General features: G+C 45.9%; 1 protein-coding gene across 2 annotated transcripts; it reads right to left on the reverse strand.

Moving 5' to 3' along the window:
• Positions 1 to 7633: 7633 nt before the first annotated feature.
• LOC137428970 (DBH-like monooxygenase protein 1) lies at positions 7634 to 102657 on the reverse strand. Of its 2 annotated transcripts, XM_068118900.2 has the most exons (13): positions 102300 to 102657; positions 95932 to 96078; positions 80382 to 80549; positions 58160 to 58243; positions 57782 to 57958; positions 55484 to 55586; positions 51657 to 51823; positions 48614 to 48696; positions 47335 to 47431; positions 44415 to 44474; positions 11624 to 11760; positions 10810 to 10960; positions 7634 to 10681 (listed from the first exon to the last, which is right to left on the reverse strand). In XM_068118900.2, the coding sequence occupies exons 1-13, from the start codon at positions 102561 to 102563 to the stop codon at positions 10514 to 10516; spliced, it is 1806 nt and encodes a 601-aa protein (XP_067975001.2). In that variant the 5' UTR covers positions 102564 to 102657; the 3' UTR covers positions 7634 to 10513. The 2 variants fall into 2 exon arrangements, with proteins under 2 accessions (XP_067975001.2, XP_078637012.1); XM_078780886.1 differs by lacking the exon at positions 80382 to 80549 and having other exon boundaries at positions 102300 to 102653.
• Positions 102658 to 144179: the final 41522 nt, after the last annotated feature.

The following is a 144179-nucleotide window of genomic DNA, read 5'->3' on the forward strand; positions in this document are numbered from 1 at the left end:
TACAGACACCAACATGTAGTAATCTACAGACATCTACATATAGTAATCTACATACATCTACATATCGTAATCTACATACATCTACATATCGTAAGCTTCAGACACTGTTACAGATTTATGTGAATTTATGTGAATTACTATTCAGGTCATTGCTTATTAATGTTTATTCGATTAAAGGTTGTTGTGATTAAAGGGTCAGGAGCCCTTCTGAGGAAAAGGAGACCGGAAACGGAAGAAGAAAAGACACGAGGTCCGGGAGAAGCTGCCGTCCTCTTCTTCCTCGCCCAGCTCCGACGCGAGCGGTGTCGATATTGAGCAGCGTGGGGGACGCTGCGTTTGAAAGCCCGTCTGGTGAAAGGAGTTACCTGCGCGGAGTAATTACCGATTGCACGTCAAGTTGCCGTGGGTTCCTGCACGGAACCAAGCGTCCGGCACAGTTCGCCTCACCGTCTACAAGGATGCGTACGGGTCGCACCTTGGGCCTCGCGCGCTGTGCAAGCCGCGCTTGGCTTGGCCCGCTTTGCTTTGCAAGGAGGTGTGCGCTGCAGCCGCTGTCCCCGGTACACAACGGGCACGTTTGGAACACGTCAGCCAGGGGTGCGTTCAACCGCCCGTGTGCGGAGAAGGTGACCTTCACCTTGGTCTGGAGGGGCCCAGAGACATTGTGAGGGACAGTGACCATTGAGGGGTCGTGAGTGGGGAAAGGGGGGAAATATATGAGATGGCCATCTTAGTAAGATTGTTGATGGATTGTTGATTGCTGATGATGGATGGAGAATATATTATTAAGTAATCCGGATCCTTGGTGTGGGGTTTCTTATTGACTTGAATTATTGTGTCTTTCATATTGATTGCACTACGAAAGCGTATAAATCAGATATCTTTCTGGCGGGGTCCTCCCACGGTCCGGGGGTCACCAAGACCAGGTAGTTACAGGGAGGACCACGTAACAGAATTGGGGGCTTGTCCAAATTACGATTTGCGGATTCGCAATTGGGTCTACGTCCGGGATCTATAAAATTTTCTAAAATTTAGTCCGGGAAAGAATTCCCAAGAGTGGGAACTTTTCCAACGTTCCCAAAATTGTTTTGCTCTGCCAACAAAACAACAACAAAAAAAAACAAAAAAAAACAATAGCAATAATAGTAATACTGTTGCTTTTCTTTGTTGGAAATTTCTGGGGTGAAGGTTAACAGGTGTTACCAGTAGTCACCATGGCGTTTGTTGCACAGAACTTAGCGGTAACCCCTAGTGAGGCACAGTTCCGAGCATTACTAAAATCGGACCTCTTGAAATTGGCCAAACATTTTAACTTGGAGGTCCGAACTAATTTGAGGAAGGCAGAGTTTCAGACCACGGTGATACAGTCTATGGTGGGATTAGGAACATGGGACGAGTTAGCCTGGGAGTGGCTACCCGAAGAACCAGAAGACGTTGAGCTCCGGAAACTGGAGTTGCAATTACGGAGCCAGGAACGGATCAAAGAAGAGGAAAGGAAAGCAGAAGAGAGGAGAGAAGAGAAACAAGCAGAGGAAAGGAGAGTGGAACGAGAACTCCAGGAAAGGTTAAAAGAAGAAGAAAGGAAAGCAGAAAAGGAAAGAGCAGAAGAGGAAAGGAAAGCAGAAGAGAGGAGAGAAGAAAAACAAGCAGAGGAAAGGAGAGTGGAACGAGAACTCCAGGAAAGGTTAAAAGAAGAAGAAAGGAAAGCAGAAAAGGAAAGAGCAGAAGAGGAAAGGAAAGCAGAAGAGAGGAGAGAAGAGAAACAAGCAGAGGAAAGGAGAGTGGAACGAGAACTCCAGGAAAGGTTAGCAGAAGAAGAAAGGAAAGCAGAAAAGGAAAGAGCAGAAGAAGAAAGGAAAGCAGAAGAGAGCAGAGAAGAGAAACAAGCAGAGGAAAGGAGAATGGAATGAGAACTCCAGGTAAGGTTAGAAGGGAGAAAAGCAGAGGAGAGGAGAGCTGCCAGGGAACTTGAAGCAGAGGAGAGAAAAGCCGAAAGGGAGTTGAAGGAACGTGATCTGGCGCTTCAGCAAGAAATTAAATTCAAGGAGCTGGATTTAATGAGAGAACGGGGAGAGGTACCACCCTTGCTGACGGGGTCGACACCTAGCCAGAACACCTGGGAGGTGGGCAGACATGTGAGGCTGGTTCCACCCTTCAGTGAAAAGGAAGTCACTCAATTTTTTCCACACTTTGAGAAAGTGGCTCGACAGTTAAACTGGCCAGAGGAGGCCTGGACCATACTAGTGCAAAGTGTGCTGGTGGGTAAAGCTCAAGAGATTTATTCGGCACTACCAATGGACCAATGTGCAGATTATGAGGTATTGAAGAAGCACATCCTCAAAGCCTATGAGTTGGTTCCTGAAGCTTACCGGCAAAAATTCAGGAATGCCAGGAAGAGGGAGAGTGAGACCCATGTGGAGTTTGCCAGAGTGAAAGAAAACATGTTTGATCGGTGGTGTGAGTCAAAAGGAGTCTGGAACGACTTCGAAGCATTGCGTGACTTGATCCTGGTGGAGGAATTTCAACAGTGTGTCCACGAGGACATCAAAGTGTACCTGCAGGAAAAGAAAGTACCGAAGTTGTGGGACGCAGCCACCATGGCAGATGATTATGCCTTAACACACCGGATAGGGGTCCACGAACCTAACTCCTCGCCTAGATCTCTGCAGGGGAGTTGTGGAACAGCAGGTGCGGAGAACGACAATACATGGCGGCGGCCTCGAGATGATTATGGGGACAACGCTGATACCCGAACTGTTCGAAATCAGGGGGCTAAGGGCCCAAGACAAACTTATTTTTCGGGGGGCCCGAGGCAGACCACGAGTTTTTCCTCCGGGCCTACTTGCGCTTTTTGCAAGAAACCTGGACACTTGATGTCCAGTTGTTACCTCATGAAAAGGGAAAACCCAGAGCGGAGTCCGACTATTACCACTCCGAATGCGATGGCAAGCGTAAGAAATCGCCCACAAAAGAGTTACCAACCATTTATTTATGAGGGGTTGGTCTCACTCAAGGGAGACTTGACTAACCCAAGACCTGTTAGGGTATTGAGGGACACAGGAGCCCATCAATCCTTAATGCTTGAAGGCATTTTGCCATTGTCAAAGAGTACCGCAACTGGTGATAGTGTTCGGTTACAAGGGATCGGTGGCTGTGTTAGTGCCCCACTTCATGTCATCCATTTGGAATCCGATTTGGTGTCAGGACCGGTCACCGTCGGTTTACAAGCCACGCTTCCTGTAGAGGGAGTATCTGTGATTATCGGGAATGATTTGGCCGGGGGGCAAATTTATGGTAACCCGAGGGTGGGTAAAGAGCCCCGCAGGGGAAATAACACCACCCCAGCTCGGGATGGCGACAAAAGTTCCAAGTTATTTGTAGGGGGACTGAACTTCAACACAGAGGAAGAAGTTCTGACCTCTGTCTTCAACAGATATGGGCCGCTGGTGGAAGTGCGGGTGGTAAAAGACAGGGAAACGCAACGGTCAAGAGGGTTCGGCTTTGTCACGTTTGCAAGCACAAGAGACGCCAGAGAGGCAGAGAAGAATTGGAATGGTAAGGATTTGGAGGGTCGGACCATAACAGTAGGGAAGGCATTTCGTCGGCGTCGAGAGGTCTACAGAAGAGGACAACTTGGCGGTAGTTTTGGTGTTGGCAGCAGCCGATATTACTATGGAGGCTCCCAGAGTTACGGCACCTCCCGAAAGAATGATTGTCAGAGCACTGGCCGAGAAGGAGACCGCCAGTCAGGTAACGGCTGGGACAAGGGGTCCCACCGTAACTGTTAGGGGTCCGGAGAAGTTGAAGCACTATATACGGTGGAGCCGCCGAGCCTGGGCTCCTACACGGACTAACCGTGAATGCCACGTTCTTAAAGGCGTCCAGGTAGTGAACTTTCCTGCACGGACTAACCGTGAACTCCACGTTCTTAAAGGCGTCCATGTAATGAACTTTCCTCCCCGGACTAACCGTGAACTCCACATTCCTTAAGGCGTCCATGTAGGGAATACTCAGCTGGGCCTCCCGAAAAAGTGCTATCAAGAGGTTTAACTTTGGGGGCTTTGGTCACCACCTCTTAACCGTCATTCAAGAGAAACTAGAAGTGGTTGACGCTTGGTCCAGAGGGAATTAATCTAGGGGTTTTGTGAAATTTTGTTGCTTTATTTTTAAGTGATAATTGTGCCCGGGGGGAACTGATGAGTTGGGGGTGTGAGTTATCTGGTTTGTTTATCAAAGTTGGCCGGCAAAGAAAGTTTTCGCTGGGTTCAAACTTTCTTTCTTGAAGGGGGGGAGTGTTACGGATTTATGTGAGTTTATGTGAATTACTATTCAGGTCATTGCTTATTAATGTTTATTCGATTAAAGGTTGTTGTGATTAAAGGGTCAGGAGCCCTTCTGGGGAAAAGGAGACCGGAAACGGAGGAAGAAAAGACACGAGGTCCGGGAGAAGCTGCCGTCTTCTTCTTCCTCGCCCAGCTCCGATGCGAGCGGTGTCGATATTGAGCAGCGTGGGGGACGCTGCGTTTGAAAGCCCGTCTGGCGAAAGGAGTTACCTGCGCGGGGTAATTACCGATTGCACGTCAAGTTGCCGTGGGTTCGTGCACGGAACCAAGCGTCCGGCACAGTTCGCCTCATCGTCTAAAAGGACGCGTATGGTTCGCACCTTGGGCCTCGCGCGCTGTGCAAGCTGCGCTTTGCTTGGCCCGCTTTGCTTTGCAAGGAGGTGTGCGCTGCAGCCGCTGTCCCCGGTACGCGACGGGCACGTTTGGAACACGTCAGCCAGGGGTGCGTTCAACCGCCCGTGTGCGGAGAAGGCGACCTTCACCTTGGTCTGGAGGGGCCCAGAGACATTGTGAGGGACAGTGACCATTGAGGGGTCGTGAGTGGGGAAAGGGGGGAAATATATGAGATGGCCATCTTAGTAAGATTGTTGATGGATTGTTGATTGCTGATGATGGATGGAGAATATATTATTAAGTAATCCGGATCCTTGGTGTGGGGTTTCTTATTGACTTGAATTATTGTGTCTTTCATATTGATTGCGCTACGAAAGCGTATAAATCAGATATCTTTCTGGCGGGGTCCTCCCACGGTCCGGGGGTCACCAAGACCAGGTAGTTACGGGGAGGACCACGTAACAACACCAACATGTAGTAATCTACATACATCTACATATAGTAATCTACAGACATCTTCATGTAGTAATCTACATACATCTACATATAGTAATCTACATACATCTACATATAGTAATCTACATACATCTACATATCGTAATCTACATACATCTACATATCGTAAGCTACAGAGACCAACATGTAGTAATCTACATGCATCTACATATAGTAATCTACAGACATCTTCATGTAGTAATCTACTTACATCTACATATAGTAATCTACATACATCTACATATCGTAATCTGTATATATTGTTATGTTTGTGGGAATGTCGGTCATTTGGGAGTCGTGTTGTTTGGGGTGTGTTGGATAGGGGAGCCAGTTCGATTGTGGTTCCCCAAATATGACCTTTTCGTATTTATTTTTCCTTTTTCTTAAACTTTACCCCATGCCCATACCCACTCCCTTTACGCCACGTGATTTTGACTGTTGGTGGTGTTGCACAAAAACAGCATTGGGAAGGATTCACCCCTTTTTCTTTCAAGCAAGAAAGTGCAGGGAAAAGCCAGAGAGGAAGAAGAAGAGCGGCTCTTGCCTCTTGGCAGTTGGCAGGGTGGTAAAAAAGCGATGCTTGCTCATGGTGTGAACGGCTTCGGTGAGCGTGTTGGTGTGAGAGACTCGCCCACTACAAACTTTCTGAAGGATTCATTGTGCATTAAGGAGGTGGATAAAAGGGAAAAGAGCGTATTGTGTGGAAAACAGCGCTCCTTTGGGGTGGTAAAAAGCGATCCTTGCTCGTGGTATGAACGGCTTCGGAGAGCTTGTTGGTGTGAAACTGAAAGACTCGACCTCTCCGATCTTTCTGAGCTGTGGGATTTGCTGTTGTATGAAGGAGGTTGATGAAAGGAGAAAGGGATTGCAGAGCATTTATGAATCTTGGTTCCTGCCAAGCCCGCTATGAGTATGACGAACGCTGATGAAGCTGCTCTTCAAACAGGCCTGAACCCCATTCCATCCCATCCTCAAACCCCATTTTATTTAAATTCCCTGCGAATATGATTTTAATATGACCCGACTGCAAAGCCGCAATGAGCCGGCGAAGCCAAAGCCTCTTGCCACTATTTTACCCATCCCTATGGCATATGTGGGTTAGGTAGTTGGTAGTAGGTAGGTGTAGTAGGTACCGTACCTGGTAAGAGTTGGTAAAAGAGAAGAGCAGACAGTCCTCCCCAATGGCAATACCTACATACAATAAATGTCACAAGAAGCTCAAGGAAGTAACTATACGATGTGCTAGCTCAGGGCCTATTTTAAGAAATTTTATAAGCTTTTTTGAAATATTTTTTCAAATGTTCGAATCTCATTGGTTCCAGTGTTTGGTGAAGATTTTCGTTGAAGATAACCAGGGCCCGTGCGGGCCCGGGGAACGAGGTTGGTCTTAAAGTATTTTAATTACAAATTAGAGGTGCATAAGATTGTGAATCAAAAAAAGGCGGGTGAAACAAACTCCTATTGAACTTTTTCGCAATTGTTTATGCATACTTCCGCATCCGCAAGATGGCGGCCTCCATGGAGCGATTTGGTGCGTCAAAGCTTGGAATTCTCAAAGGATTCAGCAAAATCTGGCTTTTCAACATAATACGTACGTGTTCATTCACAACACCGGCTTCGCCGGCTATTACTTTGCTTACCTTTCCTTCCCTGGGTTAGATAGAGTGTTGTGTGTGGATGTTGTGTCGGCCTTTCGTATCGGTTGTATGTGGCCTGTGTTAGTTGTTTCAGTCTGTCATTATTAATTAATTAAGTCTGTCATACTTTTGTATGATTTGTTTATTGTGGTGTTTTGCTTTATTTGAAGTAAATCGATTGTATTTCATTTTGTTTCATTGACCTTTTTCGGATCGGTTTGCAAGCTCCCCTGAGCTGACAGTGTGGCAGTTTAAACTCCTTGCACTAAACCAAAAGTTCAAGCTTCCAAAAACCGCTCGGCCAGCTTGCGGACCTCGGCCCGGCGGGTTGGGAATAGGACTTGGGGTCGCTGCCATTCGTCACCCTATAATGCACCTAGTCAGGAGTGACGTTTGGGACTCAGGTCCTCATCCCCGAAGCCCGTAACAATATATAGCTGGTCCAACATGATGGAGGTGAGGTAGCACACTTACCTTTGAGCAGTCAAGCCTGGGTTTGATGAACTGTCAGATTTGTGCTTTGCAGGCAAGACATTGCTTCACAAAGGTTGCCATTCTCAGATGGACATTAGCAAGGGTTTACTGTCTGCTAGCATCTGTTTGTGAAAGTTAAATATGTCAGTGTCTTTCACAAAATCGATGAGTTATCGCCAGGATCCTGATTAAATTCTAAATTCCTGCTACCTCAATTCAAACATCAGGCATGGCCAACCGGTTCCTGAAAGTTTCGAGCCCAAATAGGTTTGAGGACAGTGAACCCCAGGAGAATGGTTAATGATTAGAACCATTAGAGCAGCAGTGGTAAGAAGAGGACAGCACAACATCCATTGTATATATTTTATTGTAAACGCAGAATCATTGCACATGTTGTACACACAAAGTAAACTTGCTATATGTGGAATTTGTCTAAACTGTGAAACATTTTCACAGTTATTAAATGTTAATATCAGAGCAATATTAACATCCATTTATGCATTCCTAATTCCAATAATTATTAATTAAAAGGTTAAATTACAACTGTTTTACTGAAATAACTTGCAGGGACCCACAAAAGTTATGCGTGATGTGAAATGTGATTTCAAGTCCTCAACAATCCCTCCCTTCCCCGCACAAACTAAGTCCTCAACACCCCCATTATTGTTCAAGTTATATACTCTAACCCCCCTCCCCAAAAAGCCCAAGTGTGCAAACTCCCCTCCCAACCTAAGTCCTCAACTCCCTCCCCCAATTCCTCAACCTCCTTCTCCTGACTCTGGCCCACCCATCCCTATATCCTTCTCTCCCCCTTTCATCTTCAAGTCCTCAAAACCTCCCTGCCCCCCATTCTCCCCTCCTCACACTTTTCTCAGCACCTCAACCCCCCTTTCCCAATTATTTGTCCCCTCAACCTCAACCCTCTGTTCTCCCCTCCCCCTTTCTTCCCATTCTTAACAATGTTACACAAAGATACACAATAAACTTTGGTGTGGGAGGAGGCCATTTAGTCCATCATTTCATTTTATTACACTGTTTATATTGTGCATGTGAAACATGGAAATTTTTCATCCACTGGCAATTCATTCAAAAATGGTGCATCACACCCTTTTCACATTGGCATTAAACATGTGAATTGAATTCGGCGCAAATGAGAGTCTAAAATTCCAGGAGCATGAAGATGAATGCCTGAATGATTAAAAACATGCCTGCGTTGTTCCTGTTCTCTTTCATTAAGAACAATGTTAAAAGCAAATAAGGATGGAACTTTCACAATGTTTACACAATTTTCACAATTTCACAATACACAATATCTTTGACTTTCTTCTCATTGTTAACAACATTCCTGTTCTCGTTTGTTAGGAACAATGTTAAAATTAAATAAAACACGTTTAATTTACAATCTCGCGATATTACGTCATCTCACGATTTTTCACTAAAAAATAGCGGATAAGCAAGGAAAATGAAAAAAACCATACAACGTCATTCGGAATGGGAAAACTTAATATGCAACAGGAAGTCCTAGGACAAAGACCCTTATACTGAAATGGGTTTTATGGTCCCTGGTCGAGTAGTTTATGAGAAAATTGTCAGATAGACCGACAGAGAAACAAACAACCAGAATAAATGTATTATATTATTACTTGCAAAATCGAAGATTTTTGAAGTATATTGGTCGGTTGCGTTTGTGGTTCTGTCTGTTTGTTACTTGCCGGAATAGATTCCGGCAAGTATGTTAGTTGGTTGATTTGTCTGGCTGTCTGTTTGTGCGCAGTACTACGTCTACATCGCCATACTTTACACACATATTTGCCTTGCCCTGGAATAGACTGTGCCCAATTTTTAACTCTCTCGGCCTAAGGTCAAGCTCAAGGTCACCCAAAACGATGGTCAGCCAATCATTTGCGCCTCCCAATTGAAGCCCCACCCTTAGGGCAGGTACTGTTGCTAGTAATATATAATGGCGATACAACAATTTTTACCGCTTTGCTTTGAAGAACGGGAATGAAGGGGGAGGAGCGTGTTAATATGTCTGGTTGAAGGCTTTGGGGTGGTGAGGGGACTTGAAGCCATATTTTAATCTTACAGCCGCCATGTTTGTGCTCGCCGTCACTGTGATGTGAAGCGAAAGACGCCTCAGAGCTGTGACATTCACAATCGCTATGTCATATGTACTCCCGATACGTGTTTCCTTCATTGTAAAAACTACCAAGTCAACAGTTAAAAGGATTTTGAGCCGATAGGTGTTACGGCCTTGGCAAGATCGATGGAGACAGCGATCTGTTAGCTTATACACCACCCAAATAGCTATGTGGAATTCTCTCATGTCGAGATTAAACCCACGTTGCTTGAACTTTGGCAGAGGTCATTATTTACTTTTAATGATCTAAAATGGCCGATTAAAAAAAAAGTACATTCCGGCAAGTCCTCGGTCTCGGACCGATTTTTCATCCCTTTGTCTGTCTGTCTGTTTGTTTGTTTGTCACAGGCCTACAGGTCACAATTCTAAACCGATCATCACGAAACTTCACGAAGTTGTTATAGGTCGTCTCAATTGAGAAGCCTATTGATGTTGAGGTCAAAGGTCATCTGAAGGTCAAATTTCTAAAATCACCATTTTAAATCCGATTGACTTGAAAATTGAATAGCATTTGTATATCGAGTCACTAAATTGGGAAACCAACTATTTTTGAGGTCAAAAGGTCAAAGGTCAACTCAAGGTCTAATTTCCAAAATCATCAATTTTCATCTGAAAACCTATCAATTTTCATCCAATTGACTTCGAAATTGAACAGCATTTGTATATTGCCTCACTAAATTGGGAAACCAACTTTTTTTTAGGTCAAAAGGTCAAAGGTCAACTCAAGGTTAAACTTCCAAAATCATTATTTTTCATCTGAAAAATCGTAACTTTTCATCCTCTTGACCCGAGCTTTGATCAAGATCGTCAATTTTAATATTGATTAAATGGATAATTTGCTGTATCAATGGAAAACTTTTGGGTTTTGGGGGCGATTTTGCAAGTATCGTGCTCCACATGACGTTTTCTTGTTATGTTATTCTTTAAACAGCACAATATAAAGTTAAAATTACAGTATTGGAGGAAATAAGAAAGAATAGTATAAATGATTGAAAAAGAGAGGGTTTGCAAGTTGTTGTGCTGTTGTATCACCCTACTCGTTGGTTTTGCAATATCCCTGGAGTGAAATTAATTTTGCACAAGATGATGGATTATTTTTGCATTATGATGGAAACTATGAGAAACACGATCATTGCCCACCACGACGGTAGAACACAAACAGCACCTTCACTTTTAGAATTCTTCGAGGATGTTTTGCGTTGATGAACTTCTTGCTGTACGAAATCGGGTAACTTTGTTGCACTGTACTGCCATTGTCCCTTTTGAAAAATAATGATATTATTCAACATATTAATATTTTTTTGCACCAATTTTTTAAAATGTTGTTCAACTTTCTTTTTTAATGTTAGCTACTGCAATAAAAAGTATCAACAAAAACTGCACTTACGGTTACAGTCATGTATTGCTTGACCTCGTATGAAACTCTGCTCGTTATTTCTTGAAACGTCTCAATCGTGTCCTTTTTCCAGTCAACTTGTGACATTACAGTTAAATATTTCTTGCATACATTTGTTGTATTCGGCATAACAACACAGCTTCTGTAAAACGCAAACCAAGAATAAAAATAAACAAATTGAAATGCTATCTACCATATAAACCACTATATCAGTTTGTGTGTTTGTACAGATGTCTGTCATAAGGGATTGTTTTAAAGGCAAATATTTTAACATGAATGTGTGTTCACTGCGGTCTATTTTTGAGCATAAAACAAACTCGAAAAACATTTTCCATAAAAGAGTAATTATATCTTTTACATTGGAATTGTAGATGGTGGCCTCAAAACTGAGCTTCAAGGGGGGTGCACAGAAGCGTTTTTTTTTAAAATAACAATAACTGCAAAGCTCAGGGAGGTGCAATTCGCTGCATGTGATGTGGAACACACGCAGAGTAAAACGAGTATTCATTCACTTCTGTAGGATGTCTAATAAATAAAGAAGATATAAGCACACTTGACACTAGGTCGAGGCTTCAGACTTTGGCACGCTCACGAGGTTGCACCATCAAATAAACTGTTCCAACCCTGAAAGTCTTTGCTGAAAGTCCCCCCTCCACTCCCCCAAGTGTTCATGGATGAACTTATGGTGATTTTATGGTGTTATGCTAAGTATATTCCTTACAAAGGATACTTCAAATATTTACTTGGTATAATTAATTTATTGGATACAGGTATTTGTTGAAGTCATAAAAAAAAAATCACTCACTTGCTTTTCATATTAGCAGAAAGGAAGTCAGACATCAGCTCAGTCGCATCGTAGTTACTTCGGCAACGAGCGAGGGTAATGCGTGGGTAGTAGTGAAGATAGGCAATGCACATCTCTTCTTCTGTGTGAAAACCACCCTGTGTTGCACACATAAGATTCACTCCACAGTTATAAAACGTCAACAAATAATATATTAATTATTATTCATGTGCAATGGATGTGGAGCTACTTCATGAAATAATCAACCAGGTTCTGGGTTATAATTTTGACCATCTCAAATGCATTTTATTCTCAAAAATACTTTTATCTTGCAGGTAATAAATAAAATGGCATGTATTCTCAGAAGGAGTATTCTTAGTCATTCCAGTTGCAAATCATAAAGATGGAAGATTTCAAATGGTGCATCTTTTTAGAAGGGGAGGTGTGTGGATTGTCACATTATTCAAAAAAAGTAAACAAGAAATATGTCGTGCATAGCACGATACTTGCAAAATTTCTAAAACAAGTTGTTGACCAATGATGACCTCAAAAATAATTAGTGGTTCAATTCAGTGACCTGGTATGCAAATCCTCTTAAAATTTCAAGTCAATCGGATGAAAATTGAGGATTTTATAAATTTGGCCTATGTTGACCTTTTGGCATATTTTGATATTAAAAATAGTTGGTGATCGACTTCCGTTAGCGGGTATGAAAATCGTCTTCAAATTTAAATGTAATTGGATGAAAATTGAGGATTTTAGAAATCTGACGTTGTTGACCTTTGGCCTTTGTTGACCTTGTGACCTATGTTGATCAAAAAATAGTTGGTGGTTGAATTCAGTTAACTGATATATAAATCCCATTCTCAATCGGATGAAAATTGAGGATTTTTTTAATTGGAAAAAAAGTGGTTGACCTTTGGCCTATGTTGATCTTTTTCCCAATGCTGATCTCAAAAATAGTTGGAGGTTGAATTCAGTTAGCCGATATGTAAATCCTAATCAAATTTCAAGTCAATCGGTTGAAAATCGAGGATTTTAGAAATTCGCAAAAATGTGGTTGACCTTTGGCCTATGTTGACCTTTTGACCTCAAAAATATATAGGATTTTGTCAGACCACGAACTTTACCATTTGGTGAAGTTTTGTGAAGATCGGTTTAAAATTGTGACCTGTGGGCAAGTTTTAGTGAGCGGACACACACACACACACACACACACACACACACACACACACACACACACACACACACACACACAAACACACGATCATACTTGCAAAAAAAAAAAATGTTTTTTTGCCAAGTAACAACGCACAAGATCAACCGGTGGGTGGTCCACGTCGAGGTGGGCTGGCTTGAGTCGATCCACCGAGACGCGTTCGGGAGTACCGCCGATGTCCAAGGTGAAGTATTTCACCCCGGTCTCCAGCACGCGGAAAGGCCCGTCGTACGGGGGCCGCAGTGGTGTCCGGTGGGCGTCGTGTCGGACGAAGACATACTCCGCGGTGCGAAGCTCCGGGGCGACGTGTGTGGGTGGGTGCCCGTGGTGCGCCGTCGGCACCGGGGCGAACCTCCGGGCGGTCTACTGCAGTGCGGAGCGCTCCTGCGCCGCGGACCAAGGTGCCGTGGGGTCGGGGAGGAACTCGCCCGGCACCCGCAGCGGTTGTCCAAAGACCAACTCCGCCGCGGATGCGCGCAAGTCGTCCTTGGGCACCGTCCGGAGGCCCAGCAGGACCCAGGGGAGCCTGTCGACCCAGCCGCCGTCGCGGAGGGTGGCCCAGAGCGCGTCCTTCAATGAGCGGTGGAACCGCTCGCACAGGCCATTGGCCTGGGGGTGGTAGGCCGTGGTGCGGTGCAGCTGGACCCTGAGCCCCCGCGCGACCGCCCCCCAGAGCTCCGAGGTGAACTGGGGGCCGCGGTCGGACGCGATGTCCGAGGGGGCGCCGAACCGGGCGACCCAGGTGGCGATGAACGCCTGCGCGACGTCGTTGACGCCAAAGCCACGGCCTCCGGCCACCGGGTGGTGCGGTCCACCATTTTCAGGACGTGGGTGAAACCCCGCGAGGGGGGCAGAGGTCCCACCAGGTCCACGTGAACGTGGTCGAACCTACGTTCCGGCACCGTAAACGGGGCCAATGGGGCCTGGGTGTGCCGGTGCACCTTCGCGCGCTGGCACGTGAGGCACGTCCTGGTCCAGCCGCGGACAGCCTTCCGGAGGCCATGCCAGACAAACCTGTCGGCGACCAACCTCTGGGAGGCCTTCGTGCCCGGGTGGGACAGGCCGTGGATGGCGTCAAAAACCTGGCGCTGTCAGCCCGCGGGCACGATGGGGCGAGGCCGCCCGAGGGAGACGTCGCACCAGAGGGCCGTGCCCACGCCGTCGAACGGCACCTCGGTGACGGGGAGGCCCGTAACGGTGGTCCGCAAGGCCTGGACGTCGGGGTCGGCGGCCTGGTCCGCCGCCATCCGGGCATAGTCGATGCCGAGGTGGACCGCGTGGGCAACGGACCGGGAAAGGCAATCCGCCACCGGGTTGTCCTTCCCCGCGACATGCCGGATGTCCGTCGTGTATTCGGACACGGCCGAGAGGTGACGCTGCTGCCGGGCTGACCACAGCTCGGCGACCTTGCCCATCGCGAACACCAGTGGCTTGTGGTCGACGAAGGCCGTGAACGCACGGCCCTCGAGCATATGGCGGAAGTGCCTGACCGCCAGGTGGAGCCCGAGCAACTCGCGGTTGAAGGTACTGTACCGGCGTTCGGGCGGGCGAAGCTGCCGGCTGAAGAACGCCAGCGGTTGCCAAGCTCCACGCACCCATTGCTCGTGCACCGCACCCACCGCGTAGTCCGAGGCGTCGGTGGTGAGGGCGATCGGTGCATCGGGCGCCGGGTGCGCGAGCATGGTGGCGTTAGCCAAGGCGAGCTTCGCGCCCACGAACGCCGCGTCCATCTGCTCGGTCCAGGTGACGTCACCTTTGCCCGGCTTCCCTCGGAGGGCCTCGTGCAAGGCGCGCAGGAGCTGGGCGATGCGGGGCAGGAAACAGTGGTAAAAGTTTACCATGCCCAGGAACTCCTGGAGCCCCCTGATCGTGCGGGGGCGTGGAAACCCCTTCACCGCCTCCACCTTGGCCGGTAGGGGGACGGCCCCGTGCCTGGTGACGCGGTGCCCCAAAAAGTCGATTTCAGCGACACCGAACCGGCACTTGGCGGGGTTCACAATCAGGCCGTGCTGGCCCAGACGTTCGAAGAGTGTGCGGAGATGGTGTAGGTGCTCTTCGTGGGGCGCGCTTGCGACGAGGATGTCATCCAGATAGACGTAGACGAAATCCAAGTCGCGCAAGACGCTGTCCATGAGGCGTTGGAACGCCTGAGCCGCATTCTTCAAACCGAAGGGCATCCGAAGAAATTCGAAAAGACCGAACGGCGTGATGACAGCCGTCTTCGGGATGTCCTCCGGCCTGACGGGGACCTGGTGGTAACCGCGTATGAGGTCCACCTTCGAGAAGGACATATTCGCCAAGCGGGCGGAAAAGTCTTGAATATTGGGGACGGGGTAGCGGTCGGGGGTGGTGGCATCGTTGAGACGGCGGTAGTCCCCGCACGGTCGCCATCCCCCGCCGGGCTTGGGCACGATGTGGAGCGGCGACGCCCAAGCGCTCTCGGAGCGCCGCACGATGCCGAGCCGCTCCAGCGTAGCAAACACCGCTTTAGCTACCTCGAGCTTCGTCGGCTCGAGGCGGCGTGCCCGGGCATAGACCGGTGGCCCGGCGGTGGGGATGTGATGTTCCACCCCGTGCTTGACGGTCCCCGCCGAGAAGGTGGGCCTCGTGAGGGCCGGGAAACGGGCGAGGAGGCGGGTGAATTCGTCCGCTGCCGGAAGCGTGCAGATGAACCTGGCCGGAACCGAACCGCTCAGCAAGCCGCTCGGAGAGCCGCTCGATGAGCCTCTCCGTGAGCTGCTCAACGAGGCGGGCAGCGCGCAACGAGCGAGCTGAACGTCTCAGCCTGGACAAGCCTTCTGTGCTTGACGTCGACCAACAGGCCATTGGCACAGAGGAAGTCCGCGCCGAGCAATGCCATAGGCACGTCGGCAGTCACGAACGACCATCGGAAAACCTGCCCTCCGAACCGCAGAGAAAGGCAGCGTTTTCCGTACGTGCGAATGGGCGTACCGTTGGCAGCAAGCAGCGTGGGGCCCCGGCCCGCGGACTGCTTGTCGGACGTACCGGTGGGAACGACACTCACCTGCGCTCCCGTGTCGCACAGGTAACGGCGCCCGGATAAGGTGTCCGTTATGTACAGGAGGCTGTTTAATCGGCCGGTGCTCAGTGCCACCACCGAGGGCCGGCCCGGGTGTTTCCCGACCTGCCGAATGAGCACGGTGGGCGACATTGCCGGGCCTCGTGGCCGAACCTAGCGTGGAAATGGCACCAGGTTTGCGGCGAAGCCGGAGGCCACGGTTTCCGCGGTGGTGGTGGGCGGGGCGTGGTGGCCGCCACGAGGCGCCCCTCGGAGTAGGGGTGGGCACCCGCAGGAGGTTCAGCGGCTACGCGGTGCATCGCATAGTAGGCGTGGGCACCCGCAGCAGTTTCGGGCTCGGGAGCCGCTACGGCCGCACCGAAACTCGCCTGAGTGTCCAAAGCCGCGTAGAACTTGTCGGCCTAGGCCGCGAGCGTGCGGGGCTCCGTTGTCGCGAAACCGGCCAACGCGAGGCGTACTCGTGCCGGCAGCTGGCGTCGAAATAACACCCGGAATAGAGCGTTTGGGGTTTCGTCGCCCATGAGCGACAGCATATGGTCCATTCGGACCGACGGTCGCGTGTCACCGAGCTCGGGGAGGTCCAAGAGGCGATCGGCCCGTGCGTCCACCGTGAGGCCGAACGTGGCGAGGAGGAGACGCTTGATCGCCTCGTACATGTCATCGGCTGGTGGGTTCCTTAGGACCGACACGACGCGGGCGGCTGCGCCGGCCCCGAGGGAGGCGACCACGTGGCAGTAGCGTGTCTCGTCCGCCGTGATGCGTCGAAGCCTGAACTGGGCTTCGGCCTGCAGGAACCAGATCTCCGCCTGAGCTTCCCAGAACTCGGGGAGCTTTATCGCTACCGCGTTGGTTGCCATGGCTGTGGCGGGTTCGGGTGGTCAGTGACGGCTACCCATCACGTCGAGGTCACCAATGAAGCGAGGTGCTACGCGCGCGACTTGCTACCAAGGAGGAAGCAGGAGGAAGCAGTTAAAACAAAAGTGTCTTTATTGACAATAGGTCACTGTAGCACTGGCGCGCTCCGGGCTGCGCGCCTGGTTTATATCGTAAGGCCACGCCTACCCCTCGGGCGTGGCCGCCGCCCACTTGGTGCGCGGAATGATGTCACCACGCCAGTGGGCTTTCGTGTCCGCCACAATGGTCTATAAACTCTTATTGTGAACCGATTTTCAAAATTTAAACAGTGGAATTGAACTCAAGAACAGTTCCGACTGGTAAAAAAAAGTTCATTTGCTAAAAACGTTTCTGCGAGCATCTCCGAGCGTCTCCGGGCGGTGTTTAGTATGACCCAGCCAGACTGGCGTGAGGGATGTGGAACGTAAAGGAGGTGGAAGGACTCATGCAGTGGGTAGTATGACTGACGATATGGCAAAATTAATGAAACAAACATATGAAGGAAAATACCGACACAATAAAATAATTTTAAACAGCATATGGTCGAATTAACGAATGAAGCAATAATTTTACAAACTGCATGTAAAATGTTCCTCATTTTCCTCGGGGAACCAAAATACTGTGAGTCACCTTTGAAATTCGGAAAAAATTAATTTAACTGACACTTTGATGCAGCCTGGAACGTATGACGTCAAGACATATTCCACCAGGAAGTCAGGAAGCGCCATACTCCATCAGGAAGTTACGGGGGTACAGTAGAAGCCGTCGCAATTTGCTTTGCACTCGCAGCTGCTTCTAAAGCAGTGGGTGCAACGTTGTTTTGTTTAATTTGTTTATTGAAACTCGCTCTAAACAAGGGTGAAAGCTACTCAAGGTTTGGGGTTTACTACTTGGTTGGTTGTTTGGTAAAGCTACTCAAGGTTTGAATATTCTATCAAGTACAGTAGAACTTTAATCGGTCATCGGAACTGTACACTTATTGTAATCTGCCGATATAGATTAGGCCTACCGAAAAATAGCCGATATCGACACAACACCGATATTCTGATACGATATATATATATATATATATATATATATATATATATATATATATATATATATATATATATATACATATATATATATATATATATATATATATATATATATATATATATATATATATATATATATATATATATATATATATATATATATATATACTGTATATATATATATATATATATATATATATACATATATATATATATATACATATTACGGGTCGCGGACAAGATGTTACTTTGGGCCGAGCGGATGGTCAACCGCGACCATTACAGGATCCCCGATTGGCCCGACTCCCCCAACGTTGACCAGATCGCACCACAGATATTCAATTTGGAAACCTCTAAAGCGACCGAAAGAGAAGGAAGAGAGAAGAAGACAGAGTACGGAGGAATAACAGGATTTATTATACACACAAGCAAAAAGAAGGAGCTATCAAAGTTATTTACAAGCAATGGATGGAAGAAGCAGTCACACAGTGAATCGTTAGCTTATACTATTCAATTTACTTAACCCCAGGACAACGATTAGGACAGACGACGTTCACACTTACACGGGGGAAATTGCAGGCAGGAATGGCGGAGGTGGGTTGCTGGAGAGGGAGGCAGGGTCAGGTCCCTGCAACCGGCAGGGCTGGAGGTAGCAGCTCCTTTTTGGCGGGAAAACCCTCGGTCGCGTCGACGCTGCTGATTCTGTGGACGTCACGCGCTGGCTCGGTCACACCTGCTCCTCCTTCTGGTGGAGCCGTCTCCCTCCTCTCAGCGCGTCTCTCCAAAGCTTGTTTCATCTCCAAGTACCTCTCCTTTTTGGTTTGGAGCGTCTCTCATCTCTCAGCTCATTTCATCTCACAGCTCATCTCGCCTCTCATCTCTTCTCTCATCTCATCTCACAGCTCATCTCTCCTCTCATCTCTTCTCTCATCTGCCGAAGCAGTCCCTCCAGTCGCTTTTATTACTCGGGTCGGAATCAAGCCGCCGGCTGCGAGGGCACGCCTACCGGGTCGCTCACCGCGGTGCTGGTTGGCTGTTAGGGCTGTCCGATTCCCCCTTTGATCATGACGACGTGCCACGCCCGTGAGTTGGCGGCTCCTACCCCCCTCTTCTCCGAGATTAGCACATGGGCAATGGCGGCTTGCGGGATTGAACACCACTCGCACCGCTTTTGAAAGGAACTTTGGAGAGCGGAGATGATTGGGGAAATTGAAAGGGGCCTATGCTTATTTCGTTTGATACAATGCAGAGTCAATCTAGTGGGAAACACATATTTAGCCTACATAGAATAAGGAAATAAACTATTTAAAAAGATATATCGTGGCCTGTCTGTAGGTTCATGGAATTAACTAGGGGGACGTCTTTCGATCTTATTTACTCTACAAGGGTCAGTTAAAACACAACAAAACCATACTTTTCACATTCGTTACAATATATATATATATATATATATATATATATATATATATATATATATATATATATATATATATATATATATATATATATATATATATATATATATATATATTTGTGCAGCGTCTGTCCTGTCCTGTGTTGTCACTGAACTACTTTCTCAAACTTTTGTGAAATCGTACCAAACTTCTGGAATGCACATATCTCTCCCGTCGGTATGTCCTCAGGGTAGTTTTTGTTTTTTTGGGGGGGGGAATTTTTTTTTTTCAACTTCAATTGTATCGACGCTTGGTGAGGCGAGCGTAGCGAGCCGAGCCAAGCTAGTACATATATATATATATATATATATATTGTTGTGGATTTGAGAATTGTGTTTTTTTTGTATTGTAAGTGTAATGAATTGTTGTAAATATCACCCTCCGTGTGTAAAGGTCAAAGGTCGTCCTCCTACTTACTCCATATACATACACGTAGCCAATCATATACCCTCTTAAATAGTTATCTCCTTATTCTATGTAGTTGAAGGCTCTGTTCCCACTAGTTGACACTGCATTGCATCAAATGGAAATAAGGTAGAATCCCCTTTCAATTGCCCAGAACCTCCATTGCCAACCGCATTGCCAACCGCATTACCAACCGCATTACCAACTACATTTGACTCCATTACGCACGTGGTCAGCCCGGCGAAGAAGGGGCATTGCCCGCCCATCGTCATCCGAAGGTGAAGCCAGGAAAGCCCTTGCCGACCAACCAAGGATGAGTGGGTATGGCTCAAGAGGGCGGGGTTATAAAACCCATTGCATCAGCTACCACCAAGAGAGATGCGTAAGGGGACAGACGAGCGAGAGTTCTGAGGGAGGTGCGCTGGGCGAGAGGCAGATTCTGTGGAGTGTAAAGAGAACTTCGGAGACGCAGGAGGCGGAGGACGAATAAAGCAAGCTGCCGGTGTGAAGCCGAATACGTGGAGCTGCCGGCTCCTCGTTGCCAGCCCAGAGCGGAGCTGTTTCCCGGGATTTTCGCCTCGACCCCAAAAGCGTGGATCGGAGCGCGCGCTTGGAGCCGGACCTCGACGCCTACCATCTGCCTGGCCCTTTCTCTGCCTTCCCAACCATCGATCCCTTGCATCCATCTACCCTATTTGTGTGAGTGAGTTCATTCTGTCTGTCTTGTCCCTGGGAATAAGTTAAGCCTGTTTAAATAAGCTAGTGTTGCACTGTGTCTTCTGGTTCTTCCTCCTTCTGTCAATTATTTTCTTATTCTTCCTTCTTCCTTGGTTCCTTTGATTTGTGTAAATATTAGTAATAAATTCTATTTGTTCTTCCTACCTTGCCTTTCTTTCCTTTACATCCATTTCGCTTTAGTGATTTCCCTCATGGAATACCTGTGGCACGATTTGGCCAACGTTAAGGATCGGGTCAGTTCTGGTTAATAGTTCGTGCCGCGGTTGCTAAACCGCTCGGCAATTAACATCTGTCCGCGGTCGCGAACGGGGTTGCGCTCCTCCCTCTCCGGAGGGAGCGTGCAGCGTCAGGACTCACGTCGGTCAGTCACAAACAAGGGGACTAATCCCCCCTTCTTAAGGGGAAGAAGGCCGACGTAGAGATCCGCAACATTTGGTGTCGGGAGCGAGATTCGGACCTGAAGCGCGCTTAGCGCGCTCAAATTACGAGTGGCCCACAATTTTATTTTAACATCTTAAATTTAAAAATCGTGTCATGGATGGTCAAGGTGATCGGATGCCGGTTGGGGAGTTAGAGGGGGTAGAATCGACCCAGGACCCCAGGGAAATGTATATGGGGGAGAGGGAGGAGGAGAGCAATGAAGATGTGGTTGAGGGGGTATCAGGTGCACAAGATGGCGCCCTCGCGCACGTGGTTGCGGCAGCTGAGCCAGCGCCACCAATGAATTTGGACCTGTTTATGAAACAGATGATAGCCTTTATGGTAAAAACAGATGATAATTTCAAAGGGATGGAAAGCCAAATGAGGGACGAAGCAAGGGGTACCAGTGAACGGCTAGACAGTAAATTTGGGGGATTGGAAAACCAAATCGGGGAGTTCGACGGCAAAATCGGGGGGCTCCACGGCAAAATCGGGGGGCTAGAAGCCAAATTTGAGGGGTTGGACAACAGGTTGGAAGGGCTAGAAGGTAAATTAGGGGGACAACTGGAGGACATGGGTAATCAAATGGGGGAAATGAAGGAGGGGTTAACGGGGTTGGAAAATAGAATGGCTGCCCAGGAGAACCAGATGGAGGGGGTGAAGAATGGGTTAGGGGGGTTAGAAAACACAATGGAAGGCAAATTGTGGGAAATAGGGGAGCAATCCGCCCGGGAAATTAAGCAGATGAGAGATCAGATAGAGGAGGTGAAAATCGGGTTAGAAACTAAATTGGATGCCCGGAGGAATGATTTGGAACAGATGAGGGCAGCATCGACCAATGAGATGGGAGAAATGGGGGAGGAGATCAGACGAGGTGTGAGCGAGGAGTTTGCGGGGGTACGCGACGAGGTAAAGCGAGGTGAGGAGCGTATGGAGAAAGAGGTGAGGAATAATACGGCTTGGTTACAGGGGGGCAGAGAGGACCTGACACGGGGAGTAGAACAGCTGACGGTGGGACAAAAGGAATTAGTGGAGCAGGTGGAAAAGAACACTGCAATAATCGGGGGGTTAAAGGCGACGCAGAAGGAGATAAAGAACGAACTCATAGCGACAAAGAGGGAATGTCGGATGGTACATGAGGGGTTGACAAAGAGGTTGGACGAGGTAACGGAGGCAATGGAGATGAAAGAACGGGAGGTGAGGACGCACATAGAGACGACTAAGGTGGCATTAGAGGAAGAAATTGAGGGGGCGCACCGGGAAATGAAAGAGGTGAAGAAAAAGTTAGAGGATGTGGAAGAGGGGGTGAGTGAAATTAAGAAGAGACGGAGGGAAACTAAGAGGGAGATAAAGGAGGAAGTGATGGAATTGGTTCAAGGTCTGTACTCAAATCATGATGATGTGCTTACTAACCAAATAAAGAGTTTGCAGGTGGCGGAGGAGGTGCGGAGACGAGGTGCCGAGGTGAGTGGCGATATACTCGGAAATGTATATGGTGTGAGGGGAGATTCAGTCGGCTTGGGTGTTGGTGTAGACCCGGGTGTTCGTGAGAGGCCGCTGGTAAGGTGTGCGACACGTACAGAGTGTGAAGGGGGAGGTGTGTGAGGATGTCCGACTATGGGGTGTGTGAGGAAAAAGTGCGCGCCGAGGAGTGAGTGTGCTGTCGAGAGTGAGTTGGTCGTAGCGCGTGTGCGGGGTGGGGCACATGGAAGCGCGTGATGGGGAGTGTTACAGGGGATGTAACGAAAGAGTGCACACCTGTGGTGAGTGTTACGGAGGATGTAACGGGAGAGTGTGTGCAAGAGGATGCGCGAAAACGGTGTGTAACAGAGGAGTGCATGATTACAGAGTGCGCTGTTGTGAGTAAGGGTGAATGCGCGACCGAGTGTGGTGGTGAGAGTAGTGAGAGTGACACGAAGCACGAGTCGGTTGTGGCAGGTGAGAGAGGATGTACATCTGGAATGGAAGGATGCACACCTGGAATGGTTGAGCGCGTGTGGGAATGCACGCTTGAGTTGGTAGTGGAGCACGTGATTGGGTGTGCGGAGGAGAGCACACCCGTGGTTGTCACAGAGGATGTGACCGAGGAGTGGGCGCGATGAGGTGTGTTGGTGAGGTGTGCGAACGACGAGTGTGTGCTAAGGTGTGCGGTGGTCAGGTGTGTGACAAAGTCTGTGAGCGGAATGAGTGTCCCTGGGTGTTGTGTAAGAGAAGGTGCAATGACGAAGAGCATGGAGACATCTGGATGTGTGAGCAAGGAACGGAATGCGTGGTGTGAGCATGCAAGTGGAGCATCGACGTTAAACGGGATAGCGGTTAGATCGACTTGTAGCCGAAGCGAGCCCGCGGTTCGTGCCGGGCTCTGTGTGCAGCGGGAACCAGCGGGAACCAGCGGGGATCGTAACCGCGGCGGTTTCGAAAGAACCACCGTGCGGGGTCCATGCCGGGCCGCGCTCTGAACGGTCGCGTCCGTGCTCCGCTCAGCGGAGCGGGCGGCCCGGTAGGAATGGTCGGCACGGCGACCCCTTGTGGTTGAGGCGTTCTGGCAGGGCGAGATCGGGTCATCAGGCGGGAGGCCGAAAGGCTCCGCGCCGGGGTGGACCTTGGGATCTCGGCCTGAGCGAACCCCCTTCCCTGCACCGAATGCCGGACGGATCCAACTGCCGGCAACGAACCACCCGCATTCATTGCTCGACTTGGCGAAGCCAAGTTCTGAGCATGTAAAGATACACCGAGGCTCGAGTTAAAGGACATTTAGTAGGGATAGGGAATTTGTGATTGGAAAATTTTTGATTGGTTGGAATTTGATGAGCGAAATTTATAGTAGAAGATGCCCGATGTGGTGGGATGGCAAATTCACCATCCCTCACAGCGGGGGCACATGAGCAATAGTTTTATGGGGTTTATGGCAGTATAAGCTCGCCGAGGGAGGGTTTGGATAATGTATAGGGACCGAGAGATGACCATAGGTAACGGTAAGGTTAAGGAGCAACATTGGACAGGTAGTGGGGACATAGAGAGGGTAGTTGGATTATAATGACGAGGGAGCGCAATAATGGAAGGGGCGACGGGGAAGCCCGAGTGTTAGCAGGAAACCAGGTAGATCAGATGATGCCGTGTGTGTGTTTAAAAGTGTACTCAGAAGTGTATTGTGAAAAGGTGATTGTGAGTTGTATTGAGCGTGGAAGTGTATGAAGCAGCGTATGAGGAATATAATTGATTGTGCATTGTATTGAATGATTGAGGGAGCCTGGGAGGAAGGAGGGTGCAGGTGGCACCAGGTGTGATTGCACAGGTGTGCAAGTGAACAGGTGTATGGAGCAGTGTATGAGTGAGTAATGGTGATTGAGTGTTGTGTTGACCAAATGGTCCTGGGAGGAAGGAGGGTGCAGGAAGCACCAGGTGTACGAGTGATGGCACAGGTGTGCAAATACAGGTATGGAGCATGGTTGTATGGAATATATGGAGTATGGAATGGATGGTGTGGAGGGAGTATGGTGAAAACTGTGGAGTGGAGTGGATGGTGCGAAGGTGTGTATGGGGAGGATGGACCCCATCACGAATACCCAGGGAGGGTAGTTTAAGAGTTAGGTAGAGGGAGTAGGTAAATTGTGGTTGGATATTGGCATCTGTGGTGCGTGTGGAAGAATGGTGTTTGGATGGGTGCATTAGTGACGTGGAAATGGCTGGGCGTGTGGCCTGTTAGTGTGTGTAGTTGAATGGGCACTCCGCCACTGTTAGGATGTCGGCCAGGTGAGGCCGCAGGTGGGCTCTGGGAGCCGGTAGAGTTGTGGATGGGGCCCGAGGATCCGGAGGACGGACCCGGGTAGCCCAGTGCCAGAGAGGGCACCGAGTGGGGAGAGCGCCAGAGGGCCTTCCCCAGTTAGATAGGTTAGGGTAAGGAGCAGGTAAGCTCGGAGGCAACTACAGTGGTGGAGGTGTGCAGGTGGGTAGACCTGCTGGGAGAGCCACACGACCCAGTCCTGAAATTGTGCAAAGGCACAGGGAGTTGAATCGGGGGAGTGAGACCCCAAATTGATGAAGCACCACAGTTTGGTCAATGGAAATTTGGTTCTTAAAACCGCATAGAGTAAGTTGGCCAATGGTTTGGCAGGGAAAGACCCCGGGTAGTGTAAAGTGTATTAAAGTCATTTAGAAGGTAGTTAGGATTGAAGTCTCCTCGCACCATCTACATCCACTCACCTGAGGTAACGACGGTGCTCCACACCATGCCATGGTTTGTTGTTTTAATTTTTCTGTGCAAATGTTTGGATGTGAGATGCATCATGACGTGGGTGTGACATTGTGTTGTGTTCCATCTCTCCCTCCTTATGAGGATTGATGATGAATTGGTGATGGCAAATTTTGGTTAGAGGGATTGTGATGACGAATTTGGTATAGGGGAAATATAGGGAAGACGAGACAGTCGTGACGAATTTGTAAATATGTAGGTTTTTGTAAATACGGGGAGGGGCAAGGGGGGGGTAGTGTAGGTCACATGTGGGGGGCGTACGGTAGGGACGAGCTTTCTCACTTCGCTCTCCGTACGCACCTCATTCTGCATTACCTGTTTTGATGTGTACCCTTGTGACCCTACCCCTCGCTCACCTGTCTTCTGTTCCCCTGTATCCCACCCGAGGGCTGTGCTCTCTGGGCACCGAGGGGAGCGTGCGTGAGTCCGCCATTGTGTGCCCGAATCCTTGCAACCAGCCGCCTGCATCTACGCACCACTTATGAACCACATGTCTGTGGCTGAGCACCACTTATGGACCCCACGGGTTGGGGCATGGCCCCTCTGCTGGAACCGGCCATGATGGCCCAAGATCTTGCTTGCTGACCCGGTGAGGTGGCACCAAGCCCACAGGTGAACCACTCATAGTCGGCCCCTGTGGGCCATAAATAAAAAACGGACACATTTTGTGCATTTTTTTATATCCACCAAATAGGCCGCAACCAAGAAGAACAAGAAAGACAACATCTGGAAGAATAATGGCCAGAAGAGGGAGCCGAAGAGGAAGACCAGCACCAGGGGTTTGTTTATCTTTTATTATGAACTGTGGTGATTGTGCACTCCAGTGCTTTATGGTGCTCTTTGTTGGTACTGGTGTGTCGATGCTGCGCAGGCTGTCTTCCCCCCCCCCCCCCCCCAAAAAGAACAATCACAGGTCCTGGGTTAGTTTTGTAAATACCAGCGTCAATTGTAAATAATGCTCCCCACCGTAAATGTGTAGTTTGAAGACAATTCCGCAATTTGGTTAGCTGTGGGCGTAAATCTGTTAGGTAGGGTGCAATGCAGCAGGGGGACATACTTATTTGTGTTTTAAAACTGTCACACTCAGGGTCAGGTTGAATGTAGAGGGAACTACACCTACGTGTCACACTAAAGTTAAAGTGTTATAGGCCCGAGGACGTGCCTCGAGGATGAGGGTGCAGTGTTGTGGATTTGAGAATTGTTGTGGTTTTTTTTGTATTGTTGTAAGTGTAATGAATTGTTGTAAATATCACCCTCCGTGTGTAAAGGTCAAAGGTCGCCCTCCTAGTTACTCCATATACATACACGTAGCCAATCATATACCCTCTTAAATAGTTATCTCCTTATTATATGTAGTTGAAGGCTCTGTTCGCACTAGTTGACACTGCATTGCATCAAATGGAAATATGGTAGAATCCCCTTTCAATTGCCCCAGAACCTCCATTGCCAACCGCATTGCCAACCGCATTGCCAACCACATTACCAACTACATTTGACTCCATTATGCACGTGGTCAGCCCGGCGAAGAAGGGGCGTTGCCCGCCCATCGTCATCTGAAGGTGGAGCCAGGAAAGCCCTTGCCGACCAACCAAGGATGAGTGGGTATGGGTCAAGAGGGCGGGGTTATAAAACCCATTGCATCAGCCCCCACCAAGAGAGATGTGTAAGGGGCCAGACGAGAGAGAGAGAGTTCTGAGGGAGGTGCGCTGGGCAAGAGGCAGATTCTGTGGAGTGTAAAGAGAACTTCGGAGACGCAGGAGGCGGAGGACGAATAAAGCAAGCTGCCGGTGTGAAGCCGAATACGTGGAGCTGCCGGCTCCTCGTTGCCAGCCCGGAGCGGAGCTGTTTCCCGGGATTTTCGCCTCGACCCCAAAAGCGTGGACCGGAGCGCACGCTGGGAGCCGGACCTCGACGCCTACCGTCTGCCTGGCCCTTCCTCTGCCTTCCCAACCATCGATCCCTGGCATCCATCTACCCCTATTCGTGTGAGTGAGTTCGTTCTGTCTGTCTTGTCCCTGGGAATAAGTTAAGCCTGTTTAAATAAGCTAGTGTTGCACTGTGTCTTCTGGTTCTTCCTCCTTCTGTAAATTATTTTCTTATTCTTCCTTCTTCCTTGGTTCCTTTGATTTGTGTAAATATGAGGAATAAATTATATTTGTTCTTCCTACCTTGCCTTTCTTTCCTTTACATCCGTTTCGCTTTAGTGATTTCCCTCAATGAATACCTGTGGCACGATTTGGCCAACGTTAAGGATCGGGTCAGTTCTGGTTAATAGTTTGTGCCGCGGTTGCTAAACTGCTCGGCAATTAACATCTGTCCGCGGTCGCGAACGGGGTTGCGCTCCTCCCTCTCCGGAGGGAGCGGTGCAGCGTCAGGACTCACGTCGGTCAGTCACAGACAAGGGGACTAATCCCCCCTTCTTAAGGGGAAGAAGGCCGACGTAGAGATCCGCAACAATATATATATATATATATATATATATATATATATATATATATATATATATATATATATACACAACCCTCGGCTATCGCGCCTAATTGGTGCCGCCATCGGTGCGCGTTAGCCGAAATCGCGATAGCCGAACTGAAGAACGTATGGTAATAATTCTAATTGGTGCCAGGACCCCCAAATTGACCACATATTTAACCTATTTTTGCCCCTTTTTTTACCAAGTGTTTCTACCATATAAAGAAACATTAACATATAAAGAAACATTAAAACAAGAATCACAATATGTAAATAAAAATAAAATGATAAAAAACGTACTTTCTTTAACCATTTTATTTACTTTTTGGGGATGATGAGGGGCTTAGATGATTGGGTCGGTTCCGAGGCTTGGGTGGAGTCTTATTGACCACCCCTACGTGCCTCTAACTCATCCAGGATTGCGTCAGCTGTAGCACCAGAGAAGCCCTCAACGTCAGAGGGCTCGTCAAAGACAGAGGGCTGTGCCTCGTTGCGACGCTGTAAGAATTCGGTGATCTGGCATTGGCGGAGGGAGTTGATGTGGGCGTGATACTGCTCCTCGTAACCTGCCAGTGCCTTATTAATAAAGGAGCACCTTGCTTCGCTGTTGATTGTTAAATCTTGTTCAAGGAGGTGGCGAAGCTGGCAACCGAAGTCTATCATCTTCTTGATGTCGGCCATGGATAATCCCTCACGCCTCACATTTACACCTTCCTCATCCTCTCCTGAACTGTCCTCTTCTTGTTCCACATCATCTTCCTCAATTATTTCGTCGACAGTAACTGCAGCAGGCTGTATCATTTCTCGGATGTCCTCACCAGTCTCAGCAAAACCAGCTCCAGGGATTTGGCGTGCCTCTTCCGCCGCTGCCTCTACTTCTGCCTCAACAGTCTGTGGCGTACCTGGCACAGCCACCTGGCGGTCCTCAGGGAGACCTTCCAAAATGTTACGCCAGGCATGATTGATAGTGGCTGGGGTAACATTGTTCCAGCAGTCTACCATTAAGTCGATAGCCTGTTTCACATTGTAGTTTTTCCAATACCGAATCACTTTTTGTTCTGCCTCAGTATCCCATTGAACCATGTCATCCTCATCCTCACTGTCGAGCAATTGCTGGATAACGGCGGTGTCTTTAGTTGCCTGCCGCATCTTCCTAAATTGCCGTGTGGAATAGGACGCCTTCACAACTGATATGACCTCCTGATCGAGGGGCTGGATCAAGGAAGTCGTGTTTGGTGGCAAAAACTCGACCTTCACATTAGGATGCTCGGCCCTTAGCAGTGGCGAATGTCCAGGGGCATTGTCGAGGAGCAGGAGAATGTTCAACCTTATGTTTTGGGACTTGCAAAAATCCTCAACCTCGGGAATGAATGCCTCCTTGAGCCAGTCCTGGGAAAGTTTGGCCGACATATACCCCTTCTTTGATGTCAACCAGTGCACATTTAATTTGTTCATGTTGCATCCTTTGTAGGCCCTGGGTCGTTTAGCTCGATGCACAACTGTGGGTTTAAGGCGGCACGTTCCTGACGCATTCATAGCGAACAGCAGGGTGAAACGCTCCTTTATGGCCTTCCTTCCACGAACTTTGGCTGACTTGGTAGTGATAAATGTTCGCCGAGGCATTGCTTTCCAATAGAAATTGGTTTCGTCCATATTAAAAATTTGATCGGGAGTGGACTGGCCTTCATCAATAATATTTTTTAGAGATTCAGGGTACTCACGGACTGCAGACTTGTCCCCACTTGCCGCCTCGCCAGATATCTTCACACTTCACACTTTTCACTTTATGACGGGACATGAACTTATCTACCCACCCTTTGGATGCAAGAAAGACTGGAGGTTGTTGCACACCCATCTTATGAGCCACAGCAGCATAAATGTCCTTGGCAGTGTCCATAATTTCACGAGTATCAATCGCCAAGTTTTGCTTTGCTTGCCTCTCCAGATATCGTCCGAGTAATTGTTCTGTTTTGAGGAGCAATTGATTACGGCTTTGCATAGCTTGGGCACCTGCATCTGATGAGGCAAGATTCATATGGGCCTTGATATGGTCACGGTTTTGGTAAATACCTCGCACTGTTGACTCATTTATCCCAAATTTCTTTCCTACACTTCGCTTTGTTTCACCATTGTCGATCAACTGCACAATTTCGCATTTCTGAGCGTAAGTTAAGTTCTTCCTCTTCTTGGTTTCCCTTGCAGGTGCCGCTGCATTACGCTGGGCAATGGTGGGGGGTCGGGGTCGGGGTATATCGGCCATTGTTATATCACAAAAAAAAGGTTTAGACACTGCTATTACAGTACATACAGTATTCACTCTGAGGCGACGCGCACTTGAATGGCGCCGGGCGGACAATCACAGTGCCCCTGACGTCCTGACGTCACAACCAATCAGCACGTGAATCACCCCACGCTCGGTGATGACGTAGCACCCGGACTGTTTGAATTTTTTTTTTTCCCCACCATTTCCGGTGCGCTATAGCGCGTATTTGGGGCGCGATAGTCGTGTTTGTGCAGTTTTTTAGGTCGTTTTTAGTTTTTTTTATAGCAGATAAACGCGATAGCTGAGTTCGCGATAGCCGAGGGTTGAGTGTATATGTATGAAGTGTGGTGCTGCGCACACACAACTTGCTTGCCAAAGAGGTAGGCCACAACGCGTTTGTTAAAACAAAAGAGTCTTTATTTCGAAAGCTCGAACTGCAGCACTGAGCGGGCTCGAGCTTAGAGCCCGCATATATGTGCTGGAGCCACGCCTAGTCCCCGGGCGTGGCCGATCGGTCGAAGGGCGGGGCATGTGCCATCGGTCCCCGCCTGGGCGCTCGCGCCACCCACTGGTGCGCGGAATTATTGCCCCTTGTGCCCGCCACATGTATATACTTATACATATACATATATACAGTCACGTGAAAAAGTAAGTACACCCCATGTAAAGTTTTGACTTTTTCAACATATTTCAACATACAGCTATTTGATCTTCATTTCCACAATATTGATAGATAAACGTGATATAATATAACAAATATCATGAAACATTTACATTTTGTAGTCCATTGTATAATTTAAATAAACATAAATGCAAATTTCGCATGTGGAAAAAGTAAGTACACCCCTACATTTATCACTACTTCAAATACCTAAAATTAGAGTCAGGTGCACCAGCTCAGCTAGAAATGATTAGAACATCGTTAGAGAGGATCTTGGAGGAACCTGTCTTATTTAAACCTCAGACATTTAGTTTGGTTTGCTCTTTGTTGTTGAAGTGTGCGGCATCGCCATGCTTCGATCAAAAGAGCTCTCTGAGGCCTTCAGAAAGAAAGTTATAGATGCCTACGAGTCTGGGAAGGGATATAAAAAGATCTCCAAACAATTTGAAATAAATCATTCGACTGTCCGGAAGATCATCTACAAGTGAAGAAGATTCCAAACAACTGCCAACTTGTTCAGGCCAGGCCACCCCAGCAAGTTCAGCCCGAGAGCAGACTGCAAGATGCTGAAAGAAGTCTCTAAGAAACCCCAGAATGTCATCACGGGACCTACAGGTAGCTCTTGCCACTGTTGATGTCAAAGTGCACGAGTCTACCATTAGAAAGAGGCTGCACAAATTTGATCTGCATGGGAGGTGTGCCAGGAGGAAACCTTTGCTGTCCAGAAAGAACATCACGGCAAGACTAAAGTTTTCCAATGAACACCTCGGCAAAGACCAGCACTTCTGGAACAATGTGCTCTGGACAGATGAGTCAAAGGTAGAGCTATTTGGCCACAGTACCAGAAGACATGTTTGGCGAAAACCAAAGAAAGCATTTGACCACAGGAACCTGATACCAACTGTAAAGCATGGTGGTGGAAATATTATGGTTTGGGGCAGCTTTGCTGCATCTGGGCCTGGGCAGCTCACCATCATAGAATCCACGATGAATTCTTCATTGTACCAGAATGTGCTTGAGGATAATGTGAGGCCATCTGTCGGAAAGTTGAAGCTCAACTGAAGGTGGACCTTGCAACATGACAATGACCCTAAACATACCAGTAAATCCTCCAAAGAATGGCTGAAAAGAAAGAAATGGAGGGTTCTGGAATGGCCAAGTCAATGCCCGGATCTTAATCCCATCGAGATGTTGTGGGGGGATTTGAAACGAGCTGTGCATGCATGAAACCCCTCAAACATCGCACAGCTGAAAGAATTCTGCATGGAGGAGTGGGCAAAAATTTCTCCCAGTCGATGTCATAGACTGGTAGACAGTTATAAGAAACGCCTACTTGAGGTTGTTTCTGCCAAAGGGGGCAATACCACCTATTAGAGCCAAGGGTGTACTTACTTTTTCCACATGCGAAATTTGCATTTATGTTTATTTAAATTATACAATGGGCTACAAAATGTAAATGTTTCATGATATTTGTTATATTATATCATCTTTATCTGTCAATATTGTTGAAATGAAGATCAATTAGCTGTATGTTGAAATATGTTGAAGAAATCAAAACTTTACATGGGGTGTACGTTTACTTTTTCACGTGACTATATATACAATACATTTCAAGTGATGGTTTGTCATATTGTCATGCCTGTGTTATGGATTCGGCCCTAAGGGTTGTTGTTATGATTATTGTTGTTGATTCTAAGTATTCTGGTGATTGTGGTTGAAGGGAAAGGGTTATTATCGTTAAAAGATTTAAAAGCGCTCCTGGTAAAATGTGGACGGAAATCCGGATCGTGACCGGAAGAGGTGGAGCAAAGGGGAAGAGAGAGGCAAGGAGATCGTGAAACAGATGTTGTTGTTGAAGATCCGGCCCGAGCGTTCGACGTACAGTGCGAGTGAACTTTGCGTCCTTGAAAGGAAGTTCGGGCGATAAGAAATATCGCCGGAGTGCGTGGAGCCTGTGTCGTTGGGTATTCTCATTGAGGTTCCGGAGGATCCGGGCCTCCAAGCCCGGGTTGGAGTGAAAGCCGTCCGCCATCTTCGCCACGCGAGTAACCTGCAGGGAACAGGTTTTGTCATGTCGGCTGGGCATTATTCCCCGGTGTTTTGCCGGGGACGGCTGTGCCAGAAAGGGGCACGTGAGAATTATACGGATGCTCGCGGATTGAACCGCAACGTGTACGTCGGAGCGCGTCTTTGTGAGGTTCCTTTCCACCGCTGTGTTGCTGGGTGCTGAGCACGTGACCTCGGGGTCGTCTCGCTCGCCTACGCCTCAATTGACCATCGGGCCTTGACTCCCCGATCGCGGGAGCGCACAGAGACATTGGGGGAGGTGCCGTGAGTGTGGGGTTAAGGGGCTTGACAAGGATGTCATCGTAAGATTTGAAAGTAGGGGTGATTGCCCCCATTGTTGTATGGCTCTTTGTGTGTGATTTATAATATATTGTTGTGGATATGAGAATGTTGTTTTATTTTGTTGTTGTGGTAAAATGTTGTTGTAAAAGGTTGTTGTAAAATATCACCCCTCCTCCCTCCGTTTGTGGTTGTATAAAGGTCAAAGGGCGTTTCCGTAGTTAGTCCATAAAACATACATGCAGGACACGATATATCCTTTCTTTTGACAGTTATATCCTTATTATGTGTATTAGCGTAAGGCTGTGTCTTCCATTAATTGAAAGTACTCCATTGCACCAGTGAAAGAGAATAGATCCCCTTTCCTTCCCATCCCCAAAATCTCCATCCAATATTACATCCCCTCTCGTCATTGCCGAGCCTCGATTGCCCATATTACCTCCCCTCCAATAACCGCCATTGACCACGAGGCTCGAGTCAGGGAAGAAAGGCGTGTCTCCACCTCGTCATAGAGGGGGAGGAGTGAACCAGCCCCGCTCGACCAACCATGAGCCAGGGGTTTGGCTACAGAGGGCGGAGGAAGAGCGGTCGGGGAGGTTCGCAAAGGTTGAGGGGCGGGGGCCTATATAACCCAAGGCAGGGGTGTGGCCAAAGGAGATGAGTTTTTACCGGCAGACACAAGGGAGCCCAAGCCGTGGAGAGGAGTCAGAGAGATTCGCTTTTACAAGAGACTGGAAGAGTTGAGCTTTTACCAGAGACAAGACGGTTGAGCTTTTACAGAGAAGAGAGAACCCGTCACACCAAGGCTCCACCAAGCTCCGTGTTGGCTCCACCAAGCGTTCACCTCCAGCCATCCACCTCCTGCAATTCCCCGCGTGAGTCAGAGTCTTTTGTTTGTTCTGTCCTGGGTTAATTAAGTCTGTATAAGCTAGTATTTTCCCTGTGTCACCTGCGTCTTATGTGTTGTAAATAAACCTTGATTGCTTTCTTTTTGCTTGTGTGTAAATAGCCAATAAATTCAGTCGTATTTCCAAACCTTTCTTTGCCTTCTTTTTCCTCTTTGCATTGCGTCGTTTTCGTCTTTTCCCTCATTGAGCAGCTGGGGTGCGATACGGCCAAAGTCTGGGTGAATCGGGTGAGTTTTGTTAGGTCGCGGTCTTACACCACCGCTCGGTCTATAACATCTAACCGCGATCTATAACAATTGGTGTCTGGGAGTGGAATTCGGGTCCCGAACCAAATTTTTAAAACATCTAGAAAAAAATTTTTTGGTCAAAATTACGAGCTGCCGAAATTTGTTTTGTTTTACAAAACCTGAATTTTGAAATCGCGCCATGGCTGTTCAAGGCGACGGGATGCCGGTGGGAGAGATAGACGGGGTAGAATCGACCCAGGACCCCAGGGAAGAAGTGGGAAAAGTGGTGGAGGAGAGTAAAGAAGGTGTGGTTGAGGGTGTATCAGGTGCACAAAATGGCGCTCTCACGCACGAGGTATCAGGCGCGCAAAAAGGCGCCTCGTACGAGCGCGCGGCAGCCGAGCCCGCGGTGCCAACGGCCTGGGATCCATTTCTTGCAAATATGTTGAAATTTTTGACCCAGTGGGATGAAGAAAACAAAATGTATGCCCAGGGGCTCATATCCAACAGGGAAATTAACAACATGGGTGTTCAAATGACTAAGGAACTAAAAGAAACAACGAACGGAATGAGGGCCGATAGGGAGGCAAGGGAGCAGAGGGACAGAGACCGCAAGTTGGGCGAAAGGGTCCCAGGGGTGCACGACGAGGTAACGCGAGTCGAAAAGCGCTGGTTGAGCGAAGCGGAGAAAAGCACGGGTACAATGACGGGGGTAGAAATCGCGACACGGTGTTGGGAAAAGCCGGCGACCGCTGAGGTAGAGGAGGGTGTTTTATTAAAGCCAACGGTCGCCGAGGTGAATAAAGAAAAAGCAGTGGCGGGAATTAAAATTGAAGAGATGACGGAGGTAACCCGGGAATTGCAGGGAGAAATGGATTATGTACAAAGTCCCTGCTCACATCACGATGCTGTGCTTAACCCGAATGGAAGTTTGCAGGTTCGCGTGGAGAAAAGGATCCCCCAGGTGAGTCGTGCTGTATATTGTGCGGGTAGATTTTGTAAGAGGATGTTTAGCGACAAAAGAATTTTCGCGCGCTTGGGATCGAGGAAGCACCCGGGCGTTGGTGAAGGGTCCCGAGTGAGTGGAAATGGCACGCGTGGGAGGAAAAAGTGTGCGTCGGCGAGTGGGTGTGTTATAAAGTGTGGGAGTGAAACCGAGTGCGAGCGAGAATGCACGTCGGTGTGTACGGGGTGTGACACAGGGAGTGAGAGCAATACGGAGTGCACGCCCATGGTGAGTGTTACGGAGGACGTAACGGAGGAGAGGTGTGGACCGAAGTGTGCGCAAGAGGGGTGGTGTGTAGCAGAGAGAGCGTTGGTGGAATGTACGGACGGCGTTGGAACGCCAGGTTTTGTGAGGGTGAAAGGGGTAGCATATGCTTGTAAGCATGCAAGTGAAGCATCGATGGTAACCGGTTTAGTGGTTAGAGCGACGGATAGCCGATGCGAGCACTCGGTGCGAGGGGTGCTTGGTTGGGTGCGAGGCCCGGCGTCGATCGACTGCGTCGTTTCTCTTCGAAGCGTCGTTGCCGATTCGGGCTTGGCCCCGCCCCGCACGGTCGAGTCCGGGCTTTGTCGGGCGAGGCGACCGGTCCGGTTCGAGGGCGAGTGGGAGGAAGCGGAACGGTGCCCCCTCGTGGGGACGGGGTTCCGACCGGGGGAGATGGAGCCATCGGGCCCGGGACCGCAAGGTGCCGCGCCGAGATGGTGCGTGGAATCTCGGTCCAACCAAACCACCTCCCTTGAACCGAAAGCCGGACGGATTCAACCTGCAGGCAACCAAACCACCCGAATTCATTGCTCGGCTTTACGAAGCCGAGTTTAATGATGTCATGACGCACCGAGGCTAGGATATAGCGGACTGTGATGATGGTGATCGTGATAGTGATAGTGTTTTGGACCCAAAATTAGAGAAAAACAAAATTTGATGATTGGCAAAGGATTGGCAGTAATGATTGGCAGATGATGGGTAGTGATTGGCAAATTTTTAATTTGTTGAAATTTGATGTGCGAAATTGGTAGTGAGAGACCCCCGATGTGGTGGGATGGCAAATCCACCATCCTTCCCATGTGGGGGGCAAAGGAGCAATAGATTATGGGGTGTAGGGCAGTGAAAACTAGCCCGGGTGGGTTAGGTTATATTGATAGGGATCTAGCGAAGATGACAGTAGGTAACGTTAAGATTAGTTAGTGACTGATACCTGTAGTGGGGACGCAGGTAGATTAGTGTGGATGATAATGACGAGGGAGCGCAATAGTTTAAAGGGACGACTGGGAAGCGCAAGTTTCAGAAGGGAGTAGTTAGATGAGATGATGCCGTGTGTGTGTGAGGATGGAACAGGTGTGATTGCACAGGTGTGCAACTGGACAGGTGTGTGGAGCAGTGGATGAGTAGTGAGTGTTGTGGATCAGCGCGAATGCGCTTGGGGAGAGAAGGGTGCAGGTGGCACCAGGTGTGATTGCACAGGTGTGCAACTGGACAGGTGTGTGGAACAGTGTGTGAGTAGTGAGTGTGTGGATCAGCGCGAATGCGCTTGGGGAGAGAAGGGTGCAGGTGGCACCAGGTGTGAGAGCACAGGTGTGCAGGTACAGGTGTGTGGAGAGAGTTGGAGTGAGTGGTACGGAGTGGTGTGCATGGTGCGAAGGTGTGGATGGGGGAAGAGTGGACCCCTTTCACGAGTACCCGGGGCGGGTAGTGTAAGTGTTAGGTAGAGGGTACAGGTAAATTGTGGTTGGATATTGGCACTTGTGGTGCGGTTGCAGAATGGTGTTGTGAATGGGTGCATTAGTGTTGTGGAAATGGCTGGGCGTGTAGCCTGTTAGTGCGTGTAGTTGGTTGGGCACTCCACCACTGTGAGGATGTCGGCCAGGTGAGGCCGCAGGTGGGCTCTGGGAGCCGGTAGAGTTGTGGATGGGGCCCGAGGATCCGGAGGACGGACCCGGGTAGCCCAGTGCCAGAGAGGGCACCGAGTGGGGAGAGCGCCAGAGAGGCCTTCCCCAGGTAGTTAGGTTAGGGTAAGGAGCAGGTAAGCTCGGAGGCAACTGCAGTGGTGGAGGTGTGCAGGTGGGTAGACCCGCTGGGAGAGGTACACGCCACAGCCCAGAAATTGTGCGAGGGCACCGGGAGATGAACCGGGGGAGTGAGACCCCAAATTGAAAAGCACCACAGTTTGGCCAATGGGAATTGGTTTTTAGAACCCATAGTGTAAGAGGGCCAATGGTTTGGCCAGAGAAAGACCCCGGGTAGTGTAAAGTGTGTTAAAATCATTTAGAGGATAGTTAGGATGAAGGATCTCCTCGCACCATCTGCATCCACTCACCTGAGGTGACAGGTACTCCACACCATGCCATGTTTAATTATTTTTACTGTGCAAATGTTTGGAATGTGAGACGCATCATGACGTGGGTGTGACATTGTGCGTAATTCCATCTCTTCCTCCTTATGAGGATTGATGATGAATTGATGATGGCAAATTTTTGAAGGAGAGGGATTGTGGTGACGAATTTGGTATAGGGGAAATATGGGGAAGACGTGACAGTAGTGACGAATTGGTAATGTGTAGGTTTTGTACATATGGGGTAAGGGCAAGGGTGGGCTAGGTAACAGGGGGGTGACGTACGGTAGGGACGAGCTTTCTCACTTCGCCCTCCGTACGCATTTCGCCTTGCATTGCCTTATTGATGTGTACCCTTGTGACCTTACCCCTCGCTCAATTGTCTTTCCCCTTTTGTCTCCCACATGACCTGTGCGCCGAGGGGAGCGTGCGTGGGTCGGCCATTGTGCGCCCGAAATTCCCAGAACCAGCTGTCTGCATCGATGCACCACATTATGGACCACATGCCTGTGGCCGAGCACCACTTATGGACCCCATGGGTTGGGGCATAGCCCCTCTGCTGGAACCGGCCAAGAGGGCCCGAAATCTTGCTGGCGGACCTTGGCCACAGGGCACCGATGCCCCACAGGTGAACCACACATAGTCGGCCCTGTGGGCCATAAATAAAAGAAAATAAAAAAGGGACACATTGGGCACACTTTATTGAAAATAGGCCGCCAGTAAGCAAAGAAAAATGAAAATGACAACATCTGGAAGACAAATAATAATCACCAGCAGGGGGAGCCGAAGAGCAAGAGACACCTGCAGGGTTAGGGGTTGTTGATTTTATTTTTATTGAACATTCATTGAACAATGGTGACTGCACCGATTGGTGCTTGGGTGTGTATTGGTGCGTTATTGGGTGCGTTCATGGTGCGTCGATGCAGAGCAGACTGTCTCCCCCCAGAAAGAACAATTACAGGTCCTGGGTTAGTTTTGTAAATAAAAATAGCGTCAGTGTAAATAATGCTCCCCACCGTCAGTGTTTAGTTTGAAGACCATTCCGCAATTCGGTTAACTGTGGGCGTAAGTCTGTTAGGCAGGGTGCAATGGACCAGCGGGACACATTTATTTATGTTTTAAAACTGTCGCACTCAGGGTCAGGTTAAAAGTAGAGGGAACTACACCTACGTGCCACACTAAGGTAAAAGTAATAGGCCCGGGACGTGCCTAAGGGGAGGAGGGTGCAGTGTTGTGGATATGAGAATGTTGTTTTATTTTGTTGTTGTGGTAAAATGTTGTTGTAAAAGGTTGTTGTAAAATATCACCCCTCCTCCCTCCGTTTGTGGTTGTATAAAGGTCAAAGGGCGTTTCCGTAGTTAGTCCATAAAACATACATGCAGGACACGATATATCCTTTCTTTTGACAGTTATATCCTTATTATGTGTATTAGCGTAAGGCTGTGTCTTCCATTAATTGAAAGTACTCCATTGCACCAGTGAAAGAGAATAGATCCCCTTTCCTTCCCATCCCCAAAATCTCCATCCAATATTACATCCCCTCTCGTCATTGCCGAGCCTCGATTGCCCATATTACCTCCCCTCCAATAACCGCCATTGACCACGAGGCTCGAGTCAGGGAAGAAAGGCGTGTCTCCACCTCGTCATAGAGGGGGAGGAGTGAACCAGCCCCGCTCGACCAACCATGAGCCAGGGGTTTGGCTACAGAGGGCGGAGGAAGAGCGGTCGGGGAGGTTCGCAAAGGTTGAGGGGCGGGGGCCTATATAACCCAAGGCAGGGGTGTGGCCAAAGGAGATGAGTTTTTACCGGCAGACACAAGGGAGCCCAAGCCGTGGAGAGGAGTCAGAGAGATTCGCTTTTACAAGAGACTGGAAGAGTTGAGCTTTTACCAGAGACAAGACGGTTGAGCTTTTACAGAGAAGAGAGAACCCGTCACACCAAGGCTCCACCAAGCTCCGTGTTGGCTCCACCAAGCGTTCACCTCCAGCCATCCACCTCCTGCAATTCCCCGCGTGAGTCAGAGTCTTTTGTTTGTTCTGTCCTGGGTTAATTAAGTCTGTATAAGCTAGTATTTTCCCTGTGTCACCTGCGTCTTATGTGTTGTAAATAAACCTTGATTGCTTTCTTTTTGCTTGTGTGTAAATAGCCAATAAATTCAGTCGTATTTCCAAACCTTTCTTTGCCTTCTTTTTCCTCTTTGCATTGCGTCGTTTTCGTCTTTTCCCTCATTGAGCAGCTGGGGTGCGATACGGCCAAAGTCTGGGTGAATCGGGTGAGTTTTGTTAGGTCGCGGTCTTACACCACCGCTCGGTCTATAACATCTAACCGCGATCTATAACAATATTATTGTTTGTTTATAACCTGGTGTGGTTGCATTATTGATTTGACTTTCATTTGCTGGTTCCATTGAGGATTTCATTATTTGCTGGATTTCAACCAAGGATAACACATCTTTCTGCCGGGGACCCTCTCGGGGTTCGGAGGTCCACCGAGACCAGAGGTTAGGGGGGACCCCGTAACAGAAATTGGGGGCTCGTCCAATTGATATTCGTGGGCTCGCAATTGGGTCTGCGTCCGGGATATAAAAATTCCTAAATTTAGTCCGGGAAAGAATTCCCAAACATTCCCAGAATTCCCAAATTTGGAACTTTTTCCAACATTCCCAAAAAAAATTCCAAAAACAAACAACTTTAAAAAAAAGGAATTTTTTTTTGTTTGTTAAAAAAAATTATTGGGTGAAGATTAACAGGTGTTACCAGTCGTCACTATGGAGTTTGACGCAGAGAAGTTTACAGTGACTCCTAGTGAAGCACAGTTCAGAGCGTTAGTAAAATCGGACCTCTGGAAATTGGCCAAACATTTTAGCTTGGAGGTCCGAACTAATATGAAGAAGGCAGAGTTGCAGACAGTGGTGATACAATCTATGGTGGGATTAGAAGCATGGGAAGAGGTAGCCTGGGAGTGGTTACCAGAAGAGCAAGAAAATGTGGAGCTCCGGAAACTGGAGATGCAATTGCAGAGCCAGGAAAGGGAAAAAGCACAGGAACGAGAACTCCAGGAAAGGTTAAAAGTACAGGAAAGAGAACTCCAGGAAAGGTTAGAAGACAAAAAAGCAGAGGAAAGGGGAGCTGCAAGAGAACTCGAAGCAGAGGAGAGAAGAGCTGAAAGGGAGTTACAGGACCGTGAATTGGCACGTCAGCAGGAAATTAAAGTCAAGGAGCTGGAGTTAAAGAGAGAACGGGGAGAGGTACCATCGCTGCTGACTGGTTCGACACCTAGTCAGAACACCTGGGATGTTGGCAGACATGTGAGGCTGGTTCCACCCTTCAATGAAAAGGAGGTAGCCAAGTTTTTTCCACACTTTGAGAAAGTGGCTCGACAGTTAAACTGGCCTGAGGAGTACTGGTCCATACTAGTGCAAAGTGTTCTGGTGGGTAAAGCTCAAGAGATTTATTCGGCTTTACCGATTTACCAATGTGCAGATTACGAGGTATTGAAGAAACACATTCTCAAAGCCTAGGAATTGGTCCCGGAAGCTTACCGGCAAAAATTCCAGAATGCCAGGAGGAGGGAGAGTGAGACCCATGTGGAATTTGCCAGAGTGAAGGAAACCATGTTTGATAGGTGGTGTGATTCAAAAGGAGTTGGGAAAGACTTCGAACTATTGCGACAATTGATCCTGGTGGAGGAATTCCAGCAGTGTGTCCACGAGGACATTAAAGTTCATCCGGAGGAAAGGAAAGTACCAAAGCTGTATGAGGCAGCCACCATGGCAGATGACTATGCCTTAACACACAGGATGGGGTTCCACAAACCGAACTTCTCGCCCAGACCTAGCCAGGGGAGCTATGGTACATCAGGGGTGGAGAATGAAAATCCATGGGGGTGGCCTCGGGATGAAAATGAGGTCCACTTTGACACCACGACTTCTAGAAATCAGAAGACTGTGGTTCCAAGACAGACCTATCGTCCGGGGGTCTCGAGGCAGACCGCCGCCCCCATGCCTTGGCAGACCACGAGGTTCTCCTCCGGGCCGACTTGCACTCTTTGCCATAAACCTGGACACTGGATGTCCAACTGTTATGCTCTAGGAAAGGAAAATCAGGAGCGGAGTTCGACGAGTATGACTCCAAATGCGATGGCCATTGTTAGAAATCGCCCTCAAAGGGTTACCAACCATTTATTTCCGAGGGGTTTGTGTCACTGGATGGAGCCTCGACTAACCGGAGACCGGTTAGGATATTGAGGGACACAGGAGCACATCAATCTTTAATGCTTGAAGGCATCTTGCCATGGTCCGAGGAGACAGCAACTGGGGATAGTGTTCGTTTACAGGGGATTGGTGGCTGGCTGTGTTAGTGCTCCACTTCATGTCATCCATTTGGAGTCCGATTTGGTGTCAGGACCGGTCACCGTCGGTTTACAAGCCACGCTTCCTGTAGAGGGAGTATCGGTTTTTATCGGGAATGATTTGGCCGGTGGTCAAGTTTATGGTAACCCGATGGTTGTTAAAAAGCCCAGTAGGGAAAATAACACCACACCAGTAAGGGATGGCGACAAGTTTAGCAAGTTATTTGAAGATGGACTGAACTTCAAAACACAGGAAGATGTTTTGGAGTCTGCCTTCAGCAACTATGGACCGCTTTTGGAAGTGCTGCTGATAAAAGACAGGGAGACACGAAAGTCAAGAGGGTTTGGCTTTGTCACGTTTGAAAACTCAAAGGACGCCAGAGAGGCAGAAAAGGATCTGAATAGCAAGGAGTTGGCCCCCATTGTTGTATGGCTCCTGTAGAGGGAGTATCGGTTTTTATCGGGAATGATTTGGCCGGTGGTCAAGTTTATGGTAACCCGATGGTTGTTAAAAAGCCCAGTAGGGAAAATAACACCACACCAGTAAGGGATGGCGACAAGTTTAGCAAGTTATTTGAAGATGGACTGAACTTCAAAACACAGGAAGATGTTTTGGAGTCTGCCTTCAGCAACTATGGACCGCTTTTGGAAGTGCTGCTGATAAAAGACAGGGAGACACGAAAGTCAAGAGGGTTTGGCTTTGTCACGTTTGAAAACTCAAAGGACGCCAGAGAGGCAGAAAAGGATCTGAATAGCAAGGAGTTGGAGGGTCGGACCATCACAGTAGGGAAGGCATTTCTTTGGGGTCGAGGGGGCTACAGAGGAGGACCACGGAGTAGTAGTGGTGGTGGCCGCAAGCGATATTATTATGGAGGCTTCCAGAGTTATGACAGCTCCCAAGGGAAGGATTATCAGAGCAGTGGCCGAGAAGGAGACCGCCAGTCAGGTGACTACTGTGACAAGTGGTCCCACCGTTATTATTAGGAGTCCGGAAAAGTTGAAGCACTGAATGCTGCGGAGCCGCCGAGCCAAGATTCCTACACAGACTAACCGTGAACTCCACGTTCCTAAAGGCGTCCATGTAGTGAACTTTCCTCCCCGGACTAACCGTGAATTCCACGTTCCTAAAGGCGTCCAGGTAGTGAATACTTCCAGGCCCCACCACCCAACCACCATGGAACCTGGCTTTCAGCTCGGCCTCCCGGGGAAAGTGCTGTAGATTTGCTGGCCTTTGGGTTTTTGATCACAACCTTTTAACCTTCATTCAAGAGAAACTAGAAGTAAAAATCAGAGGGGCAGGGACTATGTCGTTGTTGACGCTTGGTCCAGAGGGAATTAACTTTGGAAAGCTCTGGGGGTGGTGTAAAATTTTGTTGCTTTATTTTTGGGGAAGGTTGAATATTGTTGCCCACGGGGATTGCTGATTTGGGTTGTGAATTTACTTTGGCTTGTTTAAAGAGGGCATGCAAAGAAAGTTTTCGCTGTGTTCAAACTTTCTTTCTTGAGGGGGGGAAGTGTTATGGATTTGGCCCTAAGGGTTGTTGTTATGATTATTGTTGTTGATTCTAAGTATTCTGGTGATTGTGGTTGAAGGGAAAGGGTTATTATAGTTAAAAGATTTAAAAGCGCTCCTGGTAAAATGTGGCCTGAAATCCGGATCGTTACCGGAAGAGGTGGAGCAAAGGGGAAGAGAGAGGCGAGGAGATCGTGAAACAGACGTTGTTGTTAAAGCTCTGGCCCGAGCGTTCGACGTACAGTGCGAGTGAACTTTGCATCCTTGAAGGGAAGTTCGGGCGATAAGAAATATCGCCGGAGTGCGTGGAGCCTGTGTCGTCGGGTATTCTCATTGAGGTTCCGGAGGATCCGGACCTCCCAAGCCCGGGTTGGAGTGAAAGCCGTCCGCCATCTTCGCCACGCGAGCAACCTGGAGGGAACAGGTTTTTGTCGTGTCGGCTGGGCATTATTCCCCGGTGTTTTGCCAGGGACGGCTGTGCCAGAAAGGGGCACGTGAGAATTATACGGAGGCTCGCGGATTGAACTGCAACGTGTACGTCGGAGCGCGTCTTTGTGAGGTTCCTTTCCACCGCTGTGTTGCTGGGTGCTGGGTGCTGAGCACGTGACCTCGGGGTCGTCTCGCTCGCCTACGCCTCAATTGACCATCGGGCCTCGACTCCCCGATCGCGGGAGCGCACAGAGACATTGGGGGAGGCGCCGTGAGTGTGGGGTTAAGGGGCTTGACAAGGATATCGTCATAAGATTTGAAAGTAGGGGTGATTGCCCCCATTGTTGTATGGCTCTTTGTGTGTGATTTATAATATATTATTGTTTGTTTATAACCTGGTGTGGTTGCATTATTGATTTGACTGTTTCATTTGCTGGTTTCATTTGCTGGTTCCATTGAGGGTTTCATTATTTGCTGGATTTCAACCAAGGATAACACATCTTTCTGCCGGGGACCCTCTCGGGGTTCGGAGGTCCACCGAGACCAGAGGTAAGGGGGGGACCCCGTAACACCTGTCACAAAGTTGCTTGTACAACTTACCTGTTATATTGTTTCATTTTACCCCACCAATACCTGCCCCCACCCCTGCCCCACCCCCAGCTCAACCAACCATCCACCAATGCAAACAAGATACTGTCCCACCTTTCTGCATTCTATAAAATAAGGTAATCTTTGAGATTTAACATTTGAGAATGAAATTCCTGTTCCTGTTATAAAAACAACAAACCACATGCAGAACATTCAAACACAATGCATTTTAAATTATGCTGATCTCAAATAAATTATACTTACTGTCGTTACATTCGATCGTGTTTCGGTGTTATAAATGCAATCTATCAGCAATGTCTCTCCCTGAAATGAAATAAAAGTGAATGAGATGTGTTAAACGCATGTGCTGTAACAATATGTACTACATATATATATATATATATATATATATATATATATATATATATATATATATATATATATATATATATATATATCTATATATATATCTATATATATATATATCAATCAAGCACTTCATTTACTTCAATATTGTTAAGTGTTAAAAGGTGTTTTGCAATATCTGATTTAACCCCTTAAGTTAGCGAGATGGTGGTGCAATTTTGGATGGTAATTATACTGCTAGTCAAAACTGAAATAGAGTTGCAAAATAAGTCTGGTTTACCATAATGTTTTACATAAAAAATCATTGTGCAGTGAGCCTCTGATAATTACCTCCACCACCAAAGGTGAAAGGAGGTTATGTTTTCACCCCTGTCTGTTTGTCTGTCCGTTTGTCTTTGGACAAAATATCTCAAAAAGTTGTGCACAGATTCGGACGAAATTTGGCAGAGATTATGGTGTATTTGACAAGGACGAAATGATTAAATTTTGGTGAAGATCTGGATTCGGATCCGGCTATTGGAATTTTTTAAGTGATTCTTCACCATTGGGAGATGGGGCCAAAACGATACATAGCAGGATATCTCAAAGTGGTGGACGGATTTGGACGAAACTTGTTGGACCGGTTGTGTGTCTGACATGGACGATTCGATTCAATTTTGGTGAAGATCCGGATTCGGATCCAGCTAGTAGAATTTTTTCAGTGATTCTTCACCATTGAGTGATATGGTCAACCAGGTGGAGGTATGCTATCTACTGAGTGCTGTTCTAGTTTTTCAAGTATTCAGGCAGAAACTGACCAGTACCTCTCTGCACTGACAAAAGTACCAATAATGTAATTTATACTGACATTTTTAATGTACCAGGCTTTTTACATAGCAGGGTACTGTGAGAGCAGTTTCTTGGCAAGGGTTATACTTTTTGGTTTGCCATTGCCTTCCTAGCACTGTTTGTCCATACTCTATCCTTTTAAATGCTGATCAGCAAGCAAGGAAGCAGCACGTACCATAGTTAACATCTTTGGTATGACTCGGACAGGTTTGAACCACCAACCTCTCAGACTCCGAGCGGACGCTCTAACCATTATGCCACCAAGTCTGGTATTGTGACATATAGACTATAGTGCATTATTATTTTTAGGTTATGTCTGAAATAACCTCAGAGTGGGTTCTGGTGTCCGGCCATACTTATTATGTATGTCTGTCCATACATCTGTACGTCAGTTAATATTTGACTAAAACATCTTCTCGCAAACTACCTGACCGATATGCACCAAATTTGGTACGATGCATCAGGACAGTAACATCTCAAGGGGTTGTGCTACCCAATAGAAGGGGTAAAGGGGGTTTTGTCCCAAACATTGGTATTTCATTCAAAAATCTTCTCAGAAACCGCCAGACAGATCCAGACCAAAGTCACCACGAGGCATCGGGACCATGCCCTAACCTTAAGTTGTGCTCCTCATGGTCGTATCTTCCCTGGAAAGGGGGACACAGGCCCTCTTTCAGAATCTCTCATTTCCACTAAAACATCTTCCCCACAGCTACCTGAGAAAGACAGACAAAATTTGATATGACACATAAAACAGTAATGTCTCATGGGGTTGCGCTCCCCATCCAGAACCGCCCCCTATAAGAGGCTGAAAAGAAGGATTTCGCTTCAAATTTAGGTAATTTATTTTTAAATCTCAGACACAGTGGGGAAATAACAGTCAGTCCCCCAAGGGACTATTTTTTTATTTTATTTTATTACGGACCGTCAATTTATTACAAATACCAAAAGGAGGAATCTATGACTACCCTCTCCCACCCCAAAAAAGTTGTATCAATTATCTTTTAACTGTCAGTGCCCTGAATGTGTTACTGAATTTCAAAAGAATGTTGGTGAGTATTAAAGAACCTGATGAGTATGAGCGTGTGATAGGTACGCTTTACCGATACCATGTAAATTACTGGTATTACTGGGTATCACAAGTGTGTTTGTTATTGTCACAGGTAGGCAAAAAGATTAAGTAGACAGATTCATGTTCCACAACAGTTTCAGTTATAACTCGAATGGCACTCAGTAGAGAGCATACCTCCACCAGGTGAACAGTTTACGTTTTGTATCCCAGAGTAGACCAGAAAATCTCATTTAATCAAAATCATCTGTACACAACTTTTTGAGATATCCTGCTTTGTATCGTTTTGGGCCCTATCTACCAATGGTGAAGAATCACTGAAAAAATTCTACCAGCCGGATCCGAATCCGGATCTTCACCAAAATGGAATCGATTGTTCCTTGTCTCACACACACAACCTGTCCAACAAGTTTCGTCCAAATCCATCCATAACATTTTGAGATATCCTGCTATATGTTGGTTTTAGCTCTATCTCTCAATGGTGAAGAATCACTTAAAAATTAAACAATGCTCAAATCCGAATTCATATTCAGATCTTCACCAAAATCGAAGCGAATCGTCCTTGTCAGACACCTAATTGGTCCACCAAGTTTCGTCCATAACTTTTTGAGATATCCTACTATGTATCGTTTCTGGCCCTATCTCCCAATGGTGAAGAATCACTTAAAAAATTCTACTAGCCGGATCTGAATCCGGATCTTCACCAAAATCTAATCATTTCGTCGTTGTCATATACACTACCTCTCACCAAATTTTGTCAGAATCCGTCCATAACGTTTTGAGATATCTTGTTCACAAACAGACAAACAGACAGACAGTAGTGAAAACATAACCTCCATCCACCTTTGGTGGTGGATGTAACAATCAAGATTATTCTTCATGATAATGAATTCAAATGCAATGCCAATATCATCAACATACCTTTCTTATAGGTATTGGCTTAGGAAAAAATCTGTTTTCTTGAAAATTAAAATCGTACGCTTTGTCTTCCGTGACAAGCGAGATGCTTCCATTTCCACTGTGATGATGTTGGTAGATATGAAACAGACAAATTAAAAAAAAAAATCTATTGACAATATGTAAATGTAGAAATGTATAAATAAGTTGTCAAAAACAAAACATGCTGCTCAAAACATATAGAGATGGGGTTTTTTCCGTTTTTATTACAATTATTAGTGAAAATGATTTTATTGGCGAGACCACGGAATACACGACAAGCCACTACATCTCATGATTATTGTTTGGCCATTGGCAACTCAAGGGTGGGCCATTATGATGTTTGTTTCTTCCCCTTCACTGCCAAACTCTGGAATTCTTTACCTTTCCAAGTTTTTCCAAACACTTGCGATCTTCCCCTTTTCAAAAAGCAGATTTTTTACTTCCTCAAAAACTGACTATTTTTTCTCTCTTTTCACTTTCTATCAATGCAGCTCTTTTATTTAGGCCTGGCCTCAATGAGGATTATATAGTCCGTGCCTGGAGCCTTATACATAAAAAAAAAAAAAAAAATTGGGCAAGAAAACAAAATCGACGATGTCATCGGTCACGAGGTTCGGCAGCTATATTTTTATGGCGTAGCCAATAGGGCAATGCCATCTAGCGTTTGTCCATCCGGTGTATGTATGTATGTCCCTCACAAACGTCCACCAATCAGAGCTGAGGATCTGGTCACATGTCAGGGGGACAGCAGATCCTCCACTTAGCAGATCCAAGTCTGGCTACGCCGTTGTGAGGCTAACAGTCTTGTTATATTGCAAATATTTACTTGTGGAGATGAAGATGAGCCTGGGTTCAAATCTCAGCCCACCTATAAAGTGTTACACTGTTGTTTTGCATGCAGCACGATACATCAATGTAATTCGCCTTACCTTAGATGGACAGTAAACTCTGTGTCCCGGCATTAGTTGGTAGATTTTAAAGGGTAGGTTATAGTTATCGCCAGCACCCTGAACACATTTTGCAAACTCCTGCTTGAACTGATAGGGAGCAGTGCATCAACGGCACAGCTATGACTCAGTAATAGTGGAACCAGCAGGTGGAATTCAGAATTTTATTCCTGTCTAATACCCATTTGCTAACAACAACTTGTTGTTGTTGTTGTTGTTGTTGTTGTTGTTGTTGTTGTTTTGTATGCAGTCGATGTATCTAATTTAAAATACTTCGCTTCCCCCAACCATTTTTTTTTTGTTTAAATACTCACCTAATCTTTCTTAATCTCATTGCTGTACCAGCCAGATGGCTGTGGAGTAAGGATGCAAATGCATAAATCACATCCTGTTCACCCTGGATAAAATGATAACAGAAAATGAATCAACACTTTGCCCAAAAACAAAAGTAAATTGTTCTAAAAGTGAATGTTGCTTCATTGTTACAGAAAACGTCGATAAGGCAGATAACTGTCATTTTCAGTTCATTGCTCCATGTCAGTAAAATAATCCCACACGATTCAAATAAATTTTGCTCGTCAAAGTAACCTCCTGCACGAAATGTGATGCTCAACAAAATGCAAGCTAAAGCTGCAGGATGCACCATTCTGTGTTGGATGGCTACTTGTGTAACAGCTTTAAAAGCTGATTACAATTTTTACAATTTTACAATTTAAAAAAGTTACAGTAAATACATAAGTTTTGAAAGGTTTACAATGACACTGGGGATTAAGTTTTTGAATATCTGTAAACACTGTACACTTTTAGATTACTGTCACACTGATTCCTTTACGGCATACTAAAATACGCAATTTTGGAAGTTTGTCTGTCTGTCTCACCACGATACATTCGGTCGTTACTTATACAATCTCAACCAAACTTGACAGGAAGGTCACTTGATGGAGGTTGTAGCGGCTTCATTTACCCCTCTTCCTAAAGGGGTTTTCCATCTTGGGTGAAATCCGTGTTAGGCTGTATAATCCGTGTTAAGATATCTAAATGTTGCGTTTTTCCCATTTTTACCAGGGTGAAAATTGGCGATTTTACTCAACGTTGACCTTTGACCTTTTGATCGAAAAAAACAACAATCAGCTTCAAGCTTTGGATTGGTGAACCAACTCAGTGACCCAATATGTGAATTCTTAGAATTTCAGGTCAATCTGATGAAAATTAACGATTTTATGTAATTCTGACCTTTTCACCTTTTGACCAAATTATAATTTGCCTTCTCTATATTCTCATAATAAAGCTTTGTTGAAAATATGTATACGAAACTCAAATGATAAATTTAAATTTCAGGTCAATTGGATGAAAATTGATGATTTTAGGTGATGCTGACCTTTGACCTTTTGACTAAATTATAATTGGCCTTCTCCATATTCTCATAATAAAGCTCTGTTGAAAATTTGATGGTAAACCTCAAATTATAAATTTAAATATCAGGTCAATTGGATGAAAATTGATGATTTTAGGTGATGCTTACCTTTGACATTTTTACCTTTTGACCAAATTATAATTTGCATTCTCCATATTCTCATAATAAATCTTTGTTAAAAATTTGATGATAAAACTCGTGGTAAATTTAAATTTCAGGTCAATTGGATGAAAATTGATTATTTTAGTTGCCACTGACCTTTAACCTTTTGATATTTTTACCAAATTATAATTTGCTTTCTACATATTATCATTATATAATGTTTTATTGAAAATCTGATGACAAAATTCAAATGGTAAATTGAAATTTCAGGTCAATTGGATGAAAATTGATGATTTCATGTGATGCTGACCTTTGACCTTTTGACCAAATTATAATTTGCCTTCTCCATATTTTAATAATGAAGCTTTGTTGAAAATTTGATGACAAACCTCAAATGATAAATTTATATATCAGGTCAATTAGATGAAAATTGATTATTTTAGGTGATGCTGACCTTTAACCTTTTGATCTTTTGACAAAATTGTTAATTTGGCTTCTACATATTATCATTATAATGTTGTATTGAAAATTTGATGACAAAACTCAAATGGTAAATTGAAATTTCAGGTCAATTGGATGAAAATTGATGAATTTATGCAACGCTGACCTTTGACCTTTTGAGAAAATTATTAATTTGCCTTCTACGTGTTATCATAATGAAGCCTTCGTTTAACATTTATGACAAAACTCAAATGTTAAAAAAGTTTTTGCCTGGACAGACACACAGAAGTGATGACAAAACCCGTCTCCTGCACACAACACGAATGATATTAGCATGATATTAATGGTATTACAAAACAATATCGATACTGTATTTTAAAAAACAAAAAAAACAATATTAATACTCATAATGTCCCCTTCCCCAAGGGGTTTGTTCCTCCTTGAACAAACGCCGTGTTGACGTGTATCAATAGCTTATCGTGGTGTTTCTTGGGAGCACCCTGAACAGAAGTAAACTAGATGGTATTCATAGAATACTTAATCCTGTGCAGTCAACTTGGTGCGAGCCAACTCTTCTGTTTTTGAACGTTTTTTTTTCTTCTTTGATCCAATATGGCTGCCAGACCACGTGAGCGATTACATCATAAATTTATATTCTCTTAACATAATTGTTGCATAGATCACACTCAATAAATTTCAAACTGACAGACTAAGCATTGTCCTTGTCAAATTATGACGTCATAATTACGACACCAATGACGTCATCATTAACGCCACCTATTCCCCATATGGAGTTCTTTACAATGAGCCACATTTCAATTTTTTCCATGGAGCGGTTTTAGAGATATAGAGGTGCAACGTTTTTCAGTTTTTCCAACATGGAGTCTGTACCACATGACCTATTGCATCATAATTATCATTAAAATATTCTACAGGAGGAGGTGCTTCTGTGGTGACAATTTCGTGTACATCAGACCAACAGTTGCAGAGAAAAAAAAACTCATCCTGATAGGATGAAGCGTTATACTTGTCAAATTATGACGTCATAATGAAGGCTCTGATGGCATCATCACTAACACATCTTATTCCCCATGGGGAGTACTTGACAATGAGCCTTGTTACAATTTTTTCCATTGAGCGGTTTCAGAGATGTAGAGGTACAAAGTTTTTCCAAGGTGGCGCCTGCACCACGTGACCTATGACGTCATAATTATCATTAAAATATTCTACAGGAGGAGAAGCTCCTATGGTGAAAGTTTTGTGTCAATGGGACCAACGGTTGCCGAGAAAATGAATTTAATAGATGCAGACATGTACGGACATAGGCAACCGACTGCTGAACCCCTTAAGCCAAATAAATATAGTTTAAAGCTTGTCAGCTGAGCTTGAGGTGTACTCACATCTCCAAAATTCTGGGTTGGACAAATTCCATAAACACGGAATGATGCGGCTCTGGGTGGAATGATTTGCAGGCGGGAAGGATCAGCTCCAACTTCAAGGATTCCAGAATCAATTAGCCGCAGTTCAGGAGTGTAGAAGAGCTTAAATCCAGATGAATCTACACCATCTATTTGGAATGAAAGAACATAATTTTTTGGCTAAAATGCCAAGGAATAGGAAGCAGATTGAGAATAGGCAAAATTATAACAGAGTGAGAGACAGAGAATTGAACAGAGCAAGCGAGTGAGTGAAAGAGGATGCAAGTGGCGGAAGATCTACGACTACTATAACTACAACTACTACTGCTACTACTACAGTCCTCATAAAGCTGCTTATGCATCGTGTCACCAATTTTGTGAGTTTCATACAACATCTGTACAATATCATTAAAAATTGTCCTGTGCCCTATGATTTGGCCCAGCAAGGATTCTTAGCTTGTTGTTAAATCTCGGAAAATACTCTCATATGGCCATCTGTCAGAGATGGTGATCATCATAAGTATTATATTGTCATTGGAGATGGTACTTTCTATCCTGATGCTCTGGTTGGAGTTGAAAGCAAGGAACTTGAAGTTGTGAAAGTCTTTCAGCAAGAACTCCTAATCAATACAGGGAAGTTGGTGGCCTGGTAGTTCTCTACCCTTCTACCATGACTCTCTTCTGATCTCAGTCCTCCTGCCATTTCCCTACACCCACCCACTCTCTTCCACCTCCCCAAGATCACAAACGTTCTTCCAGAAACACACCTCATCACCAAGTCGAGGCTCAGAGTAATAATAAAAAAAAAAATGCAGCAACACTAATCAATGACTTTTGAGCAAATTAATCCATTTCAAATTCGTCCAGCAATCACATCACTTCCAAAAGGTGTGTTGCGACCAACTTGAGTCCAACTCAAATCCAACTTGAAATTGATCATCTTTCCAAACTGAGCTATGCTATGCTTCAAAGTGTTGGCTATCATTGCTGATTATTGCTGTGAAAAAGCATCAGTGGATGTAAAATCACAGAGGTTCTGGTGATACCAGAAAAGGTACATACATAATAAGATAGGGAGAACTTCAGGAAGTTCCGTTGAGGTGCTTCACTTCAAATTCGATGCAGGTGTAGGTACAAAGTGGGCTGGTATCCTAACCCTAACCCTAACCCTCCACATTCTCCCCTGTATACTTTATAACTCTATGGCATCATTGAGTAAAGAATATGAAAAACTGTAGTAACAGAATTCAACAAAATATCATATATTATTGCTCCACATTTCATAACAGTGGTTTGCAGAATACAATCCTGGTTGGTAAACATTTAAACATATTGCACACCTTCCCTAAATGTTGTCAGAAGGTCAAATCAAGAATGGCCATTGGCCGAGCACATGACTATTGCGGTGATCCCATCTGTGTGTTTGTTTGTCGGAAAAGTAACTGGACAATGATGGCAGCTGGAATTGTCAAATTTGGCACAGCTCTTCATATTGTAAAAGTCTCAGACGAGTTCAACTTTGGATTCACATGGAAAAATATGAAATTCTTTATATATAAAAATTCACACCATGGCCATTGGCTGGCACATGAGTATTATAGTAATCAGGTCTGTGTCTACATTAGGAAGCTGTGCCAAAGTTGGTGATTCCAGTTTCTCTTATTGTCGGGCTAATCTAATGACAAACACACAAATGCATTTATTGCAATACTCACATGCTGACCAGAGACAATTGACTGGAGTTATAATAATCATAATAATGTTACGTTTGTGGGGGTAGGGGAAAAAATACCATAGCACAGGTAGGATCGTATAGGTGTAGCATGGACCGTGGATGCGTAGGAGACATCTCGATGTATTAAGTAGAGAAACTGGAGCTTAACATTGTGTCTTTACACGAGGGGTGAAGCTATGCTATCTATATAGGTGTTAAGATTAGTTCCCCAGTCTGTGATTACCCTCCTGTGGTTTTTCCCCTACTTTTTTTTTTACATCTACAAGGCCCGTCATGCAACCCCCTCAAACAACTAGAACGGCACTCAGTAGAGAGCATACCTCCGCCAGGTGAACAGTTTGTTTTGTATACCAGAGTAGACCAGAAAATCGCAATACAGAATCACATTTAATAAAAAAAATCAACTGTCCACAACTTTTTGAGATGTCGTGCTATATATAGTTTTTGGCCCTATCTCCCATGGGGATGGGTGGCGAGGCGTGGGGGCGGGTGGCAATGTGTGTGTGTGGGTGGGTGGTGATGCGTGGGGACGGGTGGTGACACGTGGGGTCAGGGTGGCGATGCATGGGGGCGGGTGGGAGTGGGTTGTAACGCGTGGGGATGGGTGGCGACGTGTGGGGATGGGTGGCGACGTGTGGGGATGGGTGGCGACGTGTGGGGATGGGTGGCGACGTGTGGGGATGGGTGGCGACACGTGGGAATGGGTGGGGGCTGGTGGCGACGCGTGGGTGGCGATGCGTGGGGACGGGTGGTGACGGGTGGTGACGCGTGGGGACCGGTGGCGACGCGTGGGGACGGGTGGCGACGCGTGGGGGCGGGTAAAGGTAAAGAATCAATGGTAAAGGTAAATAATTCAATGGTAAAGAATCACTTAAAAAAAATATACTATCCGGATCCGGATCCAGATCTTCACTAAAATTGAATAGAATCTTCCTTGTCGCACACACAACCTGTCCACCAGGTTTCGTCAAAATCCATCCGTAACTTTTTGAGATATCCTGCTATATGTTGGTTTTAGCCTTATCACTAAATGGTGAAGAATCACTTAAAAAATTAAATAATTCTCATATCCGAATCCATATTCAGATCTTCACCAAAATCGAATCGATTAGTCCTTGTCACACACACAACCTGTCCACCAAGTTTCGTCCACATCCGTCCACAACTTGTTGAGATATCCTGCTATGTATCGTTTTTGGCCCTATCTCCCAATGATGAAGAATGACTTTAAAAATCCTACTAGCCGCATCCGAATCCGGAGCTTCACCAAAATCGAATCATTTCGTCCTTGTCACATATGCTACCGCTCTGCCAAATTTAGTCCAAATCCGTCCACAACTTTTTGAGATATTTTGTTCACAAACAGACAAACGGACAGACAGACAGGGGTGAAAACATAACCTCTATCCACCTTTGGTGGCGGAGGTAACCAGGGATAGAGTCAAGTCAGAATCCAGAGTAAACAAGACGACTGTAGAGAAAAAAGTGATTGTTTAAAAAAAGATACCAACAAAGCCACACAAATATGAATATACACCCGAGCTCTGGTGTCATCTCCACATCCTGTGTGACTAAATTCAACATGTTCGACAGTGAAGTCTCGTGAGCATGCCAAAGTCTGAAGCCTCGGCCTCGTGTCAGATGTGCTTATATCGTTTTTATTTATTAGATATCCTACAGACGTACATGAACACTCGTTTTATTCCACGCATTGCACGTCACGTGCAGCAAATTTCACCTCCCTGTGCCTTGTATTTAGTGTTTTTTTAAATATAAAAACTTCTACACACCACCCTTGATTCTCTGTTTGCATGCCACAATTCCAATAGAAGAGACATAATTACTTTTTTTTTATGGAAAAATCACACAAAAATGTATTTGTACCCTGAGTTTGGAGTTTGTAACTCAAAAAGATATGGCCGTGCATTGAACGCATACAAACAAAGTGAGAGAGAGGGAGATTTTTGCCTTTTAGAGGTATAGATAGTAGGATAGGATGATGATTATTAATATGATTAATATTATTATTATATTACATTATCATAAGCATTTAATTTCTAATAAGTTTACTAACCTGTTTTTCTTCCTGGGTTGTCATAATGAATTTCCAAGAGAACGATAGTCGGGTCATCTGGCATTCCCAGAGAGAATCCAACATCTTTGGGATAAACAAAACTCTGGAGGAAAACAATGGGTTTAATGCGTTCCTTTGAAGTAAAAAATATATTATACTGTACTTGAATTTTTCATGGAGAGCAAAGCAGCAGCAGAACTGCAATTCCCTTAAATATTTTGGTAGATGTTTTGATTTTTTTGTTTTGTTTTTGTTTTTTTGTTTGTTTGTTTTTTGTTTGTTTTTGATAGTTTTGATTTTGGTATAATATGAGAAAACATCTGTGGCTATACATTCAATTAACTGCAAGACACTACTGGCTTGTAAATACACTTACTGTGATACCACTTTTCACCATAAGTTATGGATAGAGATCTTTCAATTTTTTTTCAGTTACAACTTTTTAAAGTTACAACTTTAAGGTTTATGAATTCTTGTGGAACTTACCACATTCTGCATGATAATGATTGCGTTCTTGTATTACATGTATTTATGCAAATCACAAGAATTGGCATGAAGTGATGCATGTTGGGAAATAATATCTCTATTCTAAGTCACAGTGTGACCTCCAACTTCCATAGTTGCATGTGATATTCGTATGATGTTCCGCAACTTAACTGATTTATTCTGTTCTTTGACAAGAAGATTCAAATCTAAAGTACGACTTCAAAAGAAGATTCAAATGTGTTGCTCTTACCATGCAGAAAAGGTGATTGAATTTTCAATGAGGATTTTAATCTGGAATGTTGAAGGTTTTAAGGATGCCAATATGTTTCCTGTATATAGAAAAAGATGGGTCCTGTCCACATAATCTGCCTGGACACCCAGGACCTCTTTGTGGACCACAGAAGAATGAGAAATTCTGTCTGCGTGGCCTGTCCAGTGCTGGCATAGACTATTGCTTTATATTACGGTTGTCAGATTTGGACCAGTGTCCAGACCCCAATCATGATGAACCAATGTTATGGTTGGTAGACCGCCGGGTGGATTCGAGGTCAAATCCTCCACCCGCACAATCACCAGTTTAGCAACGGATCGTCGAAAGAGACCTGTCCTGTCCTGTCCGAAAGAGACCTGTCCGCCGGGAAAGCCAAATAGATGTTTACTTCGGTTTTTGACATACAGATAGCTCAAACAAGAATCTGATGCTCTGTTCAGATCGTCCCTCTGCCAGGAGGGGCCCGAGCGGTGGCTCAGCCGCCCAGACGATCCGGTGGTTGGGTTATAAAGCCTCCTGCGAGATAATTGCACCAATTTCCCACAGTCGTGTTTCTTAACCACGCTAGCCCAATGACGAATTGCAAACCGGCCGACACAAATAAAGGGAATTAAGCAGATTTCATAAATTTGGGAGAGGGGAGAAGCATGTATTTGCAGACAATAATTCACAATTAATGTGACAACACTATACTATGACAAGTGAAGACAATAATGAAAAATCACTCATAGAGCGACACTTGGCAAAAGAGAACAAAGTATAATGGCATTCGGTAGAGCATCCTTTTTACCTCAAAAATAATTAGTGGTAGAATTCAGTGACCTGATATGCAAATCGTCTTCAAATTTCAAGTTAATCGGATGAAAATTGCCAATTTTAGAAATTAGGCCTATGTTGACCTTTTGGCCGATGTTGACCTCAAATATAATTGATGGTTGAATTTATTTTGCTGAAATGCAAATCCTACTCAAATTTCAAGTCAATCGGATGAAAATTGAGGATTTTAGAAATCTGAAAAGGTTGTTGACCTTTGGCCTATGTTGACCTTTTGGCCAATGTTGATCTCAAAAATAGTTGTTGGTTGACTGCCAGACTGGTTGTTGGTTGAGTGAACTGCCAGACTGACCGGTGCTGAGGATGTTCTTTGAGAATGGCTGGAGGGATGTTGACTTTCACAAGCACATATGGTATCGTGACGTTGGATTACGGTTCTTGGCAAACAGGCCTATGATCCGACTCGGAACGACAGAATCGGTTGGCTGTTGCGGCCTCATTGATGTGGCTCGTCAGGATTCAGTCTGGGCAACTGGCCTGATCCAACGGCTGTAACAACATCTTCAGCACATTCAATATAGTAATGGATCTTATTACAATGTTCACAGCATGCTGTTCCTTTTGAAGGGGCACTACCTCTGAAGGTAAGCCAGGCCTTGAGCTGGGATGAGGATTTTCATCGTAGCAAAGGGATTAACAGCACAGCACTTACATGGGTCTGACGCATACCTCCAAAAACTTCCATATTTCTTGGAAGAGATGCTTACCTGGCCTCCGACTGCCCATGCCACAATGATGCCGACACAGGACCAGAAATCATCAGGCATGTTCTTGTTGTAACAGCGGTGCTCCGTTCTGTGTAACTCTTTCGTGCCGCGTCTGCAGCTGTACAGGATCATGTGATGAACATAGCGCTCGTTTCCTTGCTGGATGACTGGTTCCACCTGGTGTCAAATGCACGTGGGTAACCCCATATGTCAGTTTTATCTCAAAGACGCGTTTTCTGTTGTACGATAATTTTTCTCCAATATCTATGATTATAGCTTCAATGTAATCATACATACATGAACAGGCTTTGTCATCGAATGTTTCAAGCCAGGATGTGTGAGACGAAACAATTTTTTTTTACTACTTTGTGCTCTTACCTTCACAAGATGGTGTTTTGTGCTGATATTTGGCAGCATAAACATAGTACAAGAGTAGACTGTGCTCTCTCCAGGAATTTTGTACTGCAAGACACAAAGGGCTGAGTTAGAGATACAACACCTTTTTATGGGATTGAACTCCCTTTGTATATCTAACAAATAAAAGTCGTTTGACAATTCGTCTGTCTGTTCGTGCTTTTTGCAAAAACCAATGGGTTGACAACCACCAAATTTGGTAAACAGACCAAGTCCAACCCAGGGATTGTCTTAAAGGTATATTCATCCACCTCATCAGCCTTTAAAGATCCCGAAGACTCCTCTACATGCCTTTTTCATGCTTCAGAGATTACATTATATGCTTGAGAGAAATCGTATTACATGCTTGAGAGATAAGATCCCAAAGACCATTAAGACCCTTGAAGACACAAAACACCCTTAAGACCCCAAAAACCATTTAGACCCCAAAGACCCTTTTGACCCCAAATATCCCTAAGCCCCTTTAAGATCTCGAAGACCCTTAAGACCAATAATACCTCAAATACCCTTTAATACCTCGAAGACCCTTAAGACCCATAAAAATCTGAAGACATTGAAGACCCTTTAATACTTTGAAGACTCTTTCAGACGTCAAAGACCGTTGTTACATATTTATGTGAATGTATGTGAATTACCATTCAGGTCTTTGCTTATCCGTGTGTAGTATATTAAGTTGTTGTGTAGTTGTTGTGGTTGGAGGGTCAGGAGCCCTTCTGAGGGAGTGGCCGGAAACGGAAGTGACCGGAAACGGAAGAGGAAAAGACACGAGGAAAAAAGGACGAGTATTATTCTTCCTCGCCCCGCTCCGACAAAAGGTGGGATCGACCTTGCGCTGCGTGGAAAAGCGGCGTTCCGAAGCCTGTCTGGCGAGAGGAATTACCGGGACGTGTACCTGCCCGGTGGAGACGTCAAGTTGACGTGGGGCCGTGCATCGACCCCGCGTCTGGCATCGTTCGCGGCACCGTCCAAACAGACGCGTGCGGGTCGCACGTTGGGGCCTAACGCGCCTTGCAAGCGGCGTGGGGTTTGGCTTGCTCTACCGTATCCGCTTCGCGTGGCCACGAGGGGCTGCAGCCACGGTGCCTGGTACGATACCTGCCCGGTGGAAACACGTCCACCCGGGGTTCGTTCAACCGCCCGAGTGCGGCGACGGCGACCATCATCTTGGTCAGGAGGGGCCCAGAGACATTGTGCGGGACCGAGACCAAAAGGGTGTCGTGAGTACTCACCGGGACACACATGTATAAGATGGCCATCTTAATCATAGGGAATTGATTGTGAATTGGGAATTGGTGATGATTGTGTATTGTTGATTGCTCGGGGAAAATCTCCGTGGTTGTGTCATTGAAATTGTATGGTATCATTACCATTGGAAATATATCCTTGAACGCCAGTTGTCTCTTGGGTGAAATTCATATGGATTGCGTGGCGAAAGCGCATATATAATACAGCTTGCTGGCGGAGTTCCTCTCACGGTCCGGGGGTCACCGAGAACAGGTATTCACCGAGGGGACCACGTAACAGAATTGGGGGCTCGTCCAAATTACGATTTGCGGTTTCGCAATTGGGTCTACGTCCGGGATTTAAAATTGTATAAAATAATAAAATAATAATTTTTTATTAATTAAAATTTATTAATTAATTATTAATTGGTAAAAAATTTTGAGAAATTGGGGTAAAGTCTTGGGTGAAGGTTAACAGGTGTTAACGATAGGCACCATGGCGTTTGTGGCACAGAACTTTGGGGTAACCCCGAGTGAGGCACAGTTCCGAGCATTGCTAAAGTCGGACCTCTTGAAATTGGCCAAACATTTTAACTTGGAGGTCCGAACTAATTTGAGGAAGGCAGAGTTGCAGGCCACGGTGATACAATCTATGGTGGGATTAGGAACATGGGACGAGTTAGCCTGGGAGTGGCTACCCGAAGAACCAGAAGACGTTGAGCTCCGGAAACTGGAGTTGCAATTACGAAAGCAGAAAAGGAAAGAGCAGAAGAAGAAAGGAAAGCAGAAAATGAAAGAGCAGAAGAAGAAAGGAAAGCAGAAAAGGAAAGAGCAGAAGAAGAAAGGAAAGCAGAAAAGGAAAGAGCAGAAGAAGAAAGGAAAGCAGAAAAGGAAAGAGCAGAAGAAGAAAGGAAAGCAGAAGAGAGGAGGGAAGAGAAACAAGCGGAGGAAAGGAGAGTGGAACGAGAACTCCAGGAAAGGTTAGAAGGGAGAAAAGCAGAGGAGAGGAGAGCTGCAAGGGACCTCGAAGCAGAGGAGAGAAAAGCGGAAAGGGAATTAAAGGAACGTGACATGGAGCTTCAGCAAGAAATCAAATTCAAGGAGCTGGAGTTAATGAGAGAACGGGGAGAGGCACCACCCTTGCTGACGGGGTCGACACCTAACCAGAAAACCTGGGATGTGGGCAGACATGTGAGGCTGGTTCCACCGTTCAGTGAAAAGGAAGTCGCGAAATTTTTCCCACACTTTGAGAAAGTGGCTCGACAATTAAACTGGCCGGAGGAGGCCTGGACCATACTCGTGCAAAGTGTGCTGGTGGGGAAAGCTCAGGAAATTTATTCGGCGCTACCAATGGACCAATGTGCAGATTATGAGGTACTGAAGAAGCACATCCTCAAGGCCTATGAGTTGGTTCCGGAAGCTTACAGGCAAAAATTCAGGAATGCCAGGAAGAGGGAGAGTGAGACCCATGTGGAGTTTGCCAGAGTGAAAGAAAACATGTTTGATCGGTGGTGTGAGTCAAAAGGAGTCGGGAAAGACTTCGAAACATTGCGGGACTTGATCCTGGTGGAGGAATTCCAGCAGTGTGTCCACGAGGACATCAAAGTGTACCTGCAGGAAAAGAAGGTACCAAAGTTGTGGGACGCAGCCACCATGGCAGATGATTATGCCTTAACCCACCGAATAGGGGTCCACGAACCTAACTCCTCGCCTAGATCTCCGCAGGGGAGGTGGGGAACAGCAGGTGCGGAGAACGACAATACATGGCGGCGGCCTCGAGAGGATTATGGGGACAACGTGGATACCCCACCTGTTCGAAGTCAGAGGGCTGCGGGCCCAAGACAAACTTATTTTTCAGGGGGCCCGAGGCAGACCACGAGTTTTTCCTCCGGGCCTACTTGCGCGTTTTGCAAGAAACCTGGACACTTGATGTCCAGTTGTTACCTCATGAAAAGGGACAACCCAGAGCGGAGTCCGACTATTACAACTCCGAATGCGATGGCTAGCGTAAGAAATCGCCATCAAAAGGGTTACCAACCATTTATTTCAGAGGGGTTTGTGTCACTGGATGGAGCCTCGACTAACCGGAGACCGGTTAGGATATTGAGGGACACAGGGGCCCATCAATCTTTAATGCTTGAAGGCATTTTGCCATGGTCCGAGGAGACGGCAACGGGGGATAGTGTTCGTTTACAGGGGATCGGAGGCGGTGTTAGTGCTCCCCTTCATGTCCTCCATTTGGAGTCCGATTTGGTGTCAGGACCGGTCACCGTCGGTTTACAAGCCACACTTCCTGTAGAGGGTGTATCTGTGGTTATCGGGAATGATTTGGCCGGGGGTCAAGTTTATGGTAACCTGAGGGTTGGTAAAGAGCCCAGCAGGGAAAATAACACCACACCAGCTCGGGATGGCGACAAAAGTGCCAAGTTATTTGTAGGGGGACTGAACTTCAAAACAGAGGATGAAGTTCTGACCTCTGTCTTCAACAGATATGGGCCGCTGGTGGAAGTGCGGGTGGTAAGAGACTGGGAAACGCAACAGTCAAGAGGGTTCGGCTTTGTCACGTTTGCCAGCACAAAAGACGCCAGAGAGGCAGAGAAGAATTGGAATGGCAAGGATTTGGAGGGTCGGACGATAACAGTAGGGAAGGCATTTCGTAGGCGTCGAGAGGTCTACAGGAGAGGACAACTGGGCGGTAGTTTTGGTGGTGGCCGCAATCAATATTATTATGGAGGCTCCCTGAGTTACGGCAGCTCCCGAAGGAAGGATTGTCAAAGTAGTGGCCGAGAAGGAGACCGCTATTCATGGGACTACAGGGACAAGCGGTCCCACCATAATTATTAGGGAAGTTCTGAGAAGTTGAAGCACTGAATGCAGCGGAGCCGCCGAGCCAAGATTCCTACACGGATTAACCGTGAACTCCCGTTCCTCAAGGCGCCCCTGTAGAGAACTTTCCTGCACGGACTAACCGTGAACTTCACGTTCCTAAAGGCATCCATGTAGTGAATACTCGGCTTGGCCTCCCGGAAAAAGTGCTATCGAGTTGCTTAACTTTGGATCTTTGATCAACCCCTTAACCTTCATTCACAAGAAACTGACGGTCAAAGTCAGAGGGTCATGAGATGGAGTTTGATTTAGCAGGGACAATGTCGTTGCTGGTGCTTAGTCCAGAGGGAGTAATCTGGAGGGGTTGTGGGGAAATTTTGGTTGCTTTATTTTTAAGTGATAACTGTGCCCGGGGGGAACTGATAATGTGGGGGGGTTGAGTTATCTGGTTTGTTTCTCCAAATTGGCCGGCAAAGAAAGTTTTCGCTGGGTTCAAACTGTCTTTCTTGAAGGGGGGGAGTGTTACATATTTATGTGAATGTATGTGAATTACCATTCAGGTCTTTGCTTATCCGTGTGTAGTATATTAAGTTGTTGTGTAGTTGTTGTGGTTGGAGGGTCAGGAGCCCTTCTGAGGGAGTGGCCGGAAACGGAAGTGACCGGAAACGGAAGAGGAAAAAAGGACGAGTATTATTCTTCCTCGCCCCGCTCCGACAAAAGGTGGGATCGACCTTGCGCTGCGTGGAAAAGCGGCATTCCGAAGCCTGTCTGGCGAGAGGAATTACCGGGACGTGTACCTGCCCGGTGGAGACGTCAAGTTGACGTGGGGCCGTGCATCGACCCCGCGTCTGGCATCGTTCGCGGCACCGTCCAAACAGACGCGTGTGGGTCGCACGTTGGGGCCTAACGCACCTTGCAAGCGGCGTGGGGTTTGGCTTGCTCTACCGTATCCGCTTCGCGTGGCCACGAGGGGCTGCAGCCACGGTGCCTGGTACGATACCTGCCCGGTGGAAACACGTCCACCCGGGGTTCGTTCAACCGCCCGAGTGCGGCGACGGCGACCATCATCTTGGTCAGGAGGGGCCCAGAGACATTGTGCGGGACCGAGACCAAAAGGGTGTCGTGAGTACTCACCGGGACACACATGTATAAGATGGCCATCTTAATCATAGGGAATTGATTGTGAATTGGGAATTGGTGATGATTGTGTATTGTTGATTGCTCGGGGAAAATCTCCGTGGTTGTGTCATTGAAATTGTATGGTATCATTACCATTGGAAATATATCCTTGAACATCAGTTGTCTCCTGGGTGAAATTCATATGGATTGCGTGGCGAAAGCGCATATATAATACAGCTTGCTGGCGGAGTTCCTCTCACGGTCCGGGGGTCACCGAGACCAGGTATTCACCGAGGGGACCACGTAACACCGTTAATATCCCAAAGATCTATAATGCGAGTACAAAGAATTCCTCCACCTCCACCAAGTCCCTGGTGTTGGGCTAGCGGCTAGGGTGCTGGCTTAGGATCCTAGGATCCTGGGTTCGAATCCTGGTCGATCGCTGAATTAATGCCAGGGGGGTTGACTCAGCCTGTCATCCTTCCGAGGTCAGCTAATTGAGTACCAGTTCACTGGTAATTCCCTGTTTGTCGTTAAAGGCGGCAAAAAGGGTTGGCGTCAGGAAGGGCATCCGGCCGTAAAACATTGCTTCAAAAAGGGGACCAAAAAACAACAACAACCACGGTTCCCGAAAAAGGCCAACCCCTGCTTTGCGGGGAAAAATGGCCTCTAAAGGTGTTTTTTTAAATTTTTTAATGAAGACCTTGAAAACCCTCAACGACCTTAAGACCCGGAAGACCCCGAAGGCCCATAAGAACCTTGAAGACACTTAAGACCTCTTTCACCCTTAACCCTTTGAGTACGGATGACGTCCAGTGCCGTAACCCGCAAAAAAGTTTTGTGTACGGATGACGTTACTACACGTCATCAACTACACCAGTGGTTCTTAACTAGTTAGGTCAAAATATGAAATAAATGGGCAAAGCCCAAAAAAATTCCTAGAAAACGTTTTATGGTGTTCTCCTGTAGTATTTGGTCCAGAGAACAACATACCAAAAGTAGGCTGAAATATGACTATCGCAAAGAGTCTAAATGTGACGTCAAAAAAAAGATGACCGCCTCTATTAAAAAGTGCCTTATATCTGCTCATATCCTATCAATATCCTATCAATGTAGCTGTTTTTACCCATTTATGTGTGAAAATAAACTCTTCAAACCAGTATATCAGTGAATTCATCATTATGTAGTATTGCCCAATGTACCCGTGATGTAATGACGTCATCAATGATGTCATGACGTCATCAATGATGTCATGATGTAGCTTTTCTTTATTTCAAGTTTTTGTGGCAAATTAAAGATGGAAGATGGTACTGACATTTTAGCTATTAAATTTTGTGTAGGAAACTCCAGTCATGCCAGAAAAACAGTAAGCAGATGAGTGCATTAGCATATTTTGCCCTGGTGAGGCAGTCCATAAGTGTAGTGCTGCCATCTATAAACATTTCTTCTCCAGAATAAGACAAAAGATTCCAATCAGATTCACATTTCTCCAAATTTTACCTAATCAGTGTTTCATTATGATATAGAAAAGGACACAATGTATTTAAGCTAATAAAGATCATACAGGTAAGATAAAACAACTTTTCAATGGCCATTGTTTTCTACTTTCTGACTTGATAAACACTTGGTGAACATTGCATGCTAAGGCCATGACTTGACTTGACTGCATGAACCCTCCTCTTCAAGGAGCCTCCAGGTTATACTGGCATAACATAAAAAGTTAACTTGTTGATAAAACATTATCGTGTGCTACATGGATGTTGTAGCCGTATGTGCTACAGGTTACTTGCAACTTCTCAAGTTACTTGCTGTGCACTCTGTCATGTTTACCCTTGGTGGACCCCCCCCCCCCTCCCCCCCACCCCCTGGACCCTAATCAAAGTGTGCTTTTCTTGAGACATGTGTATATAACATAGAGTATAGACTACTGTATGTATTAAGAGGCCATTGCCAGGTGAAGAATGACTAATATCAGGATTGGTCTTATTTAGGTCAATAGACAATAGTGTAAATGACTTTCTATGTGCACTTGTTGTTCTGTGTCAGATCAGGTACCTGTTTAACTTTTTCATGGGTGATTGATTGTACTCTACATATATTGAGAACTCTAGTCAAAACAAAGCTTATTCTGTGTTTCAGACCATGCAAATGAACGCAAGTGAAGAAACCTGTGTCTTGTGCAAAAAGGAAATTGCTTCAGAAAGTGAGGACAGCATTGTTATTACTCAAAAAGGAGCTGACGGCATCAACAGTGCAAGTGTCCAGAGAGGTGACAGCATCATCGTAGCTGCTGCAACGAAGGTTCACAAGACCTGCCGCTTGAATTACACAAACAAAAAAAACATTGAGAGCCATAAGAAAGGTAAACTAGATTCTGCTCAAGCTGCCAAAAGAAGTACACGTGTCTCTACTGGCCCTTATGATAGCAAAACAGACTGCTTATTCTGTGGGAATAAAGTACTGACGAGCCAGAGGAGTCCTGATTATGATGATTATAGCTTTGTTAGAACAGACAACTTTGCGGACAAGATACTTTTAATGTCTAAATCACGAAATGATGATTGGGCATTTACAGTCCGGGGACGTGTTGAGTACTTTGGTGGAGACCTTCATGCAGCAGGATGTATGTACCATCATTCTTGTGACTCACATTTTCGCACATTATGTGATATTCCAACACAGCATAGGTCAGGACCAGGGAGCAATACGAGAAGGAAAGTTGGGCGGCCAACCGACGGTGACCAGGACCAAGCTTTTCAGAAGGTGCTTGCCTATTTTGAGGACAATGATGAAGAACAGTTGACTATTACAGACCTTTCCAATAAGATGAAAGAGTACTTGCATGATAGTGATTCTAGTGCATATGGCAATCAGTATTTGAAGTCTAAATTATTAACACACTACGGGGATTCTATATTTGTGGCTGAGGGTGCGGGACTACATGATATTGTGACTTTTCGAGAAAAAACAAGTACAATTCTGCGGGACTACTTTAAGATGCAAAACAAGGATGACGAGGAAGCCCAGAAGAGAGCAATAATACAAACTGCGACGAAGTTAATCAAAAGCGATATCAAGACTGCTATAATGCCTATCAGGAGTGAGTATCCCAAAGCCACAGACCTGAAACTGGAGTCCACTCTTGAGTATGTTCCCCGGAGCTTGCGTTACATGCTTCAGAATCTTCTTGTCGGAAAGGACACTCGGAGGAAAGAAGCAAGTATAGGCCACTCAATCATTCAGGCAGTTCGTCCAAGGACAGTTATAGCCCCACTACAGCTAGGGCGTGCATCACAAATGCACCACCACTTTCGATCTAGATTTCTTATAGACAGTCTTTCTGCAATGGGTTATTGTGCATCATATTCAGCGATTCAGCGATTCAGCAAGTTCAGCGATTTGAAGAAAATGCTGCGTCTTCAGTTGCTCCAGATATTTTAGGTGGTCAAACAGCCATAATAGTCCTTGAGCCAACCGGCCATTTTTTGAAGTGAATGCTCCGGGGGGGGGGGGGGGGGGGGGAGTAATTCTCATTATGATTTTCCATTATACCAATGTCTCAAGTGTCAGAAAAGGTGTGATGGACATCTGAGAACGGTAGCTTAGTGCCCGGATGGACGCCATCTTTGAAACCACCCAGCTCGAAAATGCCCATTTGGTGGGGTACATTGTTGCACGTGTATCTGGACTTCTATACTAGCTATCGATGTGCGGTTGACGACTAAATATACGTCCGATGTGTACCGTCTAAATAAAAAATAATATGAAGCATTTTGTTTTAGATTAATTATTATAAAAATCAATTATCGAAAAAAAATCATATATTTTTCAATATTTTATTATTAGACTTGTACTTTTTTTAGTGAAACAACACTGGTATGATTTTCCAAATTATGCATTGTGCTACACCGTTTATCTGTCTATAAAAATAACTCAAAAACTAAAACATATCATCCACCATGAGTGTACACAAAAAATATATGAAAAGGCATGCACTTTCCACAAACCGAAACTATGTCAGTTGGAATTTCCCGCCGATAATCAACCCACAGAACCCAGTGCCGAAAGTGACGTCAGTCTATTCTATATCTATATTCTATATTCTATATCTCAGTCTGAGATTTGTTGCGGTGACCTGATTAATTTCTGAGGGGGGGGGGGGGGGGGTGGGTGACTTAAGAACTAAAAGTGAACATGTTAGATGGCGCCACATACAACTCTATTATAGAGTTGTATTGTGGCGCCATCTAACATGTTCACTGACTTGGATGAGTATGTCTATGTAAGCTGGCGAGCTTTTCGGATATCGGAGTAATCTAACGTCAGTCTTTTTGTTCTTTCAGCTGAGATGGCCGGTGTCGAGGCGAAACGGGCGAAGATTGAACCTGAGTCCGGAACGTGCATCCTGTGCAGCAAGAAGTCGCCACTCTCTGAACTAAGCAAGGCAGCGGGCAACAGTTCTTGGAAGACATTGTGTGACGCAGCCGCAGTTAGAAACTTTTATCCAATTCTAAAGCTAGTCCAAGAAGGCGCAGTTGAACTTCCTAATATTCCAATATTATACCATAGGGCTTGTAGATCAGACTTCACTCACAAAAACCACCTAGCTACTTTGACCAATGCAGCTAGAAGTTCTTCAGTTGATACTGGCGATGCGGTGCGACGGCGATCATCACGGGAAGAGACAGGATCAACTTCAACGGTCTACGATGATAAATGCATTTTTTGCCAGCGTGCTTCAAAATTCATAAAAGGCAGTCGTACCCGTGAAACAGTTGTCTTGGCTGTTGAACTTCGAGCAGATAAGACAATAAGAGATGCTGCGACAGCTCGCAATGATGAGAGAGTTTTGGCATTGACTACACGAGATATGGTTGCAGCTGAGGCTCACTACCACTTCTCCTGCTATAGAAACTACACACGGCCCCAAAAACCTCAAGTAGAAACTGACATTGAAGATAATATCGAGAAAAAAGAAATGATACGATGTATATTCAATTTCATTCGCACTGACTTGTTCTTGAACCCGAGGATTGTTCCAATAGTTGATGTTGCAACAGATATCCTGTCTTCAGATACATTTTCAGTTGATGTTCGTGACTCCATCAAGAAGAATCTGCAGCGCACATTACAAAGAGAGTTTGGAGAATCGCTCATCTTCTTCAATGTGAAACACCGTGTATACTTGATGCCCGATAATCTGACAAAGCGAGAGATTGCTGCAGAGTGCGTAAACCTGAAAGCAGAAGTGAAAGCATTTGAACGAACGGACGGTGAAAGTAACATTGTGCGTGCAGCTACTTCACTGCGACACCAGATCAAAGATGCTCATTACAATGAACGTTGGCCGCCTCAGCCAGCAGAACTCACTTCAGATTACGTGAAGATACCAGATTCTCTTCGTGTATTTCTGCATACTTTGATTTGCGGGAGTGGGGGTAGCTCTGCGCGTGCCGACACACTGGTATGGTCGATGGCTCAAGATATCATCAATGCTGTACACCGGGGTACCATCAGAACATCGAAGCATGTCCTACTTCCGTGGGTCATGAAAACGCTCACCGGTAATACAGAGGTCATCAGAATATTGAATCGACTCGGGCACGGATGTTCGTACACAGTTCTGGAAGAAATCGAGACAGCGCTATGCATAGACAAATTAGCAAGTGTGGAGAAAGATACAGTACCACTTCCGTCACATGTGCACCCTTCGGTCCCGACTGTATTAGCATTCGATAACATCGACAGGCTAGAGGAATCGCTGAGTGGTGGCGGAACATTGCATCGCGTCAACGGTATCATCGTCCAACCGAAGTCGCAGTCGTGTTTGCCGCCCCAACCTCCATCGGCAGTATCCAAAGCAGATAAGAAGCGATCTATCCCGTCATCCAGCGATTTAGTTCCAATATACAGCGGTGGGAAACGAGAGGGCCCACCTGCAATCAAGCCTGCAGATCTTTCTGACACTCTTGCAGGCGCAACATCCCTTGCGCAGCGCCGAAATCACGTATGGATTATGACTCGCATGCTGGAACCATGCGACCAGACAATCAGTTCGTGGACTGGTTTCAACATCATGACTAGAGATCGTGTTCAGGTGACGGAAGATGTAGTTGGCTACCTGCCGACTATAAACGCGCCTGCCACAGATATGGCAACAGTGCAAGAAATCCTCAGAGAAGCTCTGAACATCATGTCATCACTTCAGCTTGAGCGTATACCGGTGGTGCTAGACCAGGCACTATTTGCTAAGGCGACCGAAATAGCATGGAAAGATGTCGATCGATATGGAAGAATCGTGCTCATGATGGGGAACTTCCATACCATCTGTAACTTCATGTCGAGCATTGGGAAAATGTTTGGAGATGCAGGCCTTCGGGATGTAGCTGTTGAGTCAGGAGTAATCGCTGAAGGTTCCATCAACAGGGTTCTGGAAGGCAAGCAATACAACCGTGCTGTGCGACTCCACAAGTTGATGTACGAGGCACTAATGCGCATCATTTGGAAGGGCTTCCCGGTGTGGATAGAAAGCAATCATCCTGACAAGGAACCCCAGATTCGAAGCACTGACCTCAAAATTCGCAGCATCAAGGAGGATGTTTGCCACGAGACTCTCGCTGCTGCTCTCGATGATGATTCATGTGTACAGAGCTTTGACATGTTCGCGAAATACCTACATTTTCTGCGAACCAAACATGGAGACCTGGCTCGCTTCTGGATGATGTATATTGATATGGTAGAGACCCTGCTGGGGTTGATTCGTGCGGATAGAGAAGGCGACTGGATGCTTCACTTGGCTTGTGTCAGAAGAGTGATCCCTTGGTGTTTCGCAATGAACAAGGTGAACTATGCTAGATATCTACCAGTGTACTATGCACAGATGACGCAACTCCACGAAACATGCCCCGAGTTGTACAGGCATTTCAATCAAGGCTACTTCTCCGTACAGCTTAGACCAGGGAATCCATTTGCCAGAATCGCTGTTGATCAGACAACAGAAGAAACAGTAAACAAAGATACGCAAACAGCTGGAGGAACACGAGGTTTTAGTCTTCGACAAGAGGCTGTGTCACGATACTATCTAACTGCAGAAAATCGGGCTACTGCACTGAGGCAACTACGAGAAACTATCCTTGTGAATGGCAGCGACACATCTCACGCCAAGCACCCTGACTTGTCTACTTCTCGCATCAAACGTGATGAGTCTGGCGTCACAGCTATCTGTGATCTACTGGAAAATGACTGGACCAATCCATTCGCCGATGATCCGTCATGTCTTCTCAGTATATCTACCGGAGCGGCTGCGAGGGAGGACGTTTCTAATGACCTACTCAACACCCTGCAAAAGGGGGAAGCGGCGTATCAAAGCTTCCAGAAACGTCTTGAAGAGGGAACAGGCTTTCATGACACATTGAACAAGCTAAACTTGAAGACCTTTGGTAAGATCAAGCAGAAAGTTGTGAAGGGCACAAACAAGGAGATCGTCCTGAGAGCTGACAGACAACTGTTTGCCACCATGATACTCATCGCCAAGACAAGGAACCTCGACATGCAACTTGTCCTTTGTCACCCACTAGGGCCGTTACCATGGTCTTTGGCAAACGTTGATGGGTCAATGAAAAAAACGAACAAAGCTGCACTTGCGAAACACATGGAAGGTCTTGTGGAACCAGCCGAGAACGTTGACAAGCGAAGTGCAACAATAATTGATGCGATGGCTCTCATACAAAAGATGCATGGCGAGAACGACACGTTCGAAGAACTATCTGACCGCATCCTTGCTGCAGCGCTCCACGCTGGTCAAGGCAGTGAGCGCATCGATGTTGTCTTTGACACATACACAGAAGAATCCATCAAAGCAGCTGAGCGTGTGAACCACGGTTCAAATGAAGGCATCAGTTTCAGCGAGATCAGACCCGCACACAAAATCATGAACTGGCGGCGTCTCCTTGCTTGCAGCCAGACAAAGGAGAAACTGGTTGTGTTTCTGGAGGAGTCGTGGAAACATGAAACAAATCGCGAAAAGCTAGGCAACAGAACACTGTATGTCACCTGTGGTGAAAAATGTCTGGTACTGACCCGCGATAGGTGGAAGTTGGTGCAAGCACTCGAATGTAGCCACGAGGAAGCAGACACGCGTATGTTTCTCCACGCAAAGCACGCCGCTACCCACTACAAGACGATCATCTTAGTGGCAGATGACACCGACGTTCTGATCATCAGTCTTCATCTCAGCAGAACCATCGATAGTCAGCTCTTCATCAGACGAGGAACAAAGGTTCGAGTCAGAATGATCGACGTTGGAAAGTTGGCTGCGGTATTGGGGTCTGGAGTTTGCAGTGCATTGCCAGGGCTTCATGCATGGAGCGGGTGTGACACTGTGAGTGCTGTAGCACAATGCATAATTTGGAAAATCATACCAGTGTTGTGTCACTAAAAAAAGTACAAGTCTAATAATAAAATATTGAAAAAGATATGATTTTTTTTCGATAATTGATTTTTATAATAATTAATCTAAAACAAAATGCTTCATATTATTTTTTATTTAGACGGTACACATCGGACGTATATTTAGTCGTCAACCGCACATCGATAGCTAGTATAGAAGTCCAGATACACGTGCAACAATGTACCCCACCAAATGGGCATTTTCGAGCTGGGTGGTTTCAAAGATGGCGTCCATCCGGGCACTAAGCTACCGTTCTCAGATGTCCATCACACCTTTTCTGACACTTGAGACATTGGTCTAATGGAAAATCATAATGAGAATTACTCCCCCCGCCGGAGCATTACTTTTGGTCTGGCTCAAGGACTATAAGCGACACGATGCTGTTATTTGCCGCAGATAATGTGGACCACAACATTGTGACTTGATGGGAAGGGTACGTTCTATGGAATGGGACTGATTGCCGCTGCAACTCCGGGCAGTAAAGTCAGCTACACAATTCTTAGGCAAAAATTGTGTGAACTAAACGTCATGAATGAAACTGCATTCACTGGGTGTGACACTACATCTAGAGTCTTTGGTGTTGGGAAAAACTCAGTGTTTCAAAAAGTAATCAAGGGTGATTCTGTCTTGTGTACCTGTTCAAAGATTTTTTGTGCTTCAAACACAGATCAAGTTTCTGTAGAAAGTGCTGGGTGTAAGGCAATGGTGTCTTTGTTTAACGGGACACAGTCTGAATCTCTAGCATCAATGCGGTACAGTTACCTCTGCAGAAAGGTGGCGACTGCAAAGACATTCATAACACCAGAGCGATTGCCCCCCACAACCTCAGCAACAAAATATCATGCACAGCGAAGTTACCTTCAGGTCATGCAATGGATGGGCCACAGTGACAACATGGACCCTGCAAAATGGGGCTGGGATATTCAAGAGGACAAACTCACACCAGTAATAAAACCACCGTTTAGAGGCCATTTTTCCCCGCCAGGCGGGGGTTGGCCTTTTCGGGGACCATGGTGGTTGTTGTTTTTTGGTCCCCTTTTTGGAGTAATGTTTTACGGCCGGATGCCCTTCCTGCCACCAACCCTGTTTGTCGCCTTTTTACGCCAGTCGCCAGTGTACTGGTACTCAATTTGCCGACCTCGGAAGGATGACAGGCTGAGTCAACCCCCCTGGCGTTAATTCAGCGATCGACCGGGATTCGAACCCAGGATCCTTGGTATCCTAAGCTGGCACTCTAGCCGCTAGCCCAACACCAGTAATGATGGACAATAACCATGCTCCTGACATCCTGCTAAAAATGATTCACTGCAACTGCTCAGCTGGATGCAACATGCTTAGATGTAGTTGTAAGAAGTACGGACTTGAGTGCACCGGGGCTTGTGGACCTTGCCAGGATGGCAACTGTGAAAATATGAACCAAGCACCCATTTTAGATGAAAATGAGGACTGATAATATTGTGACTAGTGTGTAGTTGGTGGTGGTGAGTAGTAGAGTAGTGGCCATGGTGGTGGTGAGTAGTAGAGTAGTGGCCATGGTGGCGGTTGTAAAGTAGAAATGGTTCCCCACCTGGAATGACATCCTGGGTACCAACTAATTAAGAAAAGGTGGACATTGGTTTTATTTGTGTATGAGACTGTGTGTTAAAAGAGTGTGGAGCATTTTGGCATCATCAGTGACTTTATGATGCCATCTCACACAGATATACAGGACAAAAACTAGTTCAATTTAATTTCATGTGAATCTCAGTTTCATAAATTGGAATTTACCATCAGATTAAAAAATTAGGTCATGACGTTATTTCATGACGTCATGTCATGTCATGACTTCATGACATAACTTAGAGACACTTCTGTTGACTGCAAGACTTCTAAGGTCAAAAGCTTTATGAATAATTTTCACTTTTAAAGTGATCTAGTACTGCTTGTTTCAAAAGAAATGTGAAGATATTAGGATTTTTGGTCAAATGGCGGCCATTGTGTTTGACGTCATATTTAAACCCTTTGCGGTTCTCATAATTTGGCCTACTTTTGTGATGCTGTTCTCTGGCCACAATATTACTGAAAAACACCATAAAATGTTTTCTAGGAATTTTCTTGGGGTTAGTCTGCATAATGATCCTACTAAATAATGATTCGTTTCCCATGAATCGTACACTTTTCAAAATCCAATCTCACCCCTCCCCTCTAAATCCTCCCCATCACCCATCCCTTTCAAATCTCCCCCCTTGCCCCTTCCCTCCCCTCCCTCCTAAACTCCTCCCACACCCCTCCCCTCCGAGACTCTCCCTCGCTCCTCCCCTCCGAGACTCCCCTCTCACCCCTCCTCCTCAAAGCATCCTCCCTGCTTCTTCCTCCTTCCAACTTTCACCTTCATCTCCCCAAACCTTCTGCCTTGCTCTTCCCCCTCCTCAAATAACACCTCACTGTGCCTCACCCAATCTCCATCAAACCTTTTGTCCGCCCCATTCTTCCCTTTCTCCAAGCTATTCTGAAATCTCTGACACACCTTCAACAGCTCTCCCTACCTCTTCCTCCTCTTCCACATCTTACCCTACGCCTCCCCCCCCCCCTGTTCTGGACCCGATGCTCCCCCTTCCTCTTCATTAATGGTATGGACCTCAAACATCCGGGGCCTTCGCTCAAACTTGACTGACCTCTCCATACAGGTTGCTTCTGACAAACCAGATGTGATCTGCTTAACAGAAACTTTCCTCCTTCATGATGTCTCTGATGCCTTGGTATCTCTCCCAGGTTACTCCCTCCTCCTGTATGATAGACCTGAGCCTCGTCCTGGAGGTGGGGTTGCTATCTTTATAAAAAAACTCTCTTCCTCACTCGCCCTCCACTGCCCTCTCTCCACCTCACCCCCAGGAATACCTTTGGCTACGGCTTCCCCTTCGCTCCCACCTTTTGTTCATATGTGTGTTGTACCGTCCACCAATCAGCGATGACTCCATCTACATCTCACTGTCTGATAATATGGACCAACTTCTATCTACCCATCCCAACTCTCTCTTCCTCATATGTGGTGATTTCAATTGTCACCATGCCAGTTGGCTGGGTGTGGGTACGTCTCTCACCAGCCATGGCTCTTCAGCAAAGGACTTCTGCGACTCACTGGGACTGACACAATCTGTCAATTTCCCGACCCGGATCTCAGTCAACGGAGCATCTTCTCTTCTGGATTTGGTTATGACAAACTTCCCTGAAAATGTCTGCTGCTCTTCTTCTGCTCCAATCGGCTCATCTGATCATGTGCTTGTCAAAGTGGACATCTCTCTGACCATTCTCAGAGAGCCTCCTCAGCGTCGACGAGTCTGGCATTTCACTCAGGCCAACTGGCACGGTCTTCAAGCAGCCATCAATCATCTGGACTGGTCTCCCATCTCTACCGCCTCTGACATCAACTCATCCTGGGAATTCTTTCAAAGTAAATTGCTCTCTCTCATGCACAGATTTATACTATCTCGTCTTCAGTTGTCATACGCTTCCTCCCGTCCATGGTACACGGAATCTTGTGGTGAGGCTGTTGCCCTGAAACAACTTGCTTTCGTCTCCTGGAAAGCAAATCCAACGGAAGGAAATCTCATTTCCTTTCACAAAGCCCGAAACAAGTGTGTGTCCACCCTCAGGAGAGCCAGGAAACAATATCTCACCATTCTCAAGACCGAACTCTCTTATCTGTCTCCCTCTTCCAAATCCTGCTGGCGTCTGGTCAAATCTGTTTCTGGTGTTTGTTCCCCCTCCATCCCCTCCCTCACCTCAAATGGCTTAACGGCTGACTCCGCACGTGAAAAAGCTGAATGCCTCAACTCTGTGTTTGCCTCTAAATCTTGTGTCCCAAACCCATCCCTCTCTGTACCCACCGTACCCAGTCGTACCCAGCTGCTCCTGGACTCTGTGTCTTTTCCTCCTGACAAGGTGGAAAAGTTTCTGTCAACCCTCGACTCTGATTCTGCAACTGGTCCTGACGGCATCAGCCCACGGGTCCTAAAATCATGTTCTTCTGCTCTTTCACTCCCTCTTTCTGTTCTCTTCACCCTCTCTTTTGCTCAAGGTCATCTGCCATCTGCTTGGAAATCAGCCAACATCACCGCTTTGCACAAAAAAGGTGCAAAAACAGATCCCAGCAACTACAGACCAATCAGCCTTCTCCCAATTATCAGCAAAGTCATGGAATCCATCATTGCTTCAGATATTAAATCTTTCCTCTTCTCCATTGGCTTGATCTCTGATCATCAATTTGGTTTCAGACCTGGTCACTCTACTCTGGACATGCTGCTTCTGCTTTCTCAACAATGGATGGAGGTCCTCAACACCAAACAGGAAATTAGAGCTGTCTCCCTTGACATTTCACGTGCCTTCGATATGGTCTGGCACCCTGCTCTGCTCTCCAAACTCTCCTCCTTTGGTATCCATGGAAATCTCCACGCATGGCTGGCGGACTTCCTCTCTGGTCGTAGTCAACGTGTGGCCCTGAATGGGTTTCTCTCATCTCCTCTTCCTGTTCAGGCTGGAGTTCCCCAAGGTAGTGTTCTGGGCCCTGTGCTTTTTCTGGTCTTCATCAATGATCTCTCTGACTCTCTTGAAAATCCTCTCTATCTATTTGCTGACGACTCTACTCTCTGTCGCTCCATTCCTCATCCCTCAGATCAGCAGTCTGCAGCCTCCTCACTCTCTGAAGACCTGGACAAAATCACAGACTGGTCAAACAAGTGGAACATGTCTTTCAATCCTGACAAATCTCACACTCTTACAATGTCTCTCCGAAAGGACCGACTGGACAACCCTCCCATCTACTTTCTCAACAATCCTCTCCAAGAAGTTCTGTCGCTCAAGCTTTTGGGTCTCACCATCTGCCATGATCTTTCTTGGGAAAACCACATTTCCAAGCTGGCCTCCAAAGCCAGTCGCCGACTGGGCATCCTCCGTCGTGCGAAGTCCTTCCTAGGCACACCTGAGCTCCTCACCACATACAAGGCTTTCATCCGCAGCTCAATGGAATACTGTTCTCCCCTATGGGCTGGTGCTCCTGCCTCACACCTGGCTCGGCTTCACGCTGTTGAATCCAAAGCTTTCAGAATCATTGGAATCTCCCGCGATGAAGCTATCTCTGAGGGCCTTTCACTCACCTACCGCAGGCAGGTAGGTGGTCTTTCTGTCTTCTACCGACTCCTCTCCGGCCTTGCTCCCCCAGCTCTCTCTGTGCTCTGTCCCCCAAATATTCCTACAGGGCGCACAAGATCTGCCAGCCACCCTCTGATGGTTAAACTGCCGAAATCTCGGCTCTCTGCTCACCTTCACTCTTTCATTCCTCTTTTCTCCCGCCTCTGGAACAAACTCCCACACTCACTTCAATCACACTCCTCCCTCCAGGTCTTCAAAACAGCTGTTCACCACCATCTCTTATCTTCCCCCATCCAAAACCTTGATCTTTTCTACCCCCACTAATTCACCCCAGATCCACCTTGTTTGAAATTCCAACTTCTTTTCTGGAAGTCTTGGCAGTGTCCATATGTTTTATACCTCTCCCACCCCCCCCCCCCCTTCCCATGCCTCCCCCCCAAAGCCCTCTCCCTCCCACAGTTCTCTCGATGTCTCCATGTCTCTCGGTCCCTGCTCTCAAATGTTGTGTTTGTGTCCTTCCCCCTCTCTCCCCATCTTGTCTACCGCTCCCGATGTTATTTGTTTTGTGTGTCTGTTTGTCTTTCTGTGTGATTAATGTTCGCTCTTTCACGAGCCTCGATCTTGTATACAAAAAAAAAAAAAAAAAAAAAAAAAAGAGAAAGAAAATAAATAAATGATTAATAATGAAAATAAATAAATAATAATCATAAAAAATTAAATTATTAATCAATTCGGTCAAGAACACATAAACCACCACCATTTCATCAGATTCTGTAACTTAAAAAAAAAAAAAGAAGAAGAAGATTTTTTAGTCATTAATCTAATAATTAAATAATTATTAACCCTCTATCGATTAAATGATTAATCAATAAATCAAAAATATCCTTGATAGCCACATCACTTGGCCACTGTTAAGTCCAAATATTAGCTTCCCAGCTCAAAAGGTGCCTGAGATATTCACCAAATGAGAAAGAAAATAAATAAATGATTAATAATGAAAATAAATAAATAATAATCATTAAAAAATTAAATTATTAATCAATTCGGTCACAGAACACATAAACCACCACCATTTCATCAGAATCTGTAACTGAATTTTTTTTTTTAAAGTAATTAATCGAATAATTAAATAATTAATCAATTAATTGATAAATTGATTAATCAATAAATCAAAAATATCCTTGATAGCCACATCACTTGGTCACTCATGTCCAAATATTAGCTTCCGAGCTCAAAAGGTGCCTGAGATATTGGCCAAATGAGAAAGAAAATAAATAAATGATTAGTAATGAAAATAAGTAAATAATAATTATAAAAAATTAAATTATTAATCAATTCGGTCAGAGAACACAGAAACCACCACCATTTCATCAGAATCTGTAATTTAAAAAAAAAAAAAAAAAAAATTGTCATTAATCGAATAATTAAATAATTAATCCATTAATTGATTAATTAATAAATCAAAAATAGCCTTTGCAGCCAAATCACCTGGTCATTGGCATGTCCAAATATCAGCTTCCTAACTCAAAAGGTGCCTGAGTTAATGGTCAGAAGAGAAAGGAACTTTGATTAATTAAATAAGTACTTAATTAATCGCTAATAATTAAATAACTCCTCAATTAATTGATTATTCAAAAAACAAAAAATAATGTTTTTGACAAAGGACTTGCTCACTACTGTGCCGAAATTTCAGCTTCCTAGCTCAAAGGATGGCTGAGATATCATCCGGACAAACAAACAAGAAAACAAGAAAGAAAACAAGAAGGAAAACAAACAAACAAACAAGCAAACTGAGTACTCCCTTTCAGCGTGCGTCACTGCCGAGCCCCCTTCGGTGCCCAGCAATGACGATTTGCAATACCTGGAGATGGCATAGGAAAGGTGCGGTGTACAAAAAACAAATTGCAATGCGTTTCGGAGGACCTCCGCCGAACCCCTGAGACTGGCTCACTGAATCCCTGGGGTTCGGTCGAACTCAGGTTAAGAACCACAGGACTATACCTATAAATAGATCGTCAGTACGTGGTTGCATTCCCGTAATGCCAAATTAATCCCGTAATGGGGGTATTTTTATCAAAAAAAATCCCGTACTCAAAGGGTTAAGCCCCTTTCGATACTTTCGACACCTTTAGATCCTTTAGACCTTTTATACCCCTTGAGTTCCTTTTGATCCCTTAGGCTTAGACCTTAACACCATTTAGACCCCTTACATCCTTCAGACAGATTAGACAGCTTGGACCATTTCGATCTTTTGACCACTTGGACCGTTTTAGACCATTTTATATGCTTGAGAGATTAGACCCTTTTGACATGTTCGACGCTACCTTCCCCTTCACACTTTTTTCCTATAGCTTTTAACACTTTCAAATGAAATTGGTGCATGGCTTTATTATGATAAGTTACAAAATAAGTTTAGTTTTGGGGCATTTCATCAATTTTTCATTGAGTTTTGTCCTTTTTGCTTGGAACAAGAACATTAATTGGGACCGGTAGGGGAAATGATTTGTAAAACAATTCTCCCTCTTGTTGAACTAACATTACAAATACTAAACAAGAAAGACCAATCAGAGATTGCAGACCCTCGCCAGGATGTGTTTGCAGTTTGTGTGGTGTTCATGAGCTGCTGTGTTTGTGTGGTTTATTGATGACATGGATTTATGTTCAATCCAATATGGCTGCTGAACCACGTGACCGATGACGTCATTAATTTGATTCTCCCATACGATTTTTGTGTAGATCATGCACAATAAATTTCAAACTGATTGGATCAAGCGTTCTACTTGTCTAATTATGACGTCATAATGAAGATGCCGATTACATCGTTATGAATATATGTTGTTCCCCATGAGGAGTACTTGACAATGAGCCATATTTCATTTTTTCCCATGGTGAAATTTTTTTCGGTTTTCCTAAGATGGCGCCCGTACCACGTGACATATGACGTCATAATTATTAAACAATTATATTGGAGGAGGCGCTTCCATGGTGAAAAATTTCTTGGCAATTGGACCAACGGTTACAGAGAAAAGCATACTCGTTCTGTGCAGACAGACAGACAGACAAACAAACAAACAAACGGACTCGGATGCAATACCCTCTCCTCGGGCGAGGGTAACAATTTTTTGACAAAACAATAATAATATTGATGTGTTTTTAAAATATGTCCTGCAACAACAATAATTGCATGATCTGAACCATTCCAATTAAAGGAAAACGTCACAGCAAAATACAAAATTTCTCAATTTTGTAACACTATCCATGAAGTGGAAACAGAGAAAAAAAAAAAAAAAAAAAAAAAAGACTAAAAAGAATCCTGCGATTTTCAAATAATCCTACATGATGTTTTCATATTTAATCTGCAGTTAAGAAAAAAAAACATAATTAAAAAAAAAACTAAAAAATAAAACTAATTAAAGCAGAGACAAGCTGGAGCAATTCTTACCTTCTGAGACAATAGGTCTTCTGTTTTTACATTGTCAGGAACTGTGCTTTCTCTTGGAACGTAAGCCAACAGGTAGAGAGACTTTGTTCCTCTGTTTTCATTCGTATGTCCATGGCACAGCAGATTCTTTGTATCACCAAATGCAAAAATCACTCTGGAGGTGTCTGGCTAAAACCCCCCCCAAAAAACAACATTATTTAACAATGTGTAGGGATTATATATTTACATTTAACAATGTGAAAGGAGGCTGGCAGGATGGCTTAGACCCTAGAGGTACGCACACTCGCCTTGAGCTGTCTCGCCTGACCCTGGGTTAGATTCCCGACCCAGCTATAAACTGTCGGCCTGGGATTTCACAGGCAGGGTGATTCATCAATGTGTGTGCTGTCCCTCGGATGTACGTTAAACGGGCGTCCTGCCTGCCAGCATATGTTAGTGGATGGGAGAGGTCACCGGCACCATGCCAAATTCCGAGTCAAACATCAGGCCAGGCCAACCAGTGTGTAAATATATATATGTATGTGTATATATCTTATATATATATATATATATATATATATATATATATATATATAATTCGGCATAATTCCATTTTAAATGCCAAGTCTGTGTCTGTATATATATATATATATGTATATATATATATATATGTATTATATATATATATATATATATATATATATATATATATATATATATATATATATATATATATATATATATATATATATATATATATATATACAGAGACACAGACTTGGCATTTAATATGGAATTTTTTTTTTTTCTTGACTTGGGTTTACTTTCTTAACTCAGTATATCAATCTAGTGAGTTTCTTTTACACTTTGGTGATTTATTTGTTAAAAGAACCATGTCACTGATTGTCTGTCGCAGCAAGAAGTCAACAACAGGATTATATCACAGGTGGCGTGGCAAAATGTACGGACAGGTGCATTTGATGATTGGCTTCACAGTCGGGTATACAAGGGTTGTTGCGTTCTGTATTAGTGGAAAACAACTGCTGCACGTCTCCAAAAGTTAATGCTGCTTCCTCTGGAGATGGCCCGTCAACTCGACAATGCTGTTTGTCATGGAGTGGTGGCTTTACGAAATTACGGCATGAAACAGCGTGCTATTGCTCGGCAGTATGGCATCACTCAAGGTCAGGTGTCAAAGATCCTGAAACGAAATGCTCAGAGGGGTGTCCCTACTCCAATACCGAGGCCAGGACGTCCCCGCAGAACCACAAGGAGGGATGATCGCGAGCTGCACCGATTAGTCCGCAATGGCCGTACCAAGTCAGCTAATCGGCTTAGGGCTGCGTGGCAGCAACTGACAAATGTGCCTGTATCCAGAAGGCTAGTCAACCAACGACTGGTTCAAGCAGGCTATCGTGCCAGGCGTTCCCTAAGAAAGCCACGCCTGACCAGACAACACCGCCAGCGCCGATTGCAGTGGGCCAGAGAGCACCGTCAATGGCAGCCAGGACACTGGAATCACGTGATCTTCAGTGACGAGTCTAGATTTCTGGTCTATCGTCAAGATGGTCGCGTCCGAGTGTGCAGACAAGTGCATGAAGCCGACAACAAAGATTGTATAGTGCCAAGAGTCCAAGCTGGAGGTGGTGGGGTGACCGTTTGGGCTGCTTTTCATGCAGGGGGCAAAACTGCCCTGGTTGTTCTGAATGGAAACCTGAACCAGTTCAAGCCAGGGCCATTCTGGAAGAAACATTGCTTCCATTTGCTCGTGCAGCCTTTCCAGGAAACTTTGTCTTCCAAGATGACAATGCACGGCCTCATCGTGCTCGCATGATCCAACACTTTCTTGCTGACCGTGGTGTGGAGCATATGGAGTGGCCTGCCATGTCCCCGGATATGAATCCGATAGAGAACTTGTGGGCAGAATTAACGCATCAAATCGACCACTTGGACCAGCAGCCGACCTCTGTGCGTGAAATGCAGCAGGCTATTGTCACTGCATGGCAAGCGATTCCTGTCCAAACCTTGGCAAATCTCGTGAACAGCATGCCTCAACGTGTACGTGCTCTCCTGAATGCTCGTGGGGGTTACACGAAGTACTGAACTGTAATTTTACTGTCCGTAATCCCAGTCGTAATTTAACTTTTGTTTTTGTTAAAAAAAAATTTGGCTAATGTGCAAAATAAAGAGATACTTCTGGAAAACGTACAGATGTTTAACACAGTACTGTCCATGAATTGAGTTCAATATCGGTTTACATCACTTTCAAGGATCAATTTATTTGTTTCAAAATGTCAAATGTGGTTTTTGTTTCTTTTGAAGGTCACATTAACAAAATCTAGAATAATTTCAACATAATTCCAATGAACTTTTGGTTCTAAGACATCTTGAAAAGTAAGTTCACACCCACAAAAAAATATTCCATATTAAATGCCAAGTCTGTATATATATACATACAGTCACGTGAAAAAGTAAGTACACCCCATGTAAAGTTTTGACTTTTTCAACATATTTCAGCATACAGCTATTTGATTTTCATTTCAACAATATTGATAGATGAAGGTGATATAATATAACAAATATCATGAAACATTTACATTTTGTAGTCCATTGTATAATTTAAATAAACATAATTGCAAATTTCACATGTGGAAAAAGTAAGTACACCCTTGGCTCTAATCGGTGGTATTGCCCCCTTTGGCAGAAACAACCTCAAGTCGGCATTTCCTATAACTGTCTACCAGTCTCTGACATCGATTGGGAGAAATTTTTGCCCACTCCTCCATGCAGAATTCTTTCAGCTGTGCGATGTTTGAGGGGTTTCTTGCATGCACAGTTCGTTTCAAATCCCCCCACAACATCTCGATGGGATTTGGATCCAGGCTTTGACTTGGCCATTCCAGAACCCTCCATTTCTTTATTTTCAGCCATTCCTTGGTAGATTTACTGATATGTTTAGGGTCATTGTCATGTTGCAAGGTCCACCTTCGGTTGAGCTTCAACTTTCCGACAGATGGCCTCACATTATCCTCAAGCACCCTCCGGTACAATGAAGAATTCATAGTGGATTCTATGAAGGTGAGCTGCCCAGGCCCTGATGCAGCAAAGCTGCCCCAAACAATAATATTTCCACCACCATGCTTTCCAATTGGTATCAGGTTATTGTGGTCAAATGCTGTCTTTGGTTTTCGCCAAACATGTCTTCTGGTACTGTGGCCAAATAGCTCTACCTTTGACTCATCTGTCCAGAGCACATTGTTCCAGAAGTGCTGGTCTTTGCCTCGGTGTTCATTGGCAAACTTTATTCTTGCCCTGATGTTCTTTCTGGACAGCAAAGATTTCCTCCTGGCACACCTCCCATGTAGATCAAATTTGTGCAGCCTCTTTCTAATGGTAGTCTCCTGCACTTTGACATCAACAGTGGCAAGAGCTACCTGTAGGTCCCGTGATGACATTCTGGGGTTTTTAGGGACTTCTTTCAACATCTTGCGGTCTGCTCTCGTGCTGAACATGCTGGGGCGGCCTGGCCTGAACAAGTTGGCAGTTGTTTGGAATCTTCTCCACTTGTAGATGATCTTCTGGACAGTCGAATGATTTATTTCAAATTGTTTGGAGATCTTTTTAAATCCCTCCCCAGACTCGTAGGCATCTATAACCTTCTTTCTGAAGGCCTCAGAGAGCTCTTTTAATCTAGGCATGGTGACGCCGCACACTTCAACAGCAAAGAGCAAACCAAACTAAATGTCTGAGGTTTAAATAAGACAGGTTCCTCCAATATCCTCTCTAACAATTTTTTAATCATTTGCACTTGAGCTGGTGCACCTGATTCTAATTTTAGGTATTTGAATTGAATTGAATATTTGAATTTAGGTATTTGATAGTGATAAATGTAGGGGTGTACTTACTTTTTCCACATGCGAAATTTGCATTAATGTTTATTTAAATTATACAATGGACTACAAAATGTAAATGTTTCATGATATTTGTTATATTATATCACCTTTATCTATCAATATTGTTGAAATGAAGATCAAATAGCTGTATGTTGAAATATGTTGAAAAGGTCAAAACTTTACATGGGGTGTACTTACTTTTTCACGTGACTGTATATATATATATATATATATATATATATATATATATATATATATATATATATATATATATATATACATACATACATACATACATACATACATACATACATACATACATACATACATACATATATATATATATATATATATATATATATATATATATATATACGTATATATATATATATATATATATATATACGTATATATATATATATATATATATATACATATATATATATATATATATATATATATATATATATATATAACTGTAAGAAATAGTAGAAACTCCAAAGTACGAGCAGGGCGTCTCATTTGTATTGAATATATAATCGTTAGATTTATCTCATTAAAATTATTAACCGGTATTAATAACACCCGGTCAGAAATCAATAACTTCCACACCAGTCAGGGCAAATCTCTACCTTACACGATACACTTTAATCAACCGGATCACTCTATAAATGACATTCAGGTCTCTGCCATTGAATCAATCACAAATCGATCACACACCACGATTCTGAAACGTGAGTCCTTTTGGATACACAAACTTCGGACAAAAGTCCCTCATGGCATAAATTTTGATGACTAAAGCATGTTCCCACATCAACCCAATCAAATTGTTAACCGTAACCCATTCATTCATTCATTCATTCATCATTCATTCATTCATTCATTCTACCTTTATATGTCATCTATCTATAATTCCAGTAATCTCTGTACGTCTGTACGTTTGTTTGTTTGTCTGTGACCGCTGTTTCTCGACAACTACCAGTCCGATATACTTGAAACTTGCCAGGTATATTGCTGGGGACCCGAGGATGTGCCTTTTCAAGGTTTCATATTAATCGGACAATTACTTACCGAGCTATGTCCAAAAAACGATTCAACCAATCAGAGAGCAGCGAACGATCGCGTGTGCCGAACGTGGAGGACACACTCTGCCTCGGATGGCACATTTGAGAGCGTATTCATTTATTTCACGTTTGCAAACTATGTTGGCGTTAAACTATGTTTTAAAACTAATAAAACCGAATTTGCGATTCATTCGCTTTCCTGCGCGTTTGTGCACGCGATGGCGATTTCTTTACCAAACTCCGGAAGCCGTTCGCTTTGGACCAAACCATTGCATGTAAATAGAGGGGGGGGGATTGTCACCGTACTCGCAAGCCGTTCGCTTTGGACCAAACCATTTCATGGGGGGATATAATTTTAGATATAGATATAGTACGGGCAATGCCCTAGTTTATATAAATATATAAATATATTATATGAATATAAATGGGATATGAATATATTGTTGCGAATATGGAATTTGGCCTCCATATCCGCTTGTAAATATTCCCCTATTTTCTCCAATACTCCCCAACTTTCCCCAGTCCCCCATTCCCTAGTCCCATTGCATGTAAATAACAATCAGTAGAGCCGACCTTCCCCTTATTCCCCCATTAAATGTCGTGCCCAGGTCCACCGCACCACACGTAGACAACTTTCGGACATCTTCCTAGTTATTCTTAATCTATGTCAGTTAAGGCCTCGTTTCCATTAATTATGACTCTTCGTTGCACCAGAATGTGATTATATGGCATCAGTAGTGAGTTTAGGACCTTTCCCATACCTCCTCCCATCTTCTTCCCCAAACAACAACAATAACAACAACTACAACAACAATTACAACAACAACAGAGGGGATGGCGGCGGAGCGGGGGAGGATGCGTCCTCACACCGGCTCGATTAGCTCCAGACCATGCGCTCCACGGGGTTACCCCGAAGGGGCTGGCTGTCAGCTCCTCGTCGGGGGCGGAGCCAGTAACCCCCCCGCACGCACCCAATGAGAAGCAACGTGCCGATTCCACGAGGCGGAGCTAACGAGCCGAGGGCGTGTCACTCCCCGCCGGATATACGCAGCCGCTTGCCGGACGTGACGTCAGATGCGCCCCCAGCTTGAGACGACAAGACGCCACCTCGAGCGCTGAGAGACCTCCTGCATCTGTTGGGCCGCGCCATCCTGTCCCTGAGCACAAGGTGCACCTTGTGCTGGCCATCGAATACCCGCTTTCCTTGTCATCAATCCCCGTGTGAGTCAGTTTTTGTCCTGTTTCTCTGTGGTCTGTCGGGAATAATATAAGGTTGTGTCTAAGTGCCTGTCTTCCTATGATGTACCTCTTGTAGTTGTAATCTAACCTTCCGCCTTAATATAACCTCCTCCGGAGGTCTTGAGAACTGAACCCCTGGTGTCGTATTGTGTCATTATAACCCAGCCGGGTGTCTTCTCTTTCCTATTGAGCCAGCGTAGCGCGGCTTCGTCGACGTTCGAGTACAATCGGGTAATTTGTGCGGACACGACGGCCATTCCGCTCGGCCCACCTTAACATCAAAGTCGTGTCTGTAACAATTGGTGTCAGGAGTGGGATTCGAGGCCCGACCAAATTTTGAAAAAAAAAACGAATAGAGGAAAAAAAAAAAAATTTGGTCAAAATTTGGAGCGGCCGAAATTTGTTTTGTTTTACGAAACTCGAATTTTGCAAGTCGCGCTATGGCGGATCAAGACGGCTGGGGTCCGGTAAAGGAGAGTGAGGTAGGGTCGATCCAGGACCAAAATGAGGGACAGGAGGAGAGCGAAGCAGTGAGGGCGGCAGGTTCGCAAAATAGCGTTGTCATGCACGAGGTGGCCACGGCGTCCACGCCCGCGACCGTAGTGGCGCCACCGGTGGATTTGAACTTGTTTTTCATACAAATGAAGGCCCTTATGGCCCAGAATAGGGAGGAAATGAGGGCTCAGAGTGAGCAAATGAGGGCTCAGAGTGAGCGATTGGAGGGCCAATTGGGGGTAATGGGAAACCAAATGGGGGTAATGGGAAACGAAATGGGGGTAATGAGGGACGAAGCGAGGGGTACCAGTGAGGGATTAGACAATAATTTTAAGGGATTAGACAATAATTTTAAGGGATTAGACATGAAATTTGGGAAATTAGACGATAGATTAGGGGAAATACAGGAGGGGTTAACGGGGGTAGAAAACAGAATGGCCGCTCAAGAGAATCAAATGGAAGGGATGCAAAAAGGGTTAGAGGGGTTAGAAAACACCATGGAAGGCAAATTGAGGGACATGAGGGACCAAGCGGAAAGGGAAGTTAACCAAATGGGGCAGCAGATAGAGGGGGTCAGAATGGGGGTAGAAACCAAACTGGATGCTCACAGGGAGGAAATGGAGCAGATGAGGGTGGCATCTGGGCAGGAGATGCAAGTGATGGGAGAGGAGATCAGAAGAGGAGTGAGTGAGGAGGTCGGAGGAGTGCGCGAGGAGGTGAGGCACTGTGAGGAGCACATGGAAAAGGAGGTGAGAAAGGGGACTGTAAAGTTACAAGGGGGCATAGAGGACCTGACGCAGGAGGTGGAGCAGCTGACGGTGGGACAGACGGAGTTAGTGGAGCAGGTTCAAAGGAACACTGCGGTATTAGGAGGTTTAAAAGCGACACAAAACGACATAAAAAACGACTTAATAGCGACAAAGAGGGAATGTCAGATGGTACGTGAGGGACTGACAACGAGGTTGGACGAGGTGATAGAGGTAATGGAGACGAAGGACCGGCAGGTGAGGACGCACCTGGAAACGGTCAAGGTAGCCTTAGAGGATGAGCTTGAGGAGACGTACCGGGGAATAAAAGAGGTGAAGCACAAATTAGAAGAAGTGGAAGAAGGGATGAGCGAAATTAAGAAGCGACGGAGAGGGGATAAGAAAGAGATCAAAGAGGAGATAAAAGAATTGGTCCAAAGTCTGTGTTTGGATCGTGATGATGTGCTCATTAACCGGATGAGGGATTCGCAGGTGATGGAGGAGAAGCGAAGAGGAAGAGGACCCGGTGTAAGTGGTGACCAATATGGTCGTGCGTATGATGCGCCAGGGGATTTAAGAAGCTTGGGGGTCGAGATAGACCCGGGTGTTCGTGAGAGGCCATTGGTGAAGTGTGCGACAGGTCTGGTGTGCGAAAGAGGAGGTGTGCGAGAAAGTCCGACTCTGGGGTGTGTGAGAAAAAAGTGCGTGCCAAGGAGTAGTGAGGGTGCTGGCGAGAGTGAGTCGGTCGTAGCGTGTGTGCGAGGGAGCACATGGGAGCGCGGTGTGGTGAGTGTTACAGAGGGTGTGATGGGAGAGTGTGCGCAGGAGTGTGCGCGAGAAAGGTGTGTGACGGACAGGTGCATGAGGAAAGAGTGCGCTGTCAAGAGTAAGGGTGAGTGCGCTGTCAAGAATGGAGGTGAGAGTAGTGAGAGTGACATGGAGCGTGAGTTAGTTGTGACAGGTGAGCGAGGATGTACACCTGGGATGGAAGGATGCACACCTGGAATGGTAGAGCGTGAGTGGGAATGCACGCTGGAGTTGGTGGTGAGGCACGTGATTGGGTGTGCGAATGAGGGCACACCTGTGATTGTCACAGAGGAGGTGACCGCGGAGGGGGCGCGAAGCGGTGTATTGGTGAGGTGTGCGAGCAACGAATGTGTGCCAAAGTGTTCGGTGGTCAGGTGTGTGACCAAGGCTGTGAGTGGAATGGGTGTACCTGGGTGTGTAAGGAAAGGTACGAGGAGCATGGGCACGGCTGGATGTGTGAGCAAGGAACGGGCTTCGGGATGTAAGCATGCAGGTGAAGCATCGACATTAAACGGGGTAGAGTTTAGAACGACTTATAGCCGAATCGGGCCCTCGGTGCGTGCTGGGCCTCGCTTTGAACGGCCGCGTCCGTGCTCCACTAGGCGGAGCGGGCAGCCCGATAGAAAGGGTCGTCATGGCGACCACTTTTTGGTGAGACGTGCCGGCAGGTCGAGAGCGGGACATTGGATGGCTCCGTGCCGAGATGGTGCGTGGGATCTCGGCACGGGTAAGCCCCCATCCCTGCACCGAGTGCCGGACGCATCCAGCCGCTGGCACAAAACAACCAGCATCCATTGCTTGGCTTTACGAAGCCGGGCTTTGGACAGGAATTGGCGCACCGAGAGGCAGTAGTGAGTAGACTGGGTGATGAGGTTAGTGTTTTGGCCCCAAAATTAGAGAAAAACAAAATTTGATGATTGGCAAGGGATTGGCAGTAGTGATTGGCAGATGATTAGTGATTGGCAAATTTTTGATTTGTTGAAATTTGATGTGCAAAATTGGTAGTGAGAGACCCCCGATGTGGTGGGATGGCAAATCCACCATCCTTCCCATGCGGGGGGCAAAGGAGCACTAGATTATGGGGTGTATGGCAGTGAAAACTAGCCCGGGTGGGTTAGGATATGGTGTGTAGGGATCTAGCGAAGATTGACATTAGGTAACGTTAAGATTAGTTAGTGACTGATACCTGTAGTGGGGACGCAGGTAGATTAGTGTGGATTATAATGACGAGGGAGCGCAATAGTTCAAGGGACGACTGGGAAGCGCAAGTTTCAGAAGGGAGTAGTTAGCTGAGATGATGCCGTGTGTGTGAGAATTGAACAGGTGTGATTGCACAGGTGTGCAACTGGACAGGTGTGTGGAGCAGTGTATGAGTAGTGAGTGTGTGGATCAGCGCGAATGCGCTTGGGGAGAGAAGGGTGCAGGTGGCACCAGGTGTGAGAGCACAGGTGTGCAGGTACAGGTGTGTGGAGAGAGTTGGAGTAAGTGGTACGGAGTGGTGTGCATGGTGCGAAGGTGTGGATGGGGGAAGAGTGGACCCCTTTCACGAGCACCCGGGGCGGGTAGTGTAAGTGTTAGGTAGAGGGTGCAGGTAAATTGTGGTTGGATATTGGCATTTGTGGTGCGGTTGCAGAATGGTGTTGTGAATGGGTGCATTAGTGTTGTGGAAATGGCTGGGCGTGTAGCCTGTTAGTGTGTGTAGTTGGTTGGGCACTCCACCACTGTGAGGATGTCGGCCAGGTGAGGCCGCAGGTGGGCTCTGGGAGCCGGTAGTTGTGAGTGGGTGCCTGAGGATCCCGGGTGTGGATCGGGCAGCCCAGTGCCAGAGAGGGCACGGAGTGGGGAGAGAGCCAGAGGGCCTTCCCCTGGTAGTTAGGTTAGGGTAAGGAGCAGGTAAGCTCGGAGGCAACTGCAGTGGTGGAGGTGTGCAGGTGGGTAGACCCACTGGGAGAGGTACACGTCGCAGCCCAGAAATTGTACGAGGGCACCGGGAGATGAATCGGGGGAGTGAGACCCCAAATTGAAGAGCACCACAGTTTGGCCAATGGGAATTGGTTTTTAGAACCCATAGCGTAAGAGGGCCAATGGTTTGGCCGGAGAAAGACCCCGGGTAGTGTAAAGTTGTTAAAGTCATTTAGGAGATAGTTAGGATTGATGAACCTGTCGCACCATACGCAGCCACTTGCCTGTGGTGATGATGATGACTCCACACCTGTGTTTTCTTTGTTTTGTGCAGGAAATGAAATTGCTGTGGATTTGTGAGACGCATCACGACGTGGATGAGACATTGGGGTGATTCCATCTCTCCCTCCCTAGGAGGGACTGATGATGAATTGGTAATGGCAAATTTTGATGTTGAGTTGAAAATGGCAAATTTTGATGAGAGTTGAAAATGGCAAATTTGATTGGTTAGGAGGGAGAGAAGACGAATTTGGTTTATGGGAGGAACGGGGAAGACAGTAGGGATGTTTGTCGATTTGTAAAGTAGATGTTTATGGGTAGTGTTGTGTTTTGTGGATACAGTAAGGGGTAAGGGAGGGGCCATGTAGGTTACCTGGTGGGGGGGGGGCGTACGATAGGAACGTACCTGTCTCACCTGGTTCCCATGTGCCCCCAGTGTGCATCATCTTGTATTGCGTGCACTTTTGCGCCCTTACCACCTTACTCACTTGTTTCTTCTTTTGTCTCCCACCTCCGAGGATCTGGCTTTGGGGTAGAGAGAGAGGAGAGAGAGGTGCTGGCTACGCAGTTGTGGGCCTGCACTTTCGCTGTTGGCTGCCTGGATCGATACACCATATGGACCGCAATGTTTGTGGCCACCCACAATGGACCGCAGCTCTTTTGCGGCCAAGCACCACCCGTGGAAGGACCTATGGGTCAACGTGGCACCTATGCCATAAAGGTGAACCACTGTTAATTAACACCAAGTGCACCACAAGAAGAGCAAGAGACACCTGCAGGGTTAGGGGTTGTCGCATTTATTTTTAATCATTGAACAATGGTGACTGCACCGATTGGTGGTGGGGTGGTGCTGTTGATGCTCGGAAAGGGTGCTCTGCACGTTATTAAAGGCCGTCGGCCACAGAGCACTCGTGGGTTGGTGTATCGATGTTGGCAAGCGCGCTCTCTCTATGCATAACATCTGCATGTGTTCCTCCAAAGACAGGTCCTGGATCGTAGTGTAGATATCAGCGTAATCTTGTAAATAATGCTCCCTACCGGCTGTATGTGTAGTTTGCGAATTCTTTCCGGATTCGGTTATCCTGTGGGTGTGTTTCTGTGAGGAGAAGGGTGCAACGTCGCAGGGGGACATATTTACTCATTTGTGAATATCTGTAAAACTGTCGCACTCAGGGTAGAGTTAATAGTAGAGGGAACTACATTGCGTGCCACACTAAAGTAGGTAAAAATTTATCGGGTCGGGACGCCCCGAGGGTAGAGAAGGGTGCAATGTTGCGAATATGGAATTTGGCCTCCATATCCGCTTGTAAATATTCCCCTATTTTCTCCAATACTCCCCAACTTTCCCCAGTCCCCCATTCCCTAGTCCCATTGCATGTAAATAACAATCAGTAGAGCCGACCTTCCCCTTATTCCCCCATTAAATGTCGTGCCCAGGTCCACCGCACCACACGTAGACAACTTTCGGACATCTTCCTAGTTATTCTTAATCTATGTCAGTTAAGGCCTCGTTTCCATTAATTATGACTCTTCGTTGCACCAGAATGTGATTATATGGCATCAGTAGTGAGTTTAGGACCTTTCCCATACCTCCTCCCATCTTCTTCCCCAAACAACAACAATAACAACAACAACAACTACAACAACAATTACAACAACAACAGAGGGGATGGCGGCGGAGCGGGGGAGGATGCGTCCTCACACCGGCTCGATTAGCTCCAGACCATGCGCTCCACGGGGTTACCCCGAAGGGGCTGGCTGTCAGCTCCTCGTCGGGGGCGGAGCCAGTAACCCCCCCGCACGCACCCAATGAGAAGCAACGTGCCGATTCCACGAGGCGGAGCTAACGAGCCGAGGGCGTGTCACTCCCCGCCGGATATACGCAGCCGCTTGCCGGACGTGACGTCAGATGCGCCCCCAGCTTGAGACGACAAGACGCCACCTCGAGCGCTGAGAGACCTCCTGCATCTGTTGGGCCGCGCCATCCTGTCCCTGAGCACAAGGTGCACCTTGTGCTGGCCATCGAATACCCGCTTTCCTTGTCATCAATCCCCGTGTGAGTCAGTTTTTGTCCTGTTTCTCTGTGGTCTGTCGGGAATAATATAAGGTTGTGTCTAAGTGCCTGTCTTCCTATGATGTACCTCTTGTAGTTGTAATCTAACCTTCCGCCTTAATATAACCTCCTCCGGAGGTCTTGAGAACTGAACCCCTGGTGTCGTATTGTGTCATTATAACCCAGCCGGGTGTCTTCTCTTTCCTATTGAGCCAGCGTAGCGCGGCTTCGTCGACGTTCGAGTACAATCGGGTAATTTGTGCGGACACGACGGCCATTCCGCTCGGCCCACCTTAACATCAAAGTCGTGTCTGTAACAATATGCTTGTGTGTTTATGTATGTATATCTCTATATTTGTATATGCACGTGCACCCTAACGGAAGTGACCGTAACGCAAACGGTCACTTCCGTTGAACTTGGGGCTGGTGAGTGAACTTTGGCGTGGCTCTTCCTTCTGTATGCATTTTCTACACACATCACACATCTCACACACATATCACCATACATACTTGACTGATATACATGCCTGATGTTTTTGTAGACTCAGAAGAAGACCTTTGTTGGTCGAAAGCTTGTCGACAATTAAAGATCGACGTCCTGAAGCTACGTCCGTGTCTTATTTAATCTAACGATTATATATATATATATATATATAACTGCTTCGGCAGCCTTATGCAACATCACGATGCAAAAAGGAGTGGTCATCATCATATTCATCATGATCATCATGATCATCATCATCATCATCATCATCATCATCATCATCATCATGTGTACATACAGTGCCTTCAGAAAGTATTCACACCCCTTGCTTTTTTCACATTTTGTTGTGTTGCAGTCTGAATTTTAAATGGATTGAATTGAGATTTATTTGTAACTGATCTACACATAATACCCCATAATGTCAAAGTGGAATTTAAAAAAAGACATTTTTACAAAATAAAAATGAAATGCAGAAATATCTAATTTACATAAGTATTCAACCCCCTGAGTCAATACTTTGCAGAAGCGCCTTGGGCAGTGATTACAGCATCGAGTCTTCTGTGGTATGTCTGTATCAGCTTTGCACATCTGGATTTGAGGAGTTTCTCCCATTCATCCTTGCAGATTTGCTCAATTTCTGTAAAGTTGGGGTTGAATCTGCAAGTCTTTCCACAGATTCTCAATGGGATTCAAGTCTGGGCTTTGGCGGGGCCACTCAAGGACTTTCATGTTCTTGTTCTGAAGCCATTCTGCTGTTGCTTTGGCTGTATGCTTGGGGTCATTGTGGTGTTGGAATGTAAATCTTTGTTGCAGTCTAAGGTCTCTTCCACTCTGAAGCAGGTGCTCCTCAAGGATTTCTTTGTATTTGGCTCCATTCATTTTTCTCTCTATCCTTACAAGTCTCACAGTCTCTGCCAAGTCTTGGGAACTTTGAAGATGCTAGAAAATTTTTTTCTTCCCCTTCCCCAGATCTACGCCTTCTCACAATTCTATCTCAGAGTTATACGGACAGTTCCTTGGACTTCATGGTAGAGTTTCTGCTCTGACCTGCACTATCAACTGTGGGGCCTTTTATTGAAAGGTGTGTGTCTTTCTAAATCATGTCCAATCAACTGACTTGCCACAGATGGACTCCAATCAAGTTGTCGAGGCATCTCAATGATGATCAAAGGAAATTGGATGCACCTGAGCTCAAATTGGAGAGTCATAGGAAAGGAGTTGAATACTTATTGACTCGTGACATTTCAGCTTTTAATTTTTAATTTTTTTTTTTTAATTTCTAATTTTTCCAATTTCTAATTTCTAATCAAAGCATGTACAATTAGAATGTGAGTACGTCTTTAAAGTATGTACAATTAGAATGTGAGTACATCTTTAAAGTATGTACAATTAGAATGTGAGTACGTCTATAAAGTATGTACAATTAGAATGTGAGTACATCTATAAAGCATGTACAATTAGAATGTGAGTATGTCTTTAAAGTATGTACAATTAGAATGTGAGTATGTCTATAAAGTATGTACAATTAGAATGTGAGTACATCTTTAAAGTATGTACAATTAGAATGTGAGTACGTCTATAAAGTATGTACAATTAGAATGTGAGTACATCTTTAAAGTATGTACAATTAGAATGGGAGTACGTCTTTAAAGTATGTACAATTATAATGTGAGTACGTCTATAAAGTATGTACAATTAGAATGTGAGTACGTCTATAAAGTATGTACAATTAGAATGTGATTCCGTCTATAAAGTATATACAATTAGAATGTGAGTACGTCTATAAAGTATGTACAATTAGAATGTGAGTACGTCTGTAAAATATATACTATAAAGCCACAAGTTCAGGTGAGGGTTTGCATTCTTTCGTTGCTCGTTCTACTTATTGGTTGTATAAAGATTGTTATATTGGATTGTAACATTTTTCAAATAGAAATACAGTATAGTCACTAATAGAAATGTCAAATGTTAGTAATTTTCCAAAAAACAAGAGAAAAATGACCACAGTGTGGTCACCAGGTGCGACATGTAGAATCATGAGGATATCCGTTGCAATATGCGCTACCAAATTCGACCAGCCGTTCTTACCTCATACCAACGCACGTCCGAGTGTATGCGCATGCGCTATTCAAAAAGGCACCCCAACAACAACAACAACAATGCGGTCCTCTCATAGAGCTGCTCGTCGCAGCTAAAAAGAAGTAATTCCCATTTATAAACAATGATGATCATGTCCTGGCCAACTTGTTGTAGAGATCATGTATCTTTGGGCTATGCACAACTTTTGTTCCATAAAAAACAGGCTGCATATGTTGGCAAAGTTTAAAAGACTTCTCCAGCTACTGATCGCTGGCAGGTTAACTCTACCATTAGTACAATTAACGATTGCCCAAGCGCACCTGGATCTGTTGTGATGGATTGTAACATCTCCAAATTTGGAAAAGATTTGATGACATGTTGCATCATCGTATATACTGGTTAATATTATGCCATATGGTGTACATATCAAGTCTTTCGTACAACAAATTGGGTAATACTTGGAAAGGTGCATGCTCAACTCAACATAAGTTGATTCAAAAAATGCAAGCAAGTTTTCTTCTCATACTTACTGTTATGTCAAGATCTTTGTTGTCTCCAGTTTGTAATTTCCTTCCAAAGATTATTGTTCTATGAGTTCCATTTGTCGAATCGTTGAACAAATGATAATCTTGGGAATCATCAACTTTTGGCATAGCAGTTTCCATTGAATAACGATCCTAAATATAAGAGAAAAACACAAATTTACTTCACAGGTAGAACATTTCAGATGGAAGTTAAGCAGGGCTGCCTTTTTCTCGAACAGAGCAATAAACGAGAAAATTATTCAGAAGCTCAGCAAGAAAAATCAAAATCATATTGTTAAATATGGATGTTCGACAAAAGACTTCAGACAAATTCAGAGGTTACATGACTTTTATAATCGCAAAATAAGGATGTCTGCAGCCTCGTGTTGGATTAGCGGTTAGGGTGCCGGCTTGGGATCCTCGGATCCTGAGTTTGAATCCTGGTCGATCGTTGAATTAACGCCAGGGGGGTTGACTCAGCCTGTCATCCTTCCGAGGTTAGCAAATTGAGTACCAGCTCACTGGTAATTGGGGCATTGCATCAGCAGCACAAACGTGCTTCCAGAAAAATAATGCAAACCAGCAGGCACAGGCTGCATACAACAACACCACAACAACAACATGCATTTTAAGGCCATTTTCCCTGCTAGAGCGGGGGTTAGCCTTGCGGTCCCCATGACAATCTTCTCCATTTTGCCCTATTTTCTGCATCTCTCCTTGTTAACCCCCTTGCCCGCATTTCTTCTTCCACCATCTTTAGCCAAGTCTTTCTCGGTCTTCCCCGTCCTCTACTTCCTTCTACATTAACTTCCATCACTCTTCTCAACCAGTCTCTTTCATCCTTCCTCAACACATGACCAAACCATCTCAACCTGTTCCTCTTCACAGCATCAATCACAGGCAATATTCCCATCATCTTTCGCAATTCATCATTTGTCTTCCTCTCTCTCAACGATACTCCGCACATCCATCGAACCATTCGCATTTCCACCCTTTCCAGCCTTCGTTGCTCCTCTACTTTCATTACCCATGTCTCGCTCCCATAAATCATAACACTTCTCACACATGCAGCATACACCTTTCCCTTCAGCTTCAGCGACACTCTCCTCCTCATCAGCACGCCACTCAGTTCCCGAAACTTCTTCCATGCACATCTCACTCGAGCAACCGTTGCCGAGTCTGATCCACCTTCTCCATTCAGCATGTCTCCGAGGTAGCAAAATGTTTTCACACCTTCCAGCTTCACGCCATCTCCAAGATCCAACTCAACATTTCCTCCATCTGCAGCTCCCTCTATGCACACCTTACATTTGAATGTAGCTGCCACACTGGTAAATGACCCTCTCAGACCACTACATTTTTGATGAACCCACTCAGCGCACATTGTACATTGAATGGAGTTCACTCCGACACCCTTCCTGCACACAGCACATGGCCACTTCCCAGTTCTTTCCACCTCACCACATGCTTTACCACTTGCCATCACCTTCGTCTTTCCGATATTCACCTTCAGACCTGTGGTCTCCATACATTCCTTCCACTTGTTCATCTTTTCCTTCAGTCCATCCATACTTTCCGCAATCAACACCAGATCATCTGCATTCAACAACTCCCACGGTAAACCCTCCTTTACGTTCTGAGCCAGCACCTCCATCACAGCTACAAATAGTAGTGGACTTAGTACCGACCCCTGAGGCACTCCCACCTTCACCTCAACCTCACCACTGTTCCCGTCCTTCGTCCTTACAGCTGTGCACGCTCTTTTGTACATTGCCATCACTACTCTGATCAACCATTCCTCCACTCCTAACTTCCTCAATGCCCATGTCAATACTTTGCGTGGAACCCTATCGAATGCTTTCTCCAGATCAACAAACCCAAGGAACAACTTCTTCCTCTTCTCCATGTACTTCTCCTGCAACTGCCTCACAATGAAAAGCGCATCTGTCGTTCCTCTTCCTGGCATAAATCCAAACTGCATTTCGTCGATCTTCACTTTCTTCCTTATCCACCTCTCCAACACCCTTTCCAATACCTTCATTCCATGCTCCAATAACTTTATCGCTCGGTACGAGCCACACTCGTGGTTAGCTCCAGAGGGTCACCTTTCCCCTTGTATAGAGGGACGAGGGTACTCAGTTCCCAATCCACTGGAATGCGGCCTTCTTTCACCACCAGATTACAGATCTCTGTCATTCTGTTCACACTCCAACTTCCTGCTGCCTTCAACATATCTCCCACAACTCCCGTCGGCCCTCCCGCTTTTCCACTCTTCATTGCTTTTATCGCTTCCTCAACTTCCTTCTCAGTTATCTTCTCTGCCGGTCCTAAAACTGGGTTACTCTCTATGTTGCCATCCCATTCATTCTCTGTATTCAACAGCATTTCCATATAGCTTTTCCATCTTCCTTTAATTCCATCTGGGTCGACAACGATTTGTCCCACTTCATCCTTAAAGCAACTCACCCCCATCACATCACACCTCTCTTTCGCTACGTGCTTTGCAATCCTGAATACTGCTTTCTGACCCTCTTCCGAATCCAAGCGTTCTCCGAACATTTTCCTTCATGCCTCCTGCGCCAAGCGTTCTCTTTCTTTGCAGCCTTCTTGGCTGCCTTATAACTTTCATGCTCTGCTGTTTCTGCTCCCGTACCCTTCGCCTTCTGCCACTCCTTGAACTTCTTCCTCTTCTCGTCAATCCTCTTTCCAACTTCATCATCCCACCACCATGTTTCCGAGTGCCTCGGTGGTCCTTTTGTCCATCCACATACCTCACTAACGGCTCCCAACAGACAAGCTTTCATTGACATCCAACCACTTTCAAGCTCAACCACATCATCCTCGACCCTACTCAGCCTCTCTTTTAATGCCTCCCTTACTGTCACCTCTTTCAACCTCCACACCTTCATTCTCGGTTGGTACTTCACCCGCCGAGCTCTCCTCGCACCTTTCACCCTTATGTCGCAGACAACCAAGTGGTGCTGTGAAACAGGCTCCTCCCCCGGGATCACCTTTGTGTAACGGAGGTGCCCCCTTTCTCGCCTACGCACCATCAGGTAGTCAACGGTTGTCGTCGACCCACCTGACGTGTATGTAACAAGCTTATTATCCTCTTTCTGGAACTGAGTATTACAAATCAACAAATCAGCTCCATCAGCAAACTCCAAAATCCTTTCACCTTCTCCATTTCTCACACCATATCCGTAACCCCCATGAACTCCCTCAAAACCATCCATACTCCTTCCCACATGTCCATTCTGGTCTCCTCCCACCACAACAACTTCCTCATCTTTCACGTTTTCCATCAGCTTCTCTATCGCACACCAGAACTTGTCCTTCTCTTCATCGCTTCGACCAACCTGCGGAGCAGGCTGCATACGAAACAATAATAACAGGATGTCTGCAATGGCAGTTTAATGCCATAAACACGATGACTTTAGATGGAGCTGCTGGCATCATATCCTGTGATGTAGAGCTCAGGATCAGTCAATAATAACATCTCATGATGTCACAATGGAGAAACATCTAAAAAAAATGTTTTTAATTCTAGAAAAGGTAAATAATGTGTTTAAGCAGCAGCAAGAAATTAGAGCTGAAACCCTCTTTCTCATCCCCTTATGAAGCGACCATAGAAAATTGCAGTATGTGAGAGAAGCTTCTCCAAAATGAAACTGATGGGCATAGCTAAGGATAGGCATAGCTGCCTCATCTAAGGATGGGCATAGCTGCCATAGAGAGGGTTCAGTGTAGGTTTAGTAGATCAATTCTCAGGCTATAATGTATATACTGGGCAGGACTGGGCTATGAGGAGCGGATGAAGAAAGAGGACTTTATACATTAGAAAGGAAGTGCTCACGAGGGGATTTCATCGAGATGTTTTAGAAAATGAAGGATGTGGACAAGAAAAGTGCAGAATAATATTTCGGCATAATAGGCAGAGATAGGACCAGTGGCCATAGCCTGAAAATACATGAGGAGAGTGAGGAAAGCAAGAAGGCAGGGATCTTTCCCTCGAGAGTAATTAACAAATGTAATGATCTCTCTGGGCAGGTAGTGGCAACAGTAATGATGGGCAGGTATAAACTGGAATTAGATGGGTACCTAGAAGCATTGGAGATAGAGGGGTATAGGTATATAGGCAGGACTTGTAGGTAGTTTGCATATGGATGGGTGTTTGTATGCATATGCAGTTATTGTGATGTCTTTTTGAGGTTTTCATCAAAAGGTGAATGTGTGGTTGGTGTGCAATGTGCATGCTTTCCTCATCCTACCACTACCTTCGTGTCGCCCATCCCTCCCCCCTTCCCGCTCCCCTCAGGGGGCAGTGGGGCATGCGGCGTGGTTGTGGAATGCTCGATGGGGACAGTGGGATGCATGTGGGTGTGGCAGTACACATATGGTGTGTAGTAGACAAGAGTTAACGATTGTGAGCTGACATTCTCGACAGACCGGATTTATCGTTTGGATTCCCAATGATCGCAGATGAAGACAGACATCATGACCTGGACAAAAATATGGGTTATTAAAAGCATGAAGGAAAGATGACTTTTTTTTGGGTTTTGAGGCTGGTATAATCCACCCAGGAATTGATACAATATAACCTATTGTTTTTGTAATCCTGAAAAAATTCTGAATTGTGTTTTTATAGATTACGACAAGAATTGAAACTTTGACTAAGGTATCTGTTTTGAATGTACCATACCGTGAGATCCTTAAAGTTCACATCTAAATGCTATCGAATGGACCAGCTGGCAGAACACCCCCTCTAACTCCATGAAGCAATATCCTGTCTGAGGAGGGAACATGAGGTCCACTGATGATATATTTTTGACATCGGTCGTCTATCAACTTCTCTTTGCTTTCCTTCTCAATGGGAAATTATCTGCGCTATATTGTTCTGCTCATTCATGTGTATTTACAAAATATTCACCTCCGCCACCGAAGGTGTACGGAGATCATTCATTCACCTCTGTTTGTCTATCTGTGGTTATGGACGGATTCAAACGAAACTTGGTGGACAGATTGGGTGTGTGACAAGGACGAATCTATGACATTTTGGTGAAGATCTGGATCTGCACCCCTGTACTAGAATTTTTAAGTGATTATATTCTTCATCATTGAGAGATAGGGGGAAAAACGATATTTAGCACAATATTTCAAAAAGTTGTGGACGGGTTATGATAAAACTTGCTGGACGAGTTGGGTAGGTGAAGAGAAGAAGTTGATGAGATTTTGGTTAAAATGCGGATGCAGATTTGGCCTGAGTGGCCTCCAAAACGTAAACTGTTTAGCGTGGCGGAGACGTGCGCTCTACCGAGTGCCGATCTACTTTAAAATGCTGCGTCACAGTGATAACCTAACTTTGGATTGAAAAACAATCTGATGATGATCAACATAGATCTGGCCTAAACTGGTTCAGAATTTGCCGACAGAGACGAGGCATGAATTGCAAAAAATACCGATATTCAAAATGAAAGCCACTGCAACAACTCCGTTTAGTTAACCAAATTAAAATGGAAATATTCCAGAAAGAAAACATGAGCGTGAAGCTAGACATTGGAAAAAAAATTCATGAGCAAAGTCGGGATCAGTATGGCACGTATCTGTATTTGTTGTAGTTGTGGAAGTAATAGTTGTCATACTATATTGTTTAATACAACAGCCTGGTGTTGGCTTAGCGGTTAGGGTGCCGGCTTGGGGTCCTGGGATCCTGGGTTCGAATTCCGGTTGATCGCTGAATTAACGCCAGGAGGGTTGACTCAGCCTGTCATGCTTCCAAGGTCGGCAAATTGAGTACCAGTTCACTGGTAATTCCCTGTGTATCGCGAGAGGCGACTAACGGGGTTGGTGGCAGGAAGGGCATCCGGCCATAAAACATTGCTTCAAAAAGGGGACCACGGTGCCCGAAAAAGTCCAACCCCTGCTCTGCGGGGGAAATGGCCTCTAAATGTAATTGTTTAATACAACACCAAACGAGAACGACACTCGGTAGAGTGCATAGTGCATACCTCTCCAGGCTGAACAGTCTACGCTTTGTATCCCATTGATAGGCAATATTTACATCTGGACCTGAACCAAAACCTAATCGGCTTGTCCACAAAGTCTTGTTATAACTTGTCCATAACTTTTTGAAATATCGTGATATATATCGTGTTTGGTGTATAGCCTGGTGTTGGCTTAGCGGTTAGGGTGCTGGAGGTAATATAACATACACAAATGTAAAGTATCCTATTGTACAACAGCGAATCAGAAGCAGTAAAACTTGTCATGGTCGATGTGAAATCGTTAATGTTCAATAATATAGGAATGCTGCAGACAAAATTCAGTGACGTTTTCTCAAAAGAAAACTCATCATGGAACAGATAAACACTTACCGTGCAAGTATTTCTGTGCGTACACACGAAAATGTCAGAATCGTACATTCCTCCCTTGATGGACAACCCAAACGACATGTAACCTTGCGTCTGAGCTTGTGCTCTGAAAATGATGTGTGTGGAGTTGAAGTTCCATTGGAGTCTGTATTTATCATGAAGCTGTGCAACATGCTTGAACTCCGTTGTCGAGATGTCCGAGGTAGCAGAGCATTGCTTCTCTTGCAGCAACAAAATAAGCAGCAGGAAAAACTTGAGAATTAGCATAGTTATCTACGGCAAAATGAGAGGCTAAATGTCAGAGCGAGTATGCACAATCAAAGCAAGTGCTGCTTGTCTTAAGGAAAACTTTGGTGTAAATGTTCACTTCCTTTCGATTATCGCATTTGACAGACTTGTAGCTTCTGTGGTTCTTCTGTACAGGAAAAGTGCCTTTGCAACATAGAGCAAAATAGCATTGCAACATTGTTAGGCCAGGTTCTGCTATTCTCATGACATTTTATGAGAAACCCACGCAATAGTCACATGGCAGTAAAAGTATAATAACGACAACTATAACTGCCACTTTATAACTGCTGGCAGTGATGACCGTTTCCTCCGCCTTCCCGTTTTGATACAACCCAGCTTTGATTGGACATGCGTGTCACATGATGTCCTCTTTATTAAACTGAATTCAGTGTTGTATTTTAAATATATATTTTTTAAATGAGGGGTTGTTTGGGTCCTCAGGGTCTTTTGGGTCATTGGGGTGTTTTGAGTCTTCAGGGTCTTTTGGGTCTTTTGAGTCCTCAAGGTCCTCTGGTTCTTTGTCGTATTTAAGGGTCTTCAGGGTTGTTTGGGGTCTTGTTTTAAGGGTCTTGAGAGACATAAAGGTTATTCAATGGTCTAATCGGTCTTAGTAGTCCAAAGGGTCAAAAGGTACATTGTAAAAAAAAACAAAAAAAAAAACACCTTTAGAGGCCATTTTTCCCCGCAAGCAGGGGTTGGCCTTTTTCGGGAATTGTGGTTGTTGTTGTTTTTCGGTCCCCTTTTTGAAGCAATGTTTTACGGCCGGATGCCCTTCCTGACGCCAACCCTTTTTGCCGCCTTTAACGACAAGCAGGGAATTACCAGTGAGCTGGTACTCAATTTGCCGACCTCGGAAGGATGACAGGCTGAGTCAACCCCCCTGGCGTTAATTCAGCGATTGACCGGGATTCGAACCCAGGATCCTAGGATCCTAAGCCGGCACCCTAGCCGCTAGCCCAACACCAGGGATCTGGGTACATTGTGATAGTGCATAATTAATAGACGTACGTAATTAATAGATAGGCATCGGACACACGTAACATATGATGTCCACTTTATAACACTGAATTAAGTATTGTATTTTTAATGTTTTTAAATAAAATGAGAAGTCCTCGTGATAGACTCCGTGGTTTTAGTAATTTTGCTGTATGGAGTTAAAGGCTGCAATTCGGCCATATTTGGTCGGATTACAAGACAATCTTCTGCATATGTATACTCTCATGTATTGTCTTTGTGCTAAGTTTGAACCATATCGGTCCATACATGTCTGATAAATGGTTGGGAACACATTTAGGTAACAAAATGGGCCAGGTCGGCCATCTTGGAGCTGATATAGAAAAGAAATGACGTGCATATGTCAGGCATCATTAATTAATCTGATTGCCAAGTTTGAAGATCGGTCAATGCATGTATGCGAGATGGTTGAGGATGAGTTCAACATTGGGTTTTTTTCCACAAAAATGGCCGTCAGTCGGCCACCTTTGATCGCATCGCGAAACAAAATGATATGCATTTGTATACCACCATGTTTTGTCTTTTTCCCAAGCATGAACAAAATCGTTCCATACATGTCCATTGTCCATGTCTTGCATGTTGTGAATGGGCACACACACGCATGCGGACGTACGGACTAATTCCAACGGGGGCTAATAAAGATGAGTGAGCAGGTTCCAGAGGCCTCCGTGCAAACCCAAGCCTTGATACTACCTCCACTATGTTTCACAGATGAGGTAGCATGCTTTGGGTCACATGTAGTTCCTTCCATTCTCCACACTTTTGCCTTTCATTACTTTGGTAAAGGTTTATCTTGGTCTCATCTGTTCATAAAACTTTGTTCTGGAACTGTACTGGCTCACCTCTACATCTTGGCAAATTCTAATCTGGTCAAAGTACACTCGTGGTTTCTTTCTTTTTAAAGATATTCCAAGTTGTTGCATTTGCTATGCCAAATTTTTGTGCTATGATTATAATTGAATTCTTCTGTTCTTTCATCTTCCAAATTGCTGTGTTTTTCTTTCATAGACAGTTCTATGGTCTTCATGTTGGTTTATCCCAACCGACTCCAAAAGCAGACTCCCAAGATAAAAGCAAAGGCGAAAACCAATAGACATTCACATCTCTTTTATGTGTGAACGATCAATGCAACAAGAAACACGTCAGTCATCTATTCCACCTAAAATTGAAATATGCTTACCTAAAATTGAGGGTCTGAACATAAAAAGTGCTATTGTTCGACAATGGTAAAACATAATTACGTATGTATTGTTACGGACGCGGTTTGGATGTTATTTTTGACCGAGCGGTTGGTATGACCGCGACCGAACAGTTATTCCCCGACTAGACCCCGATTCCACCCAGACGTTGACCAAATCGCGCTATGCTAAATCAATGATGGAAAGGACACAACGACTGGGATAGATGAAACGACGCAAGGGTACAGTTCTCAAGACCTCTGGAGGAGGGTATAATTACAGTGGTGGAGAAAAGGGGGTAGATTACACGGTAGTGAGGTAAAGACACAGAAGAGATAGGCACTTAAATACCGTCTTATCTTAACCCAGACAGACCACAGACAAACGGAACAAGGCTGACTTACACAGGGATTGATGGCAGGAAGGGACAGGTAGTCGATAGCACAAGGTGCACCTTGGCTCGGGGACAGGATAAAGCACGGTCCAGTCCAGAGATGCGGGGAGGCCTCACAGCGCTCGGAGGGTACGTCTTGCTTGCTCCAAGCTCAGCGCGCATCTGACGTCACCTCCCTCTTCCTGCGCATGCTCAGCGGGGAGTGACACGCCCTCGGCTGGTTGGCTCCGCCCCCCTGGGGCCGGTCCGCCGCTTCCATTGGGTGCGGGGGTTACCGGGCTCCGCCCTTGACGAGGAGCTGACAGGAAGCCCCTATTTGGTAACCCCGTCGAGCACATGTTTGATGGCGGCTCGTTGGGAAGGCCTCATGCCCTCCCAACACCCCCTACCAACCAAGCCGGAGTAAGGACGCGCACTCCCTGTGCACGCCGCCGCCGTTGCTGTTGTTGTTGTTGTTGCTGAACCGTGAGGAAGAGCTGCGGGGAGGTATTGGGAGGTCCTAAACTTCCTAACGGTGCCATACAATCACATTCTGGTGCAACGAAGGGTCAGAATTAATGGAAACGAGTCCTTAACTGACATAGACTAAGAATAACTAGCAAGATGTCCTATAGTTGTCTTACATGAGATGCGGTGAACCTGGGAACGACATTTAATGGGGGAAATAGGGGGAGGTCGGGTCTACAGAGTGTTGTTTACAGAAAATGGGACTAGGGAATGGGGGATTGGGGATAGTTGGGAAGTATTGAGGAAATAGGGGAATATTTACAAGCGGATATGGATGGATGCAAATCCCATATCCGCAACATTGCACCCTTCTCTACCTCAGGGCTTCCCGACCCGATAAATTTTTACCTACTTTAGTGTGGCACTCAGATGTAGTTCCCTCTACTATTAACTCAACCCTGAGTGCGACAGTTTTACAGATGTTCACAAATGAGTAAATATGTCCCCCTGCGACGTTGCACCCTTCTCCTAACAGAAACACACCCACAGGATAACCGAATCGCGGAAAGCATCCTCAAACTAAACATACAGCCGGTAGGGAGCATTATTTATACAACACTGATATTTACACTACGATCCAGGACCTGTTCTTTGAGGAACACATGCAGATGTTATGCATAGGGAGAGCACGCATGCCAGCATCGATACACCAACCCACGAGTGCCCTGTGGCCCTACGGCCTTTAATACTGTGCAGAGCATCCCGTCCAAGCACCAAAAGCACCACCCCATTACGCACAGTCAGCACCATCCGGTGCACCAATAAAGTGTTCATAAAAATGCACAATTAAGTGTCCATGGTCACCGGTGGTGTCGCAGCCGGCCGATGTTCTGCCGCTGGTCTTGCCTTCATGGAGTGCACTTGGCCTTCTGGCTTCTTTAGAAATAAAGAAAGGCGCCAACCGCGTCCATTTCTGAATTGTGGCCGTCAGGGGGCCAACTAAAAGTGGTTCACCTGTATGGCATAGGTGCCACGTTGACCCAGAGGTCCATCAACGGGTGGTGCTTGCCCGCAAAAGAACTGCGGTCCATGGTGGGCGGCCACAAAAATTGCGGTCCATATGGTGTATCGATCCAGGCAGCAAGCAGCGGAAGTACAGGCCCACAACTGCGGAGCCAGCACCTCTCTCTCCTCTCTCTCTGCCCCAAAGCCAGATCCTCGGAGGTGGGAGACAAAAGAAGACAAGTGAGTAAGGTGGTAAGGGCGCAAAAGTGCACGCAATTCAAGGTAATGCACACTGGGGGCACATGGGAACCAGGTGAGACAGGTACGTTCCTACCGTATGCCCCCCCCCCCACCAGGTAACCTACATTGCCCCTCCCTTACCCCTTACTGTATCCACAAAACACAACACTACCCATAAACATCTACTTTACACATCAACAAACGTCCCTACTGTCTTCCCCGTTCCTCCCATAAACCAAATTCGTCTTCTCTCCCTCCTAACCAATCAAATTTGCCATTTCCAACTCTCATCAACATTTGCCATCTCCAACTCAACATCAAAATTTGCCATCACCAATTCATCATCAGTCCCTCCTAAGGAGGGAGAGATGGAATCACCCCAATGTCTCATCCACGTCGTGATGCGTCTCACAAATCCACACAGCAATTCTCATTTCCTGCAACACAGAACAAAGGAACACAGGTGTGGAGTCATCATCATCACCTCAGGTAAGTGGCTGCGTATGGTGCGACAGGTTCATCAATCCTAACTATTTCCTAAATGACTTTAACAACTTTACATTACCCGGGGTCTTTCTCCTGCCAAACCATTGGCCCTCATTACTCTATGTGGTTCTAAAAACCAATTCCCATTGACCAACTGTGGTGCTTCTCAAGTTGGGGTCTCACTCCCCCGATTCATCTCCCGGTGCCCTTGCACAATTTCTGGGTTGCGACGTGTAGCTCTCCCAGCAGGTCTACCCACCTGCACACCTCCACCACTGCAGTTGCCACCCGAGCTTACCTAGCTCCTCACCCTAACCTAACTAACTGGGGAAGGCCCCTCCTGGCTCTGTCACCCCTCGGTGCCCTCTGGCACTGGGCTACCCGGGTCCGTCCTCCAGATCCTCGGGCCCCATCCACAACTACCGGCTCCCAGAGCCCACCTGCGGCCTCACCTGGCCGACATCCTCACAGTGGTGGAGTGCCCAAACCAACTACACACACTAACAGGCTACACGCCCAGCCATTTCCACAACACTAATGCACCCATCCAATCACCATTCTTCCACCCGCACCACAGATGCCAAAATCCAACCACAATTTACCTATACCCTCTACCTAACACTTACACTACCCGCCCCGGGTATCCGTGATGGGGGTCCACTCTTCCCCCATCCACACCTTCGCACCACGCACACCACTCCGTACCACTTACTCCAACTCTCTCCACACCACTCATTCTCTGCTCCATATATTCCACACACCTGTACTTGCACACCTGTGCTCTCATACTTGGTGCCGCCTGCACCCTTCTCTCCCCCAAGCGCATTTGCGCTGATCCACAACACTCACTACTCATACACTGCTCCACACACCTGTCCAGTTCTCACACAGCATCATCTCATCTAACTACTCCCCTCTGAAACTTGCGCTTCCCAGTCATCCCTTTATTGCGCTCCCTCGTCATTATCATCCACACTAAACTACCTGCGTCCCCACTACAGGTGTCATTGTCACTACCTAATCTTAACTTCACCTAAGGTCATCTTCGCTAGATCCCTACACACAATATCCTAACCCACCCGGGCTAGTTTTCACTGCCATACACCCCATAATCTATAGCGCATTTGCCCCATTCATGGGAAGGGTGGCAGGGATGCCACCCTTACCCACCGGGCCCATCGCTCATCAATCCCCCAGTCCTCTGGCACTAATAAGCCCCCCTTATTCAGAGGCACTGGGTCCCGCCTCGGCATCTAAAGCCGAGGCAATCCACGGGGGCGCCTGCTCGCCGGTGTAAGGCCTTATCCGGTCGGCGTGGACGATCCGAGGGAGGGCTCGTGGCCCCATTTTGATTTTTACTACCACGTCACAGACTTGCGACAGGACGACCCCCGGGCCTTGCCAGAGAGAGGTGAGTTTCGGGCACCTACCCTTCCTCCTCCGGGGATTGAAGAACCAAATCTTCATCCCCGGAGTGTACTGACTCCCCTGGCTCCGGTGGTCGTACCTGCGCTTCATCTTCTCCCCCGCCAGATGGAGTTGGCGGCGGGCGAAGGCATGGACTAGCTCCATGCCTTCCTCTAGGTGACGGGCGTACCCCTCCCTCGGCGGGTTAACCACTGTGTCTGGCACGGGACCGCATAGCAAATCGGCAGGAGCCCGTAACTCCCGCCCATACATAAGCAACGCTGGACTGCATGCGGTGGCCCCGTGCTGGCTGGTTCGGTAGGCCATGAGCAAATAAGGGAGATGTTCGTCCCAGTCATCCTGACGGGTGGCGGTGAACAGTGCCAGTTGTTGGATTAAAGTTCGGTTGAATCTTTCCACCATCCCGTCAGATTGAGGTCTTAAAGGCGTTGTTCTTGTTTTCCGAATTGACAGGAGACTGCACACATCTTTTAGCAATTTGCTCTCAAAATTTCGTCCCTGGTCGGTGTGCAACTCCTGTGGAATCCCACTCCTGACACCAATTGTTACGGACGCGGTTTGGATGTTATTTTTGACCGAGCGGTTGGTATGACCGCGACCGAACAGTTATTCCCCGACTAGATCCCGATTCCACCCAGACGTTGACCAAATCGCGCTATGCTAAATCAATGATGGAAAGGACACAACGACTGGGATAGATGAAACGACGCAAGGGTACAGTTCTCAAGACCTCCGGAGGAGGGTATAATTACAGTGGTGGAGAAAAGGGGGTAGATTACACGGTAGTGAGGTAAAGACACAGAAGAGATAGGCACTTAAATACCGTCTTATCTTAACCCAGACAGACCACAGACAAACGGAACAAGGCTGACTTACACAGGGATTGATGGCAGGAAGGGACAGGTAGTCGATAGTACAAGGTGCACCTTGGCTCGGGGACAGGATAAAGCACGGTCCAGTCCAGAGATGCGGGGAGGCCTCACAGCGCTCGGAGGGTACGTCTTGCTTGCTCCAAGCTCAGCGCGCATCTGACGTCACCTCCCTCTTCCTGCGCATGCTCAGCGGGGAGTGACACGCCCTCGGCTGGTTGGCTCCGCCCCCCTGGGGCCGGTCCGCCGCTTCCATTGGGTGCGGGGGTTACCGGGCGCCGCCCTTGACGAGGAGCTGACAGGAAGCCCCTATTTGGTAACCCCGTCGAGCACATGTTCGATGGCGGCTCGTTGGGAAGGCCTCATGCCCTCCCAACACCCCCTACCAACCAAGCCGGAGTGAGGACGCGCACTCCCTGTGCACGCCGCCGCCGTTGCTGTTGTTGTTGTTGTTGCTGAACCGTGAGGAAGAGCTGCGGGGAGGTATTGGGAGGTCCTAAACTTCCTAACGGTGCCATACAATCACATTCTGGTGCAACGAAGGGTCAGAATTAATGGAAACGAGTCCTTAACTGACATAGACTAAGAATAACTAGCAAGATGTCCTATAGTTGTCTTACATGAGATGCGGTGAACCTGGGCACGACATTTAATGGGGGAAATAGGGGGAGGTCGGGTCTACAGAGTGTTGTTTACAGAAAATGGGACTAGGGAATGGGGGATTGGGGATAGTTGGGAAGTATTGAGGAAATAGGGGAATATTTACAAGCGGATATGGATGGATGCAAATCCCATATCCGCAACAGTATATATATATTGTTGCAGTTTTGTGTTTTTACAATAAAAGGTTAATTTCCCTTCATAGTTTAGTTACACTACAACATGTAGCCTCGTTTAAGTTCAGTTATTTCATAGTAAATGTAAGCGTAGACCTTTCCTATGTTTAGTTTGCGTTGAGTAGAATAATGAGAGTTAGGTCTCCTTCCGATGCTTATGCTGCCTCGATGCTTTGAGTTTTGGCGCAAAATACCACGAGGCTGGCCTGAACAAGTCGATCCAGGCCGAAGGAAGGCGGGACAGGAAGAGTGGGAGTGACCGGTAAGCACGAGCTGCCAATCAGGGCTCGAGGGGAGTGGCTTACCCCTGCGGCAAAAGGCGTGGTTTGGAACATTTGATGCAGGCCAGGGCGTGGCGATATAACCCTGTGCCCGGAGCCCCCACCTCAGTTGTGAGCTGGGGTCCTCTGTTGAATTGAGTTATGAGGGGAGAGGAGCTCGTTGAGTTATGAGGAGAGACGCGCTGTGACAAGTTATGAGGAGAGACGCGCTGTGACAAGTTATGAGGAGAGACGCGCTGTGACAAGTTATGAGGGGAGACGCGCTGTGACAAGTTATGAGGAGAGACGTGCTGTGACAAGTTATGAAGGGAGACACGCTGTGACCAGTTATGAGGGGAGAGGTGCTCGTTGAGTTATGAGAGTCGGTTCGGAGCGCCAAGTTATGAGAAGGGTGGCAGACGAGTTACAAGTTATGAGCTCGGGTGAAACGCGCATGAGTTTCAAGTTGAGTACTCGGTTGAGTTTGAGTCAGATTCTCCGTTGAGTTACGAGAGTGAAAGCGCGCAGTTGTATTAATCGCGCTGTGAAAGACAGCCGCGCCGGGCTACAGAGACGCGCGTATATCTTCCTGCCTGCCTGCCTTCGTCGGGATGCGTGCGGTGACCGCCAGAGGGCCACGCCGGGTGAGCTGTTCCTGGACGACCGAAGCCGGCGCATTCAGCGCATGGACATTTCTTCCTTCATCCCCCTGAGAGTGTGAATGGGCCCATTGTCTGGAGGGATAAGTAAGACTGTTTAAGACTGCCCTGTGTCTCTGCTTCTTCTACCAATCATTGTAAATAATAATTAAACCTGTTATTCCTTTGATTCGCCGGTCTCGTGTTTTCCCTCATTGACTTAGCATGGTACGAATTATATCGCTCTGATCAGGGTTCAATAGTAAGGTAACAGCACGGACCACGTGGTACGCAATCCGCTCGGGTGTACTCCATTATGCGTGGTTCGTGCGAGACTCGGTCCCCACTACCGTGGCGGCGTGGGTAATTAGGTACGTGTGAAAATTGTCCCGAGACCCTGTCCCGTGTCTGACCGGAGGTGGCGACACAGTCTCGCGGTTGCGAAGACCCAAGGAGAACAAGGGGCTTAATCTCCCCTTGGTAAGGGAATGGGGTCACGCAAAACCGTAACAATATATATATATATATATATATATATATATATATATTCGTTAGATTAAATAAGACGCGGACGTAGCTTCAGGACGTCGATCTTTAATTGTCGACAAGCTTTCGACCAACAAAGGTCTTCTTTTGAGTCTACAAAAACAGCATGTATGTATATCAGTCAAGTATGTATGGTGATATGTGTGTGAGATGTGTGATGTGTGGAGAAAATGCATACAGAAGGAAGAGCCACGCCAAAGTTCACTCACCAGCCCCAAGTTCAACGGAAGTGACCGTTTGCGTTACAGTTAGGGTGCACGTGCATATACAAATATAGAGATATACATACATAAACACACAAGCATATATTCATATCCCATTTATATTCATATAATATATTTATATATTTATATAAATGACATATAAACGTAGAATGAATGAATGATGAATGAATGAATGAATGAATGAATGGGTTACGGTTAACAATTTGATTGGGTTGATGTGGGAACATGCTTTATTCATCAAAATTTATGCCATGAGGGACTTTTGACCGAAGTTTGTGTATCCAAAAGGACTCACGTTTCAGAATCGTGGTGTGTGATCGATTTGTGATTGATTCAATGGCAGAGATCTGAATGTCATTTATAGAGTGATCCGGTTGATTAAAGTGTATCGTGTAAGGTAGAGATTTGCCCTGACTGGTGTGGAAGTTATTGATTTCTGACCGGGTGTTATTAAATCGTGTGTAGAGTGCATTTTCAGTTTTTCCAACATATTGTTTGGTGCACTTTTGGCAAGTGATTAGGTATATGACCCATGTAGATTTGCAGTTCACATAGGAGGTGATGGGGAATTTTTGTCCAGTGCTAGAACTACAGAATTTGTTTCCTTCTAGTAAATGCTTGTGAATAATGCATTTGTTTGCTGTGCATTTATAGAAGCCAGGGATCCTAGTTTCTTTGTTGTGGGGCTGTGGGTGCTTTGCTTTTACCAAGAGGTCCCTGAGTGTCCGACCACGTCGAAATGATGTTAGTGGAGGTTGAGGAAATGTGGTGCCGAGTGTTTCTGATTGATGGAGGAGAGGAAGGGCCTTATTCAGAATACTTGGCAATTGGGATGAGGTAGCAGAGTAGGTGGTTACCAGTGGGACACGGTTAGTTGCAGGTTTGGGTTTGTAAGTCAGAAGGTCTGCTCTCGGTATGTGTTTTGCTCGGGTTATTGCTTCTTGCACAGAGTGAGGGTCATAGTTTCTTGCAATGAAGTGTGTTTCTAATTGGCAGAGAGAAGTTTCTTCTGCCATTTTTGTTGAGCAAATGCGTCTTACTCTGAGTGCTTGACTGTATGGTATGCTTGCAATTGTATGTTTAGGATGAGATGAAGAAGGGAGAAGGTAAGAGTGAGTGTCTGTTGGTTTGGTGTATAGTTCTGTTTCGAGTCTGTTATTTTGAAGCGTGAGTGATGTGTCTAGAAAGTGAACTTCGGACTGTGAGCTGTCGAATGTGAACTTGATGGTCGGATGAATCAAATTTAATTCATTTTGGAATTGGGTGAGACTACGGGGGGATTTTGACCAGATGAACTGGATGTCATCAATATAACGTACCCAGGATTTTTCCAAGATTCCGTGATGAGGTTGTGCATTGATCTTGGCCTCTATCATTCCCATGAAGATGTTAGCGTACGATGGTGCAACAGGGGTACCCATAGCGGTACCTTGAGTTTGAATGTAATGTCGTCCGTTGAATTGGAAATTATTCAGTTTGAGTGTCAGTTCTAATAGGCGCATAAGGTACCGCTATGTACCTTATGCGCCAAAGTGCACAATATGTTGTTATATTATATTGTATGTTATATTAAAAGTGCACCAAACAATATGTTGGAAAAACTGAAAATACACTCTACACACGATTTAATAACACCCGGTCAGAAATCAATAACTTCCACACCAGTCAGGGCAAATCTCTACCTTACACGATACACTTTAATCAACCGGATCACTCTATAAATGACATTCAGATCTCTGCCATTGAATCAATCACAAATCGATCACACACCACGATTCTGAAACGTGAGTCCTTTTGGATACACAAACTTCGGACAAAAGTCCCTCATGGCATAAATTTTGATGACTAAAGCATGTTCCCGCATCAACCCAATCAAATTGTTAACCGTAACCCATTCATTCATTCATTCATTCATTCATCATTCATTCATTCATTCTACCTTTATATGTCATTTATATAAATATATAAATATATTATATGAATATAAATGGGATATGAATATATGCTTGTGTGTTTATGTATGTATATCTCTATATTTGTATATGCACGTGCACCCTAACTGTAACGCAAACGGTCACTTCCGTTGAACTTGGGGCTGGTGAGTGAACTTTGGCGTGGCTCTTCCTTCTGTATGCATTTTCTACACACATCACACATCTCACACACATATCACCATACATACTTGACTGATATACATGCCTGATGTTTTTGTAGACTCAGAATAAGACCTTTGTTGGTCGAAAGCTTGTCGACAATTAAAGATCGACGTCCTGAAGCTACGTCCGCGTCTTATTTAATCTAACGATTATTTATTCAATACAAATGAGACGCCCTGCTCGTACTTTGGAGTTTCTACTATTTCTTACAGTTATATATATATATATATATATATATATATATATATATATATATATATATATATATATATATATATATATATATATATATTCAGTCATGTGAAAAAGTAAGTACACCCCATGTAAAGTTTTGACTTTTTCAACATATTTCAACATACAGCTATTTGATCTTCATTTCAACAATATTGATAGATAAAGGTGATATAATATAACAAATATCATGAAACATTTACATTTTGTCGTCCATTGTACAATTTAAATAAACATAAATGCAAATTTCGCATGTGGAAAAAGTAAGTACACCCTTGGCTCTAATAGGTGGTATTGCCCCCTTTGGCAGAAACAACCTCAAGGAGGCGTTTATTATAACTGTCTATCAGTCTCTGACATCGACTGGGAGAAATTTTTTCCCACTCCTCCATGCAGAATTCTTTCAGCTGTGCGATGTTTGAGGGGTTTCTTGCATGCACAGCTCGTATCAAATCCCCCCACAACATCTCGATGGGATTTAGATCCGGGCTTTGACTTGGCCATTCCAGAACCCTCCATTTCTTTCTTTTCAGCCATTCCTTGGTGGATTTACTGGTATGTTTAGGGTCATTGTCATGTTGCAAGGTCCACCTTCGGTTGAGCTTCAACTTTCTGACAGATGGCCTCACATTATCCTCAAGCACCCTGTGGTACAATGAAGAATTCATAGTGGATTCCATGATGGTGAGCTGCCCAGGCCCTGATGCAGCAAAACTGCCCCAAACCATAATATTTCCACCACCATGCTTTAGAGTTGGTATCAGGTTCTTGTGGTCAAATGCTGTCTTTGGTCTTGTGGTCAAAATGTCGCCAAACATGTCTTCTGGTACTGTGGCGAAATAGCTCTACCTTTGACTCATCTGTCCAGAGCACATTGTTCCAGAAGTGCTGGTCTTTGCCTCGGTGTTCATTGGCAAACTTTAGTCTTGCCCTGATGTTCTTTCTGAACAGCAAAGGGTTCCTCCTGGCACACCTCCCTTGTAGATCAAATTTGTGCAGCCTCTTTCTAATGGTAGACTCGTGCACTTTGACATCAACAGTGGCAAGAGCTACCTGTGGGTCCCGTGATGACATTCTGTGGTTCTTCGAGACTTCTTTCAGCATCTTGCGGTCTGCTCTAGGGCTGAACTTGCTGGGGCGGCCTGGCCTGAACAAGTTGGCAGTTGTTTGGAATCTTCTCCACTTGTAGATGATCTTCCGGACAGTCGAATGATTGATTTCAAATTGTTTGAAGATCTTTTTAAATCCCTTCCCAGACTCGTAGGCATCTATAACCTGCTTTCTGAAGGCCTCAGAGAGCTCTTTTGATCTAGGCATGGTGACGCCGCACACTTCAACAACAAAGAGCAAACCAAACTAAATGTCTGAGGTTTAAATAAGACAGGTTCCTCGAAGATCCTCTCTAACGATGTTCGAATCATTTGCACCTGAGCTGGTGCACCTGATTCTAATTTTAGGTATTTGAAGTAGTGATAAATGTAGGGGTGTACTTACTTTTTCCACATGTGAAATTTGCATTTATGTTTATTTAAATTATACAAGGGACTACAAAATGTAAATGTTTCATGATATTTGTTATATTATATCACCTTTATCTATCAATATTGTTGAAATGAAGATCAAATAGCTGTATGTTGAAATATGTTGAAAAAGTCAAAACTTTACATGGGGTGTACTTACTTTTTCACGTGACTGTACATATATATATATATATATATATATATATATATATATATATATATATATATATCTATATTATAATAGCCGTAGATGATTCTGTCTGTCTGTCTGTCTATCTGTTGGGTGTCTGTCCGGGGTGTGGCTTACTCGGTTTGCAGAGTAGCTCCACCCATAGCTCCACCCATTCTGGGAGTGGCTATAAACAAATATCCACCATTTTATTAACTCGCATAGCTTTGAGTCCTGTTTTGTAGGCCCGTGGTGTCTTGCTCTCCCCCAGTTTTATTTCAAATCAAATTCGATAAATCATTTCATTTTTCACAGTCGCTAACATAGTTTTAGACTCGGTTGAAAAAAAACGGGAAGAAAATCCGATGAAAGTTGCCGTTTATAGAACGAAATGAATTCTCAAAGGCCTGTAACTTCAAGGCCATTGAGTCTCTCTCACGCCTTTATCTCCAATCTAACTCACCATATGATTTCATTTTTATCGATGGTTTTACTTTTAGACTCGGTGTCAGCAATAATTGAGAACAATCCACACACGCGGGAAAATGCAGAGATATATTTTTTTAAATCGCGTCATGGTGTATCATACACCGCCCAACATGACACCGCCGGCAATGTGTCGATATATATTAAAAATTCGCTTTTGCTTTTCCGTTATGATATATTACTATTTCGTTTGATGATAGTCGTCACAAAAACGTCAACAATGATGCCGACATATATTTCTTCGTTTTTATTTCATTCAACATATTAGCCGGAAGTAAAATATGTTTCAGGAAATTACCGAGATATTTCTTCGTTTTTTTTATTAGTTATGTGCGCATACACTTAAAATAGGTTTATTTGAAATCTTTAATTTTCCACAAACATTCCACACACGCGGGAAAATGCAGAGATATATTTTTTAAAATCGCGTCATGGTGTATCATACACCGCCCAACATGACACCGACGGCAATGTGTCGATATCTATTTTAAATTCGATATATCATTTCATTTTTCACAGTCGCTAACATAGTTTTAGACTCGGTTGAAAAAAAACGAGAAGAAAATCCGATGAAAGTTGCCGTTTATAGAACGAAATGAATTCTCAAATGCCTGTAACTTCAAGGCCATTGAGTCTCTCTCACGCCTTTATCTCCAATCTAACTCACCATATGATTTCATTTTTATCGATGGTTTTAGAGTCGGTGTCAGCAATAATTGAGAACATTCCACACACGCGGGAAAATGCAGATATATTTTTTAAAATCGCGTCATGGTGTATCATACACCGCCTAACATGACACCGACGGCAACGTGTCGATACATATTAAAAATTCGATATATCATTTCATTTTTCACAGTCGCTAACATAGTTTTCGACTCGGTTGAAAAAAAACGGGAAGGGGAAATCCAATGAAAGTTGCCGTTTATAGAACGAAATGAATTCTCAAACGCCTGTAACTTCAACTTCAAGGCCATTGAGTCTCTCTCACGCCTTTATCTCCAATCTAACTCACCATATGATTTCATTTTTATCGATGGTTTTGGACTCGGTGTCAGCAATAATTGAGAACATTCCACACACGCGGGAAAATGCAGAGATATATTTTTAAAAATCGCGTCATGGTGTATCATACACCGCCCAACATGACACCGACGGCAACGTGTCGATATATATTTAAAATTCGCTTTTGCTTTTCCGTTAAGATATATTACTTTTTCGTTTGATGACAGTCGTCACAAAAACGTCAACAATGATGCCGACATATATTTCTTCGTTTTTATTTAATTCAACATTATTAGCCGGAAGTAAAATATGTTTCAGGAAATTACCGAGAGATATTTCTTCGTTTTTTAAAATTAGTTATGTGCGAATACACTTTAAATAGGTTTATTTGAAATCTTTAATTTTCCACAATATAATTTACTTGCCATTTATCATTTGATGATTACGAGACAAATTCCTCTTGAGGATCGTGACAATTCATGCGCTGCGTGGAAACTTCTATTTCCAAAATGAATGAGACGATCGATGAAGAACGCAGACTTGAACAGGATGCAGCAAGAAAACGAATGAGACGGGCGAACGAGTCCATCGACGAACGTCAATGCAAACTTGCGGGGTCACCCGTGGGAATCCCACGGGCATGGATGTGTGTGACATTTCGACATATTGAGTTAGATGCTGCACATTCATTTTTACAAAATGGTTACTGGCAAGTCATCAGATCCAGAAATGGTGTAAAAACCACCGTTTAGAGGCCATTTTTCCCCGCAAAGCGGGGGTTGGCCTTTTCGGGGACCGTGGTAGTTGTTGTTTTTTTGTCCCCTTTTTGAAGCAATGTTTTACGGCCGGATGCCCTTCCTGACGCCAACCCTTTTTGCCGCCTTCAACGACAAACAGGGAATTACCAGTGAACTGGTACTCAATTAGCCGACCTCGGAAGGATGACAGGCTGAGTCAACCCCCCTGGCATTAATTCGGCGATCGACCGAGATTCGAACCCAGGATCCTAAGCCGGCACCCTAGCCGCTAGCCCAACACCAGAAATGGTGTCATGAACACAATTTATTTACGCACAAGCACAAAAGCAAGACGGGCCGATTTCCGATTCCGACGGGCCGACGGGCGAGACGGGCCGATTTCCGATTCCGACGGGCCGATTTGGAGCAAGAAAAAGAACGAGACGGGAGAAAAAGGAGAGAAACGAGACGGGGAAAGCCGATTGGAGAGGCGCGATTGGAGAGGAGTGTGAGGCGCGATTGGAGAGGAGTGTGAGGCACGATTGGAGAGGAGTGTGAGGCGTGATTGGAGAGGAGTGTGAGGCACGATTGGAGAGGAGTGATTGGAGGGGAGTGTGAGGCACGATTGGAGAGGAGTGTGAGGCACGATTGGAGAGGAGTGTGAGGCGCGATTGGAGAGGAGTGTGAGGCGCGATTGGAGAGGAGTGTGAGGCGCGATTGGAGAGGCGTGTGAAGGATTGGAGAGGAGAGGAGTGTGAGGGATTGGAGAGGTGAGGGATTGGAAAGGAGAGGGATGTGAGGGTTTGGAGAGGAGAGGAGTGCTAGGTGGAGAGAGGAGAGTGTCAGGTGGAGACAGGAGAGTGTCAGGTGGAGACAGGAGAGTGTCAGGTGGAGAGGAGTGAGGGGTCACATATTATGTGAAATAACTAAATTCACACCATTTCTGGATCTGATGACTTGCCAGTAACCATTTTGTAAAAATGAATGTGCAGCATATAACTCAATATGTCGAAATGTCACACACATCCATGCCCGTGGGATTCCCACGGGTGACCCCGCTAGTATATATATATATATATATATATATATATATATATATATATATATATATATATATATATTGTTACAGATCGCGGTTAGATGTTGTAGACCGAGCGGTTGGTGACCGCGACCTAACAAACTTACCCGATTCCACCCGAACTTTGGCCGGATCGCACCACAGCTAGTCAATAGGGAAAAGACAAAGGCGACACGGATGTGAAGAAGAAGAAGAAGCAGAAGACAAAAAGGTTGGAAATACCACTAAATTTATTCCTACTATTTACATGCTCAAAGTAACCAAGGAGAAGGAAAGATAATAAAATAATATACAGAAGGATTAGAGACACAGTGCAATTATTAACTTATACAGCTTAATTAACCCAGGACAGAACAAACAAAAGACACTGACTCACGCGGGGAATTGCAGGAATGGCAGGATGTGGATGGCTGGAGGGAGAGGGAGGTCCAAGGGGGTCCCGCAGCACAACCGGCGCGTTTAGCAGCCGCCGTTCAGGCCAGGCCCCACGCTGCTGTTTTGGCTGCTGTTTTGGCTGCTGTTTTGGCTGCTGTTTTCGTCGCGTGCTTTGCCAGGCCTTGTCCCACTCGTCTGGTCCAAACCCTCAACTCTTTCTTGTTTCTCTCACTCCTCACCACCGACTCCTCACCAACGCAACCACTGACCCTCCTCAGGCAACCGACTCAGACCAACTCAGACCAACTCCAGGCCTTTCTGTCTTCTGCTCTCCTCTGTAAAAACGCATCTCTCCTGGACACGCCCTGCCTTGGGTTATATAGGCCCCCGCCCCTCAACCTTTGCGAACCTCCCCGATCGCTCTTCCTCCGCCCTCTCTAGCCAAACCCCTGGCTCATGGTTGGTCGAGTGGGGCTGGCTCACTCCTCCCCTCTATGACGAGGTGGAGACACGCCTTTCTTCCCCAACCCTACCTCGTGGCCAATGGTGGTTGAAGAAAACCGCCCAAAATGCGGAAGGCAATTGGAAGGGAGGTTTTGGGAATGGGAATGGAAGTTTTGGGAGTGGGAATGAAGGGAATCTATCTCTTTCACTGGTGCAATGGAGTATTTCTATTAATGGGAGACACAGCCTTACACTAATACACATAATAAGGATATAACTGTCAAAAAAGATATATCGTGTCCTGCATGTATGTTTTATGGACTAACTACGGGAACGCCCTTTGACCTTTATACAACCACAAACGGAGGGAGGAGGGGTGATATTTTACAACAACCTTTTACAACAACATTTTACCACAACAATAAAATAAAAAAACATTCTCATATCCACAACACTGCACCCTCCTCCCCTTAGGCACGTCCCGGGCCTATAACTTTTACCTTAGTGTGGCACGTAGGTGTAGTTCCCTCTACTTTTAACCTGACCCTGAGTGCGACAGTTTTAAAACATAAATAAATGTGTCCCGCTGCTCCATTGCACCCTGCCTAACAGACTTACGCCCACAGTTAACCGAATTGCGGAATGGTCTTCAAACTATACACTGACGGTGGGAAGCATTATTTACAATGACGCTATTTTTATTTACAAAACTAACCCAGGACCTGTGATTGTTCTTTCTGGGGGGGAGACAGTCTGCTCTGCATCGACGCACCATTAAAGCACCCAAAAACGCACCAATACACACCCAAGCACCAATCGGTGCAGTCACCATAGTTCATCAGTGTTCAACAATAAAATAAATTCAACAACCCCTAACCCTGCAGGTGATCTCTTGCTCTTCGGCTCCCTCTGCTGGTGATTATTATTTGTCTTCCAGATGTTGTCATTCTTTTGCTTTGCTTACTGGCGGCCTATTTTCAATAAAGTGTGCCCAATGTGGCCTTTTTATTTGCTTTATTTATGGCCCACAGGGCCGACTATGTGTGGTTCACCTGTGGGGCATCGGTGCCCTGTGGCCAAGGTCCGCCAGCAAGATTTCGGGCCCTCATGGCCGGTTCCAGCAGAGGGGCCATGCCCCAACCCATGGGGTCCATAAGTGGTGCTCGGCCACAGGCATGTGGTCCATAATGTGGTGCATCGATGCAGACAGCTGGTTCTGGGAATTTCGGGCGCACAATGGCCGACCCACGCACGCTCCCCTCGGCACCCAATGGCGCACAGGTCATGTGGGAGACAAAAGGGGAAAGACAATTGAGCGAGGGGTAAGGTCACAAGGGTACACATCAATAAGGCAATGCAAGGCGAAATGCGTACGGAGGGCGAAGTGAGAAAGCTCGTCCCTACCGTACGTCACCCCCCTGTCACCTACCCTACCCTTACCCCATATGTACAAAAATCTACACATTTACAAATTCGTCACTACTGTCACGTCTTCCCCATATTTCCCCTATACCAAATTCGTCACCACAATCCCTCTACTTCAAAATTTGCCATCACCAATTCATCATCAATCCTCATAAGGAGGGAGAGATGGAATTACGCACAATGTCACACCCACGTCATGATGCGTCTCACAATCCAAACATTTGCACAGTAAAAAATAAGTAAACATGGCATGGTGCGGAGTACCTGTCACCTCAGGTGAGTGGATGCAGATGGTGCGAGGAGACTTCATCCTAACTACTTTCTAACTGACATTAACACACTTTACACTACCCGGGGTCTCTCCCTGCCAATCCATTGGCCAACTTACACTATGGGTTCGAAAAACCAATTCCCATTGACCAAACTGTGGTGCTTCTCAATTTGGGGTCTCACTCCCCCGATTCCTCTCCCGGTGCCTCGCACAATTTCTGGGCTGCGACGTGTAGCTCTCCCTGCAGGTCTACCCACCTGCACACCTCCACCACTGCAGTTGCCACCCGAGCTTACCTGCTCCTCACCCTAACCTATCTAACTGGGGACAGCCCCTCCTGGCTCTGTCACCCCACTCGGTGCCCTCTGGCACTGGGCTACCCGGGTCCGTCCTCCGGATCCTCGGGCCCCATCCACAACAACTACTACCGGCTCCCAGAGCCCACCTGCGGCCTCACCTGGCCGACATCCTCACAGTGGTGGAGTGCCCAACCAACTACACACACTAACAGGCTACACGCCCAGCCATTTCCACAACACTAATGCACCCATCCAAAGACCATTCTTTCACCCGCACCACAGATGCCAATATCCAACCACAATTTACCTGTACCCTCTACCTAACACTTACACTACCCGCCCCGGGTATCCGTGATGGGGGTCCACTCTTCCCCCATTCACACCTTCGCACCATCCACTCCACTCCACAATTTCCACCATACTCACTCCACGACCATCCATTCCTATACTCCATACCATTTATTCCATACCCCTGTCTTTCATTCACCTGTCGTTGCACACCTGTGCAATCCTACCTGGTGCCACCTGCACTCTCCTCCTCTTCCTGGACCATTTGGTCAACACAACACGCAATCACCACTACTCCCTCATACACTGCTCCACACACCTGTTCAGTTGCACACCAGTGCAATCACACCTGTTCAATTCTCAAACACACGGCATCATCTCAGCTAACTACTCCCCTCTGAAACTTGCGCTTCCCAGTCGTCCCTTTAAACTATTGCGCTCCCACGTCATTATCATCCACACTAAACTACCTGCGTCCCCACTACAGGTATCAGTCACTAACTAATCTTAACGTTACCTAATGTCATCTTCGCTAGATCCCTATCAATATCCTAACCCACCCGGGCTAGTTTTCACTGCCATACACCCCATAATCTATTGCTCCTTTGCCCCATTTTGACCCATTGGAACACCGGCCCCAGCACAGGATCCTCCTGCTGGGCCGTGCTCCAAGCCAACTCTCCAAATTCCTCGTCCGCGGTTAGTGGCAAAATTGGCCCTCTCACCCGGGTTGCCCGGACGACGAGAATCGGGGCGGAATCGCCCAATTGCTCCCTCTCCTCGTGTCTCGCACAAAATTTACAGTTTCCCCCCAGACAAGGACGCCGAGAGAGTGCGTCCGCATTACCATGGGCCTTCCCGGCCCTATGGGCCACATCAAAATCGTACTGCTGCAACTTTTCCAACCACCTTGCAATTTGGCCCTCCGGTTCCTTGAACCGAAGGAGCCATTGCAAGGAGGAATGGTCAGTTCTAACCAAAAATTTCCGCCCGTACAGGTACGGGTGGAAATGGTTCATGGCAGCCAGCATGGCCAATAACTCTTTGTGAGTGACGCAATAATTTCGCTCGGGCCTACTTAAGGCCCGACTATAGTAACCAATCACTCTCTCCACGCCCTCCTGTGTCTGAGACAAAACTGCGCCCAATCCTTCCTGGCTCGCATCCGTGTCCAGGGTAAATGTCCCGTCACTAGTGGGGTAAGCTAGAAGGGGTGCGGATGTTAGACACCCCTTCAATTTTAGGAAGGCCTCGTGGCACTCCCGTGTCCAATTAAATCGCGTCCCCTTCTCCGTAAGCCGGTGGAGGGGACGGGCCAACTCCGCAAATTTCGCCACAAAGCGCCGGTAGTAGGAGCAGAGTCCCAAAAATCCCCGCACCTCCTTGATGGTACGTGGTGCGGGCCACTCCTCTACCGCTTTAATTTTGTCTGGGTCCGTTTTTACCCCCTCGCGGCCGATCACGTGACCTAGATAGGCCACCTCTCTTGCAAACAAAGTGCACTTACTCGGGTTCAGCTTCAACCGTGCCTGTCTGAGGCACCCGAACACCTGGTCCAAATTAGCTACTGCCTGGGGGAACGTTTTGGCATGTACTAGGACGTCATCCAGGTACACCAGGCATGATTGCCATGGCATGCCGCCTAGTACATGCTCCATCAATCTTTCAAAGGTGGCGGGGGCGTTACACAAACCAAGCGGCATCACAGTAAACTGATACAGTCCCTTACCTGTGGAAAATGCCGTTTTCTCCTTCCCTGCCCTATCCATCTCCACCTGCCAATACCCACTCTTGAGGTCCAAAGTCGAGAACCAATTTGAGCCCGCAACGGCATCGAGGGTGTCATCAATTCTTGGCAGGGGATATGAGTCCTTGAGTGTCACGTTGTTTAGCTGGCGATAGTCCACGCAGAACCGCGTGGTCCCATCCTTCTTTTTGACCAGCACAACAGGTGACATCCAAGGACTTCCCGAGGGCTCGATCACACCTGCGTCGAGCATTTTTTCAACCTGCTCGTCAGCTTCCGCCCTCTTGCTCCAAGGGAGCCGTCGGGCGGCCTGACGAATAGGCCGGGCCTCACCGGTGTGGATCTGATGTTTCACCAGGCCCGTACGTCCAATATCCTCGGTGGACAAGGAGAAGAGGTCCAAATGGGACCCAACCAGTTTGTGTAAGGCCTCCCTCTGGGTACCTCCCAACTCTACACTACTACGATTTACCATCTCGCAAATGGGATCGGGCCAATTCCTAGAACTTATTGAAGGCTCCCCCTGGGGCCGGCTCGGCTGGACGTTCTCGCCCCTCACTGACGCGACTTCTCTAACTGGGGTGCAGCCAGCTACCTTCGTGCCCCTCACTATAGTGCCTGGTTCTGTGCTAATATTAATTACTCGGACGGCCACCACCGGCCCGTCCGTTTTTACAAGGGTACGGCCCACGATTAAACCAGGTATGGATAGCGCTGCCACCGGTTCGACCAGGCCGCAGGATTCCTGCCATGTCGGGCGAGCTGACCATCGGGCCGGCACGATGCCCTCGGCCCCTGGAGGGATGGTCACGGCCTCAGGAGCCTCCAGCTCCACCCTCTCGGCCGTGCTCACCCCCTCCAATGGTAGCTCCTCCACTCCCCATCGCAGGATCCCCCGACTCAAGTCGATTTTACAACCGCTGGCAGTCAACAAATCCAACCCTATTAAGCACGGGTCGCACACCTCCGCCACCCAAACCTCTATCTCTTGCTTTACCGATCCCAACTTGAGGGTCACAAAACCACGCCCTATGATCGGAGCCGTTGCCCCGGTAGCCAACTGCAAACTATGATTTTCCAGACGCTGGATTTTACCCCAGCCGTCTGCACTCAAATTAAGGACCACGGGGCTGATGATCGTGGCGCTGGCTCCCGTGTCCACCACGGCGTCTACCCCCACGCCGGCAATTTTGCACCGAATTGTCAAACTACCCGTCCCAATTCGGCCACAATGAATGACCTGTCGCGTCAACGAGGGCTTCTCCCCATCCCCTACTGCCGAACACCGCCCTGCATGCCCGGCACGTTCTAGTTTCCCGGGTCCTGGCGGGGGGGTGTCTGAGGTCGGCTAGGCCGATCTATACGGGGCGGAGTTGAGGGCATCGGTTGGCGGGAAACGTCCCGGCGCGGAGCTCGACACTCCCATGCACGGTGACCCATCCAAGCACAATTATAGCACCTCACCTGGTAAGGTGCTTGCCTCCGGTATTCCAAATTCCCCCCCCTGTATGTCCGAATTGGGGTACTCTGTCGTGGACTACCGGGTGCCACCGCTGGGGCCGCCTGCCATGGTCCAGGTCCCGCCAGGCGCCGATCCACTAACCTCCGGACCATGCTCTCCAGGTCAGGGCCCCCGTCGGGGGCGGGCCCCCTTGGGGGGCCGCCCCCCATCACGGGCCCCATCTGACGCACCGCCACTGCGTGGCGCTCGCCTCCCCGGGCCAGGGGCCTCGCTGCTTCCCAACGGGCTGCAGCGTCGGCCGCCTGACTCATGGTCTGCGGGCGCCACATGGCGAGCTGTTGTCGGAGCTCCAGATCCGGAAGGGCCTGAATAAAGTGATCCAGCGCCAGGCTTTCCTGGGAACTCGCTGCCATGTCCGCGTGTGCAATCCCTACTGCGCGGCGAATATCGTGAGCAAGTTCCCCGATGGTCTCCTGGGGCTTGCCTTTACGCTGCGCAAGTTGAGCTTTAACAAGCTCGCTTTGCTGCTCGATACCGAAACGGTTAATTAAAGCCGCACGGAGAGCTGGCAGGGTGAGAGCACCCGGTGGTAAAGCTGTCAGCACCTCCGCCGCCGCACCGCGCAGTGCCCCTACCAGGTGTACTCCACCTTCGTCCGGATTCCAACCGTTGCCTTTACACACGTACTCAAACTGCGCCAGGTACGCCCTCAAATCACTCTTGCCGTCATACGGCGCGAGTGGGACCTTGTGGGCGCCCGAAGGTCGGACCCCGCGCGTCACTCCTTGCGGGATCAACGCGGGACCAACCCGTTCGGGCTCCCACAGTACGTTATTCCCGGGGGGCTCCCGCGCGCCCCCCGTCCCTCCAAACACTACCCCTCCTGGTGTCGATGCCTGGGTCGCCCCTCCGCAACCCGCTACCCACGCCATGCCCCCACATCCTTGCTCACCAGCACCCCCCTCACTCCCCGTAGCCAAACCTCCTTGCACACCTCCCCTGTCCATCCACTCCGGACCAGTCATACATCTTACCATTGGTCCCTCACGAACACCCGGGTCTACACCACCCCCCAAGCCGACTGAATCTCCCCTCACATCATATACATTGCCACTCACCTCCGTACTTCGTCGTCGCACCTCCTCTGCCACCTGCAAACTTTTTATTTGGTTAGTGAGCACCTCATCATGATTTGAACACAGACCTTGTACATATTCCATGACTTCCTCCTTTATCTCCCTCTTAGTTTCCCTCCGTCTCTTCTTAATTTCACTCACCCCCTCTTCCACCTCCTCTAATTTTTCCTTTACCTCCTTCATCTCCCGGTGCGCCCCCTCTATCTCTTCCTCTAACGCCACCTTAACCGTTTCGATGTGCGTCCTCACCTCTCGGTCCTTCGTCTCCATCACTTCTGTCACCTCCTCCAACTTCTTCGTCAGTCCCTCATGTACCATCTGACATTCCTTTTGTGTTGCTATTAATTCGTTTTTAATGTCCTTTTGTGTCGCTTTCAAACCCCCGATGATTGCAGTGTTCTTTTCCACTTGGTCCGCTAGTTCCCTTTGTCCGACTGTCAGTTGTTCTACTCCCTTCGTCAGACCCTCTATGCCCCCCTGTAACCTAGCCGTATTATTCCTCACCTCTTTCTCCATACGCTTCTCACCTCGCTTTACCTCCTCGCGTAGCCCCGAGACCTCCTCACCCACACCTCGTCGTATCTCCTCTTTCATCTCCCCCATCTCTTTTGTAGATGCCACCCTCATCTGTCCCAATTCATCCCTCTGAGCATCCAGTTTACTTTCTAACCCGATTTGCACCTCCTCTATCTGGTTTCCCATTCGTTTGATTTCCCTGGCAGATTGTTCCCCTATTTCCCGCAAATTGTCCTCCATCCTATTTTCTAACCCCATTAACCCATTTTTCACCTCTTTTATCCCATCGTCTAACCCCTCAAATTTTTTTTCTAATCCCTCACCGGTACCCCTCGCTTCGTCCCTCATTACCCCCAATTGCTCACTCTGAGCCCTCGCTTCGTCCCTCATTCGCTCACTATCAGCCCTCAATTCGTCCCTCATTGCCCCCATTTGCCCCATAATGGCCCCCATCATTCTGCTTTCCATTTTCCCACTATCGTTTTTTTTCTGCATTTCCACCATGAATTGGGTCATGAAGGCTTGCATTTGGGCCGCGCTCATTGGTTCCGCGGCCGTGGCCCCTCAACCACGTGCGCGAGAGCGCCATTTTGTGCGTCTGATACCCCCTCAACCACATTGCTATTTTTCTCCTCCTCCCTTTCCTCCACATACATTTCCCCGAGGTCCTGGGTCGATTCCACCCTGTCTATCTCTCCCACCGACATTCGATCGCCTTGACCAGCCATGGCGCGATTTCAAAATTCGGGTTTTATAAAACAAAACAAATTTCGGCCGCTCCAAATTTTGACCAAATATTTTCTAGATGTTTTAAAAATTTGGTTCGGGCCCCGAATCCCACTCCCAGACACCAATTGTTACAGATCGCGGTTAGATGTTGTAGACCGAGCGGTTGGTGACCGCGACCTAACAAACTTACCCGATTCCACCCGAACTTTGGCCGGATCGCACCACAGCTAGTCAATAGGGAAAAGACAAAGGCGACACGGATGTGAAGAAGAAGAAGCAGAAGACAAAAAGGTTGGAAATACCACTAAATTTATTCCTACTATTTACATGCTCAAAGTAACCAAGGAGAAGGAAAGATAATAAAATAATATACAGAAGGATTAGAGACACAGTGCAATTATTAACTTATACAGCTTAATTAACCCAGGACAGAACAAACAAAAGACACTGACTCACGCGGGGAATTGCAGGAATGGCAGGATGTGGATGGCTGGAGGGAGAGGGAGGTCCAAGGGGGTCCCGCAGCACAACCGGCGCGTTTAGCAGCCGCCGTTCAGGCCAGGCCCCACGCTGCTGTTTTGGCTGCTGTTTTGGCTGCTGTTTTGGCTGCTGTTTTCGTCGCGTGCTTTGCCAGGCCTTGTCCCACTCGTCTGGTCCAAACCCTCAACTCTTTCTTGTTTCTCTCACTCCTCACCACCGACTCCTCACCAACGCAACCACTGACCCTCCTCAGGCAACCGACTCAGACCAACTCAGACCAACTCCAGGCCTTTCTGTCTTCTGCTCTCCTCTGTAAAAACGCATCTCTCCTGGACACGCCCTGCCTTGGGTTATATAGGCCCCCGCCCCTCAACCTTTGCGAACCTCCCCGATCGCTCTTCCTCCGCCCTCTCTAGCCAAACCCCTGGCTCATGGTTGGTCGAGTGGGGCTGGCTCACTCCTCCCCTCTATGACGAGGTGGAGACACGCCTTTCTTCCCCAACCCTACCTCGTGGCCAATGGTGGTTGAAGAAAACCGCCCAAAATGCGGAAGGCAATTGGAAGGGAGGTTTTGGGAATGGGAATGGAAGTTTTGGGAGTGGGAATGAAGGGAATCTATCTCTTTCACTGGTGCAATGGAGTATTTCTATTAATGGGAGACACAGCCTTACACTAATACACATAATAAGGATATAACTGTCAAAAAAGATATATCGTGTCCTGCATGTATGTTTTATGGACTAACTACGGGAACGCCCTTTGACCTTTATACAACCACAAACGGAGGGAGGAGGGGTGATATTTTACAACAACCTTTTACAACAACATTTTACCACAACAATAAAATAAAAAAACATTCTCATATCCATAACAATATATATATATATATATATATATATATATATACACGTGTGTGTGTGTGTGTGTGTGTGTGTGTGTGTGTGTGTGTGTGTGTGTGTGTGTGTGTGTGTGTGTGTGTGTGTGTGTGTGTGTGTGTGTGTGTGTGTGTGTGTGTGTGTGTGTGTGTATATGTATGTATATGTATGTACAGTGCATTTATAAAGTATTCAGACCCCTTCACTTTTTTCACATTTTGTTATGTTACAGCCTTATGCTGAAATCGTTTAAATTCATTTTTTTCCTCATCAATCTACACTCAACACCCCATAATGACAAAGAGAAAACAGGATTTTATAAAGTTTTGCAAATTTATTAAAAAGAAAAAACTGAAATATCACATTGACATAGGTATTCATACCCTCTGCTATGACACTTTTAATTTAGCTCGTGTGCCTCCCATTTCTCTTGATAATCTTTGAGATGTTTCTTCACTTTGATTGGAGTCCACCTGTGGTAAATTCAATTGATTGGACATGATTTGGAAAAGCGCACACCTGTCTATATAAGGTCTCACAACTCACAATGCATATCAGAGCAAAAACCAAGCCATGAGGTTGAAGGAACTGCCTGCAGAGCTCAGAGACAGGATTGTGTCGAGGCACAGATCTGGGGAAGCCTACAAAAAAATCTCTGCTGCATTGAAGGTTCCCAAGAGCACAGTGGCGTCCATAATTCTTAAATGGAAGAAGTTTGGAACAACCAGGACTCTTCCTAGAGCTGGCCGCCCGGCCAAACTGAGCAATCGGGGGAGAAGGGCCTTGGTAAGAGAGGTGAACAAGAACCTGATGGTCACTCTGGCTGAGCTCCAGAGATCCTGTGTGGAGATGGGAGAAACTTCCAGAAGGACAACCATCACTGCAACACTGCACCGATCTGGGCTTTATGCCAGAGTGGCCAGACGGAAGCCTCTCCTCAGTGAAAGAAACATGAAAGCCCGCTTGGAATTTTGCAAAAAAGCACCTAAAGGACTCAGACTGTGAGAAACAAGATTCTGTTGGCTTTCATGTTTCTTTCACTGAGGAGAGGCTTCCGTCTGGCCACTCTGCCACAAAGCCCAGATCGGTGGAGTGTTGCAGTGATGGTTATGATGATATGAGTGCTTCAATTTTATTTTTTTTATTTTATGTTGGGTGGAAAACGTTAAAAAAGAACAGTAACCGTTAAAATCTGTAGAAACTTAAATCGATAATCATAATTAATTCCTTTGGAACACTTGATTTTTCATTTAGTTGCAATTGAATGTTGGAACCCTCGGTCGTCGTGCTCCTTCAGTAGGAGAAAGCAAATTATATTCATCGTTAGATTTGGTGTCAAGGAGTGGGATGCGGTGCAGGTTCAGTCGGTCACACCATATGGCAGTGTTTGCTGAAGTGAAAATTGCTCACAAATGTGCAAGTTTTATCCTTTTTACGATTTGAAAACTATATTAAATGCTTACAGATGCTTTTTAAGTGTAAGAAAGAGAATGGTTGGGCCGCACACAGACGGAGGCCACCTGGCATAATAGCTTTGTCATGTCCAACGTGCTCTGTATTTGCACCCAGAAGGAACCGCTTGTCCCATGGCGTGAAACTTTTGGCACTTTTCATTTCACAACTGCCATTCATACATGGCTCATCTCTGAGCCTCATTCAACCTGTCATGAACACAATGCATGCTTTTGACATCACCAAGCGCACTGCCCTCTCGGCTCAGGTGACTTTTCATGCTTGTGCACACATGGAATGGGCCCAAAATTGCTGCCCGTCATACAAAGCTGGGTTTCCTCGCAAGCAATGACATTTGATGGAAATTGGATTCAAACTCCTACATAAATATGAATGTAAAAATAAATATCTTGGAAACATAAATACCATTCCCACATTCAAGGGTAGCAAAGGAGTAATTTAATTTACTAAATGTGTTAATCGTACACAAAACAGTCAACATGTTGTATGATGCACTTATATTTTATCTCAGCTTTATACTTTACATAGAGCACTGAACCTTATCCTTTACGCTACCATCCATTTTTATTAAAGAACTAGCTGAAACCCGTGGAACATCCACGGAAGGGAGGATGTGGTGTATGGATAGAGTGTACCATTATGGATGGCATATGGGATTTGCTTGTCCGAGTAAGAGTTAGGAAGAAAGATGAGAATGAAGAGTGCGTATATGAACAATGATCGCCGACACCGGCACAAATGCATGCTCTGGATTGTCCACTCAGTGGACGGCTTGCTGTCGCCTTTGACTGTCCAATCAGATGAGACAGCTGGCTTAACGTCCTCTGATGCGACGTCACACCTGCGAGGTATCAGGAGGCGGGAACCGAATCCAAAACAGAAGCTAAAGTAAAGACCATCGGAGATCTCCTGCGGCAGCGTTTCTAACCGATGTGGTAAAGTACAGTACGTACAGTAAAGGACATTCTCATTGATCCGTTGATTAACTATAACTGACCTGCGCCGCCCTGCTGTAGCTTGACATGTTAGCAGGTACTCTGACCTTTTTCACAACTTCAAATGGTGTTTCATAAAATCCTGCTGTGACTCGACATGCGCCGCACCATAATCATTGGCTCATAAAACCCGACACTGCTACAGAGGATTATACTACCACCGGAAGCCGGCACTTGGTTGTCCACAGAGGGAGGGAAGAAACACACCATGTGGAATGAAAAACAAAATGCTTTAAAATATTCAAGAAAGAAACATTTTTTTTCATTTAATATTCCGTAAATATTTATTGTACGACTAACGATTGTCAAAATAAGAACCTGCTTTGGGCAATCGCACACTATACCGTCGAGGCCACTTTTACAGAATAAGAAGGAAATAATTAAATTAATGCTTTCCTATTTACATCGTTGAGTCAATACGTCAAAAAATCATTTTTTTAAACCTGTAATCACTGGTTGTAGGGAATGCAGATTTGACGATCAGCTGATTTATGTGTGTGTGTGGGTGTGTATTTTAGACTTGGACAATATAAGAAGGAAAATAGCTTTGCAATACATGCCCATTTGCAAGTTTCAGATCAATATCAGTAAGCAGTAAGCACGGCCCATTATTTAATGACACCACTCGACTGTCCAATCAGCAGACGGCTCGCATCCCCTTCGCCCAGCAGACACCAATACGATGGCGTCGTAATATGGCGTCGTATCGGCCGATAATCGGATGCTTTTGGGTCCCAAAGTCGGCGAATTCAGATTTTTCGAGTATGGCTGTACGTGATAAACAAAGAGCGCGGTTCGTAGATGGAAAATGCATTAGTGCCGTGGGCATCGGGTCACTGGGTGCGGCGTAAAAGGGATAACAAAGTCGAGTCCTTACGGTATTATTATATAGATAAGTGTAGAATATTGTTCCATTTTTCCAGCATCCTTCCACACAAACTTGGTTTCTATAAATGCATAGATACACATATTCTTATATATTCTAGAAATTTTCTTATATATTGTATACATGTTCTTATATATTATTATATATTCTAGAAACGTTCATAGATATACATATTCTTATATATTCTAGAAATTTTCTTATTTATTGTATAAATGTTCTTATATATTATTATATATTCTAGAAACGTTCATAGATATACATATTCTTATATATTCTAGAAATTTTCTTATATATTATTATATATTCTAGAAACGTTCATAGATATACATATTCTTATATATTCCAGAAATTTTCTTATATATTATTATATATTCTAGAAACGTTCATAGATATACATATTCTTATATATTCTAGAAATTTTCTTATATATTATTATATATTCTAGAAACGTTCATAGATATACATATTCTTAGAAATTCCAGAAATGTTCTTATATATTATTATATATTCTAGAAACGTTCATAGATATACATATTCTTATATATTCCAGAAATTTTCTTATATATTGTATAAATGTTCTTATATACAACAACAACAACATGCATTTTAAGGCCATTTTCCCTGCAAGAGCAGGGGTTAGCCTTGCAGTCCCCATGACAATGTTCTCTATGTTGCCCTATTTTCTGCATCTCCCCTTGTTAACCCCCCTGCCCGCATTTCTTCTTCCACCATCTTTAGCCAAGTCTTTCTCGGTCTTCCCCGTCCTCTACTTCCTTCTGCATTCATTTCCATCACTCTTCTCAACCAGTCACTTTCATCCTTCCTCAACACATGACCAAACCATCTCAACCTGTTTCTCTTCACAGCATCCATCACAGGCTCTATTCCCATCATCTTTCGCAATCCATCATTTGTCTTCCTCTCTCTCAACGATACTCCGCACATCCACTGAACCATTCGCATTTCCACCCTTTCCAGCCTTCGTTGCTGCTCTACATTCATGACCCACGTCTCACTCCCATTAATCATAACACTTCTCACACATGCAGCATACACCTTTCCCTTCAGCTTCAATGACACTCCCCTCCTCGTCAGCACGCCACTCAGTTCCCGAAACGTCTTCCATGCACATCTCACTCGAGCAACCGTTGCCGAGTCTGATCCACCTTCTCCATTCAGCATGTCTCCAAGGTAACAAAATGTTTTCACACCTTCCAGCTTCACGCCATCTCCAAGATCCAACTCAACATTTCCTCCATCTGCAGCTCCCTCTGTGCACACCTTACATTTGAATGTGGCTGCCATACTGGTTAATGACCCTCTCACACCACTACATTTTGATGAACCCACTCAGCGCACATTGTACATTGAATGGAGTTCACTCCGACACCCTTCCTGCACACAGCACACGGCCACTTCCCAGTTCTTTCCACCTCACCACATGCTTTACCACTTGCCATCACCTTCGTTTTTCTGATATTCACCTTCAGACCTTTTGTCTCCATATTATTTGTTCTTATATATTATTATATATTCTAGAAACGTTCATAGATATAAATATTCTTATATATTTTAGAAACGTTCATAGATATACATATCTATATATATAAAGTAGAGTTGGCCTCTATCTATGATCTCTAAGATCTCGAGAACCCGTGGACGGATTTGCGAGCGGAAAGTACTGTTCGACTCGGGATGGTCCCAGGAATGTCACGGAGACATAAACATTTAAAAAATTTCGGGTTTTAAAATTAGCGTATTATTAGCACTAGCAGAAGAGAGAGGGATTTGAAGGGAGGGAGCGCAGCGCTTCTAGCGCTTCTGACTACAGCACACCTTAAAATTAAAAAAACTTCGGGTTTTAAAATTAGTGTGTTACGCGTAATTAGCGCTAGCAGAAGAGGGAGGGAATCTAAGGGAGGGAGCGCAGTGCTCCCTCCAGCGCTTCTGTTAGCGTAATTAGCGTATTTCGGAACGTTAATTTTTCAACTTCATTATTCGGAATCAGTACGTCCCAGAGAACCTTCGTAACGTTAATTTTTCAACTTCATCCGATTGACATGGGACCAACGGCATGTGACAAAGAGTGAAACATACAGGCTACATTTATTTGACGACAATGAGTTCCGACTTCCGACCTCGGTGGGATGACAGGCTGAGTCAACCCCCCTGGTGTGAAGGGGGAGGAGGAGGGGAGGGGGAAGAGAAGGGGAGGGGAACGAGGGGGAAGGGGATGGGAGGGGGAGGGGGAGGGGGGAAGGGGGTGGGGGAGGGGAGGAAGGGGGAGGGGGGAGGGAAAGGAGGGGAGGGGGAGGGGAGGGCCCTTCTTCCCCTGGGCACCCCCGCACCTTCCATCCCCCCTTCCTTCCCCTTCTCCCCCTCCCCCTCCCCCTCCCCCCCCCTCCCCCACCCCCCCCCCCATTCCCCTCCCCTCCTCTTCCCCCTCCCCTCCTCCTCCCCCCGCTTCCCCCCTCCCCCCCTCCCCCCCGTTCCCCTCCCCTCCTCTTCCCCCTCCCCTCCTCCTCCCACTCCCGTGCAAAGCCGGGTACCTCTGCTAGTTATTACATATTCTAGAAACGTTCATAGATATAAATATTCTTATATATTCCATAAATGTTCATATATGTTCTTATTCTTATATATTCTAGAAACGTACTTGTATATATTCTTATATATTCCATAAATGTTCATATATATTCTTATATATTCTAGAAACGTTCTTATTTATATTCTTATATATTCTATAAATGCTCTTATATATTCTTATATATTTTATAAATGTAAATAGATATACATATGCACATTCAATTAATGCATAGATATATAAACAGCTTCAAGAACCATTTGTTGAATTTGAATAGAGTAGATTTGTGAGTAAATCTTGGCTGTGTGCGATCTGTATTCGTGTGCCTATACTGGCATTCCAAACCATCCTCTTTCCACCAAAATATAATTTCTCCACAATTGCTGGGATCTGAATCCTAATTCCTGAGCAAATGGTATGATGGATCAGAAAATACCTGAACTTGTAAACCCCAAACTTCCACTAATGCTCTGTCATGCTTCACTGTAGATACGTTTATGTATATGTTTACTGTTTACTCCGTATATGTTACGACTGTATATGTTTACGATGTTACTGTTATCCCCTCTGATTTCCAACAAAGTGTTATTATTGCTAAACAATGTGAAATTGGACTAATTGGTAAGGAGGACAGCACTTTAGCTTTTCTCATCTGACTAATGAAGTCAAATGTGGGTTTCAACCTTTTGGGTTGGTTACCTCTTTTGAGCAGCAGCTTACCTGCAGCTACAAGTCAGTTGAAACCACTTTGGGACATGCACCTTAATATTCTCAAGGTTAACTTTGTCTTACAGGATAGTGCATAGTTACAGGACACTTACTCTTGAGTTATCTCGTCTGTGCTAGATTTCTGATTGTTTCTTGGACACCCATCTACCATGGAACCAATAAATTCCACATTCCTGTGCCACCTGAAGTCAAACATCAAGCATGGACAGCAGGTTCGTGAAGGACTTCCACGAAAAACGTACTTGTTTGAATGGTTCGATAGTTAGTCAATGGCGAATCTGCATATGGCGATCCGCGAATGTCATGCTTCGAAAGTAGAAACCATCACGGCATTTCATCATTCACTTGAATCAATATTTCTATTTTCATTCCAAACAGCATAACTCCAATCACAAATTAAATAGCTTTAATATAACTTTTACCAACATTTGTGACATAAACAAATATTTAAGCCTGGATGTGAAGTAGTTCCGTACGGTTGGGTGAATAAAATTACGAATTCAAAATCGTAATTGTATTCACTCGATTCCAAATGTCATTCCAATCATAAATTGATACTTCAACAAAATACTGTTTCAAATGACGATTGTATTGAGATATTATCAAACCAGCTCATTGCCGTCATCTGTCCACTTCTGGATTTGCGGCAGGTTCGTATCGAGTTAATTTAAAAATCATAATTTTATTGAGGAATTTTTGAAACCTCCTTACTACCTTAGAACATCTGCTGGGACTCCCAAAATGTTCCACAGGAGGTTTGGTGGGGCTAGCCCCAAAACTGAGGGAGTAGTTTGGGGACGGACGGACACACAAACATACAGACGCTCCTGTTTTATAATATATATATATATATATATATATGTATATATATATATATATATATATGTATATATATATATATGTATATATATATATTGTTGCGGATTCGGGGGTCGGCGCTCCCCTTATTAAGGGGGGGGGGGGGGGGGAGTTAATCCCCTTAACTTTTAAGCTGGCTGTCCCGCAATCCTGGAAATTATGACGCTCCTCCTGGTCGGTCTTGGGTAGGGTGATTCGTCAATTTGGAGTCCCAAATACCTAATTACCGACCGCAAGCAGGGAAATAACTCCCGCTCGAACCACGGATAAGATGGAATATTGCCGAGCGGTTAGCAATTCGTGATCCGAGCCGTTAACAAATGACTAACCCGATTCTAAGCGGTTCCGAAATCGTGCCACAGGTACTCAATTGAAAGAAAGGACTAAAGCGATCGGATAAGAGGAAACCAGAGTAAGGGAGAACAAATATGGGTTTATTAATTATGTACAAAAACCCAAAGAGGAAACGGAAGGAATATACAAGAAGAAGAAGGAGAGCAAAAGGACACATGGCAATCTTATCTATACAGTCTTACTTACAACCCCGGACAAACAGATAGACTCATATGGGATTGTAGTGGTAGGGGAGGAAGGTCCAGGCAGATGGGTCCAGGCAGGTCGACTCCGTCCAGGCTCCGGGTCCGCGGGCGAAGAACGGCAGGCAGCTTCGCATGTCGTTGGCGCGCGACCGGACCTTACATATGCGAAATATAATGTAAGGAAATAACTGACAGTCCTATGGTGTCCTACGTGTTGCATATGGACTAACTATGGGTGCGACCTTTGACCTTTTAAATGATGGAATATTTACAAGAAGTGATTATTTATTTACAAAGTGAGGGTTTCTCAAAACCGCAACTATATATATATATATATATATATATATATATATATATATATATATTTATAGAATTTCAAAACACACCTGATCACAAGTGTGCCGTCAGCCAAAAGTCCTCAGCATCATTCCGTTTTGGCCCTTCAACCTCGACGCGGTCAGCTAAGGTGGCCAGCAGGGGCACATACACCTCCACATGCAGTGACTACAGTTGGATGCACACGCACTCCCACCCCAGTCAGCGAGAACACAAAGTACAACAATAACAAAACAACAGCTTCCACTCCCAGAATGAGAGCACCGAAAAAAAGCAAAAAAAACCATGGTGGATCACCCAACCAACCACCCACTTTATAACCTTGAGCACTCAACAGCAAATTTAAAAAAAGATCGGGAGCAATCGAAGCAGCTGTCTGTTGCATTATCCACCACCATGGTTAAATTTTCTGTCCAATTGAAAATAAAATAAATTTTCCTATCGGTTTGGATAAATGTAAAGCTAATTTTGCTGATTTTTTTTTTCAAGGATTCGGTTTTGCTGATTTTTTTCACAATTGTATTTTGTCGAAACTGTATTTATCTTTCGGTGTGTGAAGTTATTGTGTGCAACTTTGGTTGTTTCTCGGTGTTTATCTTTCATAAATTGATCGTCTGTTTGCCGTGTCGCGAGCAAGGCCTTGTACAGTGTGCACTGTACAACCTTGAGGCTTTGTTTTTCTCTCAGTGGTCCGTCGTTTGTGATCCAATAACTTTCGTTCTCTGTATTCCCAGTCTTTTCACCCATAGCCTACTTCCTTGTGTAAATCTCAACTCAAAAAAAAAAAAAAAAAAAAAAAAAAAAAAATTTCCTTCTCTGTTCTCATTCGTTTATTCATTCTTATTCGTTCGTTCGTTCTTCGACCACGTGTTTCTCCCCCATTTCCCCAGATAGTTTTCACTCATTAACCTTCAATGTTTACACTTTCCCCTCAAGTTATGTATTCCGTCATATTTTATAACACCTTTTTCTTCTTCGTCTTTAAAAGGCTGCTTTCGACTTGCTCACCAAATCAATTCATCCCAAAAAAAAAAATATATATATCCATCTCCTATAGTGCCTTTGTTCTACATTCCCTAAACTCTCCTGCACTCCATCCTCCATCCAGCGTCCTTAAACGTATTTTTAACTCGAAGGTCACAAGAAACTCATTTTGCAATAAATGTTCGTTTCCCATAAATCGTACACTTTCAAAAATCCAATCTCACTCCTCCCCTCCAAATCTTCCCCATAACCCCTCCCCTCCAAATCTTCCCCATCACCCCTCCCCTCCAAATCTTCCCCATCACCCATCCCTTTCAAATCTCCCCCCTTGCCCCCTCCCTCCTAAACTACGCCCTCACCCCTCCCCGCCAAGACGCCCCCTCGCCCCTCCCCTCCTAGACTCCTGCCTCACCCCTCCCCTCCAAATCTCCCCCATATCCCATCCCTTTCAAATCCCTCCCCTTGTCCCTTCCCTCCCAAACTCCCCCCTCACCCCTCCCCTTCAAATCTCCCCACCCTCATTGCTTCTCAATTTCCCCCCGCTCACTCCCCCTCCTCAAAGCGTCCTCCCCGCTTCTTCCCCCTTCAAACTCTCACCTCCATCTCCCCCAACCTTCTGCCTCGCTCTTCCCCCTCCTCAAATAACACCTCATTGTGGCTCACCCAATCACCATCAAACCTTTTGTCCGCCCCATCCTTCCCTTTCTCCGAGCTATTCTGAAATCTCTGACACACCTTCAACAGCTCTCCCTACCTCTTCCACCTCTTCCACATCTTACCCTACCCCTCCTCCCCCCTGTTCTGTATCTGATGCTCCCCCTTCCTCTTCATTAACGGTATGGACCTCAAACATCCGGGGCCTTCGTTCAAACTTAACTGATCTCTCCATACAGGTTGCTTCTGTCAAACCAGACGTGATCTGCTTAACAGAAACTTTCCTCCTTTATGATGTCTCTGATTCCATAGTATCTCTCCCGGGCTACTCCCTCCTCCGGTATGATAGACCTGAGCCTCGTCCTGGAGGCGGGGTTGCTATCTTTATCAAAAACTCTCTTCCTCACTCGCCCTGCACTGCACTCTCTCCACCTCACCCCCAGGAATACCTCTGGCTACGGCTTCCCCTTCGCTCCCACCTCTTGTTCATATGTGTGTTGTACCGTCCACCAAACAGTGATGACTCCATCTACATCTCGCTGTCTGATGATATGGACCAACTTCTATCTACTCATCCCAACTCTCTCTTCCTCATATGTGGTGATTTCAACTGTCATCATGCCAGTTGGCTGGGTGTGGGTACCTCTCTCACCAGCCATGGCTCCTCAGCAAAGGACTTCTGCGACTCACTGGGACTGACACAATCTGTCAATTTCCCGACCCGGATCTCAGTCAACGGAACATCTTCTCTTCTGGACTTGGTTATGACTAACTTCCCTGAAAATGTCTGCTGCTCTTCTTCTGCTCCGATCGGATCATCTGATCATGTCCTTGTTAAAGTGGACATCTCTCTGACCATCCTCAGGGAGCCTGCTCAGCGTCGACGAGTCTGGCATTTCACTCAGGCCAACTGGCACGGTCTTCAAGCAGCCATCAATCATCTGGACTGGTCTCCCATCTCTACCACCTCTGACATCAACTCATCCTGGGAATTCTTCCAAAGTAAATTGCTCTCTCTCATGCACAGATTTATCCCATCTCGTCTTCAGTTGTCATACCCTTCCTCCCGTCCATGGTACACGGAATCTTGTGGTGAGGCTGTTGCCCAGAAACAACTTGCCTTCGTCTCCTGGAAAGCAAATCCAACGGAAGGAAATCTCATTTCCTTTCACAAAGCCCGAAACAAGTGTGTGTCCACCCTCAGGAGAGCCAGGAAACAATATCTCTCCGTTCTCAAGACCGAACTCTCTTATCTGTCTCCCTCTTCCAAATCCTGGTGGCGTCTGGTCAAATCCGTTTCTGGTGTTTGTTCCCCCTCCATCCCCTCCCTTACCTCAAACGGCTCCACAGCTGACTCCGCACGTGAAAAAGCTGAATGCCTCAACTCTGTGTTTGCCTCTAAATCTTGTGTCCCAAACCCATCCCTCTCTGTACCCACCATACCCAGTCGTACCCTGCTGCTCCTGGACTCCGTGTCCTTTCCTCCTGACAAGGTGGAAAAGTTTCTGTCAGCCCTCGACTCTGATTCTGCAACTGGACCCGACGGCATCAGCCCACGGGTCCTAAAATCCTGCTCTGCTGCTCTATCTCACCCTCTCTCTGTTCTCTTCACCCTCTCTTTTGCTCAAGGTCAACTGCCATCTGCTTGGAAATCAGCCAACATCACCGCTTTGCACAAAAAAGGTGCAAAAACAGATCCTAGCAACTACAGACCAATCAGCCTTCTCCCAATTATCAGCAAAGTCATGGAATCCATCATTGCTTCTGATATGAAATCTTTCCTCTTCTCCAATGGCTTGATCTCTGATCATCAATTTGGTTTCAGACCAGGTCACTCTACTCTGGACATGCTGCTTCTGCTGTCTCAACAATGGATGGAGGTCCTCAATGCCAAACAGGAAATTAGAGCTGTCTCCCTCGACATATCACGTGCCTTCGACACGGTCTGGCACCCCGCTCTGCTCACCAAACTCTCCTCCTTTGGTATCCATGGAAATCTCCACGCATGGCTGGCGGACTTCCTCTCTAGTCGTCGACAACGTGTGGCCCTGAATGGGTTTCTCTCATCTCCTCTTCCTGTTCAGGCTGGAGTTCCCCAAGGCAGTGTTCTGGGCCCCGTGCTTTTTCTGGTCTTCATCAATGATCTCTCTGACTCTCTCGAAAATCCTCTCTATCTCTTTGCTGATGACTCCACTCTCTGCCGCTCCATTCCTCTTCCCTCAGATCGGCAGTCTGCTGCCTCCTCACTCTCTGAAGACCTGGACAAAATCACAGACTGGTCAAACAAGTGGAACATGTCTTTCAATCCTGACAAATCTCACACTCTTACTATGTCTCTCCGAAAAGATCGACTGGACAACCCTCCCATCTACTTTCTCAACAATCCTCTCCAAGAAGTTCTGTCGCTCAAGATTTTGGGTCTCACTATCTGCCATGATCTTTCTTGGGAAAACCACATTTCCAAGCTGGCCTCCAAAGCCAGTCGCCGACTGGGCATCCTCCGTCGTGCGAAGTCCTTCCTCGGCACACCTGAGCTCCTCACCACATACAAGGCTTTCATCCGCAGCTCAATGGAATACTGTTCTCCCCTATGGGCCGGTGCTCCTGCCTCACACCTAGCTCGGCTTCACGCTGTTGAAACCAAAGCTTTCAGAATTATTGGAATCTCCCGCGATGAAGCTATCTCTGAGGGCCTTTCACTCACTCACCGCAGGCAGGTAGGTGGTCTTTCTGTCTTCTACCGACTCCTCTCCGGCCTTGCACCCCCAGCTCTCTCTGTGCTCTGTCCCCCAAATATTCCTACAGGTCGCACAAGATCTGCCAGCAACCCTCTGATGGTTAAACTGCCGAAATCTCGGCTCTCCGCTCACCTTCACTCTTTCATTCCTCTTTTCTCCCGCCTCTGGAACAAACTCCCTCACTCCCTTCAATCCCACTCCTCCCTCCAGGTCTTTAAAACAGCTGTTCACCACCATCTCTTATCTTCCCCCATCCAAAACCTTGATCTTTTCTACCCCTGCTAATTCACCCCAGATCCACCTTGTTTGAAATTCCAACTTCTTTCCTGGAAGTCCTGGCAGTGTCCATATGTTTTATACCTCTCCCACTGCCCCCTTCCCACGCCCCCCCCCCCAAAGCCCTCGCCCTCTCTCAGATCTCTCGATGTCTCCATGTCTCTCGGTCCCTGCTCTCAAATGTTGTGTTTGTGTCCTTCCCCCTCTCTCCCCATCTTGTCTACCGCTCCCTATGTTATATGTTTTATGTGTCGGTTTGTCTTTCTGTGTGTTCATGTGATTAATGTTCGCTCTTTCACGAGCCTCGATATTGTATACAAAAAAAAAAAAAAAAAAAAAAAAAAAAAAAAAAAAAAAAAAAAAAAAAAAAAGGAGCATTTGTGTTTCAGGGTGGGACAGACAGACAGGTAGGCAGACAGACAGACAAGACGGCATTACCCTAAAAAATATATAGACTAGAACAGGATTCAGCCGATCACATATCTCCGCCAGGCTGAAAAGTTTACGTCTTGTATCCCACTGACAGATCGAATATGGATCCGGTCCTGAACCAAAATCAAATAGACTTGTTCTTGTCACGTAACCAACTCATCCACCAAGTTTTGTCATAATCCGTTTACAATCTTTTGAAATATCATGCCATGTATTGTTTTTGGCATGATCACTCAATGGTGAAGAATCACTTATCCTATCTGGATCCGTATTCGGATCTACTCCAAAATCAAATCAATAAGTCCGTGTCACACACACAATCTGTCACCCCAGTTTTGTCCGAATCCATCCATAACTTTTTGAGATATCGTTTTTACATATCGGTTTTAGCCCTTAACTTAATGATATATCGGTTTTGACTTAATCACTTAAAAATGAATCCGGTCACAACTATTTGAGATACCCTGTTCACAAACAAACAGATGGACAGACAGACAGGGGTGAAAACATAACTTCCATCCACCGTAGGTGGCGCGGTAACGAAAAGTTATAATTCTAGTAAAAATACAATTCAGAAAGGCTAAAAAAAAAAATCTTTTCAAATGAGAAACAGATGTTTACTGACTTGCTGATCTGAATGAAACCTGGTCTTCAACTCCAGGTAATTGACAGGCATGAAACTGCATGGCATAAGCTTCACATTGAAATAAACTCATGGGTGTCATTAATAATTCGGTTGGAATACAAATTCGATCTGTTTAAAGTTTTCCAAAACTTGGGCACAAAGGCAGAAAAGTTAATCCCTCATGAAGATTTAAATCCTTTTGAAAGAAAAAGTTTATTTTATGAACTTTACAAGTCTGGAGTACTGTGTGAAGAATGTTGTATTTTGGAATATACTTGTGATTTCATTTTTAAACATTTCATTTTTGTAAATCAGAATCCCTCACCACATCTGACATGAGAATCTTAACAGTCAGGCTGCCATTTCACTCCTGAAATTCTCAATGATCAACGATTACCTGCCTTGTGAAGAACTTTACACACACCAGGTGCTTCATATCTTTGCTCTTCCGCTCGCATTACATGGATCAGGATATCCGTAAACATCAGATCA

This window comes from Myxine glutinosa, chromosome 6, assembly GCF_964187855.1.
Source record: "Myxine glutinosa chromosome 6, kmMyxGlut1.1, whole genome shotgun sequence".
NCBI classification, from domain to species: domain Eukaryota; kingdom Metazoa; phylum Chordata; class Myxini; order Myxiniformes; family Myxinidae; genus Myxine; species Myxine glutinosa.

Bases quoted from the DNA above. Each gene is read 5' to 3' on its own strand.
- LOC137428970 (XM_068118900.2), bottom strand. From the start codon at position 102,563: ATGCTAATTCTCAAGTTTTTCCTGCTGCTTATTTTGTTGCTGCAAGAG. The intron at 47,432-48,613 runs GTGAGTATTTAA...ACATCATCACAG, and splicing joins ATGAGATTAAGAAAGATTAG to TGGAAATGGAAGCATCTCGC. The intron at 11,761-44,414 runs GTAAGTATAATT...TGTGCAACACAG, and splicing joins CACGATCGAATGTAACGACA to GGTGGTTTTCACACAGAAGA.